Raw genomic sequence first — 144,179 nt, forward strand, 5'->3', positions numbered from 1 at the left:
TAGAACCAGGCAGAGCGGTCCACGACAGGCCACACAAATCACTAGGGGTCAGTGACAGTGCCCGTGACACTCAGTGTATGGCCGTGTTTCTTTAGCTAGGACAACGCACAATGCCACTTCAGTAGGACAGAACCGAGTCTTGCTCACAAAACACGGCGGAGGTGGGAGGGCCAGCCTAGCAGCGCAGGTCGGCCCCGGCAGTCCCTCCGTTGCCCGGGTCCCCTCTTTCCAGCTGCTCTACAGATGACCCCCAGTTCCACGCTGAAATTGGTCTATCACAGGTCACATGCCATCTCACTGGACAGAAGAAAGAGAAAGTGGAGACCAAAGTAATTTTATTTCAAGTAAATTCAAGAGAAATTACATGCATCCTTACTCACATCAACATTCACAGGGCCCAAACGTATTAGAAATTAGAATTTACACAATTATAAGAGGAGGTATATAAATAAAGGTCTAGAGGAGGAGTTAGAGGATCGGAGAAAAGTAAAGATGACCCTCCTGAGGTCCCTGTGTGAGTGGACAGGTAGGGCCTGAGGGGACATCTGGGAAGCAAAACACATACCATTCAGGATGGTTGGAATATGAAATACAAGTATGCGGAACCCTGAGGCCACTGCTGCTGCGGGCCCACAGCCAGGCTGTGGGGGTGGGACTAGGCTGCTCAGTGAGGCTTCAATCAGAGGAGAGCTGGAGGCAAAGCAGAGGAAAGCAAGACCAGCTTCGATCTGCTGGGCATTTCTGTGTCTGTCTTTTGTCGTGCCTACTACCTAGGGGGACCATTAGAGATTGATGGCTCCTGCAGCCCATTCGCCTCTCAAACCCGCACAACACATAATTGTGTCCAACTCTGACCTCCAACCTTAAGAAAAGGGAGTTCTGGGAAATGTACTCAACCTGCCAAAATAAGAGGCCCACTCGGGGAACAGCTAGAAGCTGACCATCCTCTCTTCATCAAAGAGTTTGAGGATGGGGATTAAACTTTTGGATAACGAATTTTCTAAGAAATTCCATAAAGTCAAAACTTTCTACATGAATGTATTTTACCTTCACTTTACCTCTCTATGATTCTACTTGTTCGTAATATTTTAGAAAACAAAGAAGACAAATAATGGAAGATGAAACAGAAGAGGTGAAAAGGAGGAGGGTAGAGAGAAATCAGTGGTCTGGGTGTGTGACAGATTTCTGGTTCTAGCCAAGCCCACCTTGACAGTAACAGGAAATTAATGTCCCTGTAAAAATTCCAAAGGGACAAATGATGTCACTTAAGGGATGTCTCTTAATTGTTTCACTCAAATATTGAAGACTTGAGAAGTTTTTAACTTGAGAAAATAGGGAATAAATAAGGCTGAGGGATACACAAAACTCTCCAAGAATTGCATATAGTGTGTTTTAGGGGTCTTATCAGTAAATGACTAATAGTCTCCAATTGTCCTACATTTTCACAAATTGTATAAAAGTTGTTATGCTTAGGTACTTTAGATTTACCTTCTTAATTACTAAGGAAAGGTAGGAGAGAGAGAAAGAGGCTACTCTCGGTTTACCAAGCAGTAACATTCTCCTTCCTTCCACTTTAGAGCCAGCATAGTTCCAACTGCTTCCTGTGATCTATAGCGAGACAATTCTCCAGCACTGTTCTTATGACTGGCACCATCACCTCATTCCTGAGCCAGCCAAACAGGTTTCCTGGTTCTCATTCTTTGCTAACATATTCTGTGTTCATGGTGTCCCAAAGATCATTTTTTAAATTTAAAAAACCCCTTAAGTTAAAAAATAATAATTAACATTTTTTGTTTAAAACATCAGTTTGACCACAATTATTAATCTCTGTTTCTCAGTCAAAAACTTCTAAAATGACAGTGAGTGAGCTAAAAAGTATATAAACCAAGGATGAAAAAGAGAAGTTGGAGAGGTCATAACAGTAAAAGGCTAAACACAAAATGTTAGTCGATGGCGACAAGTCACAATATTGGTGGGTTAACAACAAATAAGATGAGATGATATGTTCATTTGAAGAGAGTGAAACTATATGAAATGCACTGTATGCGGCACAGTGTATGTCTCTGTGAGGCCCCTCCTTCCGTCTGGCACAGTTCATAGTAACAAGACCCCGCAACAAACCACATCATCATGACCAATAGGAGTACTGTGTGTAAGTAGAAAATCCTTAATTCCTCCAGAGGGATGAAATATAGTTTATAGATAATGACATTTCACAATATCAGAGGCAAAAATGCCTCACTCTTCCTGAAACACAGATAAACACAAAGACCGGGGTACCCCAGTGGCTCAGACTTCTCCCCATCAGCACCGAAGCTTAGAAAGTATGACAGACATCTTCAGAATTCTGACCCAAGATGACTGGGGTCGTCTCCAATGCAGTCTTGGGGCAGACCACAGTGTGAAGCGTGAAGTCCTTGCTCATGCACTATCTTCAGAGGACAAAGGAGAACACACCAAATAAAGGAAAAGGAAGAGAAAAGGAAGAGACTAGATACCGGATACAGGAAAATAAAAAGGCAAGACCTAGAGGGCATATAGCTGGTTCCAGGCAGTCTTGGTTTACATTTGTACTGATGTAATTTTAATAATACATCGCTCGCTCTCAAAGATGGCCTAGTTTGTATGATAAAATACAAAGCCACACACATATTACAAAGCGCGGCTCAGCAGCCCAGACCAGCGCGCAGGCAGAGCCCTCAGCAAGGATGTCTCCTCGGAAGAAGGAAGAGGAGCGGACCTGTGACCTTACGAGAGAAGTGTTATCCTTTTTAGTTCAATCAGAATATTTGAAGCTGAACGAGCATTGGGTATGGAGTCTGTGTAAAACAAAAACACTTTCAGGGGAAAAAAAAAGACATACAATAATGTGAATGATATGTACAAAGGCATACAATGTAAACACTAAGTGCCTATTAATTTTTAGAAATTATATTTTAATTACAGGGCAAGTGTTGTAGGAGGAAGGATGTGTGCAAGGGATCTTAACGTGCATGTTCATTTTAATAAAGGTATAACATTTATATTGAAAACTAGAAATCTTCAGCCTGGATACATTCTGTAGAATTACTGGGATAAATATTGGACAAAAAATAAAACGGCGGATGTGTTTGACTCCAAGAAGCAGGGCTCTGACGGGAAAGATGAGAGCAATGGAACATTGTATTTCATTGCTGCCATTTTAAGCAATGGACAGGGGATACTTTGATCAAAATAAATATTAAGTTAAGAAATCTGATTCTTCCCTATTGCCCAAATAACAATGCTCAGTCTTTTTACCATGTGATGCAAAACTCAGACATTTCTCTCCTACCTAATTCTCTATCTTAATCCAATCATTCTTTCCCATTTGCTCTTCAATCAGATACACATGCACCCATTCTTGAGAACTATTTTTAGTAACTTTTACTTTTTCTCATGTGCTCTACACTTCTGTGGGCCTACCCTTTAATTAAGCTATCCCATGTGCTCAGAATGCTAAACCAAATACTTACTAGACACTCGCTAAGGATAAATTCAAATGGTATCCTTCTTTGAGCTCATTCTTAATTTGTAGACTAGTTTCATTCAACTCTTTGCTGCCCTAAGCATTCTTGGCGGTTTATTTTGTTTCTTGTTTACAACATGTTGTAATTGTACTGTACCACATATATACACACAGTTTGCCCACCCTGCCCCTGGCCAAGCTGTAGGGTATGTTGAGGTACAGAGTCAGTGTTCATTGCTCCTGTAACAGGTTACCACCAACCTGTTACAGAAGGTTTATTCGCCTACCTACAGTTCTGGCCACTCAGTTCCGTTTTACTGGGCTAACAAGTTGTTGGCAGGGATGAGTCTTCCTGGAGCCCTGAGGGAAGGATCCATTTCTCTGCTTTTTTCAGCTTCTGCAAACTACTTACCTCCCTTGGTTAGCAGGTTAGTGTCTTCCTCCTCTCTCTATCTTCAAGACCAGTAATGTAGCTTCTTCCAATCTCTGTCTATCTCTCTCTCTTTCTCTTTCTCTCACACACAGACACATACTCGTACTCACACCACCTCTGCTTTCATCCTCACATCTTCTCTCAGTCTCCCCCTCCAGCCTCGCCTCTCACTGGGCTCACCCAGATAGTGTAGGATAATCTCACCATCTCAAGATCCTTAACTTAATCATATCTGCAAAGTCTGTTGGCCAGGTTATCCCAAGTAGTGCTAGATAGTTAGCCCTGGTTGGTTTGATTGCTTGTTTGTTTGTTTGCTTATTCTTTGTCCTTTCTGTTTTTCAGTCTTGGAGGTTTCTATCAACACATCCTTCAACTCAGATATTCTTCCCTTGGCCATGTCCTGTCTACTGACAAGTCCATCACAGGCATACTTTATTTCTATTACAGTGTTTTTAACCTTAGCATACCCTTTTTCTGCTTTCTTAGAGTTCTGTTTCTTCACTTACATCGCTCACCTGTTCTTCACTCCATCCATTAGAGCCCTAAGCATATCAATCATAGTTGTTTCAGATTCCCAGTCCGATAATTCCAACACCCCTGCCATGCCTAGTTCTGATACTTGCTCTGTGTTTTCTAATTGTTTTTTTTTTTTTAATTTTGGCATGTCTTGTAACTTTTTCTTGATTGGGCAAACAGTAATTTCAAATTCTACTTCAATAAACACACCCACAATATAACTACAAATATAACTAAGACTCAATGAGGCATTTGAAAACTTAGAGAAATAAACTGACCAGCTAATCCTCCAGGAAAATCTGTAATTTCAAAATTCTTTTTCTGGCCTCTCTGGATGAGCTCTTTCTTAAATCTTATGCAAATTATTGTGCATATTAACATTTTTCTAAGGGGAAGTATCCTTAATGTTCAGAAATATACAAATGGCCCTGAAATGAAGACAATAAGCAAACAAGATCCCTATCACTATACGAAAAAATAACAAGAGAAAAGGCTCTAGCAAAACCAAACCTAAAAATTACTTTCTCCTCCCTCATGACTCTCCACTTGACTAAGAAGCCTATACACACATCTGTGCAATTGTGTAAGGTGGGAAGGATACCAACAGCGTGTTCTCAGTATTTAGTGCTTTGGCGGCAGTGGAATGTCCTCAATCTCAGAAATGTTTCTCCTAAAGGCAGGAAGCTCCTTGTAGCAAGTTTATGGCTAGGTCTCAAATTCTGTTTTCTGTTGTCATTGATGTGATTATCACTGTTCTGCTATAGCACACAAACTTCAGTTGTTATTCATAGAAATTTTAAGTTTATTATACTATTTCTTATATAAATATGCAAAAATAAAATATAATTGCTACTGATTCCAAGTCTATTCCTATGCAAAAATTCATGTTTATTGAAAATTATAATGCAAATTTAAGTTATGCAGCTCTGCATTGTGCTTCTTTAGTAACTGGGTCGGGGTTTTTTTCATTTCTAGCTATAAATGTCTACATAAATTAGAATAATTTCTCTATATGTTATCCCTAAATGCCTCTATAAAGTGCGACTAATGTTTTTAATGTGATGTTACAATGTTAGTACAAAAAGCATCCAAGCAACTCTGTGTGAAAGTAAAGAAACTGCCACACAGCTCCGGTGGCAGGCTGTCATCCTCCTATGGTCCGAATGACACTCCGATTCCCCGTCAGGCATTGCCAACTTTTCCGAAGTGACTCCTGTCTGTCCAAAGTACTTATCCTTTTTTTAAACTAGACTTTGTCTTCTAGTCCTTTCACAAAATCTTTTGTGTCCTTCCCTCAACCTCTCCTTGAAGTTTCATAGTGGTTTCAAAGTCTTGATAGAAGAACCCTAACATTGTTTACAGGCTTCGCTGAAATTACAAAGCAGTTCAAAGTGCAAAGATGCAACACAGAGAGAAATGTCCAAAGGGCCCAGCTGCCAGAGAACTGCTGACCCCCCAGAAGGAGCAGCCTGCAGTGGAAAAGGAAATGCACAAATCAGAGGTCAGTACAAGAAATTAATCAATGCCTAATTATTTCTAGCACATCAGAAAAGAGGTTGTTTCATTTTATTTAGAAAAATCGAGTCCACAGTTCTTGACCTGCAGGCCTAGGCGTCAATTTTCAGAAAACCCAGCTTGTCACTGCATGTAGATGTCAGACATCTTCAGAATTCTGACCCAAGATGACTGGGGTTGTCTCCAATGCACTCTTGGGGCAGACCACAGCAGACCACATTGTGGCAGACCACAATGCAAATACTGAAGCTGCTTAGTGAAGTCGTAAGTCATAACCAGGCTTCAGAGTGGCAGGGTTGCCTCTTGCGTATTAGAAAGTCAAACACAGAATAAATTTTGATTTCTGATTTCCATTCAGACTGATCAAATAAATACTTGATTTTGAGCTCACATGTAGCGTAAATACTGCTCATTTCGACACATGACCGAAACTGAACTCTTCTTTCTCCATAAGCTCATTTTTCCTTTGCAGCCCTTAATTTTGCTGGCAATATCCCCAATTATTTGGTCACTTAGGTCAGAAAATAGGAATTACTCTCTGCTTCCCTTTCCTCCTATGACCCCATTTCCAACATATTAACAAATACCACTATTTCTTCAGCACTTCACAAATCCACACTCTTTTGTCTACCTCATCGGCATTACTGTAATCCACAGTCTTCTATCTCACAAGGGCTATTTTATTATCTTTATATTCCCTTTTCCTGTTTCCAGGTTTACAACTTCCTACTATAAATTATACTTTATAGTTAAATAGATTCATTTAAGACACACACCTAATGCTATCACTCCAAAAAATATTTTATCTGGCCACACACCCATTTCTTCAGTCACTAAACACGAATAACACAATAAATAAGCAAAAATCTGCGGCTCAACTAGGTGCCCCCCACTGTTTGGACTCCGGGAATCATTAGACGTGAAAGAGAGCCTGGCCTGCACTGGAGCTCCCACAGTTTAATGCCTTTTCGTGGCGAATGCCCCGCGTCAGTTTCTTCTCACTGTCTCAGACATTCTCCAGGATCCGCTCCTTTTCCCCTCCTGAGGATAATCTTCAGGGTTCATGCTGATTTCTCTGTACTTTTATAACTTACACTGCATTTTGTTCGTTTATTTCTGAATAACTTTGTCCCTCTGTCCAAAATGCACTCACCCTGTTCTGTGTTCTTTCTTTGTAACGCTCCCTGAGTGTGCAAAGCTGCTTCTGACCCTGTCTGTCCCTAACACAGACTTCCTCCACACAACCTCTTTCTTAGAAAGACCTACGTTTTATTGTATTTGGTCAAGTATTATTAGGTCTTCCTTAAACTACCTTCCCTAATAGAAAGTGAGAAATTAGCTTTATTAGGAGAAATCCTGTTTTATATTTGAATCCACAGCCCTTATCAAAGTACCTAGAATACTGGCACATAGTTTAAAGAATAGATAAACTTATTGGTAAATTGTGATACGGTTCTAACTTTTTATTCCATGCCATTTAATTGTGCTGTTCATCAAATACTTACAGAGAGCTTCTGATATGTTCAGAAGTATATTGATTGTTCATTATACCAGAGACAGATGGCAGTACAGTTGCTCCTTTCTTTCCACTACCTTTCATTATGTCCAGAGAATAATTTGAGTTTTAATAAATTAGGACTGCACAGAATTTTAAACTTCTTGGAAATATTCTATTCCATGGGGAAGTTTTCATTAGGAAAAGCCACCTTGATATCATCTAACTTTCAAATACAGTTCATATATTATCTTTTTAATCTGGCATCATGAAAAGAAATTATAAAAACTTAATTAACAAGATCGATATATGCATATGATATACATTAAAATTAAAGGAGATGGTCTCAGAATTCTTGGGAAGTTAGATTAATTCAAAACTTATTCACTCATAACAAGCTTGGCAGCAAGAGTCCTTGTCTCGAATTTGTATGTAACACTTAGGGGCCGCCTCACTGGGTTTCGGTCTTTCGGGTTTCCCAAACCTGCCTGGTATGTGCGGAGTCTTGAGAGAGTCTCACTATCCCCCCCGGGTCTATCTTTCCTCTCCACCCTTTCTGTCCCACCCCTGCACGTTCGGTCTCCTTAGCTTCCAGCATCCAGAAGCCACACCCGTAGAGAAGGGTACAGTCTGCTTCCCTGCCCACCAGGGCCAGACATGAGGCTCTTCCGTCCCTCCAAAACCCCCAGAGGAACGGAGACTCTTTTTACTGCATTCATGCTCTTCTTTGTACCCTCCCCTGGCCCACCAGACACACGTACACCCACTCGGGCAGCTGACATCACAGCGCTCCACATACCCTTCTGGGGTCCTCAGGCTGGTAACAGGGCTCTCACTCCAGGATGACCCGGATTTCCTCCGGTCCTTATTGCATGGGCCCGAGAAAGGGCGACTGCTGCTTGGAGATGATAGTATAGCTAAACAGAGACCTAAAGATCTTTTTTTTAACCTCCGAATTTTTTCTACATTTTGGGATGGCCAAATTAGATGTTAGCCTCGTGACAGACCTCCTCTTGGGAACAGCATAGTGTCTAGCGGACTTTAAATGTCAACGGAAAGTTCATCAGAAAATATTCTTAGACACGTCTCTTCAACCTGTGAATGTGGACGGAACTTGTCGGAAACCTGCTTTTTCAAAGACTTCATTCAGAGCTGAGCAGAAGTGGGGAGTATGGAAAGAGACAGAGGAGGTCAGAGGACAAGGGCTGCTTCGAGTCTTTTTACCTAAGCCCTTGGTAATGTGAGTCCACGGCTCTGTGCGCCCCAAGGCCCCGCAGCTACTCATTGACAACAGACTGAGCAGTGCTGAACTCCAAGGCCCTCTTGATTCAGCTCACTAAAAATGGGGCCAAATGAAGCGAAAAGATGCCTGTCGGAAACCCCAGAAATTTCTATATATTCAAGGAAATAAAACGACCAAACCATAGAGACACTATAAACATGTGTCTTGACTGGTTTCGATATAAACAGAAGTTTCCCTTACAAACACCATTAAAATAACTTCCATCAGCAGGCCGGGCGTGAGGAAAGGATGGAAGGGTGCATGTCGCCGTGAGAGGGGAAAGCATCAGTGCTGTGGTTTTTACCACGTGGAGGGCACCTGTGTATGAATGAGCCATCTTAAGGAATCACCCCAGAAAACACGGGGCTTTTCTGTTTTAGACCCTAAATCCTGACCACTGTCGTCCTGTGGAATCCATCCAGTGTGCACAACTAATCCCTACACGTGTGTTTGTGCCTCTGTGAAACCATGCATACAGTAGGCTGAGAACCCTCACTTGTGAAATGAGAACTAGGCCTATGTAACAATGCAGACAATGACGGTGTGGCTGGATGGTATAAACTACACACATGCTTCTCTGAATGTGGTTGTGGGATTTGTTCTGAATGGCCTCTGCATCTTCATGCTCTCACGTTGTCTCCTTCCGGTCACGGTGGGTAAGTGAGTTGGCCTTCTCTCGCTTTGGTCCATATTACATGTACATGGTAAAGGTCTCCAGTCTGTAGTCTACAGTTTCTAAAAGTTTGTTTACAAAAAGTCGCTTAATGTTATTGCTAAAAGATACTTTCTTTTTCTACACTACAAAATGTAGTGTGCAACCCCTGAATCTGCTTACTTTGGAAAGAGTATTATAAAGACAGTTTTATTTTTCCTCGTGACCAATAGGATTCCCCACCTCACCCCACCTCCTGGAATTAAATCTACTTGTGTTGGGTGCAGATTGTATAAGCTTCCTTTAATAACAGGTGACTAGACAATAAGTACTTAATAATTTTATACTTTAATAAGCTTCCTTGGAGGCTGGGAGCCTGGAATTCTATAAAATGCTAAGTAGAAAATAGTATTGTAAATTTGAGATTAAGTTAAAATTTTCTACACTAAAAGGGAAGATTTTTGTGCACTAAAACTTGATGGGAAGTGAGGAGAGACTGTGCTATTAGCAACCATTGATACAACTTTTAGAAAGAAGCCTGGTTTTGAGTGTGTGTATGGGTATGTATATGTGTGCATAGAAATGAAATTTTATGAGCTCCTCAATGCAAATTGCCTAACTTTTCCCTATGGTATACTTCAGTAAAAACCACGCTCTTACTAACTAGCTTATGCAGAAGTTGCATTTCTGGGTAATTCAAGAACCTCAGGGCTGTGCTTCAGCATTGGAACAGGGCAATAATGCCTTGTGTGGACAGTCATATTAAGATGACAACTAAAACCCACAAACTAAGAAGCAACACTTAGAGGCATTTTGCTTAATCACCATGGAGACACCAGACCAGAAGACACCTATTAGTAGGACTGTTAAACTCTCAGATGGGATTTCTGGACAATAATCCTTCGTATTTGATTTCAGTGTGGTAAGAAAGTTAAAGGAGCAACTCTGAATTGGCATTGCTGCTTTGGAGGCTGGGAGAAGCGCAGTGTAAGACATGATGTTCTGCAGAGCATTGTGTGCGCTAACTTGGGAGAATCCAAAAGACTCTCCCAAGAAGTCACAAGCTGAAAATTGACCCTTATATTCTGCTTTGAAAGACTCAGAATGTCTGAAGATTTTGAGTATTCCCCTCAAAAGGCAGTTGGTTACGCTTTGGTTGACTCTAGGACCTGTATCTCCTTCATCTGCTAAAGCAGAAGTATGTGTGGTTAGCCTTCCAGATTGTGGAACCCATGTTTGAAACTATGCACTGTATCAAAACCATGTAAAAGAAACATGCTGGATACCAGAGTAACTAAGTCATGCTGAGAACAAGCTGTGGCATGAGAGGCAACGGGCCTGAGAGTAAGGAAGCAACAGCATTTGAGAATTTCTTTCCAGGGGTCACCATTAGGATTATCTAGGTTCTCAAGTTCACAAAGGTGTCTGTCACTGTGGCTGACAGTACTTGAATGTTTTCAATAATGAGAATGGTACGGGGCCCTGACTGTCAAGTTCCCTACCAGACAGCAGCATCCAGGAGACAAGTCTTGCACATATCTGTCAGGTTGGTCGTGAGATACTTCTCCCAGGGTGTGGCTGCACAGTCTCTTTGGCATTGATGCCATCGGGCTTTCTGATGAAACCTAGGTTTTTCTCGAAGCAGAAGTGAGCCCTCAGATTCTTAGTATTACAGGAGCTATTTTGGAAGTTCAAAAGTAGAAGGCAGCCTTGGCTGTTCCCAGAGAGCAAAACGTTTTGACCTCGTGTATAATTTTATGTCAGAGAGCTGCTGAGGTGGTCTTCCTGACAAGTGAGATCCCATTGATTCAAGACAGGGAGCCCCCCACCTCGGGTTAGGAGGCTGGCAAGCTTGGGGGCATTCAAAGTCAAAGATCATTAACTCACTTAAAGTATGAATAACTTTGCTCCAAATGATATCCAAGCACTCCATACACTACTCAGGCCCACAAAAGGCCTCAGAGATATGTGAGAGATGCAGAGCAAAATATATCCAAGGAGTATCCAATACTCTCTGTGAGTGTGGTTTTTCAACACAGAGGAGGATCTTATAATCCATTTCACCATTGATGGGATCTTTATCCTGCAAACCCAGTGAGGAAGAAACCATAGGTGGAGCTACCCTGGGTTTCTCTGTAGGTGGAGGTAGCTGGGTTTCCAGCTATCCTGGCTGCCTGAGTGAGGGGAGAGGGCAGTAGATAAGATCCTTTCCTCCCTTACAGAAGGCAACGACCTTGGATACAGCCCACTCTCATGACAGTGCTCTCTCTCTTTGGGGTCAGGAACATGAGGGTGGGCTCCATTTCTTATTTGGAGGAGCTGCAGAAGAAAAACAAGCCTATGAATTCCTCCAGCTCACCCAGGCACTTGTGTGTTCCTATGTTGCTGACTCTGCCCAACAAGTGATACTTATTCTTTATGTTCCAAGAGAAGCCTCAAGGGCTTTGCAGACAGAGTCGAGCTCCTAGCTGGCTAGAATGAGCTGGGAAGATGCCCCAAAAGAGAGAGTAAGACATTCACTCAGTAGTTACATAAGCAAAGTAAGCCAAGGAATGAGGCCCCCAGTTGGGTAGCTCAATAATGCCATGCCTCAATTCAGAAAATAAGGACCAAGAGAAGATGTGCAAGAGATAGAAAGCCTGGACAGGAGCATAAGCAATTGTCTTAAGTCTTCTCATTAGCATTGTCTCAGAGAGAATGTGTTAGATTTTGCAAGAGCTAAAAGTATTTGTTCACTGAAAATGGGAATACTGTGGTTAAAATCCCCATTTTCCTTACCTGCATCTAGGGGTACCTATCTCTGCCTCCCTCTCTAGTAGAGAGGTGCCAGCCCAGAACTCACCTTCAGGACAGAAGCTCGCATCCCTGCCTCCGCCCCTATAGTGACAGTGTTATCAGCTGACAGCTGATTGCTGTTGGCTGAAAGGAACTCACTCATCCAAAGTCAACCACCATCACGGGGCAGCCGCAGCCAGTGATGGGTCTTCCTGTGTGAGACAGGAAGGCTGAGCTCCTTTCTTTCAGTGTAGGAAGGGTGGTGCTGGGTCCAGAGCTTTTTCTGAAAGAGATCAAGCCTTTGCGGTGACTACATCGGAGTCCACCTTCCACCTGTCTCAGCTCTTGTTTCTTTCACTCTCCTGCACATGTTGAACCCAAAAGTGCTCTCCAGTAAACTTCCTCCCCAAAACTACTTCTATGAGTCCTCTTTCAAGGGAACATGGACTGCAGCTCATGTGTCAGAGAGGAACTGGGCCTCGAGGGCCTGTGGGTCGGCCAGTGAGTGTTCTTTGCAGACTTGAAGTTTTTAAGAACCAAATGACTCTGACAATGCAGGAAAGAAATATTAGAGGCTGTGGAATTATTTAAGAAGGCTATTACTTAAGAAGAAAGGCTTAAATGAAATGTCTAATTTAAATGTTGAAGGGAACTTCTACTTAACCTCTTAGGTTATGTTCGCTAAAAACACTATTGCTAATTTGGTCCCTTGTCGAGTAGATTCTATTCTATTTGGTAGCAATCTACAGATCTTGGACCTGCGTCAAGGTTAGTGCATAGCCTGAAGAGAAGTACTCTGTGGGGGCGTGGCCAAATCCTGGGGGCACAGACTGTCCTCTATTGAGCATGTGTCCATGGTGTGTAAAGGGTGTGGCCTCCGTAAATGGAAGGACATGTGTGTGCTTCATTAAGCTGGACATGTAATTCCTCTCTTTGTATATGAACTGAAAACCTACCAACCCAATCTGCTTTTCTCATCCCTAACTTGACCACTGAGCATAGTCATAAAAATGCTATTTCTTTGGAAATATCACAGGACAGAGAACACAGAGCGTGCAGCACTGTTGAAGGAATCAGAAATACTTCTTTCTAACTATGTCACCCTGTGCATTGGCCGTCAGCTTTGCAATCAACTTTTATAATTTATTTTGTACATCTTGCACTGAAGCCTGCAAACTATATTTCTAGGACTCTCTTGTCATCCTTCAAGATTTGGTCTTAAGTTTTTCCCCTCAAAGGGAAACCCATGGGAGTTTGGAAGCCCAGAGGGAAAGTTATTTTCTCTCTGGCAATAGCTTCCTTCATCAGTGGTTTTCCCAGCGCCTCTCACACCTCGATAATCAATACCCTGAGTTAAACCTTCTCTGCTTAAAATATCTAGAGTGATTTCTACTTTTTGGCCCGGATACTAAATATTCTAAGATGGTTGAAGAGTAATTATTTATGAGGTTAACTCCGTCTTTCAACAAGACGTTTTAGTCTATTAGTGGGCCTTGACTTTTTTATGACATTACTGAAGTTTGCAATTTATTGACCTCAAAGAAGTCACTTCACTTTTCTGGGTCCTTGTTTTCTTAGGTGGAAAATGCAGGGTTTGAACTTCATGAACTTTAAAGTGATCTTCAACTTTAAGTGTTAAAAATACAAAGAAAGTGAAACTATGGGATTGTCACTACTCCTTACATTTTTCCATGTTTAAAGATTAGGCTCAAGGGCACAGGCGGGAAGGTCAGACAGTGACAGGAAGTGTAATCTGAGGAGGACGCCTGATATTTTTAACACACGTGTCACCAATCTGTCACACCGAGAGCAGGAGGAAGTCCAGACATGTACTATATTTTAAAGGGAACATAAAACATATTAAAAATTTAATCACAAGGGATTGCTACTTGTCACACAAAATAAAATACATGCTATACACCTTTTCCTAAAAATAAAAAGCGAATGAAATATAGTACTGATGCTATATTCTAAGACATTTTGAAGCGGAAGCTAATTTGGTAAAAAATAGAAAATCAATCATTTGTCACCATCAGTAACTGATGTAACTGGTAATTAGGATGAGCATATACGAGTATGTCTTTTCATGGAAATGCTACATAAATGTTACAAACTTGGACATTAATATCTCAAGAGATCACTATCGCTGCCATTTAATGACATAAGAAAGTGGGGCTTAAGTCTGAAGTCTGTCGGGCGCAGGTGTGTTTTAGAGCCAGAGACGCAGCCGGCATCGTGCTCCAGCCGTAAATACAAGGCTTCCCTCATCAGCTATCTTTCGTCCAAACTGCAATCGTGCAAAATGACCGGCAGTGAGAGCTCTTGTCGCTGGCCTCACAGAGTAATTTACAATGCTGGAAAGGCCTTTGCCACGTTCCTTAAGTGATGATCCGAGTCAGGCCTGCATTTGGACCTGTCATGGCCACTTGGTGGTCACGGGGTCCAGTGCAAGCTGCGCATGCTAAACCCCAGGGCCCCATGCGCCCTTCCTTCCGTTCAGCAGAGCAGCGAGTCCACGTTTGGACGCATCGCCCGTCAAGGCAATGATTTCCAGCCTTCGCGTTTGACTTCAGAATACGAATGAATGATGTTAGGACTACTGAAACTTTCTTACAGAGAAAAAGCAATTCTTATATGTCACTTTGAAATAAATTGATCTTTGCTTTATTTTGGAAGCTAGCCATTAATACATGTTAATTCTTTTTTAAACCATATGCTAAGAATTTTGGAACTAAGGCTGTTTATAAATTATATGATTTATAATAGCTGTTTCCTCAAATAGTATGCACTATTGAAAAAACTCTACTATATACAGATAAAATGAGGTTATTCTTAAATAATATGCCCAGTTTGATAGTCACATATAATGCATTCTAAAATAAGGCAAACTGCATTAGAATATAAGTACACATATAAAATGTGTGCTTGAAATTATGGCATTTAAGCATTGATTACAAATTCTAACAATTGATTTTATGTAAACTATAATGAGTATTCTGTTATCTCATATACCTTGCAGGTACGATAAATATACAGGTTCTGGCACAAACAACATCTTTTTCATTACAAAATTATTAATCAGCATGTAGTTCTATAGCATGACAATATCACACTCAAGCACACCATATGACATTTTAGGTGAAATGTTCAAATTGAAACTATAAATTATTACACCCATATTATTACCCGACCAACCACACCCAAGCAGGTGTCACTTCTGCTGGACCTTGTGTTTATATCTCAGGGTATTGCATATCTCTTCTTACCTAGCAAATTACCTGGATACTTAACATCCTGGACCACAGTTTCTGCAGAAGGGGAATTCAGGAACAGCTCCCTTGGACCCTTCAGGGTATTTCACAGGTTACAGTCCAGTGTTTCTGGGATATGGTCTGAAGTTCAACCTGGAGGAAGAGTCCACAGTGATGCAGGGCCAGCAGGATCCGGTTCCTCGTGGGTTGTTGGACAGAGAGGCTCAGTCCTTGCTGTCTCCTGAACCAGGTCACCCTCATTTCCTTGCCATGTGAGGTTCTACAAACAGCAGCTTACTATGTCAAAGCACCCAAACCAAGAGGGTAATAGAGAGACCTAGCTAACAAGACAGAACGCACAATCTTTTAAAAGAATCCAGTTTCAGAAACGACAGCCCAATATTGCTTTGTTCTGTTGGTTAGAAGCAGTTTCTCAAGGGGAGGGCCATGAACACGAAAGATGGAGATTCAGGATGGTGGTGTAGAGGTTGTCCACCACACTCGTATATGAATCAGAATGAATATGACCATGTTGGATCTGCAATTCCTAACAGTGCCTTTTTTCTCCCTTCTGAAAGTAAATCTTCAAACCATGCTCTCCACCTGGCTGGCGTAGCTCAGTGGATTGAGCACAGGCCTGCGAACCAGAGGATCGCAGTTCAATTCCCAGTCAGGGCACATGCCTGGGTTGCAGGCCAGTTCCCTGCAGGCCAACTCCCAGCAGGGAACACACAAAAGGCAACCATACATGGATGTTTCTCTCCCTCTCTCCTTCCCCTCTAAAGATAAATAAAAAGAATAAAATCTTTAAAAAAAAAAAAAACATGCTCTCCAAACACTGAGCTTCCCAAGGTTACGCTTCTCTGCCTGTTCTATCGCAGCTAAACCCAGCAGGACAGTGCAAAAATTCTCTCTCCTTCAGTAGGAATGAAAACACACTTAAAAGAAAACTATTATCACATTCAAAATATGACATATTATGTACACATATAGTCATAAATATATAATGTATATGTATAACAACATACAGTATTTGTTAAAATACATCATCTATCTATAAAATATATATTTATATATATATATGTCATATACACTTATAAATGGGACAGAGGAAGAGAGACAGAGAGGAAAGGAGTCAGAAATCAGGAGCCTGCAATTCTGTTCTTTAAAAAGCACCTCTATCTGGGATGCAGAGAGCTAGTCCAAAGAAGAACCGTGCAAGGCCAAGAAATACTTTATAGCCATGTGGTGAGGTTGATGGGACCCCACAGAGAACTCTTTTTTTATCTGTGTTAGCAACAAGCCAGGGCCTAGAACAAAAGTAGGCTGAATGATTTGATTGATGTTAGCTATTTCTTTAGGCTCACAGACTTAAAGACACACGGTTCTCATGGGAAGAAAAGACAATACAAACCTACAGAGAAAAGTCAGGCAAAAGCACAAGAGACCCAGGAGAGCAGAGAGAGCTCCTGCTTTCCTGCACAGGCTGGCGCTGAGCGGAAGTGCAGCCCAGCCGTGCACCTGACTGTCCCGGCCACACGGGAGAGAAGGAGCAGAGGAAAGGGCCCTGTGACACAAAGACAGATGGTGGTCTTTTCGTGGAGGAGCAACAGTCCCCAGCCTTGTTCGTGTCTCCAGTCCCTTGGAAATAGGGAAGTCAAATATTAACCATCATCTCCTAGGCTCAGAACCCTAATCTATATCCTTGAACCTGACAGGTAAAGATCGGTTGATTCCTCAGAGGTAAAGCAAAGAGGAACAGAAGAGAACAGAGTGGCAAACAATCCCTGTTTCACTGGGGCCTGATATAGACAGTAAGGATTGAAAATAATATGACTATATAATAGAATTCCAAGTTATAAGATAAAATGCAGGGGGAAAAGTTGTTAAATCTTCAAAGGCAAAGCCTCAAAGCAAATACATAGAGACTGAAAGTCAAACGACAAAATCCTTTGTTTAGTTTTCAGGCAAAAAAAATTCATATATGGTGTAAATAAACACAAAGTTTCTATACCTTTCTAATTTGCTGCAGAAATAAATCTTATAATAGGAAACAGCATACCCTTACAAGTTAACAGAGTAGATGTTTTAGCTTATGCTGAGGAAAACAATCACTTTACAGATGAGTCTGCAGACTTTCAGCACCAACGAGGCTGAGAGCAGAGTGCAGTTCAGCTCTACAAAGTGGCGGGAGGACGGGGACCACCCGGACCACCGTCCGGACTCCTTCGCCTTTTCTCTCCTGCTCTCCCCCTCACTGCCCTCTGCAGGGGCCCTTCTCGTCCTCGGAATGGCACGATCTGAATGGAGATGTGGCCCCAGAGGAAGCACACGCACAGCCCGTTATGAAATGTCTTCAAGTCGTTGTGGCCTTAACCCATAAACGCTAAGAAAAACATTAATAGCAAATGATGCACTACCTATACCTAATATTGTTAGACCTTGTGTGTCTTTTCTTAACATTGAGCAGGTCTGATCAGCTATTTGGCTCATTGGGAAGCTTAATATTTTAATAGATGTCTAAATATATTTTACACATGTCATCTTCAATGTTTTATTCATTGTTGATAAATCAGTATACTGGCTCCATTTCTGATCAGTTGTTTATATAAAAAGAGATTAAAACATATAATCTGTTTCTAGTGATATATAGTAATTGATACACTATTGAGTTGAAAAGTATACATCCCTATTTAAATACATAATTTTATTACCAGAAATTGAATCATGGGTATTGGGGATTAGGGTTTAGTTTTTTCTTACCTACTATACTGAATAAGAAAAATAGTTCAAAATATGTACATGAAATGGATACACGAAGCTGTACACAAGGTCTGTCTGGAAAAAGTTCAGATTATTAATACAATGAAAATAGTTTGTGTTGGCCTGGCTGGTGCAGCTCAGTGGATTGAGCGCAAGCCTGCGAGCCTGCGAACCACACGATTGCGGTTCAATTCCCAGTCAGGCCACATGCCTATGTTGCAGGCCAGTTCCCAGCAGGGGACTCACAAGAAGCAACCATACATTGATATTTCTCTCCTTCACTCCTTCCCTTCCTCTCTAAAGACAAATACAATAAAATCTTTAAAAAAATACTTTGTGCGACATCAATGTGACCTGGCAGCCAACGAGAGTGGACTGGAACGCGCACATGTGAACAATGATGACGTCACTGTACCAGTCAGTGGTGGAGGTAGATACTGTTGAGTGAGCATGTGTACTGTGTGGCCATGGCATTCACAATGATTGAGGAGTGGAGCAAGGAGTCTGCATCAAATTTTGCGTAAAGCTTGAACAACCCTCGGCAGAAACTACCTGGATGATTTAGAAGGCTGCAGCTATGGCCACCTGGTGACTGCCAGCTTCATCATGGCAACAGGTTTGCTTATGCATCACGCCTCATGCAGAGTCTTTTAGAGAAACATCCAATCACCCAGGTGACTCAGCTCCCTAGAGCCCAGATTTGGTGTCCTACAACTTCTGGCTTCTCCCAAAACTAGAGGGAAGAGATTTCAGACCACTGATGAGATTTGGGAAGATAGGATGGGGCAGCTGAGGGCAACTGGGAAAACTGTGTGAGGTCCCAAGATGCCTACTTCGAAGGGGACCGAGGTTTCACTGTCCGATGTGCAATGTTTCTTACATCTTCTTCAATAAATATCTCTATTTTTCATATTACATGGCTGGATGCCTTCTGGGCAGACCTCATTGTATATACACTCATATATATTATATAAAAATACACATCAATAAATATAGTAGATTCAAATTAGATATGCATATATAACCCTTTTAAACAAATCTTACAAAACTTTTTAAGATGTCTGAGAGTTTGAGTAGCAATAGGGAGATTCGTGTCCGTAGGCGTCCCACCCCGACGACCTACAGGTGAAACGCCCTGCCCACTTTAGCAAATGAGAAAGGGAACGGAGAAAGATTTGCAGCCACAATCCCTACGGCATACGGGCCACGCAAGGTCCACTGGGAAGAGCTCACTGGCCTCGAGGATGAGAGCCGGCCTCTGAGGACAACTAACCCCCCCCACCCCCCGAAACTGGCGGGAAGACGGAGCTCCGTGAGCAAGTCTGACAAGGCTGCTTTCACTTCAGGCTGCGCTGGGGTATCCCGCGTAAAACTTCCTGATGCCTCTGCCGGAGAAACTGGGAACTCTCCTGACTTTGGAGCTCGCTTTTTTGGGCCATACTCTACTTTTTAGTATTTTTTTTCACTTACTATTAATCTTAGTGGGTTCTTCTAGAGTAAGGACATTCTTTAAGTGTCATTTCCTCCTCATAAATAGTGTACAGATACCCACATACTTGTAACTTAGTAAATGATTTTCTTTGGAGGAATTATCATCATTGTTCACACTTATAAAAATGAAGAAATTTATTTTTCAACTAAGTAAGTGCCTTGTATCTGCAACGTTGTTCTAAGTATTTGGGAAATGTGATCATTAAATTTACAAGAATTCATATTTTTCATAGAGGTTAGATTTCAGTGGAAAATCGGACAATAAACAATAATCATAAAAAGTAGATACAATTAGATTAAAATGGTGTATGTATAATGGAAGAAAAGTCAAACCAGGACAAGTTAAGGGCCCTTGTGAACAGGTGAAGAATGGAGAGACCTCTCAGATGCCAAGGTGATAACCAAAAACAGTCAATAGGAAATTGTGCTATGTGTTAATAACCACCCAAATTTGGCTTTTATGAAAATTCATAGATTTTAGTTAACTTAAAATTCATGGAAATCATGGCTGAAACAATAGCTGCAAACTATTTAATGTGAATAATTCTAAATTCAAAAACTGAAGCAGGCTTCCAGAATACATAAGGGTTTTTTTCTTTCTCTGTAAGAAAATTGTAGCAAGCGACTATTCTAAACTGTCCCCAAAATAGGAACCCAAGGACAGACTGCTGTGCTGTTTCTCTAGGAAAGCTGACTACCATTATATCCTCCAAACTCACATGCCAGCTGAGAAAATTCGCGTCCGTACAAAAAGTATTGCCCAGTGAAATTAATGCTTAGCAAGCAACCCTGGCAAAGCCTCTTTTTGTTTTCTTTAAAAATGCCTTAACCAAAGGAGAAGGCACAATATAGTAATGCAGAGGAAACCTCAGAATTAAATTTAAGGTTATTACTCGGGAAATCTTTTGAAGATGTTGTTTAGTACAGGCTTAACCAATTGCTTTTTACTAAAAGCCTTTTGATACAATTGAATGACTTGCCTTCTCCAAAGCAACCATCAACCACACAAATCAACCCTGACAATACCACCTGGGCTACGGAGGATAATTTTCCAATTGTGGAACCATACGTATTAGGCAGCATACAGAACATATACATCCAGTGCTAATCATATGCTGGAAAAAAAATCCGTCCCTGATAGGAGGACAGAACAAAGCAAAGAAAGAAACCTCAACTCCACATTCCATTCTGAAAGGGCTCACAAGAACACAACAAAGGGCACAAAAGTAGAAAGAACCCGAAGCGGGGAATAAACGTTTCCTCTCTACCAAACAAAGAAAACCAATAACTCTTCCACTGTGGGCGAGGTGGGGGCTGCTGCATGGTTTTGTGTGAATACACCAAAAGATATCTCAGATTCCGGAGAGCCACATGGCCGGGATGAAAATATGATAAAGAGGCTCAGCACATTGAAAACATGACCTCATCATCAGAAAAGACTTCTAGACAAAAGCCAAAACATCTAGAATGACTCTAGGAACCAACTTCTATCATCAAGTAATGCCATCGTGGACTGTACCTATCTTTTCCACAAGGACTCTTGACTCTTACCAGATGGCCTCTAGGGCCTCTTCATCTTATAAAACCTGCACATGCACAACGAGTAGTTATGTGTCCACACAACGAAGTACATAGGCCAGTCACTCTTCTAGGTGACAAGCATGAAATGCCTATTAAGAGAGCTGCTTTTCAAGGAGCTCAAAGTAGAGAAAGCTCATATCTAGTTTCTATTGTCCTAATGGAATGCTTTTTAACCATTCATTCTAGGATAAACTATGGCTGCTATTATTTCTATCTGCAGGGCACTCTGAGGAGCCTTGGATAACCAGGGGGTCAGAGAGAAGGAAAAACCAGAGACAGGTCTGCATTTCAGAATTTTAGATTTTTAGATCATATTACAATTTCAAGTAAATAAGCAGTCCTTAAATTGATAAAAAATACCAACTCATTAGAGCAGATCTATTTTTTTAAACTTGGCCTCCCTAATTTTTATAACTTTACAGATGATAAACTATTGTTTACTAGTTCTGTAAATGTCCAAGCATCTGAATGCTTGCAAATAATGGTTATGCCTCCCTGATCATAACACTGATTGTCCTTACATCATGTTGATTTTTTTAAGTGAGGAAAATCAATGATATTTTCAGCAAATGAAATCAAATAATTGTGTGACAAAGCAAGATTTTGTTGTTTTTACTTTTTAATTTGCGGTAAATAGGTTAAGAGAAATGACAAAGAGATAGAAAAATCTACACTTACATCATCCCACAGACAAATTAGGTAAGTCTCCTGGGGTCCAGACAAGTAGGACCAGTGATTTCACAGTAGTTTCCTCGGAACTCTGCTTCTATATTCACATGTTAGGTAGGTGACAGTGATTTTACATGAATGTATACTGAAGCCTCAAGAAACAATAAGTAATAATAAATCTGAGAGGGCTTAAGAACTATAAGTTTTCACCAAAATTGATATAAGCCAAGTTATTTCTATAAAGTCACGAGTTTCCTAAAGCCATTCATCAATTTTGCAGAAGGAAACAATTAGAAAGTAAGTTGGGAGTCCATGACATTTTACTCTTTTCTTTATTACTCAATTTGCTCCACATATATATGTATACTTAAAATATCTTTCTTAATTTGCTTCTAACATAAGTAATATAAGAATTCCAAATACGTATATGTTGATATAAAAATTCAAAATAATTATATATAAAACACAGGGTGGGACAAATACAGGTTTACTGTTGTTCGCATGGAAAATAATACAATTATTAATAAATAATAATACAAGAATAAACTCTGTGTTTCATGTACTCACAACTGTAAACCTACTCTAGCCCGCCCCCCATACGTATATATGAATTCTCAAAGCCAAAGTAAGCTGTGATGATATATATGTAATATTCAAAATATGAGTTCTCTTTGAAAAGTAACAGAAACAAAAAGAACTTAAAAAACTATCTCACGACCACAATCACTCAATTTCAGGGACCTGAGAGTGATGTCACCACTGAACTTTCAGGGCCTTTGCAACGATTTAATTTATGTTCTCCAAACCTGGCCATTCTGAAAGTTCAGTCCAAGTGCTATTTACTGCATTGGAGCATTAAAAATCAACCAGGTACTGAAATTCCATAATAATGGGCTGACATTTCATTTAACCTTTTTAGCTAAAAAAGCATATAGTGTGTATTTCCTGGAATCGATCATGCCAGGTGAGGCTAATCTTTACTTGATTCAACTACCCAGAGATAATAATGTGATATATCAGATCTTTTATTCATAAAAATATTGGTTTATTCCCAGGGGAACCTGAGGTCATGGCATTCTTTCAAACAGAGTTTCAACATTGGATTAAACATTACTAAAAATACACAACATGTTCGATTTCTTAGCAGAAAAAAGGAGTTCTTATAAATTATTCTTAGTTCTTAGCAGAAAAAGCTTTTTAAAAAAATTCAGCTTAATCATTAGGATCTCATTGTGATTATCTAGAAAAGAAAGAATTCAATTAGGACTATATTCATAATACAGGACTAAAATTAATGGTCATATATTAATCATGAGGTCTGAGATTAAATACATTTTTCTTTCAGATGACTTTTACTTTGTCAAAGGAATAAAGAATTCAAAATTCCAGGTCCAGTTATTAAAAAGGTACCAATTAAAAGGATTCCTTAATTTCCCAAGATCAAGTACCAAATCTTTAACAAGAAAAGATCCTCAAACTGCCTTTTTGTCTTTGACCTGCAACAGACCAAACCTCCCACCAAGAGCAACTGAAAAAAAATTAAAATATGTAAGTGCGTGTGTATCTGTGAGAAGACTTCTCAACAGAAAGTAGTCTAGTGGAGATTTTAGAAGTCTCTCACAGGGCTTGAAAAATAATAATTGGATTTTAGGGCCACAAAAGCTGCTAAGACTTGAGGGGGAAAGGTCATGGAGTGGTAGGAACCCAAAGGAAGTGAATGGGACCTGGGCCCGGTCTCCAGCGGGAACACCTGCTGATTTCCAAGAAGTATATGTAAGCAGAAAGCAGCAACCAAGTGGATGAGAAGCCAAGTGCACCTTGGCAGCCTCACGTTGTGAAGAAGTTCAGAGCCCACCAACACAGAGGGTCACATACACCCCAGGTTCTCAAAGGGACTCTATTTGTAAGGGAAAATCAAAATGAAACAAAGCCCTTATGAAGAATGAAATCCGATGTTAAATCTGTCCAATCCCTAATTGGATTAAGATACTCCCTAATCTATTTGCTCACCGGTTAATTTTTAAGTATTATTATCATTATTAAAATTTTTATTATATTGTTATCACTCAGGGATAGCCTGAGTGATCATTCCTTCCAAATGAGAAGAGTGTATGTATGTTACATTCTACTATGCAATGTCTAGGAATCGGTCATAAATTAAGACTAAAAAGAAAGAGGACACAGGGCACGAGTCAGCACACACAGAGTTGTCTTTGCCCTCGCCGCTGCGCAGGCCTACGAGCAATCACAACCCACTAGCAATGAGCAGACCCAACGTACAGATTTTAGTTTTTAATGCCCATTAAAAGAACCAGGACACCTAGAGACACGACCAGTTCTAGAACTGGGTCAAGGAATACACAAGAGAACTGGGAACATCTTGTCATGCCAGCAAATGAGAAAGTGCTGAAAAGAAAGAAAGAGGGGACGGGCCTCTCAAATGGACACAGGAGCCAACTGAAGGAGCTCCCGATGGCCAGATTTGGAATCATTTGGGCAAGCAAGTAAATGAAGAGTGAATACATGTTTGAATTATGGAGTAGATAGGAGAATAAACAAAACTCCTCTGTATAAGAATTCTAAATAGCCTGCATATTTAGATCCTTCGATCTTAAGGAGATAGAATGCCCACCCCTTACAAGTGGGCTGGGCAAAGAGACTGCCTTCCAAAGCATACAGTATGGAAATGAAGAAGTATAACTTTAATATCATATTAACAATACTAACATCTAAAGGTATGTAATTAATATATAAATTGTAAGAAATTAAAGTGAACATTTTCCACATTTCAAACCCTGTGATATAGTCTCTTTCACGAAATAAGAGAGCATTTACGTGATGTTACAAACCCTACTCTTCCTGGTTGTTGTTCCTGTTCATCACAGGCTTTAGGATTTCAAGTGCACACAGAAACAAAAACGAAAGGAAGATCTCACTCAAAGTTGTCGGCAGTCCTAGTGCCCACTGCCACATCCCACATCCAGTTACATTTGCTGTCTTTCTGGCGGCCGTTTCAGATATCACGCCTTTCTGTACTCATGACTTGCTCTGCTTTCTCACAAGCATGGAGTGGTGTTGATTTTGCTACTCTGCAACTTCCTCTCCCTTTAAAGACAAGCAGCAGACCTCAGTTACTCAACAAGGTAACCAGAAAGTCCGTTTGACCAATTCTCCTGCCCACTTGGCATTAGCTCTGTTACACATGTCGTCTGCACCATTGCCCGCTACATTGATAGCGGGCAAATAGCTATTTGGCAGGATTGTAAGGGAATTAAATGAATATATATATATAGCGTAGCTCGATAATATAAATCCCTCCCCTACCTCCTGGCGTTCATAAGCATATAGACCAATTTAAAGCATAAAAAATTCCACTGACTTGGAATACATTTCATTGACCCAAAGAGGGACAAAAAAGGTGGTTCTGTTTCTTTCTCCTTTCTCTTGCTGGACAAGCAGCAGCAATGACTGCAGTAGAGGAGGGAAGACTGACCACCTACACTGCTCACAGGGGCGAGGGCCTCCTTCTCCCAAAGGGGGCTTCGGCCTGGCCCCCTGAACCCAGGCACCAGCATTCTCCATTCAACCTGGGGGCCTCTCCCTTCTTGTAGAAAGCGCGTTTCCCTAGTACTTGAAAGATGGTAGCGCTGATCAAGAAAATAAGCAACTTACACTACAAATGATTGCTCACATCCTGTGCATTTGCTGAAGGAATGCACCCGGGCCTTACGGAGGTGAGCGAGTGAGGAAAGTTCGGGAGATGCAACGTACCCCAGAAGGAGGAGAACTGGGGCGCACATCCTTAGTAAAATAAATGGAGGGGCGACACCAACCGCGGCATTTTATATTTCTCTACTTAATTCCTGCGTTTGGGGCCTCTCGCTAAACCCCGGCATCAGGATGCGAGAGAAAACCGAAGGCACTGATGTCCACAGGCCCCACCTGCGCATCTGCAGGCCGCAGCACAAAGTGTTCCTGCGGGCAGACCCTCGGTCCTTTGCTGGCACCGAGGCAGGCGAGGGACCGCGCTCATTGGGGACATCGGCACCCGCGACGGTTCATCTTCGGTCCCCCAGGGAACAGCGAGGGCAGCGCCGCAGGCCGCCCAGAGGCCGGCGTCGGGAACAGGAGGCAGGGCGACTGCTGTATGGCAACGAAGGGCCAGTCGGTGGCCAGAAAACCGCGTTTTCTCAGACCTACAGAATGGCTGCGAGAACCGTGAGGATTGTAGAATTCCAGTAGCAGAAATGGGGCGAATTTAAGCAAATATTTCTGTACCCGAGTTTGAGCGTCAGTTCTTTCTTTCACAATCTTGGAAAATACGGCATGCTAGGGTCCAGTTTATTCATTTCTAAACTATGAATGATAATAACAGCTATCTGGCAGGATTGTTAAGGGGATTAAATGAATATATATATATAATATTCTGATAAATCATAAACAGTACATTGTTGTTATTATTATTATTATTATATTATCTAATTTTACCCCAAAAGGATGTGTCCCAAGGAGTACAAAATATGGTATCAGTAAAAATGTTATAAGCATGGCAGGTGGAGGAACCCGTAGCAGAAAAAGCTAAAACAGCAGAAAGTGACAAGGCTAGCGATTGCCGATCATTTTTAAATTCCAAGCCAACAATAAAAATGGACACGTAAGTGCACTGACTGACTGCTTATTTAAGACGTACTTTAAAGCTAGTTTAGGTAGGCAGGCTTTGGAAGGTGATAAATGAATTAAACTGTGTCAATTTCAAACTGTCACCGTTAGAATCTAATTCAAATTTAAACAGCAATTTAAACAGTATAAAAGATTGCCCTCACCGGTCCTCCATAATCTTAACCTTTGGAGCTCTCCACAGAATAGATAGTAAATTGAATTAATTATTAGCCTCTCACCTTCGGAACCTGGGCAGAACTCGGCAGCTCAGAAGACAGCTGACGAGATTGGTAGCTTCGCTCCCGTCCCCGGCGTGTTCTAATCCTCCACACAGACCCGCCTGGCCTATGTCCCTGCCGCTTTTTTTCACTGAATAAAATTCTAGGGAGTCAGACTTGGCTGACATTTAAATCCTCTTTGTAAACCGGAATAATTGTGTATGCCAATAAGGTCAGAACAATGTCATGTGTACGAGATCACGGGAAGAGAAAAAGAAGAAACTGAAAGTAGCATCCAACCACAGGACTGACACCAATCGGTTCCCGTGACTCTAAAGTACATTACTCTTCGATACATTTCTCACCAAAGCCTCCCATTGCACATTCACTTGCTCATTCACTCTTTCATTTATTCCTACATTCAATACGCATTTACAGGTGGGTGCCACAAGCCACATGTATGTGTGGCCCCGGGTACTTATCATCGTCACAGAACTTATAATAGCAAGTTAGTAGGTGACGCAATGACAGTGTGACCAGAGATGATAGGGGAGAGATTGGAGTTGCATAATCTGGGCTGGGAACAGCTGAGTGGGCTTTTTGGAGGACATGACATCTAAGTTGAGCCATGAAGAATGAGCAGGCCTCCATGGGCCCTAGGAAGGGAACGAGGCATCAGGTCCTCCAGTAGAGCTGCAGCACAGGGCGTGAGTAGGCGATGATAGGAGAAGATGCTTGGGAGGAAAATGGACTCAGTACATTGCACAACACTTAGAGGGACTGTTTCCTGAAGGCAGGGGCAACGTATAAAGTCTTTTCTGAAAGAGAGTGACCTCATCAGAATTGCACCTTAGATCATCCTGGCTGCATTTACAAAGAAGGCATTAGTGCTGAACAGGACTTGGGCCTGGCAAACCTATAAGGTGACTCTTGCAAGAAACTCAAAACAGAGTGCCTGCCCCCTGGGTGGACTGCAAGTTTCTCAAAGTGGGCAAGTTTGCTAGTGAAAAGATGGACAAACCCCACCGTGAAGGCGGCGTCCCAGTGGGTGCGCCTCTGCATTGTCCCATGGACTTGCTGGGCCAAAGGAACCAAAATGAGTGTGCAGCCCCTGCTTCCTGCTTCGCAGCGAGCAACAGTGTCCTTTGTGTGCGGCGCAGCAGTGTCATCTCCCTGCTGATCTCCAGGAAACTGCCTCAGACCGCCCTGTTGTCATACATGTAAACCACCCATGTCACAGGGCTCAACACACTCCCCTCCACGACCTCCTCATTACCTCCATCTTCAAAACAGTCCAAGTTTGTGGGTTTGGGCTTTTTGTGGGGATGTTATGGTATTACGTTGAGGAGAGAAATTTAAAGTTGGAGAATGTGTTAAAGGAGTTTTTAACCTTTTCAGAGTTTTATATCCTTATAAATACCGATGTTCTATGGACTTGCATCTCTGCTTATGCATCTTATTTTTAATAGACCCATAATTAGTATATTATATATATCCAAATAAGAAAATTCTAAAATTAGCTTTTGTAAATCTCCATTTTTTAATATCCTAAACCTGAATATATTTAAAACATGCATAAAAATTCATATTGTAACATTAGAGAATAGAAATTGGCAAATTTGTAGTAAGTTCCATAGGTTCAAGTCCAGTTTCCTGCAACTACTGCTGGGTTGAAACCAACAATTTAACAAGAGGAAATTCTGACTTAAATTTTAAAGGCAGTGGTATATTTTGTAGATGAAATTTTTTAAAAATGATTTCAAAAAACTTTATTATATTCTAGAGACCAGAAATACGACAATGAATAGGAAATTATTTCTTTTCTGAAAAAGTAACTAATGTGAATAGCAACAATTGTACAGAAATAATTTAAGTAGAAAAATCATTTTGAAGTACATTGTGAAAACTGAACCCCATGCTCTGCCGTTCACTTATTACTGAATTTAAGTAACACTGTGGATAAACTATAGTCCCTTTGATGGTGTCAGCAACACACTTGCTTTGGAATAAGATGAACAACCGTGGATGCCTGTCTTTGCTAAGTGATTTGTACAGTGAGTAGGGAAGGGTTTTTCATTAACATTGAAATTAAAGCCATTCTTTTTGTGCAAGGATTTTGAGATGCTAATTGTGGGGCCCTAGGTAAGAAACTTGAGGAATTTAGACATTTTATCTACTGTTGTTCCAAGTCCTTTAACTTTTTGTCCCAGGTATGGGCAAAACAATTATATACTCAGGAGCAACTAATTATAATTAATAATAGCCCACTTTCTGACTTCTTGATACCTTGGCTCTTCAAAGATTTGCCATCAAAGAAGGCTGGTTCTCTGCCATGTGTCTACTTAACTTCTATTAAAGAATCAAAAGGATAAGGAGAGCTGCAAATACAGCCCTATAGTCAGCTATAAAGACCAGTACAACCCACACCTACTTAGTAAATTCCTTAGCTTCTCCTCTAACACGAGGGCATGTGTAACTTTGGGCTTCTACCCTAGTACCAACGATGTATAAAACCCTAACTTAAACATGAAGCATCTTTCCAGAAAATTAATTTTTCCTTGAAGACTTGGAAAACAAATGTGTTGAATCTTGGCACTTGTGAAAAGTTCTAAAACAAAATCTACAGTTTACTATTTTTCCTTTGCCAGCCCATTCTTGTGGTTTTTTACTTTTCGATTGGATAATGTGATGGTATTGGTTTTCTCACATTTGAAATATGTTTTGCCAAGAGAAAAATCTATGCTAATACCACAGGTCTTCAGAGGGAACTAGCAGGAGCCTGCAGTCAGGGCACGTTGGAACGAGCATTCCCCGATAAATCCAAAACACCTGCACAACTGTTACTTTTTAAAAATATTTAGTTTGGCACCTTGTGAAATAAAATTCTTTTGATATTTGTACCCAATCAAATGCATTTTGTTGTACTGTTTCATTCCTTGCTGCATGCAGACTACCTATCCATTAATGCACTCTGGAAAAGCACTTTATGAATTTTCTTTGGGAATCATTGATCTCAGCTGCCTTAGCGAATTATAAAAAGATTTCTTCTTAAACCAGGATTCTTGATCTTTATCTTTTCTTTTATTGTCACAATAGCAATTCATTTCATAGCTCTCCATATACACCCAAAGTCTGTCTATTTGTAGACTAATTGGTGGTTCAGCTTTCTAGAGCAAATCAAAATTAGCTGGTATTTTCTTCTACAAAATTATGATATCTTCAAAATATCAGTAATTGTTCGTCCAACAAAGCTGGTATTAAATTCTGGTCCTTCTATTTACAAACATACATGACATTATCTGCATATCATTTTCCTCGGCTTATAAAATTCCTAGTTGCCCTCAAAGGATCATTCTGCTCATAAAGAGAGGCGAAGTGGTTTAAAAACCCTGATTTTTTTTAATCACAGAGAGAAACTGGTTTAATAAGCCCCTAGATTAATATAATTTTGTGTCTAGAGCCTCATCGTCTTTGTCACGACAATTTGAAATTCTTTGCAACTGAATTCACTTAAAGTATTGAACCCAGAAATGAAAAGGGTATTTTAATGATTTTCTGTGATGTATATATTAAAAGGTGATATCACATGTAAAGCCAATTAAGGGGAGAATGCACGTAGTGGGCTTCTCTAAGTGTTTCAGACCAACACAACTGTAACAGAGCGACGGGTTAATCTGTGGGAAGTCAGCTTTCCTAGTTGCGTGAGCAGTAGGACTTCTGGCCGCGGTCATACAACTTGGTGTTTACGATACGTGTTAAGGAAGGCAAACCTATTCTCATAAGTGGAGAAATGTCTCCTCGAGTCTGTCGTGGAAGTTAGAGACGGATTGTAGAAGAGACAGAGCAGGCAATGCTGGAGGGGAGTGGGGATGCCAGTGAAGGATTGGACACTTGTCTCCACATCAGTCACTTCAAAGCTGGCACGATAATAAGAAGAAATTGAAAATAACTGCCTTGTACTTCCCATACTTCCCTGGAGGAGTCCGACTCGCACACATTTGTTTGTACTGCAGGGCTTGAGGAAAATTTATACGAGTCTCTACAGTGTTTGGGGGCATTAGTGACTTATAGGAGCCTGGAATTATTTCATAATTCATGTAAATCTTTTTCAGGAGAAAAGATCTGAGTGGAAGAATTTTACTTAGTTAAAGGATATCAGGGCATAAAAATAAAATGTGAAAAACTCAGAAAATTGACTGGAAATTGGTTCTAAGCGTGGTTGGAAATATCTCCATGACTGGCTAACTAATAAAATAACTGAACTCATCTTCTGAGGGGGACAAGTTATAAAGAGTAAGAGTTATGAAGTCATCACTGGGTAGATCATTAAAGAAAAATAATAATGTGCATCATTTGTTCAGGACTGCTTTCAGTATATATGCATCTTTTTTAAAAGTTTTAAAGCAAGAGTACCCTTAAAGATGAGGACTCTATGATCTGGGTGGGATCTGTATGTGTCAAGAATTTCAATGAAACAGGACTGGGTTGTCTACCGTTAAACGAATCCCCCAAACCTCCAGAATGATCTGCTCATGTACCTGACCTCATGAGTCAAACTGGAATCTTGGCACAGAAATGGAGGCATTAGGTAAGCAATTAACTTCTGTGTGGTTTTCGATGCACAAACAGGCGCACATTTCCAAAAACAGGCGGCCAGCCTCAGTGCAGGGTGGTGGTGCTGGCACGAACAGACCCATTAACTGAATAATTAAAAGAGCACTTGGCCCTGATATCCTGAACGAATTCCAGCTTGGTTAATTACATGCACTTACTGCCATTTTAATCCCTCCTGCAATTTCAGCAGGACTCAGAGTTTTCCTCAGTCCTCTGTCCTAAAATAGTATTCTGCTGAACGTGGGGCGTTTTTCTTCTTCTGCTCCCTGTTTGCGCCCAGTGGTTTGGCATTATTCCCATGAAGTTCAGTGTGTGGTTTCCAAAGAGAACATGAACACAAAACTTAATCTGAGGAAAAATATTGTGACAAAATGTGTTCAATTTCAATGAGTCCCAAGGAGTTCTGGGAAAATAAAAAATTAAAATTATAAAATACACTTCAACAACATAGGTTAACGGTGGTCATGGATGCTCACATAGAGACCTGAAAACATACTGCCTGCATCATTTGTTCAATACGTAGCTGGACAAAAGAGGTACCAACACAGGAATGCTGTGACGGCCTACTTAAGGACATTTGATACTTTTCTGATTGTTTTTCTTTTCAAGTGGGAATGATTATACCCTGCAATTTTAGATTTACTTTCTCAATTCTCATAGAGTAAAATAGTAAAATATCAGATGCATGTATGTATAAAATTTTAGGTGGGTGCATCTGCTAAAAAAATAAGCATTATTATATTTTGGATCTCCTTTATAAAGGAGAAACCTAAAGCCTACCTGAAATTCTACCCACAAATGAGGCTAATAGTTGTTACATTTGTTTTAGACAGTGTATAACCACATCCTCATTCTATAATCACTCGATTATTAAAATAAGTCAATAGACAACTTATTTTAAATGAGAATCTATATTTAAAAATCATAGGTTTCATGTTTTTGAAACTCAATATTGAATCATGAATAAAATTTAGATGAAAAGTCTATGTGTAGGAATATCAGTTAAGATACTAGATACAGATATAGATATACTCACACATATGTATGTTAAGTATACTTGAAAATAATACAATGTAATGGTATTATCTACTGTGCTCTTTGGTATTATTATATGTATTATAATATCATCTAATGTAAAGTACAAAATGAAACATCAAATGTGCATAGATTTCTGTTAGAATTTGATACAATAAATTTAGAAGATGTATTGGGGAAATAATATTGGTTCAAAATAATAACAATACATTTACAAGTGAATTAAGTTCTGAGTATTCATCACTGTTTTTACCATATCATATGAAAACTACTACAAGTTTTAAAAAGCATATTTAAAATGACTAGCGGAAAGGAAGGCCAGCTAAACTAAACAGCATTCACTTGGGTGTCTGGTGATGGGGAAGGGCTCACACAATAGACAATTCCATCTTCATTTGCATGAAAATACAGCCACCACCCAGGTGCACAGCTTTAAGGTGAGTGTTCCCTCAAGGTGCTGGCGGAAGGCAGTTGTGTCTTTACTTACTGTGAATTACTCTCCCAAGGACACATAGGAAGCCAACTAATCACTATTATTTTCATGTCGAATATTTACTATGATACTGGCAGATCCTAAAATATTTTGATGATCCTTGCCATTCACCAGTGAGTGCACGGCAGGTAGGATTGCTGTGCAGGTAGATACTCAGTACATACTGGATAATTGCATGGCGATTATTAAATAACATCAAAAATGGATAACCAACATGGGAACTAATGCTGTAGGGCATTTAAATGGAAATTTTAAAATTTCCTTCTTTCAGCCCTGGCTGGTGAGCTCAGTGGATTAAGTTCGACCCTGAGAAACAAAGGGTTGCCTGCTAGATTCCCAGTCAGGGCACAGTGCCTGGGTTGTGGGCCAGGTCCCCAGTGGGGGGTGTGTAAGAGACAACCACACATTGATGTTTCTCTCCTTTCTTTCTCCTTCCTCTCCCCTCTCTTTAAAAATAAATAAATAAAATCTTTTCCTTCTTTAAGATCCTAGCCAATGGATGGCACTGTCTGAAAGATATAAGGGATAAGAAATCTAAATTTAGACCTCAGGTTTTGTTTCCCAAAACGACCTTAGAATATAATCACAAAAATGTTAAGTTGAAATAAAATACTCACGTAGTATCTTTGGCATTGTATTCTAAATGTGATGATAAATTTTGTTACATTTTTCTTTGTATAGTCACAGCCAATTTATTTAATTTTTTTTGAAAATTGCTACCTTTATATTTCTATTGCTTCTTCAATGGCAACCAAACCAAAATTCAAAAATAAAATCCCCATATTAACTGCATTTAAATATATATACACACTTAATATATTTATAAATATTTATTTATATCTATAAAATATGATTTCATAATTTATACATAGAAATATGAATACCTATGACACTAAAATAATTATTAGGAATTACTCTGACAATATTATATCAAAGCCACTAAGGTAATTTTTAAATATGGTATAGATTCTGGAAATCATGACCTTATTTTTGAAAAAAATTCTAATTACCAAGCATTATAAGCATAAATGTACTTGGGAATATTTAAGACTAATTTTAAACTATGCATTTATACATGTGTTTGTGTACTTCCTGCACTTTATATATTTATATAAGAAATCATGATACTATTTTTATTTTCTGTATTATAACTTCCCCTTGTTTTATCTATAGCCAAGTTTTCAAAAATGGAAAAAATTCCTGAGATTACAAGTCCACAATGATAGAACCATCAACAAATTGCAAATCAGGTGTGAACTTATCATACTTATTATATTTCCTTTTCAGTTGTTAGATTAAACAGACAAAGTGAAGAAATCAATGTTTGCATAAATTATTTCTAAATACTTTAACAAATAGCAGAAAAGCTGCTAATTACTGCTAAATAGAAACTTAGCTATATAAATAGTATTTACTATCAACAAAGCCGTGGGAATAATTAATTAAAGTAACAAATCTTTTGGTTCCATATTTTCCCTGTTACTGTGTTTGATCCGTTTCTTACATAAAATCAGCATGTTTCCAGAGAACGCTTGCTCTGTGCTGTTCTGAGGAGCAAAGAAACACTTCTGAGCCATCCAGTGTGGTCACGATGGCCAGCCATAGGCACCTTACAGCTGAAATGGAACGCTCTGGGGTTGTGTCTACAGGAAGCCAAAGCAGCGTGTGAAATAGAAACCAAGCAAGCGCATCTATTCAGGGCAAGGGCAAAGCAAACCAGCTTCAGTGAATCTCCCTGGCAAGTTAGTTTTTTCAAACTGCCAGCTTAATACCCTGGGTAGGTGGGCCTTGGTTTTACGTCCCCTTTGGTCCTGCGTTAACCCATGACAATGGTGGGTAGGGCCTTCGGGATTGTTCTCCCCTCCCGTCATTTCTAAACCTTCAGGAGATTGTTATCAAAGCCATAGCTTGGTTTCAGAGGAATTCGCGAAGGATTTTCCACCACACTGGGGCTGAGACAAGAAAATGGAAGGTCGGGCGAAGAACCCCAGGGTTAGTGCCTCTGGGAGAACAGTAACCGATGTCCAAAGGCCCAATGTCAAAAAGAAGGCTTAGGGAGCAACCAACATGCAGGAAAAAATCTGGGACATGGAGCTATTCCCCAGGGATTCCAGAATTACCTTATTTGTTAATAAATTTTCATTCTCAAGTTTCAAAGTTCATTTTGTGGCCACTATGTAACATGGTTACTTTGTTTTTCCTACAAGAAAATAAGAATCTTGAATTTCCCATGAAGAGTCTATGATAGACATTTTTACTACTATTGATAAATATACAATACCTGTATTCATTAATTACTGATGAGAGTATTTTACATTTATTTGACAGAATTAAATAAAGTTATCTCCTGTCAAAGAGGTGGTGATCTTTTAAACCACCTTTCACTGATTTTATTCTGTAAGCATTACGGCTATGTGGCCACAAAGGAAAGTCTATTTACAGGAAGCTTGTCTCTGGAGTAGCCTGCACATATAAAGCCTTCAAAAAAACAAAATCTGTGAAAGGCAAGACCCATTTGGTTCCCATAAAAGTTCCCCTTGGGAAGGTCATCCAGTCCACACGCTCTTTCACTGCCGCTGACACTTCAGAAGGAAGCAAACAGAAACCTCAAAGTCTTACTATTTTTACAAATAACATCGCCAGGTACTAGTTTAAGACCTTTTCCAACATGCACAGTCAGCAACACGGTTGTATAAGGTAAACAGAATGAACAGTCGGGGCCCCCTCTGTGCATTCTACCTCAGTGCTGACTGTGGACACTGAGGCAGTGAAGAGTGAAACAGGAAACTGGAGCAGAGGAGAGCCAGACAGGTGCACAGCCCCCCCACCCCCACCCAGGTGGCCTCACCTGCTGGTCCCAGTCCCAGTCATCCAAGTTGGTCATGGTACACCTGCTTCCAGGAGAGGTTAGTTCATGTCTGACAAACATTGATGGGAAATAGATAAAGTGTATATACCCCTTAAGAAGGCACCTAAAGCAACCTGGTTCAAAAGTGATTTCAAAGTTGCCAAAATTATAGTGTTTATTTTCTTTTCCTTTTTTGTTTGAATAAATAAATGTATATTTCCACAGGACTATCTTAAACAGACCAAACAAATGTCTGTGAAAGAACACAGTGTCCTAGTCCACCCCTCACTTACAGGAAAATCTCTTTTGCTTTAATTAGTACAGCTTCTTTGAGGGTAATCCAGCTTCCAGGGAGACTTATATATGTTAGTGAGGGAAAAATAAATACCTTCCACAGTCACTCAAATCAACTAGCTCCAACCTGGCAATCAGTGTGGCGAGGATGTCACACCTATAGCACACACACACACTCAGAACCCGTATCTGCTGGCTTACCCCTGAAGATAATTTCTCTAAATCGGGGCTGGTGGGGGGAGACACATTTTGTTAAATGATAATCTGACTTGTTTGCATTGTCCTATGTTAAAAAATAACATAAAAAGGCAACAAAATGATTAGAATAACAAATGACCTACTAGGAAGAAGAAATGTCTTTTAAGTTTTCATGGAACAGTATGAACTAATTGTGGAAACTCCCATTAAGGAATTATATTAAAATACACAGAAATAGTAAAGCAAAGTTACACGACTTTCAAATGTGCCTGTCCTGCTTTCTGGGAACCAATATTCTGAAACTTCACCATATTTCATCTCCAGAAATGTTTGAACAAAAAACTTAAAGAGGGGATTCTAATTATTTCTTGTTTCTCTATTTAGGGCAATAAGTATTTATTAAATATCTGCTCTGTGGCAGGTACTGTGTCTGATACTACAGTAACAAAATGAGTAACAAAGGATTTAATCTCTCTACTAGCTAATTCGAGGGGAAAGCACCGAGGAGAAGGACTCAAAATGCTGAGTTCAATGCAAAGCTTTGGACACAAAGCTAGGGTTAAACTGTGCTATCAAAGCACAGACAATAGACTCTTATTGAAGTCTGGGAAGTACTCACTTGACCTTCTCTCTCTCCGACTCTCTTTTGTCACACACACACCTACACACCTCACTCACTCTAACTTTAACGCAATGGAATACTAAACCTGACTTTGAAGATTCCTGAGTAATTTAAAAAGTATGGTTTCACTCACTGCTTTGGGGTGGATTTTGGTCTGACCAAAATCAATAGCTTCAGGAGTCCTGTACGCAGTGTGGGCGCCAGGATCCTGTTGTGAGTGTTTGGGCAGCTCCGCCCACCAGGCCTGCACTTGGTTCCTGGCTGGCTCACACTCTGCCCTGTAGTGTGGGGCAGGTGACTGTGCCCTGGATGTCCCAGGTTCTGAGGTCACTGGGGACGAGGTGGTGGAAGAGGGAGAAACCAGGCTCTCTCCCTGCTTCACTGAGTCTGGGTCCATCGGTCCTGCACGGGATTCCTTCCCGGGTGATTTGGACACCGCCTCCCAGCAGCTCTGCACCTTCTCCCTGGCCTTCCCCACTCAGGTTGGAGAGGGGCTTTCTGCTGACATCTGGGCGCCTCAACGTGCCTTGTTCTGTTTAGTTCCTCCGCTAGCCTGTAACCATGCAAACCGTCCTCTGGATAAAACTCACTGAATTCTAAATATTCAGAGTTGTTTCTGTGTTGTGGCTTAGACCCTGACTGGTCTGCCGCCCAGACACTGCATTGTGTGAGAGAGTTGCACTTAAGGGCATTCAGGGTGGTGCTGACCCATTTTCAACTACACAGAGTCATCCCAGTTCACTGTATTATGGCAATAATAGTAATGGTAATAACAGCAATAAGAACAAATGCTTAACATTCATTGTGCTGCTATTAATTTCCATGTGTTTTACATGTATTATGTTACTTGATCCTTCCAAGAACTCTAGAAGATTGGCACCATCATTTTCCTAGTTCACAGATCAACCACGGCTATCTGGTTAACAAGCAGCAGAACCAGGATTATGCTTGGCTCGGCCTTTTAGCTCCACTGGTGCAGCTTAGCGTAGCTAACTCCTGAGGGCCGGGCATCATTTCCTTCCCTCCAAGCTGTGGTCTACACCTTCATTTGCTGCTCTGAGTATTATGCATTCTGGGAAATCACAAAACTGTACTTGACAGACTTAAATCCATAATATGGGCAAATGCAATCTATTCAAGAGCCTGAAGAGAACTTACTACATGAACATGGCATTCAAACTTCAATTTGTGGACAATATGAGGATTCTTTCAGCTCACATGGCGATTTTCTGCTGTGCTCTGAAGTGTACAGTTTGATACCTGAGCTCCTAGTGTCCGAATTATTTCTACATACATAGGAACTCTGCTAAATTGTGATCTCTCTCAAGGCAAAAAAAAAAAAGTTACATTTTATTTATCTCTGCAATCCCAGTCGAGTTCCAGATCCGAGTCACTGAAGGCACTCAATAAATGTGATTTGTAACAGCAGTTGGGTGAGTACATGTGTAAGCTAGTAAGTACAAAGAGATAAATGTGTGTAAGCCTCTAAAATAAATATATGTGTGTAAGTACCTGTAAAATAAATACCCCAAAATTATACAGAATAAATCTGCCATAACTTTAAGAATGGCCCCATATTATATGCACAATCCTGCAGTTTGCAATCTAAAGGTGATTTAGATAAAAATTATTTGAATAGAAGCACTCAGATAACATTACGGTCACACTTTAGTTGAGCATTGCTCTTTACATTGGTCAATAGTTGATTTTGACTTCTGGTCATGCAGGGGATGCTGAACACACAAGTATTTCTCCAGAATATGCTGAGAGCCCATTGAAATGGCCGAAAAGAGGTTTAAAAGCCAGTGCAAACCCACGAAGGAAAAGACAGCAAGATGAGACTCCTACAACAGACAAGAGATGCCAACCCATTCTGTAGGCCACAAAGAGGATGCAAATTAGATATCCCATGAGAAAAAATGACACCTAGGGCTTCAGGGGAGCGGCACCCACAGCAGGCTGATTCCTCCTGCAGGGTCACATAACATCTCAGGACTCCGAGAAATCAGGTGCCTCACAAGGGGGGCAGTTTGTCTGGAATCATGACAGGAAAGATTGTTAACAGGTCTATGTGAGAAGCAGTTACGTTCTCAGATGTCTCTTCCCAGTACAGGAAATTAAGCAATCACCCCTACCACTTTGGAGAAAACTGGAAGCTTCCTCCCTGCAAATACTGAGCCACAGGGTGTATAATGTTGGAGATACTCAGTGGTAAACATTTTCATCTAGAAAATAGTAAAATGTATACGTTGAATTGCAGACTCACTCTCCCCTCAATCCCAGTAGGAATCTGCAGGACTCCCTCCCTCCTTCTGGCAAATGACCTGCCTAAAAGAAAAGCCCATGAATAACTAGATTTTTTCCAGTAAACAGCCAAATCCCCCCCCATCACCCCCACAGGGAGATCTACCAGTCAGCCAACACCACCTATTCCCCAGAACCTCCAATACCCACACTTTACTTCGATGGCAAATGTGGATCCACTGGAAGAGCTGTCCTCAGTGTGAGGAAAGTCGGTTACAGAAATCACGAAGGCCAGATAACCACAGGGTGGGGCTGGGGTGGAAGGCTTCAAATATAATGTGAAGTATAAAAGAAACCATCAAAAATCACACTACATTTCCATTTTAAAAAACATAAACAATAATTATTAACTTAATACTTCTCCAACGTAAAAAGACAGTATGCCAGTAAAACGATACCAGAGTGCTATAAAAGGCAAAATCGTGAAACAAACAAAACACCCCTGAATTAAACCCCTGTAGTTAAAATATAATTAAAACTTAAAATTAAATGTAAAAAAAAAAACCTTTCTATGGAGGAATTTAATGAAAACCTTCTCTCCAAAAGCCTCAAAGACAAAGACATGAAAATATAAGGAAAAAAGCTAACATTACCTAATCGATTCAAGCAGTTAATTATCTGAACAATAGGGGCTTTAAAAAGAGGGGGGAGGAGATAGAATTATCAAGGGAATAATACAAGTAAGTGTTCCAGAGCTTAAGAACGTAAGGATACAAGTTTTTTTAAAAAGCCAAATCCTATTATAATGAGTAAGAGAAGACTTACTCCAAGTTTTTCATAATCACGAAATTTCAGAAAAATAGGTATTCAGGGAAAATTTTGAAAGCATTATAGAACAAAAAACAAATCATTTATAATTGATCAAGAGTCAGACAGTATCAGAATTTTTAAAATATCATTAAAAGCTTGAGTAAAGCCTTCTGATGGAAAAATAGATACTGGTTGAGCTGGGTGCGGGGCAGAGCGGAACCCTTCACCCTGCCAACTCAATAATCATTGTGCCTCGTAATGATTTCTTATATGTTTTGTCGCCCAAGTACCAGTCTTAAAAAGGTACTGTAGAATACAGCACCGCAGAGAGTTTGGCCTTGCTCAGAGAGAAAGCCTGGCTTTTGCCCTTGGGATTTTATGCCTAATAGGAATGTCTCTGCTTACCTAGTGGCCTGGGGTCCTGCCACACAGCCTAGCAAAGTGACGTGGGGTGAGAGCTGACCACAGCAAAAAGGCAAGTAATGCAACACAGCGTAAGCGTTTGGGGTCACACCTCACCAATCAGCCCGGAGACTGAGATGGACCAAGTGTGCAACCAATCCATCAGTCAATCGTGCGGAGGTGGTGCAACCCAATAAAAATGAACTCCAAGGCTCAGGAAAGCTTCCCTGGTTGACAATACTTTGAGTGACTTGCTGTCACTCATCGATGAGTGGAAAGTCGAGCATCCTGACTCCACCCGGAGAGGACAGGAATTTCTACATGTGCAACTTCCCAGACAGTTTACCTATGTAAAGTACTCTAAATGGTTTATCTATTTTCTTGCCCTCGATATATTGTGTCCACAAGGAAAGCAGCAGTCAGTGACTTTTGTGAGTCCTCCTAGCAAATTATTCAAATTGAGGGCAATTTTGCAAAACTGGCAAACTTGTCATCGGGATCAGAAATTAGGGTGGAGAACTGAGTTCCCTCCAAACTTTCTACCTGGTTCTTGAGTTATGGCAAATATGCCACCGTAGATGAGGAAACGAGCTGGGAAAGAGCACGTGTTGAGTGGAGTTGAGTGGAGTTCTCAGGAGGAACAGAGAGCATTCCTGCTGCCAGCAGCACAGGGAGCCTTTGTAAGCAGCCAGGTGGAGCAGAGAGCTGCATAGGTCCATGAAGGAGAGGAGGGAGGGAGGGAGGGGCAGAGGGGGGTTCGAAATGGCAGGCGCCTTAGCAAGGCTCTGCAGGTTAGAGTTACGTAAAAATGGGGGCCACCACTGTTCAGTTGCTTCNGCCAATCAGCCCGGAGACTGAGATGGACCAAGTGTGCAACCAATCCATCAATCAATCGTGCGGAGGTGGTGCAACCCAATAAAAATGAACTCCAAGGCTCAGGAAAGCTTCCCTGGTTGACAATACTTTGAGTGACTTGCTGTCACTCATCGATGAGTGGAAAGTCGAGCATCCTGACTCCACCCGGAGAGGACAGGAATTTCTACATGTGCAACTTCCCAGACAGTTTACCTATGTAAAGTACTCTAAATGGTTTATCTATTTTCTTGCCCTCGGTATATTGTGTCCACATGGAAAGCAGCAGTCAGTGACTTTTGTGAGTCCTCCTAGCAAATTATTCAAATTGAGGGCGATTTTGCAAAACTGGCAAACTTGTCATCGGGATCAGAAATTAGGGTGGAGGACTGAGTTCCCTCTAAACTTTCTACCTGGTTCTTGAGTTATGGCAAATATGCCACCGCAGATGAGGAAATGAGCTGGGAAAGAGCACGTGTTGAGTGCAGTTGAGTGGAGTTCTCAGGAGGAACAGAGAGCATTCCTTCTGCCAGCGGCACAGGAGCCTTTGTAAGCAGCCGGGTGGAGCAGAGAGCTGCATAGGTCCATGAAGGAGAGGAGGGAGGGAGGGGAGAGGCAGAGGGGGGTTCGAAATGGCAGGTGCCTTAGCAAGGCTCCGCAGGTTAGAGTTACGTAAAAATGGGGGCCACCACTGTTCAGTTGCTTCATTTCTCAAGCTGGAAATGCAGATTTCTACATGATTTTTATATGGAAACATCTAATTTTTAAATGCTGACAAGAAATTCTAGCATTGTGTTGTATAAACATAACAAATCTGTGGGCCGCGTTCCACCAACACGCCACCAGTTTGCAGCTTTGCTCGCCAGCCCTCGCTTTCCTGGCCTCAGCAGTGTTTTGTGCCTAAATAAAGGCTCTGGCAACAGTCTGTGTCTATTGCTGAGGTTCCCTTCAACCTCCTTCCTCATGCTCGCTGGGTTTTGTTTTTGTTTTTATTTTTCACAAATGACATGGAATTCCGGACCTGTTAGTTTGACTCGATGTTAAATGTTCATTTATCCTCTCGATCTATACACATCGTGTGTGCGTGCTTTCTAGTAGAGTCTCCAGTGAGAAGTTGGCTTCCAGGGTTGAGACCAGGAGCCCTCGTTTGCATCGTGAGGTGTGAGAGCTTGGGTTGCTGGCACCGCCAGGAGCGCACCACAGCCTCTCTGACCTTGCTTCTCTCCATGGTGAGGACTTTTCCCAGGAACCCAGGGCTCTCAGGGGACCTCCTACAAAAGGGTGCCCCAGTTTCAAGGTACAATCAGAGTCCTTGAAAGTCAGAATCACCTTCAAGTACAATGTGGCCATTCTCTCTAGTTTCACTACGTGGCAACCCCTCCAATCCCATATACATCTGCCACCGAGATGGTGGCAACAGAACTCCAGACTGGCCACCCACTTCCACCCCTGTCCTCCTCTGTTCTCCCCACAGCACCGGAAGTGTCCCTTTAAAACTACAGTCAGATAACATCAGTCACCTGTTCCAAATTGTCAATGGCTCCATCTCATGCGCAGTAAAGCCAATGTGATCTCGTCACATTTACCCTCTGCACCACCACCCCGCCCCATCTTTCCCTTGCTTGCTCCACTTACTTGCTCTACTTTTCATCAAATTAGCCTGGAAAAATGCCCCCACCCAGAAGATGCACACGTCAAATCACTAGAACCTGTGCATTTTACCTGATAGGCTAACGCGGTGATAAGAGTCAGGGGCAAATCTGTTTATCCTGGATTCTCGGGGTGGACCGTGAATGCAATCCTATGGACCCTTGTAAGAGACAGGCAGAGGGAGTTTGAGAGAGATGTGAAGACAAGACCGTGTGGTGACAGAGAATGGAGCCATGTGCCCAGAGACCACGGGACCCCCGCAGCCGGCAGAATCTGGAAGGGGCCGGGGTGGACTCTCCCCTAGAGCCTCCACAGAGACGGTGTGGCCTGAAAGTTTGGTCTCCGAACTCTGGCCTCCGGAACAAAGAGAGAGGACGAACTGCTGTTTCTGAGCCACCACACTGGTGGTCGTTTGTGCAGCAGCCACAGGAGACCGCAGCCTCTTTGCTGCTTTGGTCGCATGCCCCCTCGGCTTCCTTCAAGGGACATTAGATGCGCCCTAGTCCCAAGGAAGCTACGTGTCCAGATGGTTGGGCTTCACATGCTCATTTCCCAGACATCCAAACAGCGTCCCCAGTTCTGTCCTGAAGCAGCACCTGTTCCATGACATGGTCCCGGACCACCACGTACAGAACTGAAGTCTCCCAGCACCCCCAGCCCTCTGTCCCACATTCCATCCATCACCTGTTTGATACACTTCGTCTCACTCACAAATGCGTTTCTTCTCTGCCTCCCTCAGCGACCATGACTAACACAAGGACCGTGAGGGGAGTGATCTGGCTGCACTCTGTTTTGCCCTGGGTCTCCAGAGCTCAGATCAGGGCCTGTGGCCCCAGCACAGCCCAGAGGACTGCTCGTCTGCACGGCGACCCGACCACGGGTGCTTCTTTTTGCTTCTCAATTAGGTCAGTTTTGATAAGACTTCTATTTCAAGTTGCTACAGGACTAAACTTCATTTTTTATTTTAACACAGTTTTATTCTCTTAACATAGTTTATTGGTGTGTGATCCTATTCAAATATTACATTAATGTTTTCATTATGACTGGCCATGTTTTCACTACTCTTAAACTTGTTTTATACTTCTTCAAACACTTTGTACATTTCATTTTAATCTTATTCTTACTGATCAGTGAATCCTTCTTCTTGAGTTCTTTACCTCCAGCTTTCTGTTATTAGCTTTATTTGATATCTTTATTTGCATTTTATCCAAATTAATAGGGTTAGAGTGGTTAAGAGTATAGATTCTGAAACCACTATATCCAGGTTTGAATCCCCCTTTGGTACTCGTTAGACATGAGACTTTGAAAAACGTTATCTAATTTTTCTCGTCTGAAAAATGGTAACAATAATAATTCTTGAGATCTAGGGTTCTCATACAAATTAACGGCTGAGTATCTTAAGTTTATCTAACTGTGTCTGGCTTAGAATGACCATCAAAAAATGATATCAAGTTTCAGACATTTTTTATTACATGACTTTTACATCTGACTTTTCCTTATTTATTTTACTACGACAACCCGACAGTATAGGCATAAATGAAACATTAGAATCATCACATCCTTAAAAGGCTGATTTATTTGAAGTATTTTTAATGTAAATTGCTCATCAACAACAGCTCTTTGCACCCACACTCATTCCTGCAATAAGGTCTGTCACCTCCAATTTGTGTCCTGATCCCAGCACACCAACTGGCAGCCGTCACTGACATTGGGTTTTCAAAACAAGAACATCTGTATTGTGTATTCCATAATAAAGAAGGAGGGGAAGTCATTTTGAATCACGAAGTAAACTATACCCTAAAGGCTCCAATTGGTGCCAACTTAATAAGCCCACTCTGGTTTATGAAATATTTGTGCTCTGTCTGAGAGCCCACAGTAGAAACTCGTGGTAGGTTTTCAATTGGATAAAAAGAAAAGCAAAATGCATTTGGATGAGGCCACATTTATCTAAATCAGCAGAGACATTTCCTGCTGCAGTGACCTTCACTGAGTTGTGAGGACGACAGCAGCACAGAGAAACATTTTTCCCTTAAATACATAAAACACCCTGAAAGAATCTCTCTTTATCTAGGTTTTTCTTCCTATGATCAAGATTTTGACACCTCATTGTAAGGATTCCATAAGTGTGACATTGTCATACGCTCCTCTCCACCACCACGAGCTAATCTTCCATTTTACGGAAATGCTGAAGTTCCCCTAAAAGTGCCATACCCCTCCCCTCGGTGGTCATCACTCAACACACCAGCTTTTTAAAAGCCCATCGCGCTGACATCCATAAAGAGGAACATTGTCAAAATGACTGGAATCAATCAACGTAATGGAAAATCTAATGCTTAACATCTGTAGAAATACTTAGATGTGAGACAGAGCAAAAAGTCTGGGCAAACTAAATTCTTTTTTCTTGAAAGAGATATTGGACTGATATGTTTAATTTCTTCATTTATTGTAGATCACATCATAACAGACAAGATCCCATCCAATGTTCAAGTCATTCTGTAGGTCTTCACGATTTTAATACAAATTATAATTTTTCAAGTTGCCAAATTTTCAATATCCCAATTCAGTTATCATTGAATTGAAGGTGATGAAATCTTTTTAAATTGCAAGGAGAAATGTGGAGTTAATTCATGTTCTTTTTCTCCATTTTCCACTTTGGCCAGGTTAACTTTTGTGAATATAGGTATTACCAAATTGTTATCACTTAATAATTAAACTAAAGAGAATACATACACCCTTTTCTATTTCAGAATTCCTCATACAAGGGCGTGTCTCTGCAGGTACATATGTATATACGAAACAGGTTCACGTACATGGTTACTTTCCCCTTGGCATTTGTGTGCTAACATCAACATGTCCATTGGGTTATGTGGAATGGTGCACTAGGAAGTAATCCAAAATTCCAAGTATGTCCCTACAATTTGAGAAAAGAGAAACAACCTAACCATCTGCATTTGCTTACCCACAGCTCTTCCTCTGGAGGACTGGCCTATGCACTGTGACTGGAAGCATGACCCGCAGGCCCCTGCTCTGCACAGAGGCCCGCTCTGGCCCGGCACCCCAGAGGGAACGTGCTGCCCGGGCATCCTTTGAACCAGACAGCGAAAGACGCTGTGAAAACGCAACAGGATCTACTACAGGTGACACGTGGNCATGTCCATTGGGTTATGTGGAATGGTGCACTAGGAAGTAATCCAAAATTCCAAGTATGTCCCTACAATTTGAGAAAAGAGAAACAACCTAACCATCTGCATTTGCTTACCCACAGCTCTTCCTCTGGAGGACTGGCCTATGCACTGTGACTGGAAGCATGACCCGCAGGCCCCTGCTCTGCACAGAGGCCCGCTCTGGCCCGGCGCCCCTGAGGGAACGTGCTGTGAAAACGCAACAGGATCTACTACAGGGGACACGTGGCGCCTTGTCTGGGAGTGCTGTATCACATTATTCTGCAACTGACTGTGGCTTTCAGGAAAAGGAACACGGACCTGCTTGGGTTTAACCCGATGGGTGGGCGCAGAGAGGGCTGACTCTCAACTGGGGGCTCACACGCTGGTGTGATGTGGTAGACCGGGGGATCTCGGGTCCACAGGAAGTACTGAGAACACAGCCACAGCTACAGGCATCTGCATCATCAGGCAGGGCAGCCTGGCTACTTTCATTCATTTATGAATGAAATTTTAACCCATTCGTTCACTGAAAAAAATTTACTGAGTGCCTATTCTGTGGCAATGTCTCTTACAGAACTTGGGCTTCATCAGAGAAGAAAACATAATAATAAAGAAAAATGCCAACCTATTTGAAGTTTACCCTCTTGAGATAACAGATAATAAACATAAATAGTAACCCTAGTATGTAGCATAATGTGAAGTGATGTATATAATAACAAGAAAAGGAACTAAGTAGAGCTGCAGAAGCAGGATTGGGTGTACGGGTTTGGGTGGCTCTGCTGCATTTTAGATAAGGTAACTGGAGTAGGGTTTATTGAGCAAGTGACATACTCATAAAGACCCAAAAGAGGGGACAGAGATAGCAAGGCAGCCACCTGGAAGCGGGGCCCAGAGGCCTGGGAAGCAGGTATAAAAGACAGGGTCCCGGAGGTGACAGCACTTGTGTAGGTCATTTGAGGCTCTGGTATCCTTGGAAGGATGTTTGATGGTAAGAAGCAGCATGATCTGTTCACAGGGCCACTCTGGCTACTGTCCTGAGAACAGAGAACAGCAGCAATGAGGACAGCGCTGGGACTACCCTGACAATAACTCTAACTCTAACTCTAACCTGGGCGATAGATGATGTTGCCAAGGCCCACGGCGATGCCAGTGGAAGGGATAGAATGGATCGTGACCACTTTATTGCTACATTCCAGAGTCAATTCCTGATGGACTGGATGCCAGAAGGAGGAAAAGAAAGGAGTCGCGAATGACTCGATGGCCTCTGCAGGTGGCTGTGGCTGAGCTGGTCAGAGCTGAGCTGCCGAGGTCAGCGCAGTCTGTTCAGGCCCCAGGGAACCATCAAGCCATGAGTCACAACACTGGTGCGAGCAGGAGGCTCGAGAGCAGGCGATGTGCCCTTTTTCCCCACAGAATGGCTCAGCACACACTTGGAGATCATCTCCCTGCTGAGGGAGCCCCAAACAAAAGGGGTACATCATTCTACAAATTCAGGGTTCAGGGAAGGAGCAGGCAGGGCTAGGAGGGGAAAAGTACTGAGTCAGAGTGGGAGAAGTATTTTTAAGGTTTTCCCCTGGACCTCGGTAGGAGGTCTTGGCAGAGACGCAGGGGAAGGCCACGGCCAGGAACACGTGGGAGAGCAGAGGTCTCTGAAGGAGGCGAAGGCCTTGACTGCAGCCCCCTTTACAGACCACAGTGCACTGGCTGTACTCCAAGCCTGTGCAGAGGGTGGTGTTTCCCCATGAGTCCTGCTGGGGAAATTATCCAGGGTGGGGCCCAAAGGGTCCCACATAGGTTTTCGGGCAGGAGACAGACTCCACATTAACCTAATGTGATAGAAGCCAGACTGTTAAGTATAGATCTTCCAGAAAAGATGGAGGAGTTCGGTTTGGTCATATTTTATCTCATTTCCTGAGTCTGTCAGCTTAAACTAAAACATGTAATACCAAACAAACCCCAAATCTCAGTAGTGTGCATCGATTAAATTTCCCCATACTATGTATCTTTTGTAGGTAGTCCGGGTCTCTGCCTCCTGGGGGAGGGGGTGGCGGGGGGAGAAAGAGAGAGACTGAGCGTACTTATTATGCAAATCCAAGCCCCGAAGTCCAGGGGGAGGAAGGGGCTGGGGAACTTCCTGGGCAAGAGCTGACACTGCAGCCCAAGGACGGAATTTCAGAATTTCTTCTTCCTTAGGGAAACCGTAGTTCCCTTTCTTAAGGGCTTTTGACTAATTAGATCAGGTCCACCCAGGTTATGCAGAATACTGGCCTTTACACAAACGCAGCTGTTTTTAGATGTTAATCATGTCTACCAAACACCATCACAGTAACACCCAAATCAGTGTTAGAATGAACACCTGGGTACTGTGGCCTAGTCAAGTCACCCATAAAAATCCCCACACAGTGACACACGTGTCACTTCTGCTCACGTTTCATTGACCAAATCAGGTCATGGGGAGTGGGGCAAAACTAAGCTTTAACTCCTGCTCACGGTTCATTTGCAAAATCAGGTCACAGGGCCACGATAAGAGTTTCGTATCAGGGATGTATAACCCCGTTGTGGGGGAGGACTACTAGGAATCAGCACCTGCCACAGGGAAAGGAAGTAATTTGAACTCTAATAAAGTCTGCCACACTTTCTGAATTTGTTTGTCTCTTGTTCTTTGGTTTGCTATTGCCTTTCTCATCTTCAAATGTACTTTTATCCAAAAAGAAAAAAAATATCCTTTGCACACCATTACGGAGCCACAGGGATGTCTTCCCATTTATGAAGGTACCATCGTAGGGAGACTACACGAAACCTCAGCAACCAAATTCATGGCAAGACACCCCACCAGTCAAGTCCATGGTGCAGAGGTTTCAGTAATCGATGAACACAACACTGTATAGAGGCAAGAACAATAAACTGAAAGCCAGTAAGTGAGATTCTGGACCCAACCCTGGCCTCCAGTTTCATTTAGGCCACTTTAAAACCTTGAGTGTAGAAACATTTGTCATTCTTAACGTCTTTAACCAACTAAGACTCACAACTGATAAGACTCAAACCTAAATTCCATTGAGTCAGAACTGAATTACTTTTCTCCTCTAATCATGAAGTCAGGGGCTCAGGGGCACAGGGGTGTGCATGGCACAGTAACTGCAACTCTGTGTCGTCTGTCTTCTCAAACTGGACCCCCCTCGCATGTGTGCAGGGTGACCCCAAGAACTTCAGGTCTCACATCTTCCTAATCTCAAGCCCAGTGGGAAAAGACAGGGATTTCCCCCTCACCAGTGGGAGAGCAGGGCTGGCTCCCTCCAGCTCTCTCACAAACTGGGCTTCTGCCTGGTTCATCACTCCGGCGGGGGAGATGGCCAAAACCAACTAGGTCTTCCCTCTGGAGTTGAGAAGAGGTGAACTTGGCCATCAAAACACATGCATGGATCACAGGGGCCCAGTTCCCCAAAGGAAACGTAGAATTGCCTTTTCATGGAAAGATATCAAAGGCAGGCTTTGTGAGTGCAAAGGCAGATTACACAGCAAAAATCGCCGGGTGTTCTTTCTCCACAAATGAAAGGATCTATCCTGGAGTATTTCAAATGTCTCTTCTAGGTCAGTGATTTTTTTTTTGCAAGCTTCTAAGTCATTTACTTCACATTTTGAGACTCTGGGTCCTTTTTATTGATAAGATTCATGAGGCTGAGGACTCCAGTGGAATTGGGAATATTATATAAATAGAAAATATTATAATATAGTTCAAACAGTCACTCTGATTTTTCTTTCCTCCATTTAGAAGCTAAGCTGCACATTTTCAATCAACTGTGGATAAAGTTGTCTTAATTTGCATTAATCTCTTTAGCACACCTACTAGTTGATTTTGATGCTTTTTCTGTATGGGAGTTCTGTTACATGGAATTTGTTAAAAATGTTTATCAAAGATGTTACTAAATTTATTTATATAATGTTGCTTAATAATAAAATTGCCTATGATTCGTGTTTCATATTTTAATTTTACTAGTTGTAATGTAGGACTTGAAATGGACATTTAATATTTACATTCCTTCAATGTACATCTTAATATGTCGTTACCACAAAATTTTCTTATATAGATAGAACATTAGTTATTACTATTTCAAGTGGTCATCCTTATTTTTTCAAGGGCTGACACCCACTAGCTTTCATTCTATTCTGCTTTGGCAATAAATCACAGAGAAGGATAATCATCACTTTCAAAATAAGGTTACCAATTCTCGACCAATGTATCACAACCATGACTGGAAGTGTTTGTGCTTAATGAACCCTAAAGGAATACAATGTTTGAGTAATGTGGCCCATTATTAAAACTTAACATGACAATTAAATGGTTAAGAGCAGAATGAACAGAATGAACACGGGACAGAATGAACACGTCGATATGCAATAAAAAGACCGGGGGTTTTAGTGAATTGGAGCTTTTAAGTTTAAGAACTTAACCACTGCTTATCAATCAAGTAGCTTGTTAATGAATTTGACCGTTAAGCCTTAACTATACGATGAAGGATTTGCTCTCAGCTACTCCAAGTCTCCTTTACTTGTAACAAAGGTAACTATTTAGATTTTTCAGTTTTGGCTTTGGGCTTTTTCACACAACCAGGTGATTAATGTTTCTTCAGGGGATCTGAGGAAGTCATCCTCCCGATTTGCTTCCTCCCTCCTGCCCCTGTCGTCGGTCTGAGCAGGCAGGCACTGCCCGGACAGAGCGAGTATCTGACCACCCACATTCCTTCTGTCCAGGTACTGCCCATCACTTGAACATGTGCCCATTATTCACTTTTCTCATCAACAAACATTCAGCGTTATCTCTGGGTAAGGCTACCTGTGCAAAGAGGGGTCAGCTCTTTATCTCCCGGTGAGTGGTGACAGGTAGTGAAGGGATTAGAGTGTCGTTCAGTGAGATAAGCCATTGTCACAGAGAAGGCAGGGAAGTGAAATCCTGTTTAGGGCTCCCGGCAGTTGAGATCCTACAGTACTTCAGTCCTTTCCTAATAGAGGAGATTCATGTGGACCCATAAAATTTCGATTATAAGCATATGTCCCATGAAATTGTTTTACTGTGTATCCTTTTTAGACATTAAAGCAGTATTAACACACCCGATCAAAACACACCAGGCGAATAGCTTTTAGTTATATGAGAACAATCCGTCAATATAAAAATGATAACTGGGAGGTTATGCCTTTCAGTTCTCAACTGTTCTATACAAACGAAGCATTTCCATTGATCTCTTTTACAGAGAACTCTCCCAGCCATATGACTTTCTCATTTTAATCACTGTTTAGTAAGATGATGGAGACATATGATGAGTATAAATTTGTGAAGACAATTGTACTACTGAAATCAGGTGAGGAGGTAATGGGAGTATATTTCTAAACCTGTATTTTTCAATATGTGACTACTGTGTGCTTCAAGTGTGGCCTGTCTAAACTGAGGTATGCTGTATACATACAAAATATACACCAGATTTACTAGTACAGAAAAAGTTAAATTATCTCAATAATTTGTACACTGATCACAAAGAGAACGCCTTAAATATTTGGGGTTAATAAAATGTTACAATTGATCCCACCAGTTTCTCTTTACTCCTTTACATTCAGCTGCTAGCACGTTTTACATGGTACATAGTTCTAACATTTCTATTGGACCGCTCCGTTCTCAGCAATACTTTATAGCAGCAGCATATTGAAAATCACTTTTTTTCCACTCAAATTTCACACATGGTTCATATAATCCATGGCCTGTGTATTAAAAAAAATGGTCTCATATGGCTACAGCCATTAGAATGTGTTATCATAAAGGAATAGAGAGATGAATTTTCCTCTTTCGTATAACTTCATGGCTGACACAGAAGTAGCTACCCAATGCATTAGGAATGTCTGGTGCAAAGTATAAATCTCAACAGGCACGGATTTTGTTATGATTTGTTTTGATTCATTTTGACATTCCCAATTACATTTTGGAAGCTTTACCTACAGTGTCCCCAGCAATCTTTCCAACCAGCTGAATAAATTTTGTTAAACTCAACCAAAGTATTGATCATGATTTATTTATTTTGCTATGCACTCTAGTTTCTTTGGCATAACCCTAAATTGAACTTGCACCAAATTTTGTTTGCAATCTTATTATTATGTAGTATGAAGCTGTTAGGAGCCCATTTTAAAAAACACTACGATTCTATTGTTTTTTTTCTGTGGTTACTAAAGTGTGTGAACCTTCAAATTTTTTGCTCAGTAACTACTGACATGAAAACTGACCTTTTATAAGCACTGGTGAAGTGAAGAAAGTATTCTCTTTGCTATTTCCATGATCAATCCCAGAGTGTTCTAATATTTAAACTTAGTCAAACCCTTGAGTAAGTCAACTGTTTTTTCTAAGCTCACTGGACAATAGCTTTTTTCAAAAGCTAAAGTATTTTTTATGTACGTTTTATCAAAATCAAGAACAACCAAATGTCAAACAATCTGTTTCTATTCTAAGAAGACTTCAAATCTCGATGATGTTTACAGTATTCAAATATAAAAGAACATTTTTTGGAATATCAAGTAAGGAAGCTAGGTGACCTAAAAATCCACTGCACAAAACTTATAATCATAAATATTTTTACTCCCCACCACAATATAAATTAAAAAGTCAAAATGAAAGGCATTCACAATTAAATAATGTGTTTTGACAGAGAGAAACGAGACTAATGCCCGACCACGTGAACGGTACTTGGGCGTCTGACTTACCCGCTGTTGGAACTCTGGTTGTACTCACTTTAAATGCTCCTAAAGAGACAGAAAAATCCATCATTTCAGAGAGGTATTGTAGAGAAGACAATGAAATCTATTTGTAAGCTCTCATTCTAAAAATAACATCTTTGTACAGTATCAATCCTACCCTCTTAGGTCTACATGTAAGAAACAAAGCAGACAGTGTAATACTCAAATGTTTTTATCTGTCACATCAGGAATTAGAGTTAAAACTACTCTGTTTACAAAACTAAGTCTATAGAGAGTATTTTTTGAGTGGACCAATGAATTCTCTAAAACTACACTTTCTTTAAAGTCATGATGTTTAATATAATCAACTTAAAAAATAGTAAATTTGCAATTGATGTTTATGTTTAATTCTCTTAGTATGAAATAGGACATTCCTCATTCCTTTTTGATCATTCAGATTGGCCACTCTCGCACCTTATAGCCAATGAAAAGATCTCCAGGGCTGGAAGGAGGAGCCCTGGTTTGCAGGGCTAGTAGCCCTTGTAAGCCAATCTTTGGCTTTGTTGTAGAAGTCAGTTCAGCTCCCAGCAGTTAGGAACTCAGCTGTTCCTGAATGTTTGCTGCACACTGTCTAAGACACCGGACCCTCCCTGATATACTGGGACCTCTGCACACCCGAGCCGAGAGCACCTGAGGCCAGCCCAGAAGCAAATGGAAACCAGTGGGCTTCATGAGGCCAGGTTTCTGGGGCAGGCTGAAGGTGGTGCCCCACGGGTCACTCGGGCGATTCCTTTATTATTCTGCCCTTTACAATTTTTTTTAATGATAGAATCATTCCTAATTCCATTTTTTAATTCTCTTTTATTTCCTGTTGTTAAATCATTGTGTCTCAAGCTTCCATGTATTTTTGCATGTTGTATGTTACTGAAGTACGTTTTTTTAAAGAAAACCAGAACCAGACCATAGTTAAAATGGCACAAACAGAGGTCATGCAGAAACGACTGCAACAGAGAGAGAGAGAGAGAGAGAGAGAGAGAGACCTCATTACAGGACGGGGCTCCATTCCAAACACCACAAGGACTGGTGGAGACTTGGCAAAGGAGGGGTGAGGGGTCGGTGGATGGGAACTTACTATGGGGGTGCATCAAGGGTAGGGCAATTCCTGCTAAACAGCATTTTTGCTAAAGCTGGGCTCAGCGGCCACAGCAGGGATGGGGCCACGGGGGAGGCCCCCTCCCGAAGAGGCTCAGAGAAGCCCGGCAAAAGTCTGGGCCAGGAGAAGGCCCTTGTCAGTGTTTATGCGGTTCTTCTCCAACAACTACCTCTGTGGAACAGAATAATGATTTCTTTAGTTCCATTATTGTATATAAAAGATTTATAATAATCTTGTGATTATTTCATACAACCCAGCTGCTTTTTCTCTTTCCCCATAAGCATATGATTCTGTCCTGCATTTATTTAATTGCACGGGGTTAAGAATTTGCTACTAAAGTGTTTCACAGAATCAAAAAAATGTATTTTTCCTAAGATCATAGAAGATATTGAAATAGAGAAACAGACAATATTTAACATAGGGCCGATGGGGAAAAGCACTCCTACAGAGGACAGAGAAGTAATGAACCAAACATTTGGAATAAACTACTCTTACCTATACACTTTTTTCCTTTTTTAATTAAATTTACCTGGGCGATACTGGATAATAAGATTAGATCGGTTTCAAGTGTACATTTTATGATACATGACCTGTTTGTTGCATTGTGCACCCACCACCCAAAACCACATCATCTTCTGTCGCCATATATTCGGCCCCCTTTGCCCTTCACTAGCCCCACCCCATTCCTTCTGGTAACCACCACGCTGTTGTCTGTGTCTATGAGTTTCAGTACCATATCCCACCTACGAGCGAAATCATATGGTTCTTAACTTTTTATGACTGGCTGATGGCATTATGCATGATATTCCCAGGGTCCACACATGTTGTCACAAATGATAGTAATTGTTCTTCCTCTATCTCTTCACTCCCCGACCCATCCCCAGTGCTGTCAGCCTGCTCTCTATGAGTCTGTCTCAATTTTGCTTAATAGCTTAATTTGTTTATTAGATTTCACATATGAATGAGATCATATGGTGTTTTTCTTTCTCTGACTGGCTTATTTCACTTAGCATGATGTTCTCTGGGTCCATCCATGCTGTTACAAAGGGTAAAATTGTGTTCCTTTTCATGGCCAAGTAGTATGCCAACTACTGAAAAATACTGCTCATAACTCAGACTGCATTAAATACACATGCACACAAACAGCAAATTTACATCACATTTAAATGGACAATAAACACAGAGACCACTGACAGAGACACTGCAACCTTTGCTGGTGTTTATACACATGGCAGACACATCCAATCACCTGTTTTTGTAGACGTGGGAGCCCCAACATTGCTGTGCATACCCCAAAAAACAGCCACTGGGTCCTCTCACCTTTCCCTTCTCCCTCCTAGAAAACCCAGAGCTTCCCCTCCTGCCCCTTGGTTCTGCAAGGCCCTCCTGTGAACCACCCACTCTGGGCCATCAGCGTGTACCTCTCAGCATTCAGCATAAGCTGCACAAACTGCTCTCCACTCTGGAAAGAGCAGCATCCTCACCTGATGCCCATCTACAGCCCGACCCTTGTACAGCAGGGATTTGAACTGTGCAGGCCCACTTCTACAAGTACACAGATGTTTTTCAATAAATATAGTTGGTCTTTCGTATTCCCTAGCCCTCATTTCACATGCATTCACTGACCGCAGATCGAAACCATATTTTCATCCACAGTCGGTGAATCTGTACTTTCATCTGTAGTTGGTGAATCTGCATTTTCCATCCACAGCTGGTGAATCTGCAGATGCTGGTGGCCAACTATATTCACTGTTCTTAACCTTGTTTCATACAGAACTTGAGCATCTTCAGATTTTGGTATCTGTAGGGGTTCTGGAGACAATCCCCTGTGAATACTGAGAAACAACTATAGGTAAGTTTTTGGGGAGTCAAGATATAGCATATTTTGGACTGTGGGGGTGTCAATGTCCCTAACCCCTGATTGTTCAAAGATCAACTGTACTTGTCTCAACTAATGGCAGGTTTGGAACGAACCTGGACTTACTTCTGACACCCAGGGAGCAGAACTAAAAGCCCTTGGATTGGGGAGCAATATTTTGGGGAAAGCTAGGGGATAGTCAGATCTACAGCTGCTGACTTTCACCCTGCTCTGGTTCTGTGCCAGAGAGGAGTCCTCATCCTCATGGTGTCTGCCACACTTCCACGGATGGACTGCTCTCGTCTTGCTGATTTACGTCTACTGCTGACAAAGTATGTCTGGAAACAGCACACTGCATGTACACCACATGGAGACACCCAACATGGGTCAGACTGGGGACTGTGGAAACTATGCTGTCGGCTAACGGGGTTGGCCAACTCTACTAACAGGATCACATACGTCAGCTGAGGCTCACACTCTTCCTTCTACACCCACTCTTACTAACAACACTGTGCCCACAAAACCGTACTCCAAGATGCCCCTCAATTCCTTCTAAACCCTATGGGCCCACTTTCATTTCACATCAGATATGATCCACTATTATTATTAACTAGTATCATCAAACAGAGCAAGGGACCACTTCTACCACGTCTCGTTTAAGAAATGCCCAGAGATAGTTTGCACCTAAAGTTATAACCAGGATGCTCATGATTGGGGCAATCAAATTAAAACTCTGTAACCCAGAATCTGTACCAATGGACCCTGTGAGATTATAGAGATAAAATTATAGCTCTCCGTCATCCCTGGGATAACGATATCCCACAATACATGCCAACAATACATGGCCTTACAAATATAGGCCACTTTTCCTATTGATTACAATGATCTCTCTCCTCCTCCAGTACTTACTGAAATGGAAAGACCTTGTATTAGACACATGGCCAAGGGCATATTATCATGGACCTCCTCCCTGGCCACTTATCAATGTATGTAAGGAAGGCAATGTATGCCACATAATATTACCTGGGCCAAGGTATCGCTAAACAAATCAGGGACTACAATTGTCTCGGGATTCTTCCCCAAGGTAAACTTCTCACAATGCCAACTGAAAGTTTTAAGTAACCCTCAGTGGATGGGAGCTCTATGGCCATTGTAACACTGTTTGCCTGCAGTAAAAACCTTAGGTTGCACAGCAAAGTCAATTCTTATGAAAAATACATCTGATCACACGGGGGAATCAAACAGCTCTCTGCATGGGATTCTGCTCAAATTGACAACTGCCTGCTTACAGCTATCACAGAATTTGCTGGGTCTACCAAGACCACCATTAACAAGAATTTATGAAATAAATGAGGAACACTGCCACCCAATGTTATTCTTCTGGGGGTTCCTTTAAAAAGTGTACACTCATCACCATATGGGAAATGGGAAATGGAAACAATAATGAAAAGCCCATGGGCAGAGCGAACCTGGGAAGAGATGTATTGGTGTGTAGTCACATTGCTGTCCTCCAAGAGGCCACCCTGAGGCTATCGCACCACGGACTGCCCAGCAAAGTTCCCATAGAAAGGAAATAATGGGGCAAGTGGTCCCTCAGTGGGACACAGCAATGTCATGACAACCAGCTACAGTAATGTGCCAACTGCCTGATGTAATTAATGTTTATAAAAAGCAATGGCCCACTTTGAGGATCCTATAGGTGAATGTTCCATAGCTCAGGATGTAATGTTATGTGCAGTGATATTAATAAAACACAAAAGGCTAATGTCAATTAAAATTATTAAGTATAATCATTTTCTTTGGTTATAATTTTTGGTTGGGGGGGGCGCTCCTCTATGCCTAGCACATTTGCCAGCTTCCCTGGTCTCTCCCCACTGGAGGCAGCTAGTGTCCCCGGTCCTACCTGTGACACTAACCAGATGGCCAGATGGCTTCAGATGTGCAGTGGAGCCAATCCCCACCCTCTAGTGGCCTAGGGAAGTCCAGGCGGCCTTTTCATTCTGCTTTTCTCACTCCACCACTAGCCCTTTCATTTCTCACAACTGGACTCTTGTTCATTCACCTGATTATTCTTTTTTTTTTTCTTTTTAAATGGCTACAGCAATAGATAAGGGGCCTTTCCTGAAATGTTAAATTTCTGCTCCCAAACTATACTTTTAAAATTAAATTATGAGTTTATTCTCCTTTTTATGGAGAAAGGGTTATAGGTTTGACTTGTACTATTTTCACCTATTTTTATTGTATTTATTGTAAAATGGTAAAAAAAAAAAAGATTCACACTTCTGTGACTTTCATACCATGTTTTCCCAGAAATCTTTCTATCTTTAAAAGGTTCAGACTTTAAGAAAAGTATGAACTGTTTCACAAAAAAAGATTTTTTGACTCAGTAAAACTTCTGATTTAGTTCACTTCATAGGTTAAGAAAATGCAAATATGACTGGGCAATTTTGGGGGTGGGCTGGGATAGGAGTAAAAGACAAAAAACTGTAGTTGAACAATAATTAAATTTTTTAAAAGCAAACAAAAAAAATACTGTCACTGATGAAATCCAATTTGTGAATTAAGAAATCTCTGTTTCAGAGTATGAATGTAACCCGAAGAATTCAAACACTGTCATTCAGTTTTTATGGACATCATTCATTAATCATCAACTTTCTTCCTCTATTTCACCCTCTTAAGAGTCAGGTTTAAAATATTTTACACAAAATATTTTTCTAACAATTATCAGGAAATTGTTAGTTTGAAACAAAGATGTTAGGTTCAAAAAGGAGATTCAGTGGGCAGGTGCCTTCTTGGGGTGTCTGGCTCTGAATGTGTGTGGCATGGTGGGGCCAAAGGCATGAGTGGCTTCCAAGCCCTGGCGAAAGCAGAGGAGGTAAGAGTTGAAGGCTCTGAAGAGAAAGTTCATCTACTAACAATGTCCCAGAGTAAAGCCAAGGTGGAAGGAAGCACATGCTGTTAAATATCCCTATGTTGACTTTCAACTCTGCTCTTCTTCTCCCCTGTTGTTTCTAAGAAGTATTTTCTATAGATTCAGAGAATGTATCCATCAAACATTTAGAAAACTTAATTTTCTAAACTCTTCAATTTTTAATGGAAACTAAAATTCCATTTGAATAATCCAGTGTTACCTGATATTGCGCCGTAACAGAAATTTAGCCTCTGAGGAGCCTGCAGAAAGCTGTCCAAACACCCGCGTGGTGTGAATCTCTGAGAACAGCTGCTGACAACGTGGAGACAGGCAAGGAAATGCTTTTCCTACAGTGCCCCGTGCCTCATGTGTGAAAAAAGTCTAGAATAAACTCTACTTCATTTACCTGGGACTAAGGATACGATTTCAACTGAAAAGATGAATTCTCCAACAAGCAACACTGCACGGCATGGCAAGGGACTGTTTTTAAAAGAAGCAACTTCAGAAAATATATTAATCAAAATTTCATGAGACTTTCTTCTGAAATCTACTGCTATATTATCTTCTTTCTGTCTTAGGATATTTATGTCCTCATCAATTTTAGGTTAGCAAATGGTTTACGTAACGAACTTGTCCAAGAGTGTATCATTGATCCTTTCAATCATTTTAATACTGTCTTAATTACATCTATTAGCATTAAATATATAATGCACACATATACAAACCTACCAGTATATTAACCCACTAAAAGTTATTTAAAATGTGAAAATTATTTTTAAAAAGTATGTAAAAGGTGCTACATATTTTAAAACTGGTATCTATGTCTTCACTGTTATTTTATAATAAACTAGGAAATCTTACTTTATTTAAATAAAGTTTTTTACTTTATTTAAATCTCTTAAATTCATCATCAAAGTAGATCCACATATTTTAATTTTTTAAAAGAGAAAAAAGAACAGCTCTAAGACCTACCAACTGTGCACTAAATCCTTTTCCCACGGAAGGGACTATGTTGAAATTTCCAGAGGGAGCCAACAAATGTTGTTTCAAGTCTGACACCTGTAATAACTCTCCAGGTTTCATTTTAGGGGCACGTTTATCGGCTTGACTTGCCATCCTTGAAAATAGGTTGTTAAAGTGAAAAATCTGGAGAAACTTTATAACCCCACTCCCTCAACTGCCTTTATACACATATTAATCCCGTTTTAATTCAATGCCATTTTAAACTCCCCATGTCCGTGATTTGTTCACTGAATTGCAGTACTTTCTAGACTGCCAAGATGGCCACAAGTCAGAAACCAGACCCAAGCAATTGAGACCATTTTATGTCAAACTAAAAGCTAGAGAAATTCCAGCTGGCGGGTGCCCCCTGAGATGTATATATGTCAGAAGTGTAGCGGTTATGTACTACTGTATGGGCTTCTGCACCACACTGGTAGACATGATGCATTCAAAGGGCAGTCAGCTGTGACATTCCTAGAGAAGTGCCCACCGAATGCCTATGATCTACAGCGCATCAGTTGAGCAAAGTAGGTTCTTAGGCACGATGTCAAAAAGTTTAAGCTAAGTTCCTACAGAATCTTAGATGAATGGATGATGGATTTGGTGGACTTGGATACACTTTACAAGGTGCTGCAGTATTAGAGGCTTAATGAGGAGCATTTTAAACACCCTGCCCTGGCTGGTGTGGCTCAGTGGATTGAGCGTGGGCCTGAGAACCAAAGAGTCACTGGTTTCATTTCCCATCAGGGCACATGCCCAGGTTGCAGGCCAAGTCCCCAGGTCGGGGTGCACAAAAGGCAACCACACATTGATGTTTCTTTCCCTCTCTCCTTCCCTTCCCCTCCCTCTAAAACTAAATAAATAAAATCTTTTTTAAAAAAGACTAGACTGGACTTAAAAAATAAATTTCAACACTTTTTTATGCTACCCAACTTGAAAACCTCAGAATAATTTAATGGAGACCCGGCCATGCTAGTCATTTCCTAATACTCAGAAGGGTTCTTTAAAGTCTTTGGCATAATCACTTTCATTGTGGTTGACTGACAGCTATTTCAATTGCATGCCTTTGGAATCTTCATAATTGTTTGCTAGAAAAGGGCACATTTAGAAATTGGGGTCCTAATTATATATCTAACAGTGCTCCAAAAACATGCACAATTCATTTAATCTCTCTGGTTAAATGAATATAAAATTAGAAGAATGAGCAAAATGATCTTTATTTTGCTTCCCATTTCTATAAATGATGGATGTGGTCACACACACACACATACACACTATCCTATAATTAGCCCATAGAAACATTTTACGTGATGCCGTACATAGTTCTTACAACATCATTGACTACATGTCCTAGGAAAACTTTAAAAATCAACTCTGCTTACATAGATTTTTATTTTTAGAAATCACAAAATTTAAACTAACTGTGAATGAATCAGAAACCAAAAGATCTGAAAAGCTGGGCACAGCTAAGAAGGAAAGGAAAGAAACCTGTGGCTGGATGACCCCAGTAGTGTCTCTGAAACAGTGAGATGGAAGACACTGAAATACCTAAGATGTGTATCTTGTAGATTATCATTGCTACTTAAAGTCATGAGTGACTGTCTAGACTACGTAACTTTCTAGGGGAAAAATGAATCTAGCATTGGATGACTTATTCCCATTTTAGATTTTATTTCTTTAAATTAAAAATCAAAAGAAGAGCAGACACCGAAGGCTTGTCAGGTTTTCAACTGGGTCCTCCTGTGATGTTCGGTGATGGAGCAGAAATAGACTATCTTGATGACTTCGTCTCCTCTCTGCATAGTACAGATTAAAGTGCTTTTTGCTTTGATCACTAGTTAAATGCATGTGCATAAATTATTTTGCTAACTCTATCAGATTAATATTAACATTAAATGATTAGTAGCTTATATAGTAAGGCACAGGTGCAAAGAAAGAAAGAAAAAAATATAAAAATTGAATACTTTTCTTTTTAAATCCCAGCATAGTATTTTCAAATATAATTTCTGCAGAAATGGTTAAAAAGTTGCATATGCATTTATAACATGCTACTGAACACAAATGTAATTTCACCAAAGGCACCATGTGATTGTGTTCTGGGAAATGATGTGAGCTTTTCGGTACCACATCCATGAATAAGCACAGATGCTGAACTGTTCCCCATGAGGCCCTGGAGGTGCAACACCTCTGGCTGAGTGAGGACTGCTGAGCAGAAGACCCAGGGCTTCCCTTCCACTCAACCATCCCATGCAGCCGAAGGGGCTGTGGCTCGGCCTGAGGGTGACACTGTAGGTTTGGTGATTCTGGCCATAAAGAGTTAAATGAAGAGAATACTAAAAATTTTATCAGTGTTTTCTTTCCTCCAGACTCAAGCTCTCTTAAATAAAGCAAATAAATAACCAATCAAACAGAAATACGGAAATATGTTTTAACATCTACCTGATAAAATATTTCCTAAATATTTATGAGTGAAAACCTTAAACTTAGTCTTTAGAGGTCATGGAAAGAAACAGACTTTCTCAGATTCTAGCTTTGGTCGCAGAATAAAATATACATCTGTGTGCCTAAAGTAAATAACTATGTACACAGGATTTTTGAAAAGAAAACTATGAACACATACTGCTAAGAAGACTGCCGAAATATGTGCTGAAAAGGTGAAGTTGGGTATTACAAGTGATTAACCATGCTGACATGGTAGGGGGCGTATCTTTTTTTTTAGGGAGTTTCATGATCCTAAATCTGAAGAATAAATAATAAACAAGATCTTTATTCTTGAGCTTTTGTGTTATTTCAAACAACATTTAAGTCCACTTTGAATTATGAGACTATAACATTATATACAAGGGTTTGGTTGGCCACAAAAACACTTGTTTTTATCACAACAACCTTTGATTTAAATTATGGTCTTATAACTTAAAATAAGTATATTTCCCTTAAGTATTTGATATCATTCATCATCTACAACAACTTTGATGGTGACTGTCAACTTGGTGAAAAGATAGAAGAGGAAAGATGAGATTTAGGATTAAAACAATATTAAGCTCTTAGGAACACAGTGTTTCCAGGGGAACAACAAAGAAGTAGGGACATTTTTAAATGTTATATCTAAATACAAATTCCCTATAATGCACCCTTTATTTGTGAGTTGGACCCTGCATGAATGGGAGTCATGTTGGATACAGTTACCTCTCTCTCAAGCTCAGTATTCTTATTGCAAAATGAGGAGGCTAACCTCTACAGTACGTGAGATCTCTTCTAGCCCTGACATTCTGGTCTAGAATCCAAATACACAATCCACAAAGCCAGCAGACTTTCCATGCCTGTGAGAGGATATGACTTTCACTTCTGTGTGTGTGAAAAACAATATCTGTTATATCCAAAAAATACTAAGATTCTTCTTCCCATATATTTCTTATAAAGGAAGGGAATACATCTAAATCAGCAAATGCATGATCTTTCCAAAAATCCTGCACCTAATTCCCAAAGGTAATTTTTTCATCTATGTAGTTCTTTCTGAAGAGAGTTATTTAACTGGGTAGATATTCCTTATTCTTCTTCTCACTGAAGTTACAGATTTCTAACTCCATAGCCAAAATTTTAGAGTCTGTATGAAGGATATTGTGCTTTTTCTGGGCAAACATTATACATAAAAATATTTCCACTGTCTGCTAAAATGAAAACATGAAGCATTGAAAATTCAAAATAGCAAATCCGTACAGTTAGCCCAATTTGAATGTTCAATTTGTTCCAGATACAACTTAAAGACCCTTTGGATAAAATAATCTCCAGATATAAAGAACTGTCCAGTGGATACAAAAGGCATACTTAGAAATTCTAACACTTATTTGTATTTGGCAGGTTCTGTCACATAAAACTTCTGGTAGTATTTTAATAAAGTAAACATTAATAAATAGCAAAGATTACATGTAGAAATTCCTTAGAGTTTTTAAAATATAGAATTCATGGATATTAAACATTTAAAAATTAACAGTTTTAGTAAATACACATTTATTGAGCATCCCATTCTTTTTCATAACACATTTATTTTTGGTAATTTTTTTCTATCAGTTTTTTTCTTTTTAATTTGAATAAATAAACCAAGGAATTTCTGCACTGTGTTTGTATTACCTGAAGGCAGAGGTCTTGGGCTCTTTTACAGATAATTTTTATAAATGTGAAGCACTGTTTCGCATTGGTTTAAGCATTTTCAGTTTGGACAAATGGAATGTCTTTCTGATTGTCTCCTGCACTGAGTCTGAGTTCATCGGCTGACTTACAAAGCACCCCCCTTCAGCCAGATGCAAGCCTGAACAGCGTGTGCAGTGGTAGGACATCGGGGAGACGCATGACCCAGAGGCGGGAGAGCTTCAGCCCAGCATGCTCTGTTCCAAGAGGTGGTCTGTTTCCCTTCAAAATTCCAGATGAGTTCCAACTGCAAGTAGTTGTTTTCCACTATTTTTATATCAGGTGTTTTATTTGAACATGATTCTCCTACTGGATGGGCATTTCATGAAGTTATTTATGTGGTTTGTTGTGCTGAGGTTGATTGATTGGGAAAAATGTTTATTTTAATAGAAATACATATCAAATTTTACCATGATAATGAGACAAATAGGATCCAATGAAAGCTATTCAAGAAATGTGTATCAAGCTCTCTATGGAATAGATAAGTCTGTTATGTAAAATAAAATGCATCTTTCCCTTTATTGAAGCTTTTCCTTTTACTGCAGACATATTGACTAATCCATTTCTATTTCCTTTTGGATCTTTATAGCCCTTTATGCCTGTCCCAAAATTGTTAAGTGCATGTTGGCAGACATCCATCGGATCATTCTGGCCTCCCTGAAATGACTCTGGGAGCGCATGTCTGGACTCTATGCGCACATTAATCTTACCTTTTCCAAGAAGGGTGATGCCATAGCTGTAGAACAGCCCTTGGATATCTCCACAGGAAAGGAATCATTTTCAATCACAACAAATGAGCCTGCTGTCGATGTACTCACCCTGCCTGGGCTGTCCTAAAGGCTTTTGCTTTCACCTTCAGCTACCAAGGTCATTTACAAATGATATCAGAGGAGGAGCACCATCCATTTGTAAGGAACATTTTAGTGTCAGATTTTTTTAATTTACTGATAGAAGAAGTGTTAACAAAAGAAAACTTGTGAATTATGTGCTTTGCCTTCTTTCTGGTCCCAGGGAAGCTCTTCTCTACTAACTCCTCGACACGGAGACTGTCCACTGAACTCTGGTCCCTCCTAGCAACTCTCACCTTTGGAAAGAGCTGATGCACTGGTTTAGCTATTAATACTGCAGGGCAATAACCTTTAAGAAGATTTGTGCTTTAGAGCACACAACACTGGTGACATAACTTTGGTCTTTTCATAGGATAGCAAGAGATCTGTCTCCATGTGAACAATTCCCAGTGACCACATACTTGGAGCCACACCTCCCAATTGGCCAAATTTAGGACTAGAAAAACAAGAAAAAAATAGTGAATTAAACATATTTGCAAGTTCAAAAACAATGTCATTTTATCACCTGTCCTTATATGAAACTCTTCATTTTCAATAAATCTTTTGGATAGAAAAGCAGACAAATGGCTTATTTCTGATGATATACACTCACACACACATGCATGCACTGCATCCAAAATAGATAATGCACGAGCATGTGCACACAGATATATATAGTGTGCACAGAATTATGTACATTTATGTATATTATATTCAGAAATAAATGTGCAGAATACACACATATGCAAATATACATAATATATACATTTACAAATTCACAAATATGTAATATATATATATATATATATATATATATATATATATGAACTTTTGGTCTTATTTCTTTTAACTGTAAAAGTGTGGTATGTTAGGAGTGATCCATTTACTGATCCCTCTCTCGGTTCAAATTGTATTTTTTCTTCTAGTGTCCAAGTGTCCCATCTGACCTCAGTGACAACTCATTTTTTAAAAAATGATGAGCATTATGCTGCATTTCTTGTTAGAAGTATGGATGCAAGAAGGATATTACAAAAGATGAAAAATGTAACTACATGTTGCTATCTGTTTCTTATGTAGGTCATTCTCTTTGATCCTCACTTGAAAGCATTACCATTTCCAGGAGATGTTACAAAAAAAATAAAAAGCAATTACCACCACATCTCAGTTAGAGGAGCTTAGAGTATTATGGGTTCATCACATTTTTCACTCTTCCTGTTTTCCTGTCTGAAAAACAGTGTTACATGGTTTCAGGCCAAGAACCTGAGATTTTCCTTCTCTGGAAGGATATTTTTCTTTAGTTTAAAAAAAATTCAGCTTGCAAGTAGTGCTTTTTATGAGGACTAATAAAATAAAGGAAGGTGCTCATCCTCCTACTGAACAAGGAACTGCAGTTAGATGAGGCTAAGTCTTTTAATACTATCACTGAATATTGAAATGACTATACTGCTTTAGAGAAACACTTTGCATTAGCCACAATCATTTTTCAACTTAAAAAAAAAGTGTCATGATGCCCTGGCTGGTGTAGCTCAGTGGATTAAGTGCAGGCCTGTGAACCAGAGGATTGTGGTTCAATTCCCAGTCAGGGCACATGCCTGCATTTCAGGCCAGTTGCCAGCAGGGGACGCACGAAAGGCAACTATACTTTGATATTTCTCTCTCTCTCTCTCTCCTTCCCTTCCCCTCTAAAGATAAATAAATAAAATCTTTTTAAAAAAGCATCATGAAATTTGAAATTCAGAACTTTAGGTTAACACTGTAGACTTTACTTATTATACTCATAACATTTGAGATAATTTTTACATTTTCCTAATTTATTCTCTCGATGCAGTAAGACATTATTATTAACATTTTGTCAAAAGGGAAACAGGGAAAGATGATAAGAATTCCCAAAGTCACCTAAAGGGAGTTAGTGGGAGAATTGAAGTTAAAAGTTTACTTCTTGAAACATAAACCTCTCAGGGGTGTCCAACCTGAGGCCCACTGGCCACATGCGGCTGAGGGTGGCTATGAATGCAACTCAACACAAAATTGTAAATTTACGTAAAACCATTACGAGATTTTTTTGTGATTACATGTCACAATGGATTTAATGTGTGGCCCAAGATAACTCTTCTTCTTCCAGTGTGTCCTAGACATGCCAAAAAGTCAAGCACCCCTGACTACATAGAGTACTTGATGCCAAGAAAATGTCATTGCTTGCATAGAATACCCTAAATCAGGAGCATAATTTTGTTAGACTCTTAATTATGATGGGTTTGTGTTAATAATGCATTTGACTATTTGAGGTCCCTATTGTTTCTTGAGACTTGAGACATCATTCAGTAATCTGAAAAATACCTGAAACTCCCCTTGTGCTACTTCCTTTAAAGTAAATCACAAAAGGGAACAAGAAACGGGATTTGAGCGATTATACTTCTTCCTCCCAAACAGCTTCTATTTCTAACATCTAACTATCTGATTCTATTTCATAATAGTCATGAACTGACTACAAATATATTCTACATATAGAATGAATCGTAAGCAATTGATATTTTAAGCTGGGCTATGTCAACTGTTTTAAACATTTTATTTTCACTGTGGTGCATAAACCTTAATACAACTCATAAGTAAGAACTACTATCTTCATTTACAAATGATCAAAACTGATATTCACAAATATAATTTTTCTCCCAAATTTACAAGAATAATTACGGGCAAATCCTGGATTTGAACAGGTCTGTTTGACATCAAAGCCTGAGGTGTTAACAGGTGGGTTACATTACCTCCCAAGTGACCTCATACAGGTAAAGACTCTATAACAGCAAATGACCGTGGCCACAACAACGCAGTGGCTGATCCTTGCCATCAGAGGCAGGGACAGACCTATCACCGGTCATAGTACCAGAAAGTGAGTACCAGGAGGAAGGAAGTCAAAAATCTCTATAAATGTTTCTTGGAAGACAAAGAAAGATGCTCTTCACTGACCACCCACTCTGTGGGGACCCGTCAGTAATCTCTAAATCAGTAAAGCATGATTTGAATATCTTAAGGAAGGAAATGCTTATGTAAACCATATAACCAGCGATTCAGGCATCAAAAAGGCCTTGATGGAAAAGCTCGGAAGTCCCCAAGGAAATCATCAAATACTCCTAAATGAGCCCAAAGCTACCATTGCCTAAATTATTGGTAAGTGGTGTCAATAAATTTTCCCCATTCAGAGTTCCATAATTCAATATTGGAAAAAAGATGCAAGTCTATTATTACACATGGATATTGGGGCTTGGCGTGATAGATATATTAAAATGTAAACACAGTCCACCATTATATCCTTGGGGAGATTAGTTAACACTGATTTATATTTTATAACAGCTGAAGTTAGGATGACTTATGGTTAGTAGAAAAAGTATCTGTAAGTATCCTTAGTTCGAAAGAAGGGTCTATTGAAATAAAACTATATGAGTCAAACTAGGAAAAACAGTCATATTTGTTTCATACTGATCAAATCAAAGAATCTGAAGTATAAAATAAGGAATTTTAGATGCCTTCTGGTTTCTTACAAATTTGAGTCTGGTTAGGTATTTTCATGAAGGTCAAGATGAACCCTTCACCACTCAGGAGCGATGACCAGTGACGGTGTGGCGGGAGTTAAAGGGGCGCTCAAAGGTAGGTAACACTGTCCGTCCTGAATGTCCTTCCCTTCATGACTGCACCAGAAACCTCACATTTCACAGGTCAACTGCCACCCTTGTTTCCACAGGATATAAATGTGTTTCATCTCTTCTAATTTCATTTCCCAGAAAGCAAAAATTTCTAGCCTCCAACTAGAAACCATAATTTGCACGAAAACCACGACCCCAAATGGCTGAGAATTTTGTTTTAAGTCACAAAGTGTTAACACAATTATGTTGAAGCCTCATAACATGTGAGGGGCAGGTTTGTATGCACTTGAAATTATGCCATCATAAAAACATGAAATTTTTAATAAATACCCTCAAGTAAAAAAAGGGTACACATATTAAGTATTTTATGGATTCCTGCAAGTTCTCATCCTTTTGACCCACATAATCCTATTAATTGTAATTTTTTATCTCACTAACTCAGATCTTGAGGAAAACCAGCTTCAGCCTTACCAATTGTCACCCAGTTTAGATGGCGGACACTGCTCCGCAGCCCCTCTGCCCTGCACCACTTCCTCCTGACGGGCGACAGTGGGCACCTCTCTGGAGAATTCCCCCTCGGATTCGACGTCACAACTGCTGTATGCTTATTCATTCGGACTTTTTTTTTCCTTCCAGTCTCTCTCATTGGATCTTCTATACCCAGAGTCCTCAAAGTTTATGTTTCCTAGGATTCTGGAATTGCAATTCTTCCCTTTTCTTCCAGGGTAGGGACTTCACTTACCTCAAAATCCACGTTGGCACCCTGAAAAAAAAAATCACATTTCATTTTCATTTTTCCGTAAACCAACCTCCACAGAATGCCCAACAGGGACCTACAACTAAATACACTAAAAATGGTGCGTCTCTTCCTGCGCGTATGCCTGTCAGGTCAGTGCCCACGCGGCTCACCTGAACAACGGGCTCTACCACCCCAATAACCCAACCGGAGACTGCTGACTCTGGATTCAAACTACCTTCCGAGCGTGCCCTGTCTGCACCCCTACTGCTCCCAGGCAGGGCAAACCTTCCCCGGACACAATCTAGTGGGCTCCACCCTGGTGCCCCTGCCGTTTCTCGTCTGCTGGCTTGTGTTGCAGACTTGGTTCTGAAGTGGTAGTTTTGAAATTCATATCTAAGTATGTGATTCATTAGAATCTCAGAAACAAAGTTACGTTATTCTATATAAATTCAGTGATTTTCCAAAGGTAGCCCCTGGGCACAGCGTCTTTCTTGGAGCAGGGAGATACATGTGTTTCACTCCCAGTTAGGCAGCCGATCGAACTAGAAATGAAGAGGAGAGACTTTTCTGCATATATATCATAAAGGAGACAAGGCAAGCATCTGGAGAACGACATAAATGTATAACGCTGAAGAGCGAGCCTAGGAAAACCTCACGGAGCTGCTGTGCAGGGTTTGTCGGGTAAGTGGGGCATTTCAGGATAAGAGTCGTGCTTGTATTAGTTTCCTACTGTTGCTGTAACCAATCACCACAAACTTATTGGTAGGGAACAACACAAATTCATTATGTTACAGTTCAGGGGGTCATAAGTCTGCAATCAGACACACCGGACCAAAGTCAAGGTATCCGCGGGGCCAGTAATTGTGGAGGCTTCCGAAGGAAAACGCACTGCTTTGTCTTTTTCAGCATCTAGTTCGCTTGAATTCCTGGGTTTGTGTTCCTGCTTCATCTTCCAAACACATTCTCCAATCTGCATCTATCATCCAATTNATTGGTAGGGAACAACACAAATTCATTATGTTACAGTTCAGGGGGTCATAAGTCTGCAATCAGACACACCGGACCAAAGTCAAGGTATCCGCGGGGCCAGTAATTGTGGAGGCTTCCGAAGGAAAACGCACTGCTTTGTCTTTTTCAGCATCTAGTTCGCTTGAATTCCTGGGTTTGTGCTCCTGCTTCATCTTCCGAACACATTCTCCAATCTGCATCTATCATCCAATTACCTTCTTTTCTGTACTCAAATCTGCCCCTGCCTCACTTTTAGCACCACACCGTGATCGCATTTAGGTTTCCCGACGTAGTCTAGGATAATTCCCACCACCTTGAGATCTTTAACTTCATCATGTCTGAAAGCACCTTTTGCTATGCAAGGTGTCGTTACAGGTTCCCGGGATTTAGGACCTGGATTTTGGGGGGTCATTTTGCTGCCGACCACAACGGCCCAGCTCCTAGCAGAACTTCCCACACCCGCACAATAAGGAACTACAAAAGGCATATATACCCTTCAGTCTTGTTGCACACCCTTTGCCGGGGTCCTACTCAACCCCCAAGTCTGTTTGGTTTTAAGGCTGGGTAGGAATTCAGAATGGTACTGGCTCCTCTCTGAGGCTTTCCATGGTCCTCCCCGAACTGGAGAATCAGGGGCTCCCTGAAACATCATCCCATTGAACTGCATACTTATCTTTGTCCTTTGATTTGCGGGTTGGCATTTCCTGCTACTTTCTGAAACTCTGGTATCTTTTTCATCTTTGAAACCTTAGTGATTAGCGAAATGAATAATCCCAGGTACAACGACATAGTAAGACATAGTAAATCTTTGCCCTGGGAAATAAATAAAAGTAAGTAATTTTTAGAATTTTTCAGGTAACCACTTTGGCCCGCAGTGTTTACTCAAATTGATAATGTGTAATCAATTGATCAGTTAGCAAGTATTTATTAAGTACTTACTATATGTAGATATTATGAAACTTTTTACTTCAACTATCTTTTCATTTATTTGAGGGTAAGGCTATAAGAAGGGAAAAAGTAAACTGTAACTCTTTCAGACAAATTAATATAAAATATTTTCTAGTTTGAAAACATGTTTCTTCTCTATAATATCAGTAGCAGGAAAGTAATCCAAATAAGCAGAGTAAAATCGTATTTTATTTTTTATTTTAAATATCCTCATGTGGATCAAAGTTAAATTCTTTCTTTATGTAAAAACTATATATATGATAACTACTTTTATTTAAAACATTTAAATTTTTCAAGAACTAATGCTCCAGTGTTAAAATAAGCCTACAGTCAAGTTCTTGCATTAAAATATGTAGATTACATTTTGGAAAGTATAATTTATAAAAAAAGGAAATTTTTGTTATCACAAAGTATAGTGATAAGACTTTCATTTGTATGCTGCCAATAACTAGTTGTCACATTGGGCAAATAACCTTTCAAAGTATCTATCTCCTCTGTAAAATGGGCGCATTGTAGTACTACCATATAAATTAGCTTATTGTGAGAAGTAAATGTTACAGTGCCTGGAAAGCATTTAAATCAATGCCTAGCTTCAACAAATCATAGCTGTAAACTTTCTTCTAAATTATGCCAGAAAACTATGGCTAAATCATAGCTTTTCCAATTCCCTAACATTTCATCTTACTTTAGACAAGAACCAGGATTGTCCCGACATCAGTGAGATCCCCAACATAATATATTGAAAGCGTGGCTCACTGGAGGAAGAGCTGAGAGATATGATATGTGTCCCTGGGGAGAGAAGGAAGGGTTGGCTTAGAGACATGAATTCAACTTTCCTGAGAGCAAGGCAGAAGACAGTCAGTCATCTCTGAAGGCTGTGTCCTCGCATCATAAAAACAAACTTACTTTAGGTCTTGGCAACTTTTCAGAAAGAGAAAAGCATCTTCATGCACCCAAATTAATTAACGCACCTAAACTCTTAGCAGCTTAAGGACATCCACACATTTTTCAATTATACAATCAGCAAGCTCCTCCTTGGTCGAAACCTCCTCTAGTAAGAAAGTTTAACTTCTGCTGTATAACTTCACTTTCTGAAATCCCCCACTCAGACCTTCCGATCTTGTAAAGCCGTGACTGTCCTCCTTCCCATGACACCTGGCACTCCAGTGGCGGGTTCAGAAGCCCACTCTACCACCTGTTAGTTGTGTGGCTCCGGTCAAGTTACTTACTCTCTTTAAGTTACAGTGAACTACAGATTCAATGCAATTCCTATCAAAATGTCAATAGCACTTTTCTCAGAAATAGAAAAAAAACTAAAGTATTTCCAGAACCACAGAAGACCCCAAATAGTCATAGTGACCTTGAGAAAGTATAGTGTTGGCCTAACAGGGAACCCTTGTGCACTGTTGGTGAAATGACCTGGTGCAGCCACAACGGAACACAGTGTGGAGGCTCCTGAAGAGATCAGAAACAGAACCGCCATAGGATCCAGCAATCAGACTTTTGAGTATCTATCCAAAGGAATCGATATGATTATCTCAAAGAGATTTCTGCATTGTCTTGTTCATAGTAGTATTCACAGTAGCCAAGGTATGGAAACAATCCAAGTGTCTGTCAACCCATGAAGGGATGAAGGAAACCTCTTGCTCTCTCCCACACAGTGTGGGATGTTGTTCAGATTTAAAGAAGGAAATTGTGTTTTCTGCAACAACACGGATGAACCAGAAGGGCGCTCACGTGCTAAGTGATTGCTATAAGCCAGATGCAGAAAGATAAATTCCACATATTCCTTACATGTAGAATCTTTTTAAAAAGTAAAACTCATAGGAACACAGACAAAAAGTGGTTGCCCGTGGCTGGCAGCAGGTGCAGAAAACAGGGAGATGTTAAAAGGAAGCTACAAACTTTCAGCTCTAAGCTGAATAAGGCCTGAGGTTTTAATACCCAGCACAGCGACTATAATTAACAACATTGCTTTGTAGGGTGGAAATGTACTAAGAGAGTAGAAGTTAAATTCTCTGGCCAAAAAATTTTTAAAAACCCTAAATACATGAAGTTAGGGCATCGTGAAGACGTGGAGGGAATCCTTTCACAATACGTAAGCATATCCTATTACTGTGTTACACACTTTGAATACACAACTTTATTTACCAGCTACCCCTCAATAGAGCTGTGCAAAAATAAACTTTTCCTGAAAAGGAAGCAACTGATAACAGAAGTCCATGTTATTTTCCTAAGATGTGTTTTACAATTCTTGACCACAGAGAATTGGAAAATCATAAGTAGTTAAAGAGTTTCACACTGTAATAACAGCTTTAATCATAAGCTAATCTCTTCCTCAACACCATTCATACTAGTGGTCAAAGTACGTGTATGCACTAAGGAAGGGACCTGCCCAGTCTCTCCTTACAGCTGCTGTTGTCTTATTTACTACATTGTTTCACAATCACTTTAACATCTTCCAAGATGCATTAGTGGCTCTGAAAGAGTTAACATGCCCCTCTGAGTACTGCATACACTACCAAGGAGTGATGTTGATGAAAGAATGATTCTAAGTTATTATACGAAACCCTCATCTGTGGTTTGTAGTTTTACAGATGATCCTCTCACAGTACCATTTGTCAACATGCTATTATAATAGAGAGACCTAGTAATATATCACAGTTCAAATTATGCCAGCATATTAAAACGAAACAAAAACCTTTGGTTGTTTTTCAACAACATTTATCATCTCTTTTTGTCCATTCTGTTCGTGAATGTTTTTATGATAAATAATGATTGCATGTGAAAGAAATTGTATAAGCACACAGACTTACATTTTATGGGCATATAATAATTGATAAGAATAGCCCAATGTCTTAGATAAAGTAGACAAAAAAACGTGTTTCTTCGTTCATAGCCACGCTGAGCAGCGCTGAGAGATGTACCTCTAACACACTGCCACTCATCAGCGGCTCTCACTCTGCAGCAGCAAGTGCACAATGTCTTCTCCACTGAAAAGTGGCAAACTCGCTCTTGTTAATGACCAGAAATATTTTGGTGCTCCGTCTGTATGGGAATAATCTGGATATCTTGGAAGTGATTAGTAACCTTATCTGGAGAGCAGATGAAGTGAGCACCTCGACACTACACTTGTGTTGTTGTCTTTAACTGGCTGTATAAAGGTGAGTTAGGGAACAGTCATCCAAAACGACAACGAAACCTAAAAACAGGCATTTGTGATTTTCAAATACAACATATTAGTACCTAAAATGAAACCAACACAGATTAAATACTGAAAAAATTAATGAGGGAACATTTTTCAAATACTAATTGCTTCAAGTTTTTAGCTCTGCTGGAAAGAATAAGGTATTAATGAGCCTTTGATCCCCATCAGGGTGAATTAAACTTGCACACTGACATCTTTGCTTTCTTGCTATGGATTACAGCCCGCAGTCTCAGCTGGGGACCCGGCCAGGGCATTCCCTGGATCGCCAGGGGTCGCGGTGTGGGAGGTTGGGTGCATAGTGTAAATTCATTACTAAAATGTAAAACTAACTTCAAGTTTTCTGACCCACAGTGGGTCACTGAGCAAAACCAATGTTTGCTCTGTTCCCGGGATCGCTCTCATCCTCCCGTGTTTCCACGAGGGAGTCCTGGCCCGGGATCACTGGCAACACAGCGGTCGTCCGTGCGAGGTCCTGCCAGCCCTACCGTTCATCCACCGTAGGGTTGGGACGAAGTTAGGTTTTCCCTTCAGGTTCCTCATGAGTAAAAGAGGAACAAGGACCTCCCAACCTCTCAGTTGTTGGGAGGATCAACATCACATCACGCCTGTAACGTATTTAACACAATGGCTACCACACCTTGTGGACACAATAAGGCCAGCTGCAACTTTCATCACCGTGTGAGTAATCACTTTACTTCTTTTTAGACTCTGATGTCATATCATGGCAATCATGTAAATTAATGTTTTGATAATTTTATATTCCATATAATACAATTGTTCTCCCATCCTCCTATAAGAGGAGAGGCCTTATATTACAAAATGAACTTGGCTTTTGGGGGGGAGCTTAATTTTTTCTGTACTACAAATATATTCCATAAAACATATAATCAGACCCTACCATGTAATTATTTTATTTAATGTGTAGTTAATAGAAATTATAGCTATTGAAGAGATAGAAGCCCTATTTCAAATCTGGAGACTCCTAAAAGCTTTTGACGGGCAGAAAGACACCCAGCACAGAGACCATCACCACGCCACACCTCTGTAGACTGGGGTGTTAATTTCCAGGTGGACAAAGTCTCTGCCAGGTGAGCCCTCCCCAGGCCCAGCTCCCTGACGCATTCCCAGCAGTCGCCAGATGGGCTCCCACCTGAAGGCCTGGCTGGGCAGGTGCAGTTCTCTGCCAACATGCGTCTTGCTCCCCGATTTCCTTCAAGACTGCAATGAAAATAAAGCTCTGAAAACCCATCTCCGCTCTTCCTAAGTAAACTTAGGAAGTTTACTTAGGATCTCTTCCTAAGTAAACTTAGGAAGTAGAAGTAAACTGCATTTCCAACTAAGGCACTCCTTCATTTATTTCCTTTCATTCTTCAATGGCTTCCCTTCTTTTAAAATCCTTCAGAATATCTGTAGCACTTATTACTATTTAGAATATAATTTATTATTACTATTGCTCATCGCCTATAACCTTCCTTCAGAATATAACTTCAAGGAATTTTTTCTTTCTTTTTTAAATTTCCACTGCAATAAACCAGTGCTTAGAACAATACTTAGTATGTATATAATATATCAGGCCCCCAGTAAATATGTTGTAGGAGTAAATAAAGCATCAGTTTTTTTCAGAAAAGGAAGAAATTAATAGTAAGTACAATCTCTAAGCAGTGGTCCTAAATGGCTATGGTAAAAATATGGAAATGAACTTTTTACTCTATATACTCTTTTTCAACCTTTTGAATGAACACATTCAATGCAAGCATTCATGTTCAGATATAAATATTTTAGAAAGAGAATGTCTCATAGAAACACTAAATATTGGATATGATGGAGAGAAATGAGTTGGCTGACCACAAATTAACTCCCATCGGTCTTCTTTATATGACCACAAGATTTTCCTGAATATTTATTATAAAAGTAATTTTATTTCATTTATTTCATGGTTCCTTGTCTCTTTGTAAGAGGTGGTTACTCAAACGGTAAGCATAAAGAAAATTTTTTCTTTAATTCTTTGGGGTCCTTAAAAAAATTCACTTTCTGTGCAATTCTACCTACAATTTTTGGTGTATTTTTTGATATAAACAAGTTCAGTTGTTATTCCCCATGTGAGCTGGGAAAATGAGCTTCTGTTCACACCTACATTTCTTACCTTAAGATAAGTTCTCCTGTATACCAAGAAAACATCCCTTTCAATTTTATCCAGGCCACAAGATACACACACAGAAAAAACTTAAGTTCATATCAAATGAATCAAAAGTATTACAATGGGAATTCAAAGTTCTTTCCTGAATCCCTCTGAAGCGGCACTGTTCAGTGCAGTTGCTACTCGCCATATGTAGCTTTATAAATTAAAATTAATTAAAGTTAAATAGAATAAAAGATTCAATTGTCAGTTCCACTAGCCACATTTCCAGGGCTCCGCATCCACATGCAGCTAATGACCGCCATAGGGGACGGCACGGATATAGAACATTTCCATCACAGCAGCACAGCCAGAATGCTTTGTCTTGCCCCACCCGAGGCTAAGGCACAAAGACAGCAGAGCCATAGAGAATGTAAGTACATCAAGCACACATGGTAATGGCTTTTTCCAGGCAAGAAGAATTCCTTTAAAGCATGACCTCACTATTCTTTGGTCAAATATTAGAGGATAAGAAGCTCACAATAGCACCCAGTAAGACACTTGCACATATTGTACTAACTGGGTTTTCAAATATATGTTGAAAGAATTAACAGATAATTATCTAATGGCTCCTTACCACATACACAATGCTATTTAAGATATGGGGTTGGCCTAAAACTTTGTTGTTTTTTTTCTGTACGATGGCTCTAGTAGCGCTCAGTTGTCTTTAACTTCATTAGAAATAATTTTGTTAGATTGTATTATGACAGCTGTCACATCAGCATGTGTTAAAAAAACTTATCAAAATTGCTGAATTTTTATATAGCCATTTTAATAGTATAGATGGGACAAAATATGCAGCATTTTTGGCATATTATGCTTTATTACTTCAAGAAAGGTAAAAATGCAACCGAAACACAAAAGTAAAAAAAGAAAGAAAGAAAAAAGATTTGTGCAGTATATGAAGAAGGTGCTGTGACTGATCAAACACGTCAAAAGTGGTTTCCAAAGTTTCGTGCTTGAGTTTCTCACTGGACGATGCTCCACAGTCAGGTAGACCAGTTGAGGTTGATAACAATCAAATCGAGACATTAATTGAGAACAATGTTATACCATGTGGGAGATAGCCAACTCAGTCAAAATATCCAAATCTATAAAGTTATTGTTGAAAATTAAAAATGTGTATTTTATTTTATGGAAAACACTAAGTAAACTTTTGTCCAAATGTGTGTGTGTATATATATATATATCTCAGAAATTAACACTTTGCAGCAATCACCTATTTTTAAGCCATCATTGGAGAAAAATGTTGAATTGAAATTATATGACTCAATATCATTACATAACTATTTAAGTGAAGAAGTCTGTTATGTTGGTTATAATTTAGGGCACACACACATTAGCAAACTAAAAATTTTGGTCGAACTAGATCCATTCACTTCCCCGGAAGTAAGAGCCTTCCTAATGGCTCCCTGTACCACCTGCCTTCAGAGAGTTCACTCCTATTCCCCCTGCGGGGAGCAGGTCCATTGTCATTGTCACAAGTAGGCAGACATCTCCTGACCCTGTATTTCCATAAGACCCCGTGTGAAGCCTTTCATAGTACGCTTAACTCTGCCTTCCTTCATATTTGAATTTGAACTCAAATACCCATTTTTGTTACTTGAGACAAAGCCTGTTCTTTCTCTCAGACAATGAGCTTCATTAGGGCTGGAACAACGGCTACTTTCCCCCTCACTGTATCTCCCTCCCACTCTGGCGCCTGGTGCACGTCGAGGACCGAAGAGATAAATGAACGCTATCCACGCTCCTTCGGAACAGTCCTCTCTTTCCGCACTCCTGGCTCGCTGAAATTCCCCGGGTAGGATAACAGTTTAGCTGAGCGTCTGGGAAAGACATACTTCCTCTGGATCATTGCCTTAAAAGCTTCTCTTCCTCCCAGCAGATTTCGGTTTCCTCCTGCTAAAGATCAGCGCCACACAGCCGGCACGGCGCCGTGGGAAGTATCAACACGTGGGAGTGAGCACACTTCTGTTCGCCCTTATGAGGTGTCGCCCTGCGTGACTCTGGGAACGGGGCTTCTGCCTCCTGATCTGTGAAATGGGGAGACAGCCACCTGTCTTGCTTCGCTCCCACTTCCACACGTTGAAGGGGGTCATATGGAACAAGTTGTGTAAAACTGTTTTTAATCCAAATTATTATTCAACACTTGGGAAGACACACGCTCCGAGTGGTACGCTTCTTATGTTTTCCTCGTTCCCTGGTAAAATGTAATTTTTCTCCATTTCAGTGACTTTCCTTCTACTTCACACACAGGGAACTCTCCGTCTCCTTTCCCGCTCTGTGTGATTCGCCATCTGTCTTCCACCCCGGTTTTGTTCTCCACTTCACTGCCAGCACACGGCCTTCTTTTCTTATCAGGTAATTTGTCTGTACGGCCTTGCCTTGGGGCTCTTTCTATCGCTTTATAAAAGCTGTTCTCCAGTGAGCTCCCTCCAACTGTGCCCTGTGGCCATTTCACCAGGTTGTTTCCCCCTAAAACCCAATCTGCTCACTCAGCAGCTTCTGCTAATCACTGAACTTACCCAAACAGTGCTTAGACAGTTACCTTTCTCATCTCAGTATTGTTTCAGAGGGGTATATCCAGTATCATTTGGTATCATGTCTATGTTTCTATATGAATCCACCTAAAAATAACTAGATAGTTCCTTCTCATATGAAATGAAGAACAGATGCTTGACAAAAAAAATATTAAATAACCAGTATACTTTGAGATCCCTCCTGAGTCTCCAGAAAGATAGATATGAATTCTTTGTTAGGAAAAATGGTACCATGGCCATCAACACCAAGTGCAAACCAGGATATAATTTTAAAATCAAGATGAATTTAATATTATCTCTGTCTTCCAAGAGCAAAGCTGCCTCTCCGACAGATGTGATTATAAATATAACGTGATGCACTGCGAAGTGACGAGCATGAACAGAACTGATAGCTGATGAACATTCTCACCAACAGACTATGTACCCCTTTATATACATTTTTCTCTTAGAAATGGACTGTTGTACATCTGTGTCCAGGGGTGGGGGTGGTAAGTGCTCCAAATGTTTAAGGAAATGGCAACTTTAAAATTACAATAAAAGTACAAGAGTGACAAAAACCCACGGCAGTGTTGAGGAAGAACATTAGGGCATTCCTGCTGAAGTGCAGGAAGAGGGTGGAAGTTCACGCACTCCTAGCAAAAGTGAAATCCAGCACTGAATACGGAGGGCACTAGAGATCCCACCAGGAAGCTATGAGAACTGGTAAATGAACTTGGAAAAGCAGCAGGGTGCAAAATAACTAGCCACAAATCAATTGCATTCTTATACACCAATAATGAACTATCAGAAAGGGAAACTAAGAAAACAATGACATTCACAATGGCATCAAAACAAACAAACAAACAAACAGTATAATGCCTAGACCTAAATTTCACCAAGGATGGAAAAGACCTGTACCACTGCAATCTTTAACCAAGTCAGTCCTTGACTAAAAAATACTTACTAATCTCATACTCCATACCGGTCACTGTTCAGAATGTTTATATTTATTGATGAACTATAAGGTATGAACCTATCTTCTTAGATCTTATGTTTGAGTAAATGATCAATAAGTAAATATATACACTTTAAATCCAAATACGCATGTAAAAATTTGGTCATTGGGAAACAGACCAGCTGTAGTAATAGAAAATACCACTTGAAGTCACATAAGTGGGAAACCAGTAAGGATGCTGTTTGAGTAGACAGAACATGAGATGGGGATGGGATCACACAGAATGATGGAGGAAGAAGTAGAGACTGAGAGACCTTTTCAGGTATCTTAGGAAGTAGAAACAATGGGTGCTCCAGAGGATTATAAAGAGGAGTTAGAAAAAAAGGTAAGAATGAAGGGTGGCTTGTGGTTTCTGGTTTGAGTAACTGTGCAGGCAATGGCCTCGTAGTTAGGATGGACGGGAGTAGGAGAGGGGCAGGTTCGTGGTATGGAAAGGAGAGGAATGCCATTTCCATTTTGAGTACTTTAGAGGGTTGGAATATCCAAGTAAAAATGTCAAATGATAGTTCAATATGTGATTTTAAAGCAGAAATTGGGATAAAATTTTATAGAGGAACAGGTAGTAAATAATTGGTTTTTCTCTGTTGCAACTTTTTAGCATGCTCTTGCAGCAAGAGAGCAGCCACAGAAAATACCTAAACAAATGAACATGCCTATATTCCAACATAACTTTATCTATGGACCCTCTAACTTGAACTTAATATCATTTTTATGAAATACTGCTCATCTTTGGATTTCTTCCAACCATCTAAACATATAAAAACCATCTTATATCCTGGGCAGAAGCACACTGTGCACTGTCTTTGACCAATGGGCTGTAGTTTTCAAACTCCTATTTTAGGCATAAAGTAGTCCAGCCCAAAGAAATCAGATGGTAATTGAAGTCATAAAAATGAATAAAACTGTATAAGGAAAGCAGTGTAGAAGAATATAAAAGATGATTCAGACATAAGGCCTGGGAAATTCTAAGAGTTAAAGATCATAAAAGAGAAGAGGATACCATTAGGAAGACGGAAAAGGCATAGGCAGAGGGACTACGGTACCGTGTCAGGGAGAAAGGAGAAGGCAGTCCTGACAGCTGTCAGCTGGGGCCTGGCCTGGCACCAAGCGAGGCCATGGTGTTTTCCTGCTGAATGCGAACCGTGTCACAGAATCCCAGTGTGAGACAAGGTCACCATGCAGCCGCCGTGGAGTGAGAGAGAAACCAGGGGCCTCTGGGACCATGCCTGCACACAGACAAAAACAAGAGCACTATAAAAGCGACAAATGTTTCCAAACTTCCCTGCTCCCAGCTAACACTGGTGACTGCTGCTTCTTTCCTAATTACACTTTCCCCTCACTCTGTTCCTTCTACCTACTACATAAAAAGTATTGAGATACACAGCCGCAGAATCCCATTGCTTCCCGAAAGCACCCAGTTCAGAGGATTCCGCTTCCTTGAACCTTCCTCCAAACCACCTCACACAGCCCAAAGCCTGTAAGAGAACCTCAGCACACTGGTATTGAAGTGGCCCACCACTCGCCGTGGCATGCAGTCTCCCTGCTCACATCAAGTATTCAAAACCCCGACTTGTGCCGCTACAGGCCTTTGACTGAAGGACGTCAAGAAAGAGAACGTCTCAGTAAAAGACCGCTCATGTACATCGAGTGCTGCAGAGAAGTCAGTAAGATGGGGGTTGAAAAGTGAGCCTTGTATTTGTTTACACACAAATACTTGGTGTGTTTGAACTCAATGCCCCACTCTAATGGGAACTTGTGTACCTGCTGAGTACAAAAAAAAAAAAAAAAAAAAAAACCCACCGCATGCAACGGATGGTCATTGGTGCCAATTCAAACGCCAATAAGATTCCCCAATTTGGGGAGCAGTGAAGAGGGGAAATTGATTTAGTGCAAACAGCTTGATGGTAACAGAGCATGGCTGTGAAAACAACACTGCGCGAGGCCACCCCTGGGCCAGGTGGTCCAGGGCCAGGCCCCTCCCCAGCTAGGCAGTTCCTTTGCCAGGTCGGCTGGCCCTAGTCCAGGGAGGTAGCTCAGTGCTGCGCTTCAGCCAGAGACTGTACCCGGAAACTGTACAGTGGAAGTGCCTCCCAGACTCTGGGGGGAGCCAGCTTATAGAAACAGAAGTCCCCACCGTTGGTCCCTGATTGGTCAGAATGGAGTGCTCTAATTGGTCACAGCTGTGCAGCTCTAATCGGATGGGGAAAGCCTCATTCCTATTGGTTGAAATGGACCACTGGACTTCCTTTCTAAGGACGGCTCGGAGGGCAGAACACAGTGCAGGCCGGCAGTTCAGAGAAGAAGGCAGAGTCTGGCAAAGGCTTCTCCGAGATGCGCAGTTGCCTGAGATGGGCCTTGGCGCGCGCGCACACACACACACAGGCTGCTAGGCTCTGCTTTTTTCCCCCATTTTTCTTTTCTTTTTTTTTTGAGCTCAGTTAGCCACCAGGAGCCCCTTTTTTTCTCGAGTTTCACACCAGTTAGCAAGTATGTGAGTATGACCTTGAAGAAACACAAGAAGAGATACATATCACCTCCATGATTATCCCTCTATGGCCCAGTTATAGTCTGGGCCTCAATATCTATCCTTAAAATACTTTATAGGTGTTGCCTAGTCTAGCACTGATGATGAGATTTCAAGCATTTCTATCCCAAAATGGCCCAAAGTAAGTAGAGTGATTCTAGGTGGAAAATCTCTCAGCAATTATATATTTCACAGGGAAATATTTCTGCAATACAAAAAGAGTTTCACAGGGAGAAAATAAATGTAGTTAATTATTTTCCAATTAGCCTGATATATTCTCAATGGAAAAACAATACATGAGTAAAATAGTTCATTTATCTGGAGATCCCAGCTAATAATCAAGACAGCATAGTATATTATCTTTTATTTTCATAATCAACATATCAGCACAGTTCTTCTTCGTGTAAAACATACACCCTAGACCCTAGGAATCTGAATCTCTTAAAAGGAATTTTGCTTCTGTTGGGTTTTTCTTTGATGTTCAATTTTAGAGAACATGATTTTGTCACACAAGCACTTCTCTGGTAATCAGGGTAGAATATCAGGGCTCCTTTGTGATAGGCCAGAAAAAAAGAGAGTCAATTGTTTTACAATTCAAAGGATCCACTTTCTCTAGCACGTATTTAACATCCACTCTGCTGTAACTCAGCCGATTTCTTTTTCTTCTAATGTAGTTAGAAATTTGTTGCCAGTCATCAGTCCTGTGGTTAAAAGCTTGGATAGCATTGTTTGGGGCTGTACATCACATCTGAAAAGCAGGGCCTCAGTGTCTTTCGAGATGTAGACCCTGCATCTGAAAAGAGTTAAGAGGTAACTCTACCCCGTTAGGTGGTCTTAACTGTAGTACTTTTAAAAGCTCTAGGAATCTTTACCCTCAGTATTAGATTCCCTCACTGCCTCTTCCATGTTCCTACACCATTCTAAGGAATTAAAACACAATTTATTCTACCAAAATATAAGGTATAGAATTGATACACTCCATGTCAGAACAGATTTCCATAATGCAAAAACTCTGCCTCTGCTGATTTACCCCCCAAAAGTCAACTGCTTTGGAACAACTACCTGGAAATACTTCTCAGCCACACCTAAGAGTGGCAGTCGTTCTGTTCTATGGAATAAAGAAATCTACTCCTTAGCACGTTGGTATACTCTGTTATAGCTTTCTCTGGAGAAGACTACATTTCTCAATTGTTTCCTGTTTTGTTTCTGATTCTTTTTATTTCTCACATGCCCCTGTGGTCTGCTTTATCTGACTTCCCGGCTGTACCGCATCCCCTTAACTCAGAATCTCTGGTGCCGAGATGCAAGCACCAGCATTTTTTAAAGGGTTACTCCAATGTGCACCCAAGATCGGGAACCTCTGGCTACAGTCATCATTGATAATTATAACCTCTTTACATACAATTTTTCAAATTCCTACTCTGCGTGTACCATGTACAAAACATATCTTCACAGCATCCCTCTAGGTACTGGATTATGGACCACACTGAACTGATAAAGAAATGAGACTTGGAAGTCAAGTGCTTACAAAGACCACAGAAGAGTGATTGGAGAGAGCCAATCCCCGGTCCTGCGCTGGCTCCCAGTGACCTCTCCACCGACCAACTTCCTTGTGGCAGGGCTGTGGGACTCCTGGTACGTGCTCTTATCTTTAAGGTTCGGGTTTTCTCATAGCCCCATGTCTCTTGTTTCCCTTACAGCCCCACCCCCCATGATGGCCTTTCACTCAGAATTCAACGCCCCATCACCACCTCCAAAGCTTCTTCTTGCTGCTTACTGAGTAAAGTACACTTGCCTAACAACTTGTGCTGATAAAATAGCATTTTAAGCAATAAAAATGTGATCGTCTCCTCCACCTATCACAACTAATTGTGAGCTTCTCAAGGGTGTGAATGGGTTACATTTGTCTCTGAATCCCCAAGGACTAACAACCAACAAACACTTGTTAAATGTCCCTAAGTTTGGCAAGACCACTGTCTCAAATGTAGAGGCAGAAACATTCCCAAATTTCCAATTTCTTAGACAATATTCTTTTAAGAATCCATCTGCTTTTCAATGATCTAACTCAATATGATAGTCCAATGTCTGTGTTGGACAAACATGTGTACATACTTGTTAGTGTAAGTATGTATAGGCATTTATTTGTTCGGCATTTCCCAAGTTTCCAAAACACTAGTTGTGGTCACTAGATTTTGCTAGATTCTGTGGTGTGGAAACATAGGACTGACTCCACGTGCTAGATTCCTGCTGTCCTGGAGTGCATCAGTGGGCCACTGAGAGCCAGTTCAACCTATTTTGATAGAGGCAGCAAATTCAGAGTCCCTCATCTGAATAACAGACATTCTGCCTCGCTCGGTAAATTCCATGGAATTTTGTTTAGGGTTATGTTACCCAGAACATTTCCCTAAAGATTTGCTCTTAATGGATCAATTCCATGCAAGCAGCCTCCGTGGATGCTTCGCTGATGTTCATCAATGTGTAAACATGCATTCCTCTGCCCATTCTTGTCTCAGCTCTCAGTGTGGCAACCTCCTTCAGTTAATGTCAGATATATGGGGACTCTGTGATGCACGGACAAGTTTGCCTACTAAGACCAACCCATTTATTTTCCCATCGTCTCATGTTCTACCACTGGAACTGGAGTCCCTAGAGATGAGGTATATTCTATTGTCCCTTCTCTTTCTATTAGGGTGATAGGCAGTATATAAGATTCAAATCTTTACTTGCCAGTGCAGTTTCTAAAATGCCTCCCACATTAAATTACCAAGTAAAACCAATAGCTTTCTGTCCTCAAGAAGTAAATATTTGAACCTTAACATGCAGTGTGTTGGCCACTCAAAGTCACTGTAGAGTAGATTTCACCCAAATGAAATTGCTCCCAAATTCACGCTATGGTTAGCAGATATATGATACTCAGCATCCCTCGAGAGTAATATGCTTCAAACAAAACAATGTTAAAAATGAGCAAAAAGTAAATTAAGATATATTTTATCATTGGGTAGTTTCAAAATGAATGGAACTCCTGTTCACTGTGCAATTCACAAGACCAATGCCTTAAATATTGATTTCCTAATCACTGTCATTGCAAAAAGGCATTCAGGATTTTTTTTCTTTGCCATAAATCTGACTTTAAACAGAGTAAAAGGCTTTTAGCAAGAAAATTTTACATCTGTTTATATCTGAAATTAAAACCACAAGAATTGAAAGGAAGAAAAAATAACCGAGGGGGTTTTCAAAAATTTAAAACTCCGTCATGCATAAATGGAGCTCATCAAAGAAAGTAATTTCCCTGCAGAAAACACTCCATCTTTTGTTTTATGTAAGTTATCAACATGAATATTTTATTCTCAATGAAACTGCCTTTGCCCCTTTGTGTTTCCTAGTCTTCACTTGGCATCTCAAATAAATAGGCTTCCTGCCTTCCATTCCTCTCTGTTATTCAGGTCAGCTTGCAATAAAACATTTTCCTTGCCCAGTGTAAGTGTTAATTATAGATCAAGCTTTGCTAATTCAATATTTTTCATTCTTAGCCCTATTGTGTATTGAAGTCTGAACACAATAACCACTTGAATTTCCCACTATAAACACAAAATCGTTTTTCTAAGGTGGAGAATAATATCTAAAGTATCTATGAAATTAAAAAGTATACCTCGGCTAAGTTTCATTCTTGACCCAAATAATGAAATAAAAGTTCCATGCAATGGCAACTCTCTTAAGTGCCATCTACCAGAGCCAGTTCCATCAGCAGAACCACATGCAGTGAATCAGATATTCTTATCCAATTTAATCCCACAGGTTATAATCTTGAGATTTATTTGCATAGTACTGCCGTTCAGTGGATGGCTTCTGCCTCCTCACCTTTTGTCTCCTCACCTTATGGCTTAAATACTCATCAAGTCACTTCCTGTACCTTCTTGCTCTGCCTATATCTTATATAATTGCATTGTGATATATAGGATATCATAGAAATACAACTTATTTGTAGGCATATCAAAATAAAATATTATACTTCAAAGTTTTCCATCAGAATTAAAATTTATTGGTGACTATTTTTAAAACTAAAGCAAATATAGCTATTATTCTTACCTTCTATGAGCCTAAGAGATTGAATTAAGAAATTAGGAGCGCTGGGGAGAAAATGCAGATGACTGTAATTGAACAACAATAAAGTAATTTATGGAAAACAATGAATTTAAATTAAATAAAATAAAAACATACAAACAAAAAATTAGTTTTAATGTAGACTGTGTGTATATTTTATACACTTAAGTTTTTGAATAGTAACATAGAAATTCATTCTCTATGTTTCTACATGCTTGGCTAAACAATTTCCAGCTAGATTTCACTTTTCATAGTTCATCTGAGACATAATCTTGTGAAGTTTCAAGTTCAGAAGCCCTTACAACTTTTAAGCAGGAGAGTTTTTTCACATTGGAGATAATTACCTTACATAGTACACCACGGCATCCGAATCCTCACACAACCATTGACTATCTCACTTGAAGAACTGAATAGGGTATTCAGAATTCATGTAGTATTTTTAAAATTACTCTGACTATAGTGGATGCTGATAGGACCCAAGATGAATATTCAGGAAATATTTTTTTCAGAGGAACATACTAAAAATGGAAAGCACTAGACTTTCTTCAACTCCCCTATAACTTCATATATCGTGTATCTTATAACCATCTTAAAACCACACAAATGAAACACTGGTAAATAATAAATAGGAAAATATCAATCATAGGTGATCTTGCTAGATTAGCTTACTTTTAAATACAGCCCTATAAATAGGGCAAATAGTCAGTGATCATAAACTATGTCAAGGCTGAGGTTTTGACAAATGGGATTTTTAGCTTCCTTCAGTCTCTGATCTCAATATAGCATTGCCCTTTAAAAATGCAACAATAAATCAGCAGCATTCTCTGCACTATAACGTAAAAAATGGCAAAAACTACAGCATAACTCACATAAATAGAGTGTTATGCTAATACTCAAATCTCTCACTCAAAGCAATAGAATTATTTTCGAGGCAAGGCAGTTACTCATCCCTCCCATTAAGCACACTTCAAAAAAGAAGTAAATGTGGATTCAACTACATTGTCCCTATTTTATCCTGATGCTACTACAAATATATCTCATACCTCTTAGCTGCATCACTCAAAATATAAATGTAAGAGCAGTTAATGTAAAGAAATAATTTGTATAAGTAACAAGATTTTTCCTAACATTATTTATAGGTCTACCCAATAAATTATAGCTATGGAGCCCATGTTTATTCAATCTTTAAATGTAAGTGGTATATTTGAGATGCTTCAATTTAATTTTTCTTAGCAAGAGCTCTTATGTGGTTTCTTTTAAGGATAAGAATAGCAGTTTACAAAAATGTTTAAAACAGAATAATAATTGTCATTTAAGAGCTTTATAAAATTTTTTGACTTACCTAAGGCACTTCAAATTAATTATAATGTATATCATGTATAACAGATTTTACTAAAATAAAATGGTTTTGAATGTGAAGGTGTTCTTACCCCCCCCCAAAAAAAAATTTAAACATCTTAAACCAATGGGAGTAATGGTATTTCTTATGAGGAGGAATTTCATTAGGATGATTTAAATTTCAGGAAATACACTTTCAGTGATACTATTCAATCAGACATAAAGGATGATAAAAATAATTGCAAAAAATTAGTTTCCTTCTTAGTTGAACTATTAATAAGGTATTCATGCAAATTTGGCTACCAATACTCAAATATAATATGTCAAACTAAATGTAGATAAAAGATTTTTATTTGAAAATTTGCACAGCTACTTTTAGACAATAGAGTGTGGGAATGAAGGGGATAGTCAGGCTAAAGATGTAGCAAAAATGAAGGGCAATTCTAGGGCATAAGGACCAGGGAATAGGCCTGGGCCAGGGTCATGGGCACGGGACATGTGTGCTTGCACAGGACCCCGTGCTTCGAAGGGCTCTGCACTTGGCTTAATGTCCTGCTGGCACCTTCGTGACACTGTTAGTGACTTCTGAATAAGGGCTCTACATTTTGGCCTTGCACTGGGCCCTGTTTCCAGAACAGGACAAAGCAAATTGCATGTCCTTGATAAAGGGAACAGGCAAGTTAGGCAAGGAGGGTCTGAAGACCAGTGACAGCTCTGGGAGCTGCCACAGGATGCTTTCTGGAAAGGACAGGAGGCCGCTTAGATACTAGGACACAAAAGCAAAGGGGCAGGGTTGACTTTGGTTATAAAGATTATAATTCTAGAAAAGTACTAGGATCAATGGGAAGGAATGCATGAGGAGAGAGTTGTAGCTTTTCCTCCAAAATTTTAAGACACATTCGTAAAGTAAATGGCATTTCAAGAAATGACAGGGCTAACACTTTGTAGTAGCTACAAAGTCAAATTAGTTGACAAAAACACATCATTCATATCACTAGATAATATGTTTTATCAACTACAAAGGAAAGATACATAGTTATTTGATAGTCTTTTGGCATCCTGTGTAAAGTCCCTAGCAGATACAATCTAATTTAAATTCTCAAATGCAATTATGAGATAGTGTCTGCGGTTTTGCTTTGACTGTCTGTAACCCACACATGATTTAAATTTTTACTCAATTCCTTGCAAACAGAATTCTTATATACACTCTAAATTGCTATATGTTTTTTATTTCTGATAAGCTCTTAAGAAACCCTATGAAGGCTCACCCCATAAATGGTAAGGGTTGCAGCATTCACCATTGTCACAAAAATATATATATATAAATCTTAAAGTCATTATCTACTCAGAGCACTATACTATTAACTTGGATTTACGGAAGACAAGAATATTAATGCAGGGAGCCCTGGCTGGTGTAGCTCAGTGGATTGAGTGTGAGCTGTGAACCAAAGGGTCTCCGGTTCGATTCCCAGTCAGGGCACATGCCCGGATTACGGGCCAGGTCCCCAGTACGGGATGTGCAAGAGGCAACCACACATTGATGTTTCTCTAAGTCTCTTTGTCCTTCCCTTTCCCTCTGTCTAAAAATAAATAAATAAATAAAGAAGATTAATGCAGGGAAATGTTATTTATATGAACACTCTTTTTTTTCTAAAATTATTCACTGATTTGGTTTAAAGAACCCTTTGTCATGTAACAGCACATGTTGGAAAAGAAGGTGATTATAATTTTATTCTAAACAATGAATCAACTAATCCTACATTAAAGTAACATGCTAATGTGCTAACATGCTAAAATATTTTTGTTAGAAAAATTTTCATTTATAAATACATAATATGCAGGTTAAACCTCTTGTTCAAAAAAAAACAAACCCAAAGACTTAAGGAAAAAATTAGATAAACTAAAAAATGACACTGTATGCTAGGCCTAACAGTCCATCTTTACTTTTGTTTGTAGATACAGCCAAACTGTTAAATAAAAAATTCTACAGAAGATATAATCACTCCTATTATTCCTAACCCCTACCCAAAATATATGGCACAGTTTTCTCAGTGGTATAAGGAAAAAAGAAAGCCCAGGAATTGATTATTCTCTGAACATGGTGCAATTAATAATAGAAGATTGGGTAAAATTTTTCCACACAAAAAAATGGATGGATGGATGGATGGATGGATGAACAGATAGACTGGCACATGGATAAAAGAGCCTCCAGGAAGGGTACAGGCTTTGCAGCTTAACATATATCTGAACATTCTTGATCATATCTGCTTAACTCTGGCAATTTACTCACTGTCTCCAAGTCTTATACTTCACATCTATAAAACAGAGTTTATAACTTAGTTTCAAAGGACATTAGTGTAAAAAAAAACAAAATGTGCTGGAACATAATAAATGCTGAACAAAAATAAATATATAGTGGTTCACATTAGGTCAATCACCTGAAATGGAATTTTATTTTTAATAATAAATTTTGTTTTTAGAGGAGTTTTAAGCTCAGAGCAAAACTGATCAGAAGGTACAGAGATTCCTCGTTTATCCATTGCCTCAGTCATGCACAGCCTCCCCCGTGGTCCACGTCTCTTATGAGTGGCACATTGTTACACTGATGAGCCTACATCGATACATCATTGCCACCCAAATTCATAGTCTGTGGGAGCATTCAGTCTTGGTGTTGCAGATTCTGTGGGTTTGGACAAATGTACAGAGGCATGGGTCCCTCATTACAGTGTTACCTGAAATAGTTTTACTTCCCTAAAAATCCTGTGGGCTCCAGCTATTTGTCTCAATTGGCTATGTTTATCTGAGTCTACTTCTGGGCTCTATATTCTCTATTATTGATCTCTTTGTCTATTCTTTCACCAATATGTCACTGTCTTCATTACTGTAGCTTTATAGTAAGTAGTGTCAGTCTTGATGAGATGGGATTTTATAAGAGAAAAACTAATTAGGGGGCCTCAAAATCTAGAATTAATTCCAATTTGATATATAGGAAAACATGGCATTAGTAGAATATTAACAAAGTCATTTTACGTGCACATGTAAGCTACTGTGAAATAAGTAAAAAATGGGACATTTTAGACATTGCAACTACATTCAAATGATGCTATATTATCAGAAAAAAAGTAAAATTGCTGGAGTTTGTATTCATTTCCATGTGCAAAACAAAGAACAACCCTTGCTTTTACTTCTATCACGAGAATATTATGATAAAGGAAGATAAAATATGCTTGAAATTAGCCTGAGCTATTTGAAAGGTTTGAGACATGTGTCGGTATGTGTAAGCTCCTCTTCCTCCTGAAGTGCTGTGATATTACTCTGATTGTTTCTTCAAGTGGCATCCCCGGACACGCTCACTCAGCCACTTCACCCTCGTTCTAACAACTCTGCTGCTGAAAATGACTCCTTAGGTCTGGTGCTCCAGCAGTAATGATTGAACGGCTCACATAATTCAAAATCATGCATTTCAATATTTTATTTTAGACTCTATCCATGTGCAGAAACTTAAATGGGTGGCACCAAAAATATCTTTATTTATAATAAATTGCTTTACCCAGAAAGGTCCAATTACTCTCCTTGTGGCATTATCTTAAATTCACTTAAAGAATTAAATAAATCACAGATGACTCTTTTTTTTTTACTTTCCTACATTTATCTGATTAAGGTCATGCCTCATTTTTTAAAAAAAAACTTACTTCAGAAGTTTTATGAGCACATCTATGTCAAAGTCAGATTTTGCCAAAGTTGAAACACCCCTAAAAATAAGTATGGAAGCAAAGTGGTAATGATTACTTTCATGGGTAATAGTCAGGTCTGGCCCAGATACAGAGTAAAATACGTGCACCTTCTTGACGTTACCATCCCAGGGTAGTTGCCCTTCCTCTTGGTTTGGATGTTTTATAAGAAATTTTCTTTTCATGACACAAGAACTCTTAAGTGCTTTGCAATGGAGTATATAAACATATCAACTCCCCAAAGGTAGAAAAAATAATTCACATGATCACCAACACCAGCAATCTTTCTTTTCCTGTAGCTTTGATAATCAGATCACTATCTCCACAGAACTGTGCTGACATTCTTTTCTGCACTGTTTCTGCTCCAGAAAATAGTATCCCCAGAAATCCTTTTGTGTTATTTGCCCTCATTTTGACATGTTGCTACTTCTACAGATTAGAAATATTTGCGTCATAGACGTAGACCCTCCTAGGCTTGCTACCTTATTTCACTTGACATTGTAATATCATGTCTGTGGATTTGTATTATGAAAAAATCTCATGAGAATGTCAATGACACAAAATCCCACTGTGGTGAACAGAAATTAGTGACGTTAGAAAACACTGTGAAAAGTGACTAGAATATCTCCTTTCTGAGAGATTCGTCTCATGGCAATGGAAAACTGCTTGATATAATTACTTAAATATATTTCTGCGTGACTTTTTTCCTTCAAATAGTGTTCTCATAAAAGATCAACTTAAAAGAAACTAAGAAATCAGATACCAAAAAACCCCAGATGCTGTCTGTTTCTCGTTTGTTTCACTTAGTCGATGGCTCTGTGGTCCAGGCCAGAAAGAGGGAGGGGGAGGGACGCCACATGGACTTGTCCCTTACGGTTCTGTCCCAGCATACATTTCCACAGCATGGGTCAGGAAACCTGGTAGGGATTAAGCCAGGGTATTGGAAACTTAAGCCAAATACTATTTTATGCTATTAATAAATTGGAATTCACCAGGTTGATTTAAAAGATGTCTGGGGATAGAAGTCAACTACTTCAAATTCCACAGTAGCTAATAGGGGGTCTTTTCTTTGTATTTTTCCCATTTTATTTTAATTTTATTTTGAGATATGACATCCTGTCCCATCCTTGTTTACACCATGGGGCAAGTTATTCAGTGACAGCTACAGGAATAGCTTCTGCAGCCATTACTCTTGCTCACAGCATGAAGGAAAATGAGCTGCATGCTTTTCAGCTGACGGAGCAGAGCTATGAATCTTTCACGTGTCCCGGGGTTGTGCATGCAGCTAGCCAAGTCACTTTTATTCCCCTTACTGATATGGGTATTAATGTGAAAATTTCCCTAGAGTCTCTTGCTTTTATGCAAAGGAAGTCTGGGTGTTTCATTTAAAAAAGAGAGAGCGACAGACTGCATATGAGTTTTGTGTTTGAATTTATGGAGCTTAGTGGTGCACAATTATTTACGGCCGAGCTGACAGGGAGCATGGTGCCCATTACCAATCGTCTGCTCACTGATTTAAAGTCACTTCTGGAGACTGGAGCTGGTATTAGCTCAATTACTTTATCAGATACTTTAGGTATAAAACAGCATACATATTGTGAAGACAGAAAACTTCTAAATCTTTAAAATAGAACTGGAAAGGTTGCATTCAAAGGAAAGTTCAGTTCTCAGTAGTTAAATGATGGACATGCTATTGTGATAACAAATCATTGTTATTAAGACCCCCTAGTGGGAAGAGGATAGCTTGTGTAGTCACAATTGATAGGGGACTGTGCTCCTCTATCAGCTGAGGGACACCAAACAATGGAAGGGATGAGACCAGTTTCCAGGATAACTCTGAGACTTAAATGAGATGCTACACGCCCCAGACCCGGCAGGCCCGGCAGACACGTGCCCGGGTCTCTCCACTCACAGTCATTCGCTCTGCCTTTCTTCCCACGACAGTTCTATGATGACCACGTGTGCCTGTCGGCCACTAGCAGTTTTCTCACTGATGAAAAGAAAAGAGGCCCCCCCTGCGAAACTCTGACGGGGGTCCGGATGTGACAGTCTAGATCAAGCGTGACTCAGAATCCAGGTGGGACTCAAGAACCAATATCGATATCTAAGATGTAGTTCAAAGATCCTTCTCTTCACCCTTGCCTTGTAATTGACATTCCAACCTCTTTTCTTAGTCTCCTTGTCATATCTGACACCTTGTCCCCACTAAGGGAGAAGTGTGACTTTCTAACTGGTGTCTATCTTTGCTCCGTACAAGTTTGCAGAACTGGTGGAGCGAGAGGGAGTGAGACGTGAACGGCAGTGTTCCCTGCCATCCTGCGTGTCCTGTGTGGCTAGAGAAGCTGCACTCACACGGTCTGCTCCACTGCATGTTGGCTGTTTCCTCCCAAGCGCCCTGTCTTTCTCCCTTACGGGTTGATTTAAAATACATTGTTACATGTTTGGTGTCTTAATCAGGAAAGTAATATCACCTATAAATATGTATTTTATGAATTATTTGGAGAAAAGGATCTAACTTTTAGAGGACTGAGAATCAAATACAACATTTCTGACTTAAATCAATAACCTTATTAAATACGTTTACCCTGTAATGTATTATTACTGCTAGGTAGTAGAGATAACTGCATCATTTATACAAAGGAGAAAGACTTCCCAGACTTCATGAGGAGGCTTTGAAATGAGGTTGGCAGTTCCATCGGAAGGTTTTCTTTCTGTGTCACTCAGGATAACAGATTAGGCAGCACTAACTAACAGTCCTCCACACGTCAGTCACTTACAAAACAAAATGTCATCTCTTCTCATACCCACATCTTATCATGTATAAACTGAGGTCTCCTCCTTATGTTGTCATCATCCTCACTCCCAGAACTGTCTAAACAGCTATCCCCCACCTGCCGCATGGCTGGACTCAGCAGCAGAGAGGAGAAGACAATGACTGGTTGGTTCCACAAGGACAAATACTCAAACTGAGGTGACACCTGCGCCTGACACTTCTGGACAGACCTGGCCACACACACCAAACAGAGACAGGGATGTATGAAGCGAAATTCTGACACATACCTGGAAGAACTGGACCATTTGGGAAATGGCACCAATTGCCATCAAACTATAGATGAGGCTGTTAGCAGCCAAAAGACGCACCTGGGAAGCGTGCATGTACTCGAGAGCCGGCCCCGGGCTTGATACTTGGAAGGTGCCCAGAAAAGAGTCGCTGAGTCGTGTATCGTTAGCAACAAAGCTGAATAGCAATCATTTTAGAAACCTATCTTCTTAGTAAGTCTCAGACTACCCGTTGGAGAAAGACAGACATTTGTAGTACGTAATGCTAGAACCAAATGAATTCGGTGTGAACTGCATGGCAAGTTATGATCAATAACCTCCAATTCCTTATTTTTAAAATGTAAATGAAACCACCTGCCCTAGGGTAGAATGCAAAAGTACTTTTTAAGCTGCAATATGCTTAAATATTAACTAGATCTCATTTCTGTCATCCAGAATGAAGCCACACAAGAAAACCCAGCTGGGAGAGGTTTATAATCCAAATAAAAAAAAATCAAAATTGCAATTATAGGCACAGATGGAAATATATAGCGCTAGATAGAGTCACTATGTATAAATCCAAGAGCAATTTTAAAGCAAAGGATATTGATTGCAGAAAAGAGATCTCCTCAGCTGAACAGTTTAGCATCTCCACCCGAATCCCCTCGAGTTTTCCCACGCCCTGCCTGCCAGCACCACACGCATCACCCAGCAGTGAGTTCGCTGGCACCCCGAGGCTCAACTGAATAAATGAGTCAGTAAACAATGAAAAATATGTTGAGGCATGCTGTCACTTAAGGCATAAGTGTAAGCGGGCCAGAATTACAGAGGAGGGAAACGGCACGGAAGCAGAAGAAGAAGAGACGTGTGAGTGAGTCAACAGGAGGTCATGCATCAGACACACACAAGCGAGCCAAGAAAGGATTGTGACAATGAAGACATGTGGACTAAGATGGATGAGATCTATGTTCACAGTACAAATGCACGTAACTTTGTTAAGAAGCCAGGCATTGTTTAAAGCAATGCATTGGGTTCTGTAAAGCTGAGGACCAACCCAAGCTCCGGCGGAGGAGCAATTAGAGTTAAGTGTGGACTGGCCCTTCAGGTCTGGCCAGTTGGCCTCTGTGCTGAGGACTGGCAATGTTCCTTGCGTACTTGGATGGCACTGCCTGCTGCTTCTATCTCTCCTCTCGCTTGGGCGTGTATTTGATATTCAGAGAAAATCCAGGGTAACTAATAAATGCTGCAAGCACAAATGAATATTATTTCTATGCAGATTTTTTTGGCAACTGCATAAAACATTTGGAGAGAGTAACCCAGCCTCGGGAGCACGGATGGAGAGGGGAGGCTGTGCATTCTAATCGCATGCCCCTCTGCAGCCCCCTACTTGCTCTCCTTGGGTCTCCCCTCTGTCCCCTGGCCGCACCACCATCTGGCTAATCGAGCTGGCAGCCCCCATGGTATAAGTTAACTGATGATAGGGTAGTGATCATTTAGAATCCTAATCAAGAACTACCAAAGAAGAGATTCATAAATCAAAGCCCATGGTTTTGTTTTACAAACATTCTGAACTTCCAAGTGGCCACTGAGCATCCCATATATACTCTACATCCTTCAGGGAGGTGCAAGACGTAGATAAAATATACAGATCATTTGAAGCCAGAAAGTATAGATAATGGTTCCAGCACTTAGTAGTGAAACCTGACGGAATCATTTCGTGTCTCTTAGTGAATGTTAGTTACATCAACTTTTGAGAGCATAAGAAAGTGCTCTCTGTGGGATTATGTGCATAATTTATGTAAACATTTTATCCACTCCACAGCAATATACAAACATAAGGGAAGTTATAAGACTTTTGAGTCAGGTTTCTAAGGCATATTTCTAAGAAATCACAGCAAGTGCCTGAATATAGTGATACTTTTTGATATCTCAGGATGAGTACACATCTCACATCCATCCAAGAAACAGATGCATGCCGGCTGCACAGCAAATACTCTGACAAATACGCTGATAGTCGGTCCACTCAGGGTAGTTGAAATGGTTGGAAATCAGTGGTGCAGGGGAGTCTGTTGTGCACACGTTAATATTAACTTCTTAGTAAAACACATGAATGATCTTTGAAAATTAGAAACTCTAGAACTCTGTCAGTCTGTTTTCTGAAATGCTTGCTATCCAAAGTTCACATCCTCCTTTTCAATGTGTTTGATTCCCCCAATATAAATTTCAGGTGTATATTTCATTTGATTTGTGCAATTCCAAATATCACAAACTATAACAATGTTTAATACTTGTCTTAATGAGGGAAGCACCCAGACAGACACCCCAGTCTTTATTTAAACTCTTTGATAAGGAAAACCGAAGCTGAGCGCTCACTCTGCCACATACAGTGCTAATTGTGTGCGTGTGTGTGTGTGTGTGTGTGTGTGTGGTTTCACTGAAATCTCACAAGAGAACCTATAATTACATAAAAAGACACTTGTTCAAGGTCACTTAATCCAGATTTCTTTGTCTCCGAGACCTTAAAAAGTTGACTAAGAAACTAACTCTCTTTGTGCATTGTATGGATGGACTTTGGTGGATAGCCAGCAAGATATTGACACATGACAAAAATATAAAGAAAATAAAAAGAGAGACCGATCTTCCCAAGATGGGTGTGCCCCAAATAAACCACAACAGAGTCAAACCGTAGGTGGATGTCCACTTTGCAGAAAGCATTTACACCAAGGACAATGGGACTCCATTTATATTCAAAGCTAAGTACACATTTTTACGAACAGCTAAATGCTGATTAGTCTTGCGCAATTTTGTTTTAATTAAATACTACCATTAAGAACACTAAATAATGTGCTAACCTTTCAGTTCGTGGGTAAGATATGAATCTGAGATTCTCCATCATTTGACGATGGAGTGTTAAAACCTCCAACTTGGACGTCCCATGGTTTCACAGCATGGCTGTCCTCACTCCCCCAGATCTGCACAGACAGAGACCCCACACATGAACTCCATGTTCACCTCAAATTGGGACACACCAGCCAGCTTCAGCACTGCATGGACACATAATTCCCATGAGAAGACACGCGATGGCAAAATCTGAACGGAGCCACAAGGTCCAACTTTGTTTTGCCCATGACACATGCTGCACTGTCCACAATGACCTTGCAAGAAAATGGAAAGTTCAAAACCAGCGTCTTATTTAACTCGTCACACACTGAAACTTAGAGAATTGAAGTGATTTGCAAAAGATCCACTTAAGGTTGGTGGCACAGTGAGATTAAAAAAAGGCAAGCTCTGTGCAAATCATTAAATGGACATTAGTTAGTGCCTCTGTAAAATTTTAAAAATTGAGAAAGATTGCTTCTTTAATATATCAAGCAAAAAATAACTGTAGTTGTAACCTAAGGTTTTAAATGACAAATGTATGTACAAAATGCCACGAGCCAAGATACAGACTTAAGAACTCAGAGCCCTGGTTTCCTCGTGCAACACAGAGTGTTGTGTCCTGTGTGTGTGTCCTTCCTAGTTTGTATGATTATCAGGAAGGTGACAAGATCCAAAGAATGTGGAAATCCTGTTTGTTGCCCTCAACAGTATTGCGACACATCTTGGGTTGCATGAATTTAATTTGCTTGAAATACACCATTTCTTCAGAAGATATAGCTCTTTTCAATCAAAACATACAACTTGACAGGGACAAGAAGTCAATACCAGTGCCTACAGAAGTCAAATCCGTCCTACCTTCGTGGCTTGGAATAAGTAGTCAGAAGACTGGCATGGTCTGCCAGCCTTTAAGACAGGGTGAAACTCGCCAATTGTTTATCAGTCATGTGGTGCTTAGCAGGCACAAATGGAATCACAAATTCTGTACTGTTCTATAATATTGGAATGTTAATGCCTAAATTTAGCTTCATTATATACAGGGGTTGGCCTAAGTAGGTTTACAGTTATTTGTATGGAAATAGTGCAGCTAATAAATAAATAGTAATACAACAATAAACTCTGTGCTCACATATTCACAACTGCAAACCCGCTTTTGCCCAGCCTGTATTAAATAAGTTACTCGGTCCTTGAAGGAATTAGTTTCTTCACTTATGAAATTGGAATAAGAATAAAAACTCTGTTAGGGTTTTCCATAGGTCTCAAAAGAAACAGTATATGGAAAGTGCTTAAAAAATGCCTTCTGCATGGTAAACCGATAATAAATTCAAATACCATCACTACGCTCATCAATAACTATACATTGACACAGTCCATGATCAGTTGGTTTTATATAACAAGTGAAGCAAGCCTTGGAAAAGTGATTTGTTCTCTTAACCTATCTCAAAATTACAACCAAAATTCACACTAGGAATATAGGTTTTTAAAAACCAGTAACTGGACCAAAAAAAAAGTTTACTTTGGAAAGAATAGTGAGAGTCAAAATGCATATACACTTTTATCAGGCAGGTAATATGCTCCTGAAAGAACAGTGAAGAGCCAAAAACATAAAAATAAAGAAGGTGTGAAGAAGTAATTTTATTAGCTGTCTTTTGTTCCCTTCAGAGATAGATAAGAATTGCTTTGCTCTGGGAATGTTAAGTCGTCCCCCCAAATGCCCCTCATTCATCTTCTACATGCAAAGCCATCATGGTGCGCAATGGCAGACTTGCTCCCAGAAGTTTGTCTTATTACTGTTATTGACGATACCATGCTTTAAATTTCTGGAGGCAAGAGAAACAAAGAAAGCTACATCTCTACAAAGACAGCCTTTGCATATCAGTCCTTTAATTTAAGCCAATAAAAATGACATTAAGACAAAACAAAAAAGACTAAGGACAGAAGAATCAAGGCAATCATGTCTCAAGAAGTTAACTATTAGATCCCCTTTAAAAAAAAAAACCCGATACTTTTTCAATTCCATTCAGATGAATATAAATAATGAGAACTGGTTGCGAAGAATTTTCATGACTTCCATGTATGTGTGTGTGAATCAAATGTTGAAAAGAGCCTGCAATAGGATTTCAAGAACAAGTACTTTGTATTCTTGAATTTCAGGGAAAGTCGATTTAAGCAAAACACGGATGTGAGCAGTGCTGGGATAGAGGGCATTCACGCACTGCTCTTGTTCCTCAGAAGGGACCAGTGTGTCTGGGTGGCTCCAGAGATTGGCAGTGTCACTGCTCCACGGTGCTGAAAGCATGGCATGCATTACTAAGTCACCAGCCATTTTCACATGCTTGTCATAACCTTTATGCCATGGTTTCAGTGACGAGAGAATGTAAGACCGTGAACTTCACGGAGAGAATGTTACCGCCAGCCCTGGTCAAGGACTGGCAGGCCCAAATTTGACCTGCCATCTGCTTTTCTGACTGTCCCATCAGAAACATGCGTCAGTCTCACTCGGTTAAGTTCTCAAACACAGCGCCTAATTTGGGGAGGGTTTGAACACAGTCGAGTTGTCGCCAGCCCGGCCAGGGGGCATCAGGGCTTTCTGGTGATGATACTGATTTGGAAAGCCAAACTTAGAGCATTATGCTTATATATTAGCATCTAGGAAATCAGAATTTAAACTTTGCCTTTTAAAGTTGTAAAATTAAGACACCTTGACAAATGCCCCACGTCAGTAAGGTCTCTACAGTACCTGCATTCCTGTGTCAGACTGTCATGATCCGAGAATAGCTAATGGGGACACCACAGACCCTTGAGTCACACATTAATAATTAATATCAGATTAAAAGCCCATTATACAGCATTTTGGGACAAAGAAGTATTAATTGAATAACTGTTACTATGAATACCATTAATGTTAGCTCTATGCAAACATTAACAGGTACCAACCACAAAAGAAACTTCAAAATATAAGCGACAAATAATTCATATATGTGCATGTAGTTAATATTGCTTATTCAGAGATCTGGAGTTAGAGTTAAAATTCAGGTAATGTTATTAAGCCTTTCTGAGGCATACATATATATATACACATCTGTATGAATTCATGCTTTAAGATAAAGTTTTATTTAGAATCTAGAAAGAAATTAAAGGTAATTTCATCAAGCCACAGCATACAGAGAAACGGATCATCTACTTCCTACTTCTTTGAGGCTGTGCAATGCCACGCAATTACACTTTCAGAGTCATTTCTAATCCCTTTATATTCTCTACAACAGCGTATTCCTATATTTAAGCAGTTTCCATTAAAAAATCAAATAAATAACTAATCTGCTTGAAAAAATTCAAGTCCACTTTCCTTAGTAATCTCTTACCTAATCATATCACATTTGCACAATTTAAAACATTATAAAACTTAACACATAACATTATTTAAGCCTTGTGTCAGCAAAATTTAAAATGTATACATGCACACAATACAGTGATGCATACATATATATCAGTATTTATATTTTAGTTTAATTACTTCGGAAATAAAAAGATGACTATGAAAAAATATAAAAATATAGATTTCTCTTGAACTTGTACGTTTCTCCATGTTTCAGCCTCAGGTTAGGTGAGCCGTCACCTCCACACATGTTCTAAGGACACAGATTTCCTCTGACTCTTGCTTCATCACTCTATTGTCCCCACCTATGTAGGTGAGGCTGTTTTACTCTATCTACCAAAGAAAGGAGGGAGTGAGGAAATGAAGAGGGAGCTCTGACTGCTGCTGGGCGTCCCGGGTGAGAACTTAGTCACATGGAAACAGGGCGCTGGGAAATGCCGTTTCCACATGGACTTGCAGGGACTCTTCTAATACCAGGACAGACAGCGGGCACCGTGAGAATGGACACTGGGGCCAGTCAGCAAGCTCTGCTGCCTTGATGCGTTTTCTAATTCTAAACTTCAATAACCTAAAAATGTCACCTCCGGGAAATCCACTCGTACTCTGAAACTGAGACTCCCTAGACACTGTCACTCGTGGAAATGAGCATTGTTTAAAGCTTGCTTTGTCAACTGGAGCCATTACGAGTCCCTGTCCACTGCACCCGCTCCCCAGGCTGTGGTGGGAACAGAAGGCAGCAACAAGGTCACAGTTAGTTGTGAGTGGAAACGGCCAATGGCATCCCCTTTCTGAGCATTATGTGGCGCCAGAGATCTCAAGATGATTTATATTTAGCAGTGGAATGCAGCTTCGTGACAGAGAGGTATATTTGACAAAATCACATAAATGATCAAATCGGCTCAATAATATGAAAATGTCATTTAATTTTTACTTAATAACAGTCTTATTTCATTCATGCAAGACCAACATCACCATTGAGTATAATTAAAACTTTCAAATGTAATCATTGCTGACTTGTTCTGGATATAAGATTTTTACATATATCTGCTGTCATTAAAAATAAGTGGAATTGCCCTGGCTGGTATAGCTCAGTGGCTTGAGTGCGGGCCTGCGAACCACACGATCGCGGTTCGATTCCCAGTCAGGGCACATGCCTGGGTTGCAGGCCAGTTCCCAGCAGGGGACGCACAAGAGGCAACCATACATTGATATTTCTCTCCCTCTCTCCTTCCCTTCCCCTCTAAAGATAAATAAATAAAATCTTTACAAAAAAAAGTGGAATCCATGGGTCACTTAGGTATGACTTCAATTAGTGAAGTTTAAAATTTGTGATTCAGTGTCTGTCAATCTTTAAGTTTTAAACTTAAATATCCTATCCAGTTAATTTGCATGAATGTTAATAACAATTATCAAGTAATTTTTAAATGCTAGGTTTAACTTCTAAGCAAATAAAACTTGCTTTCTAGAGAAGAGTCCCAATTCTTAAAATTCATATTTACCATAGACTAAGGGCAGGATTCAAGGAAGGCTATACATTTGTCCAAAATCAGATGGCACCATGATTGCAGAGATACATCATATAGTGAACAAATATTCAAGAATCAAAATTACATTTATTTACTCAATAAATACTCATATGTTCATCACAGTCATTCTTCATTCAGGGTTTTATGATAGAAGGAATTTAATAGAGGAAATAAAATGTTTTTTCCCTGATAAAATTTAAATTCCAGAAGGAAATACAGGTAATAAATATATAAGTATTATTTTGATGAGTTTCACAAAAGGAGATGCAGAAATATCATTCACTGGGGCACCCATTCTGCTCTGGGGAGATTAGTGAAGTATATGACATCTTAGTCAATGCAAAAAGGATGACATGGCCTTATGCATATGAAGATGTAGTGATGGGGAGAAGGAGTTCCAGGAAGAAGCAGTTTCCTGTTCTAATGGCTGGACGTAGGAGAGAACGTGGGTGTAGAACCCATTGAAGTACACATGGAAGTAGAGAGCGACGAGATAAAGTTCAAGAGATGGGCAGAGACAATGCTTTACAGGGGCTTGCTATTTATATTAAGCATTTATAACTTTTTGTAAATGGCAATAGGAATTAGGAAGAATGGCCGAGAGACTCTATCACTAGTCTAGGCAATAAAGGGCAGTGGCTGTCTGGTCAACAGTAATGGCAATGGAGGTAAAAAGAAGGTGACAGAGAGAAGGGTTTGGACCTATAAACTGTGGTGATGGACTGAGGCGGGAGTGAGAAGCAGACGAATCGAGGGTGATTCCAAAGTTATTGGTTTCAGCAGCCAGGTCTACAGCGTTGTCACTGAAGGAGACGGAGAACAGTGGGGGAAGGGTTTGTTCATGTGGAGGGAGGGATTATCAGTGCATTAGTTTTTCTTTAAGACATCTCAGAGAGATGTAGTGACGCATTAAATACATAGTTTGTAGCTCAGAACAGGTTCTAGATTGGAGTTGGAAATTCAAGAGTCTCAGTCTATCTCCGGTAGTTGAATCCTTGGAAGTGAATGAGATTACTTAGGGAGAATATTTACAGACAACAAATACATCTTACAGGGCGTTGGGGTGGAAATGGGAGGGAGGTGGGGAGGGATGGAGGTGGGCTGGGAGAGGGGTAAAAGGCAGAAAACATACTTGAACAATAATTAAAATAAAAAATAAAAAAGACATAGAACTGAGGTGAATGATATTCTTTCGCTCCATTAAATAATCTAAATGGAGTTATTCATACTATTCTCCATTTTTAGCATAGACCTAGGATCAAAAAGAGTAACCTTTTTTTATGAAAAAGTAATGATTTTTAGTAATTGGTGCTGGTATCAAGAATAAAAACAGTTCAGTTAAAATAGTCAAAATTATAAAATATAACAATCAAATAATATTAATTGCTAGGTAATATAAACAAATTAATTTTAATAGAAATGACTAAAAAATACAGTGAATATAATAGTCAAGGACTATGATAATGATATTATACATCCCAGTAACAGATTGTTAGTGAATGAAATTAAGCGTATTTTATTAAATTATAAACAGAACATTTTTTGTCTAAATTTTTTTTCTTTAGCCTATTAATCTCTAGATATGCTCAAGAAAAGGTAAGGTGAAAAGTTAAAGTTTCGGGTTCTATTGAAATGTCTTATTTGGAACAATGGTTCTTATAATAAGAAAATAACAAGGCACATGGGCACTTGGTAAGGAGGAAACACCCACTAGAGTTACAAGACCTATATTTATATCTTTATTTTACTCTTTAGTAAATTTTGTGAACTGCAGAGTTTTCATCTAAAAAATTGATTATAAATACTTCAATCACTGTACATTTGTGAAGCATAAACCATATTCTTCACAAATAAACCATTTGTGAAGAATAAAAGAAGATCCGGTTAGAAATTTTATAATAATGCCCAATGCAGCTTAGTTGCTATTTGGAATTTAGTCATGTAAATAACAAACATGATTATCATATGATGCGAGTAGAGAATATTTTTTTAAAAAAGACATCTGCGACATCATAAATTCATTTCAGAGCACATGAGAGCAAAGAACAAGGTCCCTACCAGGGACCAAGGTCACCACTACCAGGTCCCTGATGATAGTCTTGGAGAAAGTCACACTGACACCAAAGAGGACTATTTACCTCCCTCTGTGGCGCCGGTACAGAGGAGGAAGACACAAGGAGAGTACAACAGTGTGAACACAGTGACGGTACAGAATTCAGAACTAGATGTTAAAAAGCCACATGAATGTCTCTGGAATAGTGAAACTCTTTGAAAAACCTAGGAAGTTCCTAGGCAAATGAGAGCTCTGGAAATCTCACAGACTATGTAAAAAAATGATGCATAAAGTGAGTTTCCATAAGTTAAAGTTGTAAATTGAACTAGTCTTCCTTTTTCATAAAAATTTATAAACTTAATAAATAAAACCGACTTGCTTCTCTAAAAAGATGACTTGTTCATGTAATCAGTATTTTAAATGGATTTCCCCCATTTGACTTAATGGCTCACATTGCTCTTTTTTTCTATGCACTGTATCTTTGGCTTTCTCATTCTGCCAGTCACTGAAGTTAAAAGTTTAAGTAACTAGCCTTTCTCAAAACTTCCGCTGTAGTTTCACGTCAAGATCTAACTCGCCATCACAGACAAGTAACCATACATAAGCAATGCATGACACGTGTCTGCAGTATATACAAGCACAAGCAAAATTAGCTTTCCTTCTCACAGGAGTCATTCAATGACAGATGTGAACAATATAAATTACTTCTTGTCATCTTCTTACATTTGATCAGTTGAAGGATCCATCTACAAAATCTTAGTGACATGAAAAAGAACTGGCGATATAATACCCACTTACGATCAATTTGAAATTTTGTGCAAATTTATATTTGCACTACTTTCTGATGGTCTCTCTTTTCAAAATGGGATTCCTTTGATAGTCAGGCATCTTCTATCTTATTTCTTCGGGCTATCTCTATTTTCACTGTTTCCTTAGGAAAATTAGAATTTCTGTCTTCCACAATATTAAGTAGAGACTTTTTTAAAGTGCTTATGACTTGACAAAAAAGTGCATTAGCTCTGAAAACTGACAAAATTTTTGTGCTTGTGGAGCCTGTGAGAAGCAGCAAAGCCTCTATTACTAGCATATTGCTTTTTATTGTAAAATATGACTCCCATTAGTTTTGGGCCACAGCCAACTCTCTCCTCATAGTTTAAAAAGGAGTTACCTTGACAAGATGCGACTTAAATCACATCTTGATCTATATTATGAACACAAAAGAACTCTTTCTGCATTAAAGTGACAATAAGAGTCTGATTTATAATCCTAAAGCAAAGAAATTCAGAGTTAAATAAATCAAATGACTTAGCACTTGTCCCCAGGGCTTCTTTTTTTTTTTTGCAAGGGTGTGAAATCTATGAGAAAAAAAAGAATAAATGCTATACCAAATATTCTATCTGTAAACGCACAGCATTACATAGGTTTATTAAGCATGCACATTGAGTTTTGTGAATTTCAAAAAGATAATTAGAAATAAGACAACTGTCTTCTCAAAACTATAATGTAATTTGTGGTGTTCCTAGACCCATAATAACTGTGTGATCCCCCCCTTTTTTTTATTTGAAGCATGATACATGTTTACAGCTAGTTCACATATTTCATAATCTCAAACACCTCAGAAAAATGTATTTCTTGACAACTTAGAATTAAGACACCTAGCATTTGTCTGAAGCTCCCAAGCCTAATAACTCTACAGTATGTAAAACTAAGCATCTCTACAGAGAATAGATAGCCAAAGGGAAAAGAGACAACCACTTATTCATTTAAAAAATATGTAATCAATATCAAGAAGTATTCTGAATGCAGGAAAATAAGACAAATTCATGCTGTCATGGAGCTTACTTTATGGACAACTCTAACATATATACAAATATAAGACAATTATCTAAGTTATCTTGTGACCTTGAGGGTAGATCAGACAGTGGAAGGTACAGATGAGGCCAGGATATTGCGGGAATACTTTTGAAAAAAAAACACATTAAACTGTGTTTTAAGGGTGAATGGGGAGGTGCAGTGCTGTCACTGAAAGAAACACCATGACAGGAAGCCTGACTTGACAATGTCTGAGTTGGCAGGGTCACAAGAAGAGCAGTGCAGTGGGGATGGAGACGACACGTGGGAGAGTCTTAGGCATGTGTCTGGAATATTCAGGATAAGCATTTCTCAGACATGGGTTTGAAAACATCATTCAAGACTTAGGATGTGAATGGAACTTCCTTATGACCCAGTGATTTCTCTTCTGGAGATGTATCCAGAGAAATTCAAAACACTAATTCAAAAAAATATAGGCACCCCTATATTCATTGCAGCATTATTTACAATCACCTCGCTATAGAAGCAGACCAAGTGTCCATTGGATGAATGGATAAAAAAGCTGTGATATATTCACACAATGAAATGCTACTCAGCCATTAAAGAATGGAATGTTACCATTTACATCAGGAGAGATAGACCTAAAGGGTATCATGCTAAGTGAAACAAGTCAGCCAGAAAAAGACAGATACCATATGGTTACATTACATGTGGAATCTAAAGAACAAAATTAACAAACTAACAATATAGAAACAAACTCATAGACACAGAGAACACACTGGTAGCTTCCAGAGCAGACAGGATCAGAGGACTGTGTTAAAAAATTGAGGGAATTAAAAAGTACAAATAGGTAGTTATGGAATAGCCATGGAGATATAAATTACAGCATAAAGAATATAGTCAATAATAATGTAATAACTATGTATGATGCTAGCTGGGTACTGGAAATATTAGGCAGGAATGCTTTTAGTTTTTGATTGTCTAACCACTATGCTGTATACCTGAAATTAATACAAAATAATATTAAATGTAAACTTTAACTGAAAACAATGAAACAAGATTTAGGATGAGATTTCTCTGTAAAGACAACCCAATGAGAGATGATGATCGTGGACAACTCAACAACTCCATTCCCCCCAATGGGACGTCCTATAACCTGAATCAAAAATAAAAAACTTCACCCACATTTTCTTTTTGATCTCAGATGCTCCCCAATAGTTATAATCTACACATGGATAATGCTCAAAGAGTGACCTGACCAGAAATAATTTAAAAGAATCCTGCAAACTAAATTAAATATTTCTGATGTTCACATGTTAATAAACTTTCCATATTAACAAAATCAGCAAACATTTTTGCAAAATGTTTAACACTAACATGTATCAGAGGATGAAAACTGTTTAGGGGATGATTTTTTGGATAGCACTTTCCTAGAAATTCAATTCTCTCTTATAAACAATGTATTTTAATTATTAATATTGTTTCTATGCTTTACTAAAATTAACACAATACAAGTTAATATTTGAATTAACCTTTCAACATTACCCAGCCTTTTACATGATGTGAAATCTAATATAATAAATTTATTCTAAATCACCAAGATACACAGGGTTGTACATACAGGGTCCAGCAGAAGCAAGGCCTGCTTGAGTGTGGTTGGTAGAGTAATAATATGGGTGTAGTAATTTATAGTTTTAATTTGAACATTTCACTTAAAATGTCACATAACGCAGTTGAGTATGCTATTGTTATGTTACAGAATTATATGCTTATGATTTTGTAAGTGGTGCAGTCAGGGTGGAAAACAATATGTAATTTCATGAAAAAGCTAAAGATGGAACTGTCTTTTGATCCAGCAATCCCACTGCTAGAATTATACCCTAGGAATCCTGAATTAATTCAAAAGAGCTTATGCACCCCAATATTCATAGCAGCATTATTTACAATAGCCAAGTGTTTCAAACACATGGCTAAGCCTAAGTGCCTATCACTAAATGAGTGGATCCAAAAATTGTGGTACATTTACATGATGGAATGCTACACAGCAGAAAGAAAGGAGCTCCTACCCCTCATGACAGCAACGATGGAACTGGAGAGCATTATGCTAAGTGAAATAAGCCATCCAGTGAGAGACAAATACCATATAATCTCACTTATAATCAACAAGAGGATCCTAATCAACAAAACAAACAAGCAAGCAAAATAGAACCAGAGACATGGAACTGAAGAACAAACTGAGAGTGACCAGAGGGAAAGGAGGAGGGGAATAATGGGAGAAAGAAAGGGAAGGGTCAAGTCAAGGAACATGAATAGAGGACTTATGGGCAGACAATGGGGTGGAGACTGACTCTGGGAGTGGGGGGCAGTGGAGCAGGGGAGAGCCATGGAAGAAACAGGCAGAACAACTGTAACCAAACAACAATAAAAAATAAACTATTAAAAAAAGATTTTGTAATAAATAAGGGGTGTTATTTTTTCCAGACCCTCTGTTTACATACACAAAATTGAAATTAGGCCTTTATTTTGTTACTATATAGTTTTTCTTCCATGGAAATATGTTAAAGTTAATTCAAAATTGGAAAGAAAGCCCTGGCTGGTGTAGCTCAGTGGATTGAGCATGGCCTGCAAACCAGATGATCACGGTTCAATTCCCAGTCAGGGCACATGCCTGGGTTGCAGGCCAGTTCCCAGCAGGGGCCAGTTCCCAGCAGGGGAAGCACAAGAAGCAACCATACATTGATGTTTCTCTTCCTCTCTCCTTCCCTTCCCCTCTAAAGATAAATAAATAAAATATTTTTAAAAAATTGGAAAGAAACAACCAGTAGGCCTTTATACTACTGCTACCAAGGAGAGTATACATTTTAATTAACATAGAACAAAGGAACTAATTACTATTGGGCCCAAATTATCAGTGCAGGAATTAGGACGAATTTTTTTTACTTGCTTTTAAAGAACATACAAAAAGCACCTGTCATGTTTACATAAATAAAATAGTTTTTACTTAAGTTATTCTAAGATAAAGGAACAACTGAGGTAGAAGATAATTTTTACACAATGAAACTTCATTTCAGGTTTTTCAAGAAGCATGTTTTATAGATTGAGAGGCTAACACTCCTAACTTGCTAGAACCAGAGCTGAGAGTGGATGCAGCTCTTACCTGAAGCCCAGGGGCCCGCTCACCAGGTCACATTTAGTCATCATTTCCTGGAGCTGCAGTCACAACTCTTAAGCCATGACCATGGCCATAAAAAAATAGCTTTAACCAAGAATGGCCCCAAATGACAAACCTTCTTTCCCCCATTAAATTTTTACCACAACCCAGTGAAGAAATCTGCCTTATTTCATATTAGACCACTTTAGCATTATGAAGATGAAACATGGACAAATACACACAAATACATAATCAAATTATTTATCCCTAACAAGTACTAATAATTATAATATCATGATTATATCCCTAGTGCTATATAAGAAAAGAAGGACTATGCTTTAGAACAATGCTGCTTTTTTTTTAGTTTAGAATAATTTGAACTGAATCTGTAAGCCATCAGCTTAATTGACTAATAGTCCACCAATTATGTGTCAAATACTTCAACAAAAATGGTTATTTGACTTCATGTACCAAATACTGAGCTGATTGATGGGGAAGCAATTGCTTAAGCTTGTCAAAAAGATGTAACATTTACTTTTTATGGGAGAAAAATGATCAATCCCAAATATTTTTAATAAATGGAAACTTATGAAAAAAATTAGGCTTAAAGTAGAAGGTGAATTTGAAACCAAGTTCTACCACTTCTAGCTACTTGTCTTCTGCTTGGCTATTTATTTCTTTGTAAAATGAGGTCTTCATGACTGGATTTTCATCCCACAAGAAGTTTAAAACATGAATGTGACGATAGATTCCAAGTGTTCTTAGAAATCACATCCTAATACATTTGCATTGGAGGCTATGGCAATCGATTAAAAAACAAATAGTTCCATGCACTGCAGATTACATAGCCATCAAATTTCCACCACCATAAGTCACATAGTACTTTGGATATTTTCCTGTGCTCCTCAGTTTTCCAACTTTTCCAGCGCAGCCTGGGCCCAGTGGCAGGACACGAACAGACTTCCCCGCTGTCCAGCTGCCAGCTGGGTCCAGCATACAGAAACAACAGCAAGAGGTTGAAGAGAGACACGAGGTCATGGTCCAATCCCCACAGTTCTTCATGAAGTCTCACTGCCCAACTATGTGCCTCGATCGAGGACCACAGGCCTTGTCAAGGTATCCCCTCCCCTGATGCATGGAACTTCATCTCCGCCATCTTTTTTTAAGTTTAAGGCTAATAACAGTGTCCATGTAACTATACCATACCCTTTGATTTTGCTATTCTTGGGACATCTTTGTAAATACTTTACTAAACTCTTCTCAAATTCCTTCCTAACTTGACAATGAAATTCATTCTGTACTGGGGACCTGACAGAGAGAAAACCTTACCACCTAGAAATAATTCGAACTGCAAAGTATGACATCCGGGTCATTGTTGTTGCTGTTCTCCAATGGATAAGTAGCAATTTACTTAATTCCATCCCCATCTCTTACACAACCCACTTTAAAAGTTATAAGATACGCCTTCAGGTAAGGGGTTTCTTTCAGGCTGCACCATGGACTAAACCAAGCTAACTGACATACACTCAGAGTCAATCCCTATGGCCTGCAAATAAATAAAAATAAGTGATAAAGTTCAGTGAAGAAACCCACAATATTTCTGGACAAGCTCTCATCACCAGTTTTTACGAATCTTCAGTGCTAATTTTGTGCGAGATCAGGAGACTGACACACGAGACATCCTCACAAGAGCCTTGGTTGCAGCCTGTGGAGCACAGTCAAACCCAGGAAAGCCAGAGGCCATGTCCCAGGGAAACGGAAGTTCCCTGAAATTTCTGCTTTTTTACTGAACTAGGAGTTGAGCTGCAGAGGTCAACAGTTGGAGAAAATAAATGGAAACATGAATTCCACCGTGCCGATTCCATAGTAACTCATATTTCTATGGGAAATACTGTAAGACACTTTTAAAGGCTTTAAAAATACCACTTGTAATGCTTAAATAAACAACCCCAGTGGAAAATACAATGGACTGTGTCTGCCACCTGCCTGGAAGATTATGGGCAAGATAAGGGATTACTGGACACTTTGATGGCAAATTAAAAAATGGATTTCCAAATGTGTTACTATTCATACTGCCAAAGTTTCTCCCAGAGTTTTGTAGAGAAAAGAAAGTCAGCACCATTCCTGTGTATGAGATATAGGAGGAAAGAGAATCAACATGAACTCATCTTGGGTCCTATGCAAAAGGGTTTCCTGGAATGTGGAATAGGTCCCACAGGACAAGCCATTAAGTAGGCATTTGCAAATGATGATATTCCTGATCCTAAAAATCTGAAAAAATAACCTGATCTTGCCCTGGCTGGTGTAGCTCAGTACATTGAGCGTGGGCCTACAAACCACAGGATCGCAGTTCGATTCCCAGTCAGGGCACATGCCTGGGTTGCAGGCCAGTTCCTGGTTCCCGGTTGGTTCCCGGTTCCCGGCAGGGGATGAATAAGAGGCAACCATACATTGATATTTCTCTCTCTCTCTGTCCCTCTCTCTCTCTCATTCCCTTCCCCTCTAAGATAAATAAATAAAATCTAAAAAAATAAAAATAAAAAAATAACCTGATCTTATAGAATAATTTTCTTAGGGGAAGACAACCCAAAATCAGCACAAGATTATAATCCTGTCATTTAAAAATATAGACATACACCCAATTCTAAAAGAGCAGAATAATTCTAACATGCCAAAAGACATGTTAAATTCTGAATAAATAAATACCATAGTAAATACAAGATTTTATCTTACAAATAAAGATTAATTCAGGGAAGGGCACAAATGGAAGAGATAAACGTCTTAAGATATGGAGAAAAAGTCCGGATGAACAAAGAATAGAGATACTACTGCAGTAAGAACTTTGTAGGCAGGGCATATAGCCAAGCTGGGCCAAAAGGGGAAATGTGAGATGACTGAACCTCATGTTCAGGGCTGCGTTTTCTGAGACTCACTGTGGAAGGTTCTATGCATGTACTCCACATTCAACTGCAGGTACTAGTGGTGAAAATACTAAGCATGCTAGAAAACAAAATCCTGTATGACCCCCTGAGACCTCTGCATTCTATGGGAAATACTGTAATACATTTTTGTTAGGTTTGATTTTTATATATTTTTTACTTGTTTGAATGAGATACAGCAAAGAGAGAATCACATTAGGAAGTGATTTTGAGAAAGTAATGCCATCTGCACCTAAACTACTCTCTGATGTTAAAAAGTTATACTACTAGACTATAATGAGCTGAGTGACTTCAAAACAGAATAAACACTTTGAAGTGTTTTGTGTATAAGAGTTGGCACTGATGGATAGATCCAAATCACAGTTCTATGTTTGATGCTATTCACTGTTTAAAATTATTCTAAATCTCAAACCCAAATGCAACATATGCCTTTTTTAGGGAAGAAACCACAGTTTGAGTCTGATCTCTATTTATCAAAATTTCCTCCATTGCCTCTATGCTTTGCAAGCCAAATGTAAGGACAGTGGGCAGAGCGGGGTAGTCCTGTATTTTAATATAGCCCTAAAATCGAAGTGTTAAAATGACTTCCCAAAGCATCTAATTGAATCCTAAAGAGTAGCTTCCAAACTGAGCCAATGTAAATCATTAAAAATAAAGCCCTTCATCTGTTTTTCTCCTTGGACAAAAAAAAAGTATGCTACAATGGAGAGTGGATTTAAAGTCACATCTGTGGAAGACATCTCTGGGAACAGAAGAGACCCATCTATAGAAACTATTTTATTTTAAATCTTAACTATACAAGGAATTCTGAAAGTTTTCTCAAAGAATGTAACTTAACTTTACAATTAGTGCTTTAATATACTGACTCATACCACTGACTCAACTTTCTTTTTATGCATGGAGAGAACCCCACACTCATGGAGTGACAGGTATTGACACAATCACTAGAAGCAATTTAAAGTCCTGAAATTACATAAATAAGTAAGAAAGTGACTCAAGAATGAATTAAAACCACAAATGTAACTGATAAAATAAATGATACTTGAAAATGTTACTATTTTGATTTCGGTTATTTCATCCCGTGATAGTTTTTATAAAAGCCAAGAAAACTCATTAAATTTTTGACATTATTGTTAATCGTTTTTCTCTTCAAACACATATATTTTTAGCATTTTACATTAAATTGTAAAAGAGGAAAATATCCTAAAATTCAATTAAGAGTTTTAAGTGACAGGAATTAATTAATTTATATCTATGAATAATAATAATAAATATTTCACAAAAAATAATAAATATGTAATTTTTAGTTCACCTACAAGGAAAGTAACTTTATTGACAAGAATGATTTTGGTGAAATTCAATTTTCATTGTAGTTCCTATGGTATTTATTGATATAAATATAAATTAGTTCATTTTATGTAAAATTCTTGGCCATAAAATTGTGCTTTTAATATGTCTATATGCCCTGGCTGGTGTAGCTCAGTGGATTGAGCGCGGGCCTGTGAATCACACGAGCGCGGTTCGATTCCCAGTCAGGGCACATGCCTGGGTTGCAGGCCAGTTCCTGGATCCAGTTCCCGGTTCCCGGCAGCGGACGCATGAGAGGCGATCATACATTGATATTTCTCTCCCTCTCTCCTTCCCTTCCCATCTAAAGATAAATAAATAAAATCTTTAAAAAAATATGTCTATATGATGATTAAAAAACTATCATATCCACATAATTCATGCATGATTGACACTCATGCTTTTCCTGCTTAATGAGAGCTTTAGATTAAATGTGTGTGAGGTATCTTCTAATGAAACAACCAAAAATAAGAGTTAATCATAGCACAGTGAATTTTGTTAAAATACCCAAGATTTTGCTTTCCAAAACTTATTTGAAGTCATACGATTTAATAAGCTTGGTTCAAGTGCAAAGTGGAGAGGAATACAAACCAGAAAAGAAATTTCTCACTCTATGTTGGCTGGGCATTCTCAATGCCACGTGCCATATTAGTTCTGGTTTGTTGGAATATTGCCTTCCTCTTTAAGGATCTCTTACGTAGTGTCTCTTCATCAAGAAAATATTACTTTTTACTGCAAGTATATCAGACTATATCATTAAATTTATCTTGGTGTCACAGTACTTGTCAGAGTGAGGCATTTTTAGAAGGAGAGAAAGAAGAGGACTAGAATTTAGCTTGGACATTGCATCCATTGGTTTGCATACAGAGCCTGATTTAATTACTCAACTGATAAAAGTGTTTTCTCTTGGATCTATTTATTCCCAAAGTTATTGGGCAATTGAAAAAACGACAGATTCTAACCTTGTAGTCTTTATTTAGTTCCAACAACAAATTCAGGTGGCCCCTACTCACCTTTCATTCATTCAATAATCATATCACGAAGACCTATCTTAAAGCAAGCATTTTGCAAGATACTTACGATTTGAGAAATGAAAGTGCTTCTGTACCCCTGGCCGGGTTGCCTCAGCAGATGTAGTAATATTGACCAAAGAGGGAAACATAGGAAGGGTATTGAGATTACAAAGGAAGATATTTTTCTTTGATTTTGTACTAGATTTATAACAAAAATCTTTTTTCTGGATAGATTTTAAAAAGGTATAATAAATTAAACATAGTTTAGGTGGAGAATAATATATTTTCCTTGAGTTTTTTTTCTTGAATTTGTTTCATAAAGATTTAACTATGAAGAGGATTGTACATTTTTCTCTGTTTCTTATAAATTTTTGTGATTTTGACTGAATCTGAAACCAAAAATCCACATATCACAGATAGATAGTTTACTTGACCATATTCCAAATAAATTTAAGTTCCCACCAAGAAACATATAGTTCCTCAAAGACATTTCTGATATTGTTCTCTCATCTTACCTAATTTCAACTGGCATTGTCAAATTTTAGACCTCAGGGGAAAACATTAATTTATTCTATTCAGGCTTAGAATTTCTTTCTCTCGAAGTTAGCTAGATAGAGAAGACTTAGTAAAATCATTTAAGTGTTCTAGGTAATATCCATAAAATGGAGGAGGTTCACGTTAAACTAAATTCATTTCCTTTCATTTCACTTGGTTACTGGTGTTAAAAAATTTTAAGTGTGCAGCATAAGGAGGAATTTGCATATATGCCCAGCCACTTTAACAGCACCCAGACCAAGGTCTCCATCACCCCGTAGGATTCTTTTGGGTTCCTTCTCAATCCATATATCCTCCAGGGAACCCATGGTTCTAAGTTTTATTACAAATGATTCATTTTCCCCAGTCTTGAACTTCAGATGACTTAAAACAATAGTAGGTCCCCTTTAGTCTTGGCTTATCTTTTCACTCACAGTAATTAAAATATTGGTTATATTTCCCCACGTGTATGTATGATTAGCAAATATTGCCAAAGAGTGTTCTGAAGGAATTGCACCTATTTCCACCCCCTCCAGAGGGAGGGGATGTTCCTCTTTCTCCGCCGGATTGGCAAAACTTTGTTTATCTCTTTTTCGTTTGCACCGTTTGGATGGGTGTATCGCTCTCACCTCGTGCCTTAATCTGCCTGTCCCTAATGATTAATGTTGCTGGGCCCTATTATGTCCGCTTACTGGTCTGTTTTGGAGATGGTCTGTTGTGAATTCAATAATGTGTGTGTGTGTGTGTTTCATGGAGTGGTTTATCTCTCTTATTGATCAGCAGTAATTCTTTACACATTCTTGATATAGTTGCCAGAAATTTGTGGGCTTTTTTTATTCTGCATTTTTCAACTCCCTCTCTTAACTGTGTCATCTGATAAAAATCAATCTGTTTATGTTTTTGAAGTCCAAGTTCTCTTTTATTTTTTCCTTTCATGGTTAGTGATTTTGGGGCCTGTAATTCAGACATCTGGCCATACCAAGGAAGGAAAGACAATTTCCTGTGTTTCTTCCTGGAGCTTGATTCAGTGCATCATTTAGGACTGTGAATCGTCTTGAGTAGACTTTTGTGCATGATATGAGGTGGCGGTCAGGGTCCCTTTTCCCAGAGGAACATCTAGTTGTCCCCACACATTGTCCCACCGAGGTGCAGGGTTTCACCTCATTTTTCTTTGCAGCTGCCACACTAAGTTCTCCCGCCCTGACCTTTACTTTTTGTCTATAGGAGGTGAAATAACAAAGACTTGGATTCCATCTTCAATGACTCGCTTATTGGCTATGTGATTTTAAACAAAATAATCCACTTCCTTGGCCAGCAGTTTCTTTTGCTAAAAGAGAGGGTTTGTGGTTGAAGTAAAGGGTTTGTAACTACCTTCCAGCTTTAATATTTTGTTCTTCTAAACAACCTTCAATAACAAATTGGTGATGCACAAATAATTTAAGATATGCAACTTCAGAAGAGAAGGGTCCCAAATCTCACCTTGGTTTAAATAACGCGAGTCCCAATTCTTCATCTAAAACCCTGGGGGCCAGGAGAGCTTCATAATTTAGAATTTATCTACTTTCATAAGGTTAATTTGATGCATATATTGTGCATTGTGTAATTCTCATAGCACTCCGCACCATAATCAAATCTTAATATATATGCATGGAAATGTATGAAGAAAGATAAACACTGTAAATAACATCAGTTTGAGAAAGGTTATATTTAAAAATTGGTTTTAGAAATACTCATGATTTGCATCCTTTTGGATTTCAGCATTGTGGACAATGACACAGGGACCTCTAGTATTATAGGGGCAAGTTATACTTAATAGAATAATGTCATTAAAATATTTGTTAGTTCTATGTAATATCTTAACTAATATTCTTCTAATTTACAGTGAAAAGTTGTGACAGTTGTGTACCAGTACAATAGTATGTTTTCTCTTTGCCAATATAAGTGTGCATTAGCAACTACCAAACAGAAGCTATAAAAATATCTAACAATATACATACGATGACCTTTAAAATGAATAATGTAAACTGCAACAGTAATAATGAAACTGTTAGTAAATATTAGGTGAGCAATGCACATCTGATTCAGATATGAGTATCAATAACATTATAATATCTACACTCATGCACATATTTAAACATCTATGTCCGTTTCGGCCCAGAAATAGTAAATAGTTTCCGAGCCAACACTGTCTTCCTCTCACTGAAAGAGTTCCACCCCGAGCCTGTCTGGTTTGCCACGTGGCCGCGCCTCCCCCTCCGCGGAAGTGACTGAGTCAGTCACCTTCTCCCAGGACCTGTGTGTGCGGATGTTCCAACCCAAACCTTGGAGAAGGATATAATCGTGTTTAATTACTCCTACACATTGATTATATTAAGCACCTAGCCTTTGCTACTAACTACTGATTGTTACTTTAGATACACAAGAAATAAAACATATTTTAAAAAACTGTTTACAACCCTGCCCCGGGGAGCACCCCGGGAATCAGAGCAAACGCTGGGGTTCCCGCCTTGGCCTTCGGTCATTCCCGCGCTGGTTCCTTTGAGATCCCAGAACCTAAAAAGCGGATTATTTTTCAGTTGGATCAATCCCATCTCACTTTGCTGTGGCTGCTAAGAAGCCAAACCAACTCTAAATAAACAATTTATCTTTTGTAAAGTTTTGATGATATAGAAAACCAAGTTGGTCTTCATATGCTCAGTATATAAAAGGTAGTTAAAGACGTTACAGAAATAAGAGTTTACCATCTACCTGGTATGACATCAATGTAAGGTTAATTATTAAATAGCAGGTCTTATAACAATTATGCTTTTTTAAATACTAGTTATTAAATATGTAGAGCTAATTATTATTAAATAAAGAGTACTTTGTTCCAAAAAATGTCTTAATACAGAGAATTTCAAAGTAAACATCTATGAACTATAGTACCCTTAGTTTCAGAATAGACATTAATAGTAAGGTGAGCTTTAATCTTATTCTTTTTATTCCTTTCAGGAAAAGATTCTAAGTCAGAATGAAAGAAAATTTTTAAAAACTTAAATGACTTTCCTAGAAATGCACCTACCTAAATATTAGAAATTAGATATAATTTAAAATCAAGATGTCTTAAAAATAAATTATGCATATTTATCTCCTAGTGACCCAAATCATACAAAAGGAAAAATTCCTTATTCAAATCAGAAAGTCATAAGTTGAAGGCTATAACTGATTACCTGTCTCAGACTATATCAAAAAACTAGTAAACTCCACTAAGGAGGAGGAAGTGAAGGACATTTCCTTAAGTACCAGATTCGGTTACGTGAACAGTTTCCTTAGACTTGGGCTTGCTCCCCATTAAAACAGACTGTTATTCTTAAAAATATTCTTACAATTATTCTCACCTAACTGTGATAATGTAGTTCTCACTGAAGGTAGAACACAACTAAGTTTCTTAGGATCCTTCTAATTCTGTGGGACTATGAGTCCATTTAGCCTTCAGATTTTTACACCACAGCATTGTATCAATGCTACATCTAAAAATCCAAGAAGGATACCCTGGCCGGCATGGCTCAGTGGGTTCAGCATCATCTGGGAAAGCAAAAGGTCTATGGTTCGATTCCCAGGGAGGGCACAACCCTGGGCTGCAGGTGAGTCTACAGGAGAGGCAGCTGACGGCCATTTCTCTCACACATCAGTGTTTCTCTCCCGCCCTTACCTAAGATATTTAAAAATCCAAGAAAGTATAGTGAGCATATACTTTTATTTTCAAAAGTATATGAAGAACCTTTTATTTTCAATAGTGGAACTTGATGCAGTCCTTTATTTAGCACCCAACTATACCTGCTATAATACTTAGAATACTAACAACATCCATAAAGGTTGATTGCTTAGAGAAAATATACTTAGCATGAAAAGCAGTGTTTAATGTCAATCTCCTAAAACTAATGGGTTTAACAGTGATTCATCATGAAATTTTCCAGAAGAAAGAAGTACTGAAAATTTTCTGTATACCACTTCTCAAACAGGGAGGGTAAGAGATATTTAATGCAAGTTGAATCACTTCCCTTAACCTTAGAGATTTTTATAAAATAATATCTCTACTGAAGACAGGTTGGTAATAGCTTGTGACTTGGAGGTCTTAGGCCAGTCTGTGATATTATTGCCAGTACAAGGAAAATCGCTATTTGAATGACATCCAATCTAATCTTCAACACCTAATCATGTAGAAGGGCTGGATAGCATAGAGTTCAGGTACTAAGAACAATCAGATTATATATGCCAGTCTTTCAATCCCCTCTCCTTAAAGAATCTAAGCTATGCTTTCAGATTGATTTGCACACTCTATTAGAGAACTGAGGGTAGACTTTATTTTATGCTTCAGTATACAGTTTTCTAACAAAAGCATAACAAAAATGATAAAACTTAGAAAAGCACTGTGGATATTTTATGCCTATTATTCTATTTGGTACAGTAAGAAAAGCCATCTATGTTTTTAAAAAGTGAAAATATTGCCATTTATAATAGACAAATATATTTTTTCTTTTAATTGGTCATTAAGAAAAGTTTGCAAAATTAAAGGTATGCAGCCTTCTCTCCAGACACTTCATTTAAACATAATGATTAAAGTTTCACTTCAAAGAACAGGTTTGCTCACTCACATATGTATGTGATACCGGCAGATGGAGAAACGTCTAATGAAACTATCGACTGAAGAACAACTTCAAGGTTAATTGAAGGAAAGATACTTAAAATACATAGACCTCACCATGAATTATTTTAATATGACTACTTCCACAGGAAATTCAAGTCTCTGTCTTCTCATGTTTTTTCTTAAAAAGAATATTCCACTTTAACTAGAATTGTGTGCAAATCTTTTCTAAATAACAAATATCAGTTCCCTTTCTAATGGAATTACAGCATCTCGAACACTGCTTTAGTAGCTGTGTACTTTTCTTCGCTTTAGCCACAAGTGTCGACAAACAAAGCTATTTTATTGACTATTTTACATAAAACTTCATGGATTTTTTTTTAAAATGGAAACTCATCTGAAGGATTTGCTTTCTTATTTTACAAAGCATAAATTTTCCCTGGTGGCTTCCTTCTTTATGTCTTGCTTGATTGCTTTATTTGAAAGAAAGTGGAATGCTATAAGGCACACAATTATCTTCAACGAAAAATGATGAAGATAAATTGCAACTCTATATATAGGAATTCGTAACCACTACAGAAATCTGATTCTTGCTCAAAACAATAGTTAAGGTTGAATTGACTTGGTAGAAAGATAATCTAAAATAAGAAAATTAAATCTAAATTCTGGTTAAATACTGTTGGAAAAAAATACATAATTAAAAACAAAATCTCACAATCCAGAAATCCTCTCCACATTTGTAGACAAAGGAAACCCTTCTATCATTGAATAAGTAAGTAATGAGCATCTTGGTCAATCAGCTCAGACTTTGCAACGACAAAAAGAAATCTCACTCTTTTATGTGGCCAAGCAGAGCCCCCTACATGAAAGTTTTCAAGCTAAACAATAACTAGTCCCCTTGTAGGAGAGCTTGACCTCACCATTATTGCCACACAGAATTCACCCTAACTGTGCCTGGTAATTGGGGTGCCATCTTCATTGGCAAATTAGGTTTATCTGGAAAATAAATACAAACTTCTCACTTTTATGACAAAGGATAGTTTTTTTTTTCCCTTGGGGCAAGGTGACTAATGGGGATTTAGGCTCCAACTCTCCGGTGGGAGCAGAGAGACTTAAGGGCTACTTCCCTTGCTGGCATTTCAGAGAAATGGCTTGCAGGATCTTGACAAAAAGGCTTTCCTGGGTCATAAACTGAAGAAAGGTCAACTGACAAAAGACTTATTTGTCTTTTGTAAAGACAAGTCCTTCTAAAGGATTTGCTGTATGTGCATTGCAGAAGGGTGAGGCTGCACTGAAGGCACAAGTTCTCTAAGGCCCATGCTCGAAGAAGAAGGGGAGGGAAGCCCCTTCCTCAATTTCAACAGTGAGAACTAAGCTGCTCCTTTTAAATCTGTATCTGTCCTTGCAGTACAAACTGTTAGAGTTAATCTAAAATAAATCCTATGAGAGAACTACTGATTTATTTCAAATTATAAAATCAGAAATTCAGAGCAAGGTTAATATCTTTCCTAATTGTTTTATATATATATAAATAAATTGTTAATATATATATATACATATATATATATATATATATATATATATATACACACACACATATTAAATTATACATTTCAACAGAGGCCGTTATCCCTACTCTTAAACAGTGGCACAACCACTCTTTGAATTCTATGTCTAAATGCAAATCCAAGGGTCCTTTGCAGTTTATGGCCTTTCCATTGATACACTCAAGAAGACGTCTTTCAGGAGTTATGAAAAGAGAGAAGCCAGCCCTTGAAAATCCCAGTTTTCTGTATGTGAAGTTCTAGTTCATTTGAATTGGACTCTAATTAGGTCTCAGATCCTGGGCTGAACAGAATTCCCCAGAACTGGATTTACGCCATTGTGGTGTGCCTTGCATTTAAGTGTGAGACTAGACTTCAGTCATATATCAGTGACAAAATATTAGATACTGATGAGTTACCTTCATTCACTTTATCGAGAAAACGGCAACCCAGTTTATTTGACTGACTTTCACACATTAGACCATGGCTAGCAGTCACACTTTTTAGCTGACCAGCGTGTCCCCATTGTACCATGCTGCCCATTCGCAGAATCCCGTTCCTAATAATACAGCTGCATCCTTACCTCTCAGATGGACTAAAACTGGGTTACAAGTTTAAGGCCCAATATGCCTAAATAAGTCTATAGGGCTAACTAATAAGTTCTGATTCTTATGGTAGAAATGTTGAAGAATCTCGACTAATTTTTTTCTTTTCTCAGAATTTGCACATTAGGCACAACTCAAGTCCCAGAATTTCTCTCCAGAGTATACTGTTGTTTTTTGGTTTTAACTTACAATGCATTCAGAAACCATAGCTTCTTAAAACACATGCAGACTGCCTAGTATGATTTGTTTTGTTTTTCAGGCATATTTAATATCACATGTTAATATTAAATATTATATTCCTTGAGTACTTACATCGTGTATCACTAAAAACAACAGAAGTGATTTATTTGGATAAGAAGAGAACTGATAAGAACCCAATCCTGGTTCTCGGCTAAGAACCCAATCCTGGATCTTGTAATAAATAGTGAGTGCACCCATGGTCCGTAGCTGGTCACAGAGCCTGGGTCTCAGATGGATTTGCGAAAAGTGCTTGAGTTTGAAATGGAGGCTCTGTAATCCCTGATTATTGATGGTATAGTTTGTAACATTATTTTTATTCAACTATGACCAATGGAAAAATTAAAACAATTTTGATCACTTTAGAAATTCTAGGCTTGGCTTTTCCTTTGTAACTATCAATTATTTAAAGAATAGTTTCAAATGGCTCTTGGAGCCCTTTGGGGGGAAAAATTACAGTAATTTAGGTGGCAAATGTGAATGATCTCAAATTTTTAGTTCCGTGTGGAATAAAAATGCCTTATAAAACAGTCACATCGCCATCTACTGACAGTTTTTTGTAAAAGAACCAACATTTTCTCATTAGCTTAACTGTCTGACTATGCACTTTAATGATCTATTCCTTGACATGAAGCGGCAGAAAAAAGGGAGAACACAGTGTACCGACGCTCAGCGTATCCACTTGAAATAATCTCGCCCTCCATAAAAGCCATTTCAAGCCATTCAATGTTTCACTTTTATATACTGCAATTAGATACATTTATTAATGGCATTATTGCATAGTATTTCATAGCTGGTAAAACTGTTTTCCAGAAAGTGACTGTGGAGTGCATGTTAATAAATCTGTCCTGCATGTACAGTACATAGGGACTTGCTAATAGGATTTTCATAATAACAGCATTTATCTCACAGCACATTTTATAATACCAATCACTAGGGAACAGCAGTGTTGTTATTACATTATGTGAAAAATGGGATTTGAGTTAAGGACATGTATTATGACCCGTAACACAAAAGCATTATGGTAGTCGAAGCGCTTGTGCATTAAAACCCGTTTTCGTTCCCGCCCTTGTTCGCCTCCGCCAAAATTGATACAAAAGACACCCAGTGCTTTTCTAAATAGATCAAGGATTCAGCCCGTACTTCCTGCGACCCAGGAGCTCTGGATACACAGCGAGTGTGCCCCTGAAGACAGCAAGAATCAATTCTTCCCAAAGCTGGTACAGTTGTCTCACATCAAAGGGAACCCATTCCCCAGCTTACTTCCACGGACTCATGTTGCTGATTGCTCTTTCTGCCATGTGCCAAGACACAAATTATCTCTTCAAATGAAAATTTAACTTGAGAGTGTTATTTTTCACAAGAGAAAGGTCATGGGTGCTCATCAGTTGTTTCAGATAATCACAAGCGATGCCTGTTTCAAAGTTAAATGCAAAAGATAAAAAATATGAAGGTTTGGGCCAAACTCATAATACCTTGCAAAATATTTAACACACAAAACCTGAGCTCTACACCCCACATAAGCAACCACAATGAGCTCTGTTACTTTTAACACTCACAAACAGAAAGGAAAAAGTTCAACATCATAGTGCTTAGAATAGCCGAAGTATATGGACAATCAATCAAGGGGCATATCACTAGCCTCTTGTTTTACAGATTTTTTTTTTTTGCCCAAATCCAATCCATGAATGGAGAGCATGCGATTTGGCAGAACTGAAACACACACACTCTTCAAGCAGGGGACACTGTCACTATCACTCATTTTGTCACAGCGGGCTCTCCCAGGGTTTACCTTGCAGCAGAGTGAATTCAAGGTTCCCCCGACTGGAGGTCCAAGAAGGCAGAACGCTCTGCTCTCAGGACTCTAGCTGAGTCTGAGTAAAGAAATCGCTCAGAAGATGGAAGGCCCGATTTTCATGCCACCTTTCAACTAGGCCTAAATAAACATTAAAGATTCTCGCTATATTGCCTTGCCTGGCAAAATAGAACATTTCCAAATGATAATTCAGTTATAGCCACCACAAAATATCAAGATGAAAAGATACTGAAGTTTTCTTTTTCCTCCATGAAACACTTTTAAAAGACTGCAGAGAAACACATACAGAATATGGGGCATTTCCATTGATAGAACTATTGTTTTTTTTTAAATATGTTTATTGATTTTAGAGACAAAGAAAGGGAGAGCAAGGAGAAACATCGATGTGAGAGAGGAACATTAGTTGGTTGCCTCCCATACGTGCCCCAACCAGGGTGACCAGGGATTGAACCTCCTAGGTATGCGCCCTCACCAGGAATTGAACCCCCCAAACTTTTGGCATACAGAACTATGCTCCAACCAATTCAGCTACCCACCAAGGGCAATAGAATTATTATTTCATCTCATAGAAACTTGACAACGAAGTATTTATATTTGAACTATAAATATTTTTCACTTGATATGGCTTGTTTCACATTGTAAACATGTGTGTCATGAAAAATATATAATTTCAAATTGTATATAAGTGTGAAAACAAATCAATTAGAAATATGAGGTAGGAAAATCTAGTGCTGACAGAGAAGTTTGAACTGGCATGGAGGTGGGGTGCTTTGAATTGGACAGAGGGCAGCCCATGAGCATAACAAGTAGGGGGCAGCCATGGGGATTCTGCTTCAGTTTCTCCAACGAAATGTCTTGGGATGGAGAGCACCTGCCCCCCACACAGGACTACTCAGAGCTCCAAAGACTGCAATCAAATCAGAACAGCACACGAGCCCTGAACATCCAGACAGCTAACACAAGGTCATGGGGATGCATGTGGACAGCCACTCCCCCACCATCTCCAAACTCCCTGAGCTGATGGATTATCGTCCGTTGTAGGAATTGTCTGACCTAATGCTGATTCTCCTTGAAGAGTGAAGCCATTTATCTAAGGGTTTGTTTAATGGAGTCAGTCATTGCTAATGGATTACAGGTGCCTGGAATTTTCCACTCCAGGACTCATCCACCCCGCTCCCCCCAAATTGCTTTGGTGCACCGGAGCTAACACATGGAGTCCAGTTTCCCTCTGTGAGCACTGAAGGACAGTGTAGCTCACATCTTAAAGGAGAATGGACGCCTGGGTTGAAATCAGACACTTTAGAAATACAACTGCTCATTCTGCTAGAGGAAGTATTAAAACATCCGAGTATGTATCGAGATTTAAAATTAGGCAAATAATAAACTAAAAGATAAAAGGGATGATAGCATAACAAAAAAATAGATGAAATTAAGGGCCATATGCATACAGTGGAAGAATATATTAGCAAAATAGAAGATTAGAACAAGAAAATTTCTTGAGAAAAAAAGAAAATATTAAAAATTAAATGATAAATGAAGAGCGAAAGAGGCTAGAAATAAAAGCACCAATACCTGAAGAATAAGATTTATTCATTTCAAAAATGAAGGAATAAACATAAAGAGTAATAATATTTTGGGGTAATAATGAACATAAATCTCTAATATTTTTTCTTTACAGAGGAGGTCTCAAAACTGCTAGAGAAGAATGATAAAAAAACAGATCTCATACTTTATAAGGAAATTACAGAACATCAAGGAGTGAGAAGAACTGCAATGGGAAGACTGAGCGATGGGGGAACTGACTCTGAATGACATCAGAGCCACAAACCACGTGCCAGGAATCAGGGTGGATAATTGTGTAAAGCAAAAGTACTGAAAACATGCCAATAAGGCCAAAGAGTACAAGAACATTGCGTATCAGACTTACTCGAGGATTACCTTATAATTTATAAAAGGTTCTTTGTCTTTCACTCTTCACGGGGGACTTGGGTTCTGGAAGCTACGCATCGACTTATTATTGTCTGGTAAGGGTGCAGACAAGATCCTTTAGAAGAGACACCATCTGCAATTTGCTTTCACTGCTCTGCTGGGCACTGGCCAGCCCTACCCTTTTAACTGACCATAAACACCTGCACGTACATGCTCTTTGAAACAGCTTTACCACTTTGCTTATTCAATCCTCGGTGCATTAATAAATCTCTGACAAACATGCATTCTATATTTGTACATTCATAATAATTTCCACTTGAGAAAATTATAATTTGACACATAGAACCTGGAAATCATATTTTATAAACGAAGATATTCACAGACCATTTTATGTCTGTATTATGTGTACTGCATGTATCTACAATACACCCCTGAAAAGTTTTCCTGAAAATAACTATATTTAAGATCCGCAACTTTGGAATGAGAAAGATAAGTGTGTAGGTCCAGCTAAATGACCTAAGCAGAGTAAATTTAGTAAAGGCACTAAACATCAGTTTTCTGAACTGAAAATATGAATATTTGTACCTCTTTCATGAAGCTGTGAAAATGATATAAAATCATGTCCACAGAGCCCTTGCCATAATACACAGCTGAGTAAGCACAAAATAAATGTTAGCTACGATAACTTTCACTCTTCATAATGTAGATCATCCTAAAAATCATTCATGGAAGAACCTGGTCTTAGAGGACCCATCCTTGGGAGTCAGAGAGAAAACACATGGTTCTGGAAATCTCCATGGCATTTTTATATGACTTTTACTACACTATGCATCATTGACTATCTAATGAAAGTAATATTGAGCGTGTACTATTTATATGTTCACATTCTGAAATCATTCAGTTAACTATCTGTCAGGCATCGGAAGAAGCGTGACATCTATTGTCTTTATTTTCTGCTGGAGTGTAAAGAGCTCGTTGGCATCTTCTGTCTGTCCTACAACAGTTCTCATTCCTTTCGTCTGCCAATCAGAAAGCTAGAAAGTTTAAGGATCTACGCTACACAATAAAGGGAATACCAAGGCTTTGGAACATATAAACGGACCAGAAGTGTGTGTCCAAAAAAGAATTAAAAATTACATTAGCTTCAAGATATTTATCACGGAGATGTTCATGTAAATCACGTAAACTCAATAAGCCTTACAAAAAGGTCCACATTGCATGGTATTGTTTTCGAAGAATATGTGAATTCTTCATTTCTCAGCTAGCACAATTGTTGTATGACTAAGCAGGTTCACGACATTCGGTTTCAAACTTACTGCCGTATGTGAAACTCCCACTGTTGGCAAATGCATGTATGTGAACACGTGCTTCCATTTCGTCACCAGTAGATGACAAGATAGACAGCACAGGACAATTCACCAAGGTTGCCAGCCTGTTCCAGCACGTTCTGCACAGTTACCCTCATACAGCAAAAGTTTCCTTCAGTGTAGATGGATATTGAATGAAAGGCAGAGGAGAAGTAGTTTTCCTTTGTTGCAATACACTTTTTGGCATACTATTAGAGCCCACCGGTAAGCCAAATGGGCCACGTTTCAGAACCAGCAACGAGAACACAGTCTCACCATAGCGAGGTATCTCTTCAGTTCTGACACCACCTGAAAACGGTGACCAGAGCTGACTCAGGGACTGAAACCCCATGTGGCAGCCTCGACCGTGGCAGGGAAGGCGTGCTGCCTCTGGTGGGGTCTCCCAGAGGTCAGTTTTTGAAGGCCGTAAGTATGCTCTGCATCTTTTCCAATAACTTACATCGCCATTATATTTGAATTATAGCTCATTTGCATGTCCTCTTTTCCAAAATGAATTTCAGATTTTAGATAGGAAACAAGACATTGCTTGCTGTGAAAAAAAACCAACAAATCTTTGGTATTTAATTGGATATATAATGATAATATCTGTAAAGCTAATAGCAAAATCCAAATATGCTTTTATTGAAAAGTTCTTTAGCACTCTCCCTTATCATCTCTCATTTTCTCTGATGTACTAGACCTAAATTGCCACTTACAATGTGTGATGAACACACAGAAACTTACATGTTGCCTTTTGTTTTATCTAGGAGCAAGTAGATTGTACAAATAAGCTTGATTGCTCTGTGATAGAAAATGTGGCCATCTGTAACAATTCATATTGTGAACTTATTACATAGATAATTATTATGATTGGTGTTACAATTCGGCAATCAGAAATCTGTACGGGATCCAAGAAAACACAGCAGGATAATACTCCATCTAAATGGGCTCAGGAAAAATGCAATTTATTTGACACACTCCACAAGAGAAGCAGAATCAATTGGACATATAGTGTAATCATTTTTCTCTCCCTCAGTAGCTCACCACAGCAGCCAGCTTCAGACACTGGAGGGAACCTGCCTACAGCACCTTGGTTGTTGCGTCTGCGTAGCACAGCAAGTGCAGGACACACCCAATCTATTCCTGGAGCCCCCTTTATGGAAATGGGTCAGGTTTCCCTCAAGACCCACCCCTTGTAAGTATCTCTGTCACTCACTTCAGAAACTAAACCTATTCATCTTCCCAACTCTATCTGGATTCAAAAGCTGCAATTATGTATAGATTGGACTAAGTATTTTACGAGAAAAATCCATCCCCTCTCCTGAAAGCTTTCGTGTCTCTGTCATATAAGCGATTTTTGAAAAAAATCAGTGACTCTTAACATGAGAGTTATAAACTTATTTAAATGTTTTCTATACCCAATGGTTTTTAGAATTTAGAACACATGATAACTTTTTATTGCCATGCTGATAAAATCTGTAATTTGTCACTTTTTAAAAAGCTGTTGCACCTATCTCGTTATTTCACATCTGCTACATTAAATAAGATAGCACAGAAGGGAACTTGGTGGGAGGCGGGGAGGGAGAAAGCAGAGGAGTCCTAAAGACATGCAGGTGGGAAGTCGTTATCCTAAACATCTGGACCTACTTGCTAGGCAGTCGCTATCCTGGGATAGATTCATGTTCTACTTACAAACTCCCTCGGTGGAATACAAATAATATTTTTAAAATGGAATGTCTTCATTGGGTAAAATATCAAGATTCAAAAATGTGAATCTGTCAGAATAATGAGTTATGAAATCTATAAGATGGAGCATCATTCGTTTCCATTTCATAGAAAATCTGAAAGGCAGGCAAGTGTCCAAGAAAAGTTTTTGAGGAAATATTCATTTCAGTATTTATTCTGTACTTCGAAGCTGTGTATTCACAGTGAAATAACACTGAGATGTAAGGAGAGAACTTCATTATTCACCAATTTCCTCAAGTTATTTTGGGCCAGATATCTTGACGCCTATATCCCAAGCACCATTTCATTAAAATAAAATTACAACAATAGCTCTATAATGAATCTAAGGAAATAATATTATGACTGATATATAGATACTAAAACTAATGCAGAGAGAAATTAAGATACGTGCACTAATAAGTGGAAGTCCCATGTCCCCAGCTAGCTTATCTGGTGGTGATCTACTCTGAAGCTTGATAAACATCAATAACACTCTCAGCACTTTCTAATAATTTACATTAAAACATTCTTTTCGAGATGAAACTTTGTGCCAAACATAATATTCTGCCCTCGGTTTGCTTCCCCATCCTCTTCTTGGGTTTAGATGGAGTTTGAGAGGGAATCTGAAGGTGGATCAGGAAGTGAGCTAGTAAAAACCACTTAGAAAGTCAAAGGTTTGGATTGCAGAAAATAAATGGTCTTGGAAAAACTCTACATTATCATTAGCAATAAGATCACAGTGATAGAGAAGAGTAGAAAATGCTGATTCTGTATCCAGGAACCCGTCATTGTGAGCGATTACAACATAATGAAATTTAATGCCCACCAATTTGTAGTTTTCTCAGTGTCTCCCCACCATTGAGGAAAAGGCAGTTTTGTGGGAAAATGACACTAAGCGTGTGTCCGTGTACGTCAATGTACACTCTATCTGTGGAGCTTTCACTTCAGGGAATCACATGAAACTTGTCAGTATTTGACCATTTGGGACCTACAAAAAAGAAATGTCATCTGCTTTGGCCTAGCACATTGGGACCTTAGTATTTTTGCTAAAAACATCTGGGAAAAAGAAAAAGAATAAATTAAATTATTAGCCTAATTTATACTCAGAACACTTTAAAAAATAATACTTCAGTATGCAAAAATCTACTTAATGTGGCATATTTTGTGTGCATACTTAGTGCTAATAGATGACTCATATCATAGAGTCACACGAAAACATCTCAAGTGTGTTATGTGCGCAGATGACAATCTAGGACATACGTCACCTCGACAATTTTTTTCAGAATTTAAGGCACAACAGCATCAAATTTAAGAATACAGATATTTACTCTTGAATGTCAGATAATCCACAAATAACATCTTTTCTAAAAAAATGACTCATTTTGAAAGGAATTGAGGAAAATAAAAAATGTTCAGAAAATCTTTTAATTAAAATAGAGGTTATTAAGTTGTTCTTTAATATTGGAGGCAGAGACCTTGTCCTGTTCATCAATAAAGCTCCACCCTTCTCCCTGCACCCACACCTTGTATTTAATGTGCACTGCACAGAGTTCCTGTATTATATTTTGTGTAAGAATGTGATTTTGTTCTTAGTGATTCATGGGGGAAACTCTAGTAATAGATAAATATTTTAACAGTGTATTTGATTCTTTAAAAATCAAAACTTATCCCCATTTATTTATTTACTATAGCAACGAGATCCTATTTTTACAGTGCTTTACACTTTTCTAGGACTTTGTAGTGCCCCACCCTCCCTCCACCAGGCCTTGAACAGCCACGATGTTTGCTCTGGCCAACACAAGTGGAGTGGATGCAATACAAGCAGAGGCACAAAGGGAGCCTGGACTTCTGGGATACGTCCACTGTCACTGGCCATTGCCATTACAGCAACACCAAAAAGAGGTGAGCCCAGGCTAACCCACTGTTCCTTGCAGGAAGGGGAGACGTGGCTCAGAACCAAACCTCAGACACGTGAGCAAGCCAGTGGAGCCGCAGATGCTGGAGCAACCCGGCCAAGGTCAGCCTCGATTGGGCAGCAGCCACTGCTGGCACCTGTGCAAGAGCCCAGCCAAGATCAGTGGGCCTCAGGGATGTGAGCGATGGATGCTTGCCGCTGTTCATTACACAGTATTATGGTGACAACAGGTAACTGAAGCAGCGGAATCCTAATGAGAAATAAGAACAGCATGGTATGACTCTGGAAATCCAATAATTTTCCAAGCCATGGACACCTGTATATGAATAGACTTTCTTCACTTCGCCATAATGAAAATCCTTTCTTGCTATGTCTCTAGCAGCAGTGAACTCTGCTCCGAGCAGTGATGGAGAGAGCTGCGTAAGCAGGGGATTAAGGAATCCCCTGAGTAGTTGAGTTAAGAGAATGACCATATTTCCTCCACTCAACCAGCAAAACAGGATCCAGTGAGAGCATTATCTTTTGGAGCTGAAAAACATCTGACACAGAAAGTAATCACACAGAATCGCAGCATGACTGCATTTCTCAGAGCTGTGTTCCCAGCCATACGGGGTAAAACAGAGTGTTCATAGTATCAGCAATCTTGGGGTTCAGCATCTGAGGACTCTGACCATGGGCAGACCTCAGGCAACCAGAGGCAGAAAAACTAAGCCGTCACTTTGACTTAAAATTCTTTAGATCACAGAGCCCAAGCTGAGAACAAAAGAGCAGTCAAAAATCTGCCCTAAAAATCTGCAGTGAAAGTAGGAGGCTCATACAAGACTAATGGGCAAAGGAGACCCAGCACCGAAGAACTTCAATGTCTAGAGTGGAGCCACATGTCATATGCTACCGGCACAGAGGAGCCTGAGCACACCATGGCTTTCTTTGACACAACTCTAACTCCATGGTATGCGCTGCTTTGACACTGTGGTCATGCCAACCTCTTTCTTCAAGTGACACATTCCAGTTTCAGCAATTTTTATCCAGGTATAGGACTGTGAGCCCTTGGAAGGCCTCACGCCCACACTTCGGGATCGATCTAACGTGTGTTACAGCCACCCTGGCCACAGCCCACTGAAGTGCGCCCATGTTTGTACAGGGCTTGGGATCCTGAATGAAACATTCCGTACAGCAACAGTAAGAAACAGCGGGGAAATTAATACTACAATTCGGCTACGCTATGAGTTAAATGTGCTTCTATGAGTCAGTTGAAGAACAGCTCTCAATTGTGGCACTGTGTTCCAGAATGTTTTTAAAAATCTGCTTACAAATCACTCTTTGGTGATGCACCTCTTTGTAAGTTGGAGAGCAAGTCTACACCTCTGGTGCATTGACTACGCAGGGTTCTTTTGTAGCTGCGTTTTCTGTGATCTGTGAGGGAGGTGTGGTGAGTGCTCGGGCTGTCCGAGCACCATGTGAGAATCCTTCAGGGATTCTGTTCGTTCACTCAAGAATTCATTCATGCCACAAACACTGGCTGAGCACCCACTAGGTGCTACTCTCATTAAATTCCACCCTGGCTCTACTCTAGAATTGGGGATATCATCTTTGTGAAAGCTATATTCTATTGGAAAGATCAAAAACAATAATATATGAAATCATCTAAGGAATAAGAGTGATTAAAATAAAAACACAATGAAAGTCCGTAAGTCGTTGAGAACACGTGGCTTTCGACATGGTGATCCAGGAAAGCCTCTCAGAGGAATTCGTGTTTTGACACAGATCTGAAGGAAGATGGCGACAAGGAGAACAGCCCTAGGAAACCACATGGCCACCCAGGGGGGCAGGAAGCACAGAGACCCAGCCGGGAACGGATGCAGTTTGCCGGAGGAGCATCACGACAGCTAGAAAGTCGCCACATGGCCAAGAACGTGCTCGAACCTCCCACACTTCCCAGCACACATTTTCTAAGTAAACGGAATAAACACACAAAGATTTCAGCCTTATTGTACATAGAGCCAGTCTGGAATTATCTTTTAAAAGTGTATTTCTATTTTACTAAGAACACAACTCCCGTAACAAATGTCAATATTCAGATGCCCTGTTTCAATTCTTATAATGCTGATGCTCTTTAACGTGTCTGGCCACTCCAAATGTAAGGCGGTACAATCTCAGAGGCCACACTCACAAAGAAATGATTCAGTATTCTGTAAACATAAACAGTGGACTCCTGAGCCATGATTAACTCACAGCACGCTTCTACGTGCTTCGATGTCCACGCATTAACGTGAAGGTCTGTAAAAACGATGTCTATTTCCCTTGTACCACCAATTCCAAATTCCTCCTAAACTGATGAAAGTAGCACTAACGCAAAAACTTCACAAAACAACCGACTACTAAGGCAAAACCACTCTAGTTCGACAATCAAAGAAAAGCCCTCATAACCAAAAGAACTACAGATTTAAAATGAGAGGCAATTCAGGGCAATTCAGGCCCAGTCACAACTCCTTAGCAAGCTTTACTCCAAATGGAGAAAGGAAACATTTCATATGTCCCTACCTCTCCTTTTAATTTTTCACTTTTTTGGAAGGTAGTGTTTAAAATCATACAGGTAGGTACTTTTTATTAAAATTATTACTGAATTGAATGAAGTCAAATTTTCAGAAAAGATTTTCACTTGAAGATTAGTGTTTTGCCACCTGATGGATAACACTCATACTAACCGTGGGGAAAACGCCGTTCTTCCCGCCTCGCTATCCTGACACCACCACACAAATGCACAGCAACGTGCTCTCACCTGCCCCGCAGTTCAAGGAACCAGGGATGCCACCAGCCAAAAGCCTGTTGCATTAACCCTCTCCCAAGAGACATATGGTTTCATACACTCTTCCAGTACAGAATAACAAATCTAACAACACTTTGTTTTTAATGTCTTTTGCATGATATGAAGGGAATCTGTTGATAATACCAAATCTGTCGTTCGCTGAAATAGAGCAACAGGTTAAATCGCTACTTTCCACTTTCTGTGCATCGTTAACTTCTGACAAAAATCCTGGGGCTTTCCTTTGACATCCTTTAAAGTGATTAATTGGCTGAAGAAATGCAGAGGTTAATCATCTTGATTAATTTCTAATTAGCCCTACCTGTATTTCAGAGGAAATGATCGATACCACCATTCGAAGGGGCCAGGCTAAGACCCAGCAGCACTTCAGGAACAAACGCAGCTCGTTTCTGATGACTGCTTCAGAGGCCCTGCTGGAGAAGGCCCAGTCACAACTCCTTAGCAAGCTTTACTCCAAAAGGAGAAAGGAAACATTTCATATGTCCCTACCTCTCCTTTTAATTTTTCACTTTTTTGGAAGGTAGTGTTTAAAATCATACAGGTAGGTACTTATTATTAAAATTATTACTGAATTGAATGAAGTCAAATTTTCAGAAAAGATTTTCACTTGAAGATTAGTTGAATAAGTTTGTAGTACTGAAGCACCGTTGCGATAGCTTTAAAATCTGAAATTCATTTACCTTCAAGCAACTTGCAATTAGAGACCTCTTGCAATTCAGAATATAGGTTCAGGGATGTGGTATACCAAATGTTATCTCAGAGACTGAGGGAAATGCCAGAAAATGACAGAATTCCATCTAGAGGGAGTATTATTTTAGTAAGAATAATAAAAAATCGACTTAGGTTAATATTATATTTCCTCAGCTTCTCTACAGAGAGAATGAGTACTCCCGAATCACATTTTGTCAAACATTTCATTTCAGTTTTATTGTTAGAATCATTTTGTTGTTTTTTTTAAATATGATAAGTAAATATATATCACATACAGTAGTATATAGTACTTTTCGGTTGCATAGAGACCTCCAAATAAAAATTTCAGAGAATAAAAATATTTATGCAAAATGTTTAAATGCTTCCAAACCCACAACTCATTATGGCCCCCATAACCAGGTGGTGGACTAGCCATGCCAATACCACTGCATATTTCTACAGGAAAGAACACTAAAGATGCGAGTGGTACAACTTCTGAAACCTCCAAATACCATATTTTTCGGACTATGAGACACACTCCCCGCCTCTAAATTTGGGAGAAATAATGGTTGTTAATGCTGTTGTTGAGTGCTGTTTATATTTACATTGGTGAAATACTATGTTATTTATCCTATTAAATATTTTACCACATTTTTTGCTTCAAATTTTTTTTTCCTATTTTCTTCCTATAAAACCTAGGTGCATCTTATGGTCTGAAAAATAGGGTTCTTAACTGACTCTGGCACCAGCCCAGTGGTTGGGACACACACTGTAGATTTAATGAATCTGTATTTCCCAGTATTATTCATTCTTGGAACTGTTCCCCACTCTGCTCTGCTTCTTCTGTCTCAACAAACAAAATCTGTATCAAAACGTACGTTCTATTTTTTCATTATATCATAGAGACAGTGCCCATGGTGTCATGGATGAGATATGAGACAAATTCACACTAACGAGTCCTCTGGAGGAAAAGGGACGGCACGGCTACTCCCTCAAGGGGAGAGTGCGCTGACCCTTGCCTAGACAGGCTTTTATCAGGTTTCATTTGCACAGGAATACAGGTATAGCTCATTAATTATTGTCAGGCAGTAAGGATCAAACAGTAGATTGCATACAAAGAACTATTAGGGCTTCTTCTGAGGCAGGGTCTACCCCTAAAAGGCTACAAAACTTTGGAAAGCAAACTCATTTTCTGCTCAGGCCTTTACCATTTATCTAAGAGCATTCTTAGCAAAGCAGTCTTCACAGGATTTTACATACCCTTTCTCAGGCCTGATCATCCGGGAAGCCCATCCTTTCCAGCACAGGGCTGCACCGCCCTCTGTCATTGTTTCAGGTTTAAGTCAGGCAGAGGAGGCAGATAGCCAAGGAATTAGGAAAAATGAGGACTCGGGTTTCGTCAAAGCCGAGGGGAGAGAGGGTCCATCACCCCCTTTCTCCATAGCCCCCCAAGTCCTTCCCTGGGGCCTCCATGTGATCATGCCTGTCTTAGGTCGTTCCCCACTTGGGGAATCTTACCCATCATTGGCTAACTGATCAAACATCGGAAGCCAGTTATGGGAAAAGGAGCAGAAGCTGTGCTCCTGCTAGGGAGATAAGCTTTGTCTCCTTAGTTTACGGTCCGAAGGTCGCTCACTCAGCCATGGGGGGATTACAGCTCCTAAAACCAGGCAGGGCGGTTCCCCACACTTAACCTGAACCCAAAAGCCTCATCTGAATCTGCAGTTACTGCACATTTACAACTCTACCCTTTTTCTATTGTTTCCTTTAATCCAGCTACTTATTCTTTAACTTTACCGAAGAGTTTAGATTTCAGTACTTATTAACAGTGCATAGAAATCCAAACCCAGAAAATACTACACAACCCTTCTCCAAATTTTAAAGACAGAACAAAATTGTCCAGCTTCTTCCAATGGCTCTCTGTCATGTTGACTAAAAGAGTCTCTCCACACACCTAACACGTCTGGAACTAATATTTCCTCCAAGTTTAGAACAACTTTCTAGTAGAAAAGTGCCGTGGTACAGTCGGCTCAGTTATACATTTGTTTCATGCGTAAGTCCCTTCCCAAGGTTTCTGAGTGAGCTAATGGTCTTGTTAAGGGCAGAAGTTGAGAGAGTCATTACTCAGTCATTATTTTACTGATCAGTCATTTATTTTACTGATAAAAATAATAATCGTTCTCCATATAACAACTCATCAGATGCAATGTAACTTTTTTCTTACGTCCCTTGTCTTGCTGGGATTGCGACTTTTGTTTTCTGTTTCCATGGACCTGTTTGTACCCTTCTGAGGGAGTAGCTGGTACTGGGGAGCTTGTTATCACCTTACAGTCTAGAGGCCAGGGCTTCACCTTCTACCCACTGATTAGAATTATCTCCCATCCATGAAAATGTGTTCTCAGAAGACAGTGAGTCATTCAGGTTACTGTGACTACACGTTCTAAATTGGCTCCATCAAATCTATCCCTTTTAATGTTATTCCCATGTGGCAGCTGTGATTTGGAGCTTCCATTTTAAAACAGTTTTAATGGTTCGGTGATGGACCCAGTTTCTTCGAAGTGTTCAAAACATTCAAAAGAAACTTTTGTATAACTTCTGAAGGTAAAAAGTTCAATTACTTTAATATCACAGAAACCAAGGGAGAAAATAGAAGAGCAAGGGGCATGATAACAAAACTACTCAGACTACTGATCCCAAACATGAGAAATCCATCAGATTATACCTTCCCAATGGTTGGGACACACACTGTACATTTAATGAATCTGTATTTTCCAGTATTATTCATTCTTGGAACTGTTCCTCACACTGCTCTGCTTCTTCTGTCTCAGCAAACAAATGTATCAAAATGTACGTTCTATTTTTCCATTATATCATAGCTGTTGAATCAATGGCCTCTACCTCAAGAACCACGGAAATGATGAGTGAAAGACCACATTGGGGTTCCAGTTTTGTCTTCACTTTATTTCTGCATGGGCATGTCTCTCTTTCTCCAGCTACGCTTTCCACCATTGCTGAGGATGTTTGAGATAGCAGGCCTTGTCAACCTCTCCTACTCTCGTTCCAGACTGAAAGGCCTGGGCACTTTCTGAAACTCTTTCTGAAAGTCCGGGAGAAGCACTTGGTATTAGTTCATCTCACTAGAACAGCTTCCCAGCTTCTGTTGAATAGTTTTTGGGTAGGCAGGATGTTTCCCCACTGTTAGCACATCGGTATGATGAAAGTCAGAACCGCGTGCATTGTATCAGGAGTCTAGACTTTTGTTCATTTCCAATGGGTAATATCTTAATAAAGCATGACAGTTTGTAAATTTCATGATTACAGCATCACAGTTCCAAAAACCGTGGTGGGTAGGCTGGAGTCTACATAGGAACATGGGTTCTCACATCCTCTGAGCTATCACCCCAACAGGTCAATGTGTGTTCACTTGAAGCCAGTAACTAACTTCATAAAGCCTCAGCTAACAATGTTATCTCATCCAAATGTCCACAGACAAAGGTGCTGCTTTAGTCTTCCCTTGATCCTGCAAGGTGGAATCATGCTGAACATATGCTGCTAGCTTAGGAACCAAGACTTTCTGAGTAACTCTTGCTTTATTTGATGGATTCTTGCCTGTTACCTAAAATCTAGCCAAAACTCTTGGAGTCTGATTAATATATTCTTAAACATGAAACACTGCAAGAACACTTTGTTTTTAGAGGGGAAAACATTCTGTACACCAACTATTCCACAAAGTGTGCCAGTAACTTTGCCAGAATTATCACCTACACAGGTGCAGACCTGCCAATGAAGGTTTTATAGTTCTGAGATGAAAAGGTAAAGAAGCAACTTCTTTCCCATTTTCATCAGAGCTTGAGCTGCTACTTCGTCCTGACTACAGCTATCCCATAACATGTAGACATTCCAGGTCCATCTCTGCTTTTCCTTTTAGATACCTACTGGTACTCACTTGTTGAAAAGGAAGCAGAGGAGATACTTGCTTCAGGTTCACTTAGATAACTTACAACAGCTCTTCTGATTCTAATCCTAAATTGTTTACAACAGGGCCTTATGGGTAGTGATCATTCCTGTTCCCAGGGCCACTGGGCCCTCCCCCATTCAGGGGATGGACTCCTCTCCCCGGGCCTGTGTGACTCCAACAGAGCTTTGCCGAACCCTTCTCCATCCTTTTTCAAGATAATTTAATCATCTCAAGATTCTACTTATGTTAGAAAGTGGTTATATTAGTTATCGCTGATAAATAACAATTTGTCCCAAAGCTTATCCTAAACCAACGTTTATGATCTCACACAGTCTCTGTAGGTCAGGAATTTGGAAGAAGCTTAACTATGTGTCTCTGATGCTGAATCTCTCATAAGACCATACACAGCTAGGGCTGACATTATTAGCTGGGCTGGGGTCTAGTCCCAGGCTCCCTCACTTGACTGTTGGGCCTCGGTTTCTTACCACTCTGACCTCTTTGCCAGGCTCCTTACGACATGGTAGAAGTGAAGCAAGAGAAAGGGGCAAGAAAGAGGGCATGGCCGAGGCGGAAACTGCAATGCCTTTTGTAACAGAAACTCAAAAGTGACGTGCCATAATTCTGCTGAGTTCTATGAGCCCTCAAATTTGCCAAAAAAAAATGTGGGAACAAATTACATGAGGACATGAATACAGGGGTGTGCAAATCATTGAAGGACACTTTGTAGGCTGGCTATCACATCGTTAAAACATAAGCTTGTGATATTAATGTGTCCAGTTATTAAATATAATTCTCCAACTATTCTAGAAAAATGGTAGAAATCTCAAAGACAGTATAAACCCTCCCAAAAGAGAATCAATAGTTTGTTGAACTTGATGAAGAAATACAAGATATATGAACAAGAAGATAGAGCTTGCATCTACAGATAGAAACATGATGATAAGAAAACATCAAGAAAGTTGGTGTGCAGGAAAATTAATGAATTTTCTTCTGACAATTTTAAAAATCAGATAATAATAAAGTACTCAAGTACTTTATGGTAGATATTTAGAAATTTGCCATTGTCCTTTAAGCGAGAATTCAGAGATAGGAATGAAGTTTTGACTATGTTTATAGCTATGAACTTCACAGTGGAGGGAATATAACCCAGAAACAGAAATGGGAACCAAATTATTAAGAAACAGAAAGGAAACAAGAGAAGGGAGGGGAGGGCAGGGGAGGGGAGGGGAGAAAAAGAAAAGAACAGAACTTTTCATGGAAGAAAGGGAAATTTTTTTTAATTGTTACAAAATTTGGTTCATAAAATTGCGGAAGGAAAAGAAGTTTCAGAACCAGGTTTACCAACATCAAAGACACATTCACAACCCCAAACATGAAAACTTTTCCTTCTTAAGCTAAGACATCGTGGTCTAAGTGCTACTCATCTCTGGCGTCCTGGGTTCCCACCATATAATTAACCAAGATTCATCTTCACAAGGCTTTCACTCCCAGTTTAAAGGAAAATGACTTATCCAGACTTTCAGAGCAGCAAATAGCAAATTTACTTGGAAACCAGATGGCATGGTGCTCAGCTCCTGTTAGCACATCACCGCATTGTTTGTAAAGCTGACTGACATGCTTCCAAATGGAAACAGGTATGGGGGTCTGAATATAAAGAAAAGACACTTGACTGTGGATTCAAAATATATCACAGGAGAAAATATCTGAATAAATATACTTCTGCTTAACATTTATTGAAACAAGCTAAGGTACTAACAACATTTTGATTTAAATGTCATGTGTCTTTTTATGCTATCTTATGAAGAGCTGCTATTTATTTTTTCTTTTTCTTTTTTTTTTTTTTTTGCACAGAGTCAACTTGCAGAAGCAGGCAGTGAAACTGTCTCTCCTTCTGTCCATCATACCAGTTAGTAGTGGTATGCACTTGAACTAGTAGTTCAAGCACCCTCCTTCCCTAACTCCCAGGCCCTCAGGAGGAGGGAGGGGTGAGGAATCCCATTGTATCAACAGTACAAGAGCTTGAGAAGTCCACTCCTCCTGAGCTGGGGAGGGAACAGCTGAGCAGATGAGTGATTCAGTATTGAGCTGGGTAGATATATCTCAGATGCCTCCAAGTTCCACACCCTAAAGGCCACAGGCCCCATGAATGTGGATGGACAGAAGTGAGGAGAGTAAATAAGACACAGGGCAAGCGAAGGTAACACAGCACTGACGTCTTTGTGCTGGTGGCAGAGCCAGGACAATGGGTGACCCTGCGGCTTAGGTCACAAGGGGCCCCCCAGAGAAAGAAAACAGGTGGCAATTGTGAGACCAGGGCACGCCACTCCTTATGTCCCCAACAACATTCTCCCACAGGGTAGGACTCCAGAGGGCTGTAACTCTAGCCTTCCCTTGACTACTTTTTCCCCTACTTGTTCAGAAACAGCTACAATATACTCTATCAATTAGGAACTTACTCTTTGAGGTCAGACAAATAGAAGATAAAATTCTGAGTCAGCCCCCTATTGTATGGCTGGGTAGCTTCATGACCCTCTATAGCCTGGTTCCTTCAAACAGAGCATATAAGTTTCTTCTTACATACAACAGTCTACTGAAATTGCTGTGAAGTTCAAGTTAAATACTCGCCACTTCCTACATAATCTCCAAGTGCTTTACAAACGTCGTTTTTTTAATATCTGTGCAGCAGCCCCACAAGTGCTGTTGACAGAGGAGGAGACTGAGAGCAGACAGGCAACATTCCCTGTACTATGAACCTAGTGAACTACCTAGTGAACTACCAAGCTGCTGCCGCCCCCCGCCACATGTGTCCAGTTCTGAAGTGCATGCTTTTAACCCCTGCCCATTTGCTGACAGCATTCAGATTAAAGAGTGTAAACTACAAAAATACAAAATCACTAATGGCAAAAATAATAATCATTGCTATTGTCCTTGCCCCAGTAACAACAACTATATATGGAGTACCATTGTAGAGTCAACACCTTTGCATAAATCATTTCATTCAATAGTTAAAGATCCTTATGAAGCTAGAATTACTTCCAAAAGCAATGGTTAGCAGTCCTTATAATAGACTGAGAACAGAATAATTTCTTAGATTCATAATCCTTAATATTTCAGAATTACAGATGAGGAGACTGAGGTATAGAACATTAAATTAATTTAATCATGTTCACAAGTCTAGTAAACAGACAAGCAAAGGTTCAAGACCACGTCCATGTGGCTGCAGAATCTACATCTGCACATCCGAGCACTAATGTACAGTGCACGCTGAGGGCCACCACTTGGACAGGACTATTTTCTTTCGAAACTAGATTCTTACATATTTTTGTTTCTCTTTGTGTGTGGGTATTCAAATAGCTTTATTCATATTAAAATACTCAAAGGTCACATTCATAATGTACCTAACATTTCAGGTTTTTTCTTCTAGCATTCTCTCAAGTTTTTTCTACATTCTCCTTCAATTGCCATAATTATATTTCATTTTATTCATGCATAACATTCTATACAGTAATGTTCTAAAGCTGAAAAAGGCATTCTTCTATGATTTGACATTTCATTTAGCTTGCATTCAATTTTTGCCTGATGTAAACAGCTCTACAATAAATTTATATGTATACATAACTTTTTTTAGTTATCAAATTATTTTCCAAGCTAAATTTTCAAAAGAGATTCTTAGGTTAAAGTATATGAATACTTGTATGACTTCTTATACATAATACCAAAATGGTTTATTGAAAGCTCACCACCACATTCTCCAATAGTAACATAAAAGAAAAAATAAATGAAACAACTATTAATAAGATTAGTTTTGTTTTTGTTCATATATATTTGATTTCATATATATATATATATATATATATATATATATATATATCTTTCAGATAGTGTTGTGATGGGCACAGGAATATCTATGGTTTGAGAGTAGGCACGCAGTTGACATGATGTATAGATAGGTTTATGAAGGGATCAAAGATGCACCATCTTGAAATTGCCTTTTGGGATATTGTTTTTAAGCTGGTCATTAAGACACGAAAAGCTCGGAAATGGCACCTGAACCTTCCCCCTTTATTTCCCAGGAGATCGAGGTGGAAAAGCCTGCTGCAGGCAGGAAATCTTAGAGTGCTCACCTTGGCCCCGTGTGAGTTAGGAATGGCAGGTGGGAAGGCTCCAAGCGGGGACCTGTCAGCTGCCTTGGCCCCTGTGCCCCACTGTGTCCGGGTGGCCAAGCCAGAATGTGCCTGTCCTGTGTTCAGCCTTCCTTCAATGGCCTTCAGATTGCCTGTTTGCTTTGAAATCTTAGACTCCTGCCCCCTTTTTCTTTTGTCCATAATGACGCATAAACCTTGACTGTCCAATGCTTTTTGGGGTGTCATATCTTGGCACCCCCTGGCATGTACATGAACAATAAACTTTGGGTATTTTCTCCCATTAATCTGTCTCTGTTAATCTGACTGTTAGCCTAGGTAGAAGAACTTAGAAAAGGTGAGGGAAAGTTTTTTGCTGTTTAGCCCCCATGGTTCTCACGATCACTCTACACTGAGCCCAGGCAGCATGTGTGAATAGCCTGCCAAACCTTTCCTGCAACGAGAGGCCACCAAAGAGCGCACCTAACTGACCCTGAAGTCAACAGGGAATACTCAGCCTTGGGCTCATTAGCATCATGCCATAACCAATAGAGCTAATTTTCCAACTGATGCATCACAGAGGGTCCTTAATAAAATCTCGTTTACCATTTAAGGTCTTTTGCTCCATCCCCGGTGCCCACATTCTCTCCTGCTCCTGAGTCCCCGGTGACCTCAAACCACAAATCTTACAGCACATTTTCATTTTCCCCAAGAGCTTCACAAGGACCCTTGAAGACCTTTTTTTATTTTGAGGCCATATAATAGATTCTATTTTACCAACACTTATGCAGACATTATTTCCATGAGTCTATGACTTTTTCTTATCTTTCTATCTCATCTTTCTAGACTTTCTGAATTTAGAAGCGATCTTGGGTACTATAAACTCAGACAGTATTTTCATGAATGAGCATATGCAATAAAAAGTCTTTTGTATACTTTCACCACTTAGTTTTGGAATCAGCATTATAATAGTTATTTTCTTAGGTACCAGTATTTTTCTTTTCCTCAGTTGAAGATCTGCAGCTTTGGGAGCACAAAGAACCTGTTGTTTTGAACAAACCTTGACCCTCTGGAGAGTGCTGATAGTCAGAGTATTGGAAAAATACAGCCACCAGCCAGCTAAGCCGAGAAAAACCCATGAGAGAAAGACCAAGAGAGAACAGGAAGCAACTGTACCTGCCTTTGAGACACTGGGGGCATCCCAGAAATGACTGCAACATTTTCTCAGGAGGCTGAGTTCCTACATCGTGTGGGTGGATTTGGGAGCCAGGACAGATGTGCTTCTTGCTGCTAACACAGCTCTAGACTCATGAGGCATCAGGACACTCTTCTGAAACACAGACATGGACGCCGTATAAGTGTGGATGCCAATAATGGAGACAGACGTAAAAGGCATCGATTTCATTGTAGATATAAGTATATATCTGGGGAAAAGCTGACCTCTGATCTCGGCTTCTAAATTTATATGGACTGATTCATAAAATGGAAAGCATGACTGCTTTTTTTCTTATTGGAAGTCAAATATTTTTTTGCTCTTTTGACACATGAACTAAATATAAGCAGTATTTAACTT

Source organism: Sturnira hondurensis, unplaced genomic scaffold (genome assembly GCF_014824575.4).
Source record: "Sturnira hondurensis isolate 20B ecotype Veracruz unplaced genomic scaffold, ASM1482457v3 Scaffold0010128, whole genome shotgun sequence".
NCBI lineage: Eukaryota > Metazoa > Chordata > Mammalia > Chiroptera > Phyllostomidae > Sturnira > Sturnira hondurensis.